This window comes from Alosa alosa, chromosome 9, assembly GCF_017589495.1.
Source record: "Alosa alosa isolate M-15738 ecotype Scorff River chromosome 9, AALO_Geno_1.1, whole genome shotgun sequence".
Taxonomy (NCBI): domain Eukaryota; kingdom Metazoa; phylum Chordata; class Actinopteri; order Clupeiformes; family Clupeidae; genus Alosa; species Alosa alosa.
In genome coordinates this window covers 8,486,845-8,623,329 of record NC_063197.1, presented here as the reverse complement: position 1 = coordinate 8,623,329, position 136,485 = coordinate 8,486,845, and the positions used below count along the sequence as shown (strand labels likewise).

General features: G+C 43.1%; 8 protein-coding genes and 2 long non-coding RNA genes across 18 annotated transcripts; 6 read left to right on the top strand and 4 right to left on the bottom strand.

The window, feature by feature from the left end:
* The first annotated feature begins 17,148 nt into the window (after nt 1-17,148).
* Nucleotides 17,149-30,470, top strand: aqp4 (aquaporin 4). Of its 2 annotated transcripts, XM_048253607.1 has the most exons (6): nt 17,149-17,206; nt 17,507-17,582; nt 20,021-20,471; nt 20,719-20,883; nt 26,403-26,483; nt 27,458-30,470. In XM_048253607.1, exons 2-6 carry the CDS (start codon nt 17,530-17,532, stop codon nt 27,722-27,724), a joined length of 1,017 nt encoding a protein of 338 aa, XP_048109564.1. In that variant the 5' UTR covers nt 17,149-17,206; nt 17,507-17,529; the 3' UTR covers nt 27,725-30,470. The 2 variants fall into 2 exon arrangements, with proteins under 2 accessions (XP_048109564.1, XP_048109563.1); XM_048253606.1 differs by lacking the exon at nt 17,149-17,206 and having other exon boundaries at nt 17,418-17,582.
* Nucleotides 30,471-31,153: 683 nt separating this feature from the next.
* LOC125300622 (BTB/POZ domain-containing protein KCTD1-like) lies at nt 31,154-48,913 on the top strand. 2 transcript variants are annotated; one of them, XM_048252675.1, is made up of 5 exons: nt 31,154-31,428; nt 42,505-42,689; nt 44,237-44,381; nt 45,487-45,792; nt 47,714-48,913. In XM_048252675.1, exons 2-5 carry the CDS (start codon nt 42,523-42,525, stop codon nt 47,873-47,875), a joined length of 780 nt encoding a protein of 259 aa, XP_048108632.1. In that variant the 5' UTR covers nt 31,154-31,428; nt 42,505-42,522; the 3' UTR covers nt 47,876-48,913. The 2 variants fall into 2 exon arrangements, with proteins under 2 accessions (XP_048108632.1, XP_048108631.1); XM_048252674.1 differs by lacking the exon at nt 31,154-31,428 and adding an exon at nt 40,243-41,869.
* A 98-nt stretch (nt 48,914-49,011) lies between these two features.
* On the top strand, nt 49,012-60,405 carry taf4b (TAF4B RNA polymerase II, TATA box binding protein (TBP)-associated factor). 3 transcript variants are annotated; one of them, XM_048253141.1, is made up of 15 exons: nt 49,012-49,757; nt 49,897-49,997; nt 50,173-50,544; nt 51,086-51,217; nt 52,069-52,191; nt 52,934-53,023; nt 53,138-53,263; nt 54,538-54,655; nt 54,859-54,958; nt 55,066-55,235; nt 56,991-57,121; nt 57,438-57,563; nt 57,897-57,953; nt 58,607-58,699; nt 60,060-60,405. In XM_048253141.1, the coding sequence occupies exons 1-15, from the start codon at nt 49,238-49,240 to the stop codon at nt 60,192-60,194; spliced, it is 2,394 nt and encodes a 797-aa protein (XP_048109098.1). In that variant the 5' UTR covers nt 49,012-49,237; the 3' UTR covers nt 60,195-60,405. The 3 variants fall into 3 exon arrangements, with proteins under 3 accessions (XP_048109098.1, XP_048109097.1, XP_048109099.1); XM_048253140.1 differs by having other exon boundaries at nt 55,066-55,256; XM_048253142.1 differs by lacking the exon at nt 52,934-53,023 and having other exon boundaries at nt 55,066-55,256.
* A 1,331-nt stretch (nt 60,406-61,736) lies between these two features.
* Nucleotides 61,737-64,992, bottom strand: LOC125300460 (proteasome subunit alpha type-7). Its single transcript, XM_048252421.1, has 7 exons — nt 64,799-64,992; nt 63,866-63,992; nt 63,604-63,728; nt 63,181-63,303; nt 62,908-63,027; nt 62,052-62,114; nt 61,737-61,972 (listed from the first exon to the last, which is right to left on the bottom strand). Exons 1-7 carry the CDS (start codon nt 64,898-64,900, stop codon nt 61,874-61,876), a joined length of 759 nt encoding a protein of 252 aa, XP_048108378.1. The 5' UTR covers nt 64,901-64,992; the 3' UTR covers nt 61,737-61,873.
* Nucleotides 64,993-72,729: 7,737 nt separating this feature from the next.
* LOC125300626 (basic immunoglobulin-like variable motif-containing protein) lies at nt 72,730-78,759 on the top strand. Its single transcript, XM_048252678.1, has 10 exons — nt 72,730-72,848; nt 73,626-74,192; nt 74,926-75,055; nt 75,143-75,238; nt 75,490-75,594; nt 75,689-75,783; nt 76,150-76,282; nt 76,394-76,477; nt 76,655-76,751; nt 77,130-78,759. The coding sequence occupies exons 2-10, from the start codon at nt 73,697-73,699 to the stop codon at nt 77,424-77,426; spliced, it is 1,533 nt and encodes a 510-aa protein (XP_048108635.1). The 5' UTR covers nt 72,730-72,848; nt 73,626-73,696; the 3' UTR covers nt 77,427-78,759.
* Nucleotides 78,758-81,488, bottom strand: zgc:172121 (uncharacterized protein LOC337599 homolog). The gene is made up of 8 exons (XM_048252683.1): nt 80,975-81,488; nt 80,825-80,892; nt 80,526-80,698; nt 80,125-80,228; nt 79,866-80,027; nt 79,509-79,714; nt 79,080-79,156; nt 78,758-78,989 (listed from the first exon to the last, which is right to left on the bottom strand). Exons 1-8 carry the CDS (start codon nt 81,056-81,058, stop codon nt 78,919-78,921), a joined length of 945 nt encoding a protein of 314 aa, XP_048108640.1. The 5' UTR covers nt 81,059-81,488; the 3' UTR covers nt 78,758-78,918.
* A 42-nt stretch (nt 81,489-81,530) lies between these two features.
* On the top strand, nt 81,531-116,152 carry nme7 (NME/NM23 family member 7). Of its 4 annotated transcripts, none has more exons than XM_048252681.1 (13): nt 81,531-81,670; nt 82,726-82,731; nt 87,079-87,180; nt 87,594-87,760; nt 89,141-89,251; nt 91,339-91,389; nt 91,991-92,198; nt 92,415-92,520; nt 97,332-97,396; nt 98,328-98,396; nt 100,937-101,038; nt 115,206-115,313; nt 116,064-116,152. In XM_048252681.1, exons 1-13 carry the CDS (start codon nt 81,668-81,670, stop codon nt 116,094-116,096), a joined length of 1,131 nt encoding a protein of 376 aa, XP_048108638.1. In that variant the 5' UTR covers nt 81,531-81,667; the 3' UTR covers nt 116,097-116,152. The 4 variants fall into 4 exon arrangements, with proteins under 4 accessions (XP_048108638.1, XP_048108637.1, XP_048108639.1 ...); XM_048252682.1 differs by lacking the exon at nt 81,531-81,670 and adding an exon at nt 81,758-82,266; XM_048252680.1 differs by lacking the exon at nt 81,531-81,670 and having other exon boundaries at nt 81,752-82,731.
* LOC125300632 lies at nt 82,738-86,520 on the top strand. The gene is made up of 2 exons (XR_007194594.1): nt 82,738-84,611; nt 86,179-86,520. It is a non-coding gene; the product is annotated as an uncharacterized LOC125300632 (long non-coding RNA).
* LOC125300631 lies at nt 100,988-102,648 on the bottom strand. Its single transcript, XR_007194593.1, has 3 exons — nt 101,677-102,648; nt 101,523-101,583; nt 100,988-101,082 (listed from the first exon to the last, which is right to left on the bottom strand). It is a non-coding gene; the product is annotated as an uncharacterized LOC125300631 (long non-coding RNA).
* Nucleotides 116,153-116,154: 2 nt separating the features above from the next.
* atp1b1a (ATPase Na+/K+ transporting subunit beta 1a) lies at nt 116,155-126,350 on the bottom strand. 2 transcript variants are annotated; one of them, XM_048252684.1, is made up of 6 exons: nt 125,930-126,350; nt 122,435-122,563; nt 120,197-120,352; nt 118,437-118,618; nt 118,053-118,136; nt 116,155-117,718 (listed from the first exon to the last, which is right to left on the bottom strand). In XM_048252684.1, exons 1-6 carry the CDS (start codon nt 126,024-126,026, stop codon nt 117,458-117,460), a joined length of 909 nt encoding a protein of 302 aa, XP_048108641.1. In that variant the 5' UTR covers nt 126,027-126,350; the 3' UTR covers nt 116,155-117,457. The 2 variants fall into 2 exon arrangements, with proteins under 2 accessions (XP_048108641.1, XP_048108643.1); XM_048252686.1 differs by lacking the exon at nt 125,930-126,350 and adding an exon at nt 124,598-125,022.
* Between the last annotated feature and the right edge of the window lie 10,135 nt (nt 126,351-136,485).

The following is a 136,485-nucleotide window of genomic DNA, read 5'->3' as shown; positions in this document are numbered from 1 at the left end:
TGGTCAACTAGCTGTTTATGTAGACATACCACCACCCCATACATAGATCTGTAAACATATGTAATGTAAATTATCTAGCATGGCAAACAAACATTGTGACATGGACCAAGCCTCTGTTAGAATGTTCTACAGGAGCATGGAATGATGGAAGGATGTCGTGTCATCTGATTGGCTCCTGAACTCAAATATAACAATATCTCTCCAGAGGCACTGACTCCGCTTTCGCAGTAATTTGGTGCCTCCTGCAGAAATGGACCTCAGAAGCCGTGACAGTGGCCAGTGAGTCAGACTGATCTCAGAGCAGCTGAGATATCATCAAAATGTCCCCACTGAGGGACGCCTGGAACTAAGTAGCCTCCCAAAGTTCATCGCCATGGCTACAGGGCATAGGTTCACGATTTAGAGGTGGGGAGTTATCAGCTTTTAGTTTTCTTCTTCTTGTCCTGTTGTGCTTTGACATTCTGAGAATTTCCCCACAGTGTGGGAGTGCAGGTTTGTCATTTGGATTCCTGGTAATGGGGGAGGGAATTGTGAGGGATTGCAATGACTGTGTGTGTGTGTGTGTGTGTGGTTGTGTGTGTGTGAGAGAGAGAGAGAGAAAAAAGCGAGTGAGAAAAAGGCGAAGGAGGGAGAGTGTGAACGAAAGAGGGCTTAACTGAGAGAAAGAAAAATGAGATTGAACTGTGCAATAAAAATGTCATTGGAACATAATTGGACTGTTAGCTTGTTAGTGTTCCAACTTTAATCTTATTTCCTTGGCCCTTTTCTTTAGTAGGGAGAGCACACCTACACTACTGCAACACACACATACACATAGATATATGAACAGACCGGTGCACACGCACACACACACACACAAACCCTCTCTCTCCCTCACACACACACACACACATATACACTGTCTAATCCACTATGATTCTGAAAGGCCACAGTGACCAGCTTTATCCATCCAGATTGTATCTTTCTCTCTTTCTCTCCTCCCCCCGTCCTCCTCTCTCTCTCACACACTTTTTCTCTCCGTCTTTCTCTCTCAGACACATTGCGCTCTGCACACTACCCCTTCCTCCTTCCTTTGTCTCTTGTGTGTTACCTCTTCTGTAGTTTTACTTTATCATTTCTAACTGAATCCTGGTCTGTGTGCGTCGTATGTGTGTGTGTGTGTGTGTGTGTGTGTGTGTGTGTGTGTGTGTGTGTGTGTGTGCGTGTGTGTGTGTGTGTGTGTGTCTGCTTGTGTGTGTGCGTGTGTGTGTGTGTGTGTGTCTTTGTGTGTGTGTGTAAGTGTTTGAGTGTACATCCAACAATGTACCTGGTGTCTTAATTAAAAAGCCTTGTACCCAACCTGGCTAATTCAATTCTGTATTAAAATAATGAAAACAGAATTACATAGTCATTTGATGAGTTATGCTTTATAAAAATAAACACGACATCTGAGGGTGTAAAGCATTTGATCAGTCTAGCTACACTGTGTGTGTGTTCCGTTCGCGACACGTAAAAAACATTTTTAAAAAGACTGCTCTATTTCTTCGGAACTTACGCACCACTATCACGTCTGGTGTAGCTACTTCCATTGATTATAGTGGAAGCTAATTGTTGCAGGAGACGCAACATGAATGGAACACTTCAGTTACACACCTGGTGTAGCTTCCCTGTAACACATATAAACAGGAACACAGGAGAGTAGAGACTGGATTGGTGGACCACCCATCTGGACACAAACCCACAGTAATTGAGTAATTGACGTGCAATCGTGAAATATGGAGTTCTTGCTATTGGTCAAAACACAAAGACCTACAACAAAGATCCTTGATTACTAGCATGCGCCTCTCGCTCCGCTTTAACCCTCTCTGCCTACAACTATAGACCCTTTCAATTTGTTCCTACAGGGTTTCCAGCTGAAACATTCACAACCAACACAGATACTTTGAAATGAAAATGAATCAGACTTTAGCGTAATGCTCTACAAAATGTCAACTTTATAACTTGTTTTTTTTTGTATTAATATTATTTTTGCTTGTCCCCTACCATTAGCTCAATGTTGATTCCTGTGCCACCAGAAATGGCATATGAACACACTTTTTGAAGAATTTAGCTCATTATGTCAAAACTCCACACTCAAGCAAATAAGACGTAGCACTTGGAGAAAAACAACTCACATCTATGCCAAAATGTAACACTTCAATCAAAACTTAACAATATTTTCTAAAAATGTAATTCTGATCCCAAAGCTACAGTTTGGTTTGGTCTAGAGGGTCACAATGTGTACTATTTTGTACTGCAATAAACCACCACGGAAATCAGGTTGTATGTGCATGAGAGTGTGTGTGTTGTTTGCACTTTACATAACGCATGAGCCAATCCGTTGACATATAATGCCAGGAGACGTGTGTGGGTGTGTGTGTGTGTATGTATGTATGTGTATGTGTATGTGTATGTGTGTATGTGCGTGTGCGTGTGCGTGTGTGTGTGTGTGTGTGTGTGTGTGTGTATGTGTATGTGCCTGTGTGTGTGTGTGTGTGTGTGCCTTTTCTATGGTGAAAAAGGATATGAGCTCACCCTGTGCATGAAGGGTATTTATTTACATGCAAAAATAGTAACCTAACATTTGATGTTGCTGGCGCATGTGTATGTCTCTCTCTCTCTCTCTTTGTGTGTGTGTGTTCGTGTGTGTTTCAGTGCATTGTCACATAGTTTGTAACTTTGACAATTGGGAATGTGAAAGAGACACTGAAGGTTATAGAAAATGAGACATTGTTAACATAGGGCGTAGTGGTTCAGTGCCTTGTCATGTTGCGGTCAAAGCAGGCTACACATGTCAATGTCCCCCCCTTTCTCTCTGTGTGTGTGTGTGTGTGCATACAGTATATATATATAAAAATTTAAACTCTACAATTATTTTGTAGATTTTAAAGATCACACACACACACACTGATCTTTAAAATCTACTAAATAATTGTAGAGTTTTCCTCTTCTCTGCTAACTAACTAGCACCCTTTCCCCGTCTTCCTACCTCATTTAGCATGCCCTTACATCTCACCTCCTTTATTTCTCTCTCATCCCTCTCTCCATCCTTCCTCAACATCCCCTCCCTTCTTTTTCCCTTCCATGTCTGTTCTTCTTTCCTGTGTGCTTCTCTCCTTCTCTCTCCTCATTTCTGTCCTTTTCTTCTCATCTGCCCTCTCGTTCCTTCTGCCCTTCATGTCTTATTTTCCATTATTCCATGACCTTTTATGTGAAAAAGAAATGCCCAATTTCCAATGTCCATTGGTGTGGGGCTACTTCTCCTAGTAGAAATGCAACCAACCATATTCCCAGTATTGGCACAGTGCGAGCTTTGTAAGAAAATGTCAAAAAAGAAAAACGTGAATAAGAAATAAAAAAAACAAACAGGTTTTTATAGCAACACTGGACAACCAATGTCAATTCCAGTGAATGCTAGTGTGAGTAAGTGCTCTGCAAAGTAATATCCATGGCCAGAGAATAGGGAAACACTCCAAAAGTTTTATCAGCTACAGGAGCTATCTAGTAAAAGCATTAAGAGATTGATCGCAAAAGGACAGATTCAAAAGACATTGGGCAGATACAGGGAGCAGCCCAGGCTCCCCCCCAGTACTGATGCCTATATGCTACCGGAATGACAAGAAATTAGAACACACACACACACACACACACACACACACACACACACACACACACACACAAAGATGCCCTAAAATATACATGTTCTATTATTCATTTTGACATTTTTGTATAATTCAGAGCCAAGTCTAAGGTCAGGCAAAACAGAAGGCTCTTAACTATATTTTGTTTGGTGTGTGTATACATGTGTGTTTGTTATTTGAGTGTGTGTGTGTGTGTGTGTGTCGCGCGCGTGCATGCGTGCATGCTTGCATATGTATGTATGTGTGTGTGTGTTCATCTTGAAGAACACTGCTGCCCCCTACAGTTTCTGGTGAATATGAATAACTGGGTGGAGTGTTCCCTCCCCTTCTGAGCTCATAGAAATCAGATTGAGCTGTGTTGTGCAGTTACATTCATTAGATCAAATAGGGCATGTTGCGCTTGGAGATAAGAGTTTAGCTCATACATGTTTACACAGTAATTATCTTCCTCTTTGAGGCTATGAAGGTAACTGTATATACATGTGAGAGAGAGAGAGAGAGAGAGAGAGAGAGAGAGAGAGAGAGAGATCCTTGGCAAAACACTGCACCAGATGTAGTACATGCACATCTATATATACTTGACTGTATTACAGATCACACACTCACATGATCTCACATACAGTTCACATTGCATAATTTCCCACCTATCCACCAGGTGTAGTACATGCACATCTAATGCTTTAGCAATCATACTGTATATACATGTGTGTGAGAGAGAGAGAGAGAGAGAGAGAAAGAGAGAGAGAGAGAAAGAGAGAGAGAGAGATCCTTGGCAAAACACTGCACCAGATGTAGTACATGCACATCTATATATACTTGACTGTATCACAGATCACACACTCACATGATCTCACATACAGTTCACATTGCATAATTTCCCACCTATCCACCAGGTGCACATCTAATGCTTTAGCAATCATACTGTATATACATGTGTGTGTGTGAGAGAGAGAGAGAGAGAGAGAGAGAGAGAGAGAGATCCTTGGCAAAACACTGCACCAGATGTAGTACATGCACATCTATATATACTTGACTGTATCACAGATCACACACTCACATGATCTCACATACAGTTCACATTGCATAATTTCCCACCTATCCACCAGGTGCACATCTAATGCTGTAGCAATCATACTGTATATACATGTGTGTGTGTGTGTGTGTGAGTGTGTGTGTGTGTGGTCTGTTATTTGCTCCTTCACATTCTTGTCTTCTCTTTTACCCTGGACTCCTGCAGGGTGCCACTCACTCGTCGCCACATTGGCATGTCTGTCTGTCTGTCTCTGTGTGTGTCTGTGTGTGTGTGTGTTTGCAGTCGTGTTTGTTTACTGTGTATCTGTTCATTATTATATGTGCCCCCTACACCACTTGTTTACTTGAATGTTATGTTTGTCTAACCCTTGAATATGTCTTGTGTGTGTGTGTGTGTGTGTGTGTATGTCTGGAACATGTGAAGAAATTGACAATAAAGCTGTAAATCTGTATGTGATATCTCCCTACACCACTGTACTCTCTAACCCTGAATATTCCTGTGTGTGTGTGTGTGTGAGAGAGTGTAGTCTCTAACCCTGCATTTTCCTTGTTTCTTCCATCATACATTGTTTCACACACAACAAGATACTTTCTATTTGAAACCATATTTGGACAAAATGTTCTGGCTGACCAAAAACTCGTCATTTTATCAAGTATAATTTGTGTCTAAAAGTGTTAATGAAAGGCTTTAATCATAAAGTGCATTTTAGAGTCAAGATGAAACCCATTCTTTACCACTTCACACCTCTCACACACTCTCATATGCTGTCAATCATGAGTTGGCTATCTTTTGTTGAGTTGGCTATCTTTTGTTATGTGGTCATACATTTTGATGATGTGTGCTGTCAGTTCAAATTTGAGCTTCCCATTACACTGGGTAAATGTTTGTTTTGACAGAGGCAAACTGTAGCTGCTCCAATGTACATCATCCTGATATAGTATCTTTTCTCTGACTATCTATCTATCTATCTATCTATCTATCTATCACAAGAATTATGCAATATTGTGTGGTGTCCTCTCTCTCCATCTGTGTGTGTGTGTGTGTGTGTGTGTGTGTGTGTGTGTGTGTATTTCAGTTTCATTCATCATAATATGACTATTGGGGGATTGCATTGGCCAGTTTTGATTATATCCCCCTTATTACACGGCTCTTTACAATGCGAGTAGAACGCTTCATTGACTTGAATGGGATTTCCCAAAGTTCTAGCGGTCATTATTTTCGAGGAAAGGACCTCTGAAAAAAATAATGACCGTTGTCAATGGCAACTTCATTCAAAAGTGAAAGCAGATGGTTGATCAGCTGTGTTCTAAAAATGTTTGATTCAAGTTCAGCGTGTGTTGTTGCGAACTACAGTATTTGTTTCTCAGCAAATGCCATGATGAACGGTAACAAATAGGCTAGGCTATGTAGGCTAAAGACATACCGTGGGGAGTTTATTATTTCGTTTTGGGAAGTAGCCGTGTAATAAGCTGGTTAATGTATAGAACGCCGGTCATTATTGGGAAAATAAGTCCCTTCAGGCCGGTTCACCCTGTCGGGACTTATTTTCCCAATAATGACCGGCGTTCTATACATTATCCCTTACATACTATATGCCTGTGTGTGTGTGTGTGTGTGTGTGTGTGTGTGTGTGTGTGTGTGTGTGTGTGTGTGTGTTATGTATTTGTGTGTGTGTGTGTGTGTGTGTGTGTGTGTGTGTGTGTGTGTGTAAAATGGTTGATTACCTCAACACTGTGTGCTTTGTTCTATCAATGCTGTAAATGGAGCCCAAATGGGCCACTTGGTAAGAGACACAGCCCCACACACACACACACACATGAACACACACAAAGACAGACTTGTTTGTAGCCCTGTTCATCTGCTAATGAGCACATGGGAAATATGACACTGTGACCATGTAGGGACAGAGATGTCGATTAGGTGAGATATTTTCCTCTCTTAGAAACAAACACATGAAAAAAACATATTGATTGTTACACTGAGATATTACAGTTTTTCTCAGTCGCATTGGTCCATTTCTCGAATCATAATTAACATTTGCACAACATTTGCTCAAAATGCTTTGCTTATGTCTCAAAAGCAAATATTTAATACCAATAAAACTGTCAGTGCAATCAAAGTAACAAGTCCTGACGCCATTGTTTATGTCAATATAGTGAAACTGTTTCATCTTGTTGTCAATATGACAGTACAGTAAACAGTGACAGTATTTTCTAATGAACAATGCACAAGGCAGCACTATTTTCTATTTTAAAACTAAAAAGTTAAACATTATTGTGTGTAAAGGGGGTTGATTGTATATAGTATATATAAGTATATATACTCTTTTGATCCCCTGAGGGAAATTTGGTCTCTGCATTTATCCCAATCTGTGAATTAGTGAAACACACTCAGTACACAGTGAACACACAGTGAGGTGAAGCACACACTAATCCCGGTGCAGTGAGCTGCCTGCAACAACAGCGGCACTCGGGGAGCAGTGAGGGGTTAGGTGCCTTGCTCAAGGGCACTTCAGCCATGCCTACTGGTCGGGGTTTGAGCCGGCAACCCTCCAGTTACAAGTCCGAATTGCTAACCAGTAGGCCACGGCTGCCCCTGTAAGACAGTGGATTTGTTTCAAAGTTGTTACTGTTGACCGTATAAAGAAAACAAAGGCTTTTACAGCATTGTGCAAATGAAAATGACCAATATACTTAAGCAATAAGCTCTAAGAGGACGGTAGGTTACACTGAATTTAGAACAGCTAGAAGGGCATTATTTGGCACAACGCGTTAGGAACTCCTTTGCACAATTCTTGCAATCATTCATTATCATAAGAGATGCCATGTCTGTTCTGTGTTGCTATTTGCAAGTAAGGCACATTTAGAGAAAGTACTTTACTGTACTGTATTGTACAAAAGTCCATGTGTTTACTGTAGGTCTATTTCAATTACATAGCAAAAATGAAGGCTGAAACTCCTCATTTTGAGAATTATGTTTTGCATTTTGTTGTCCAGTGTGTATTGACTGAAATCACACAGTAGGCTAATTTGACTACAAATGTGTTGTTTAGAGGAAACATTTGCTTTTGCTGCATGTTAAACGTTTTGAGAGAGTAAGAGCCTTTTGCAGGCAAAATGTGTCATTTTGACCAGACTGCTTTTGTTTAGACCTGCTTGTTAATTGTTTTGAAAACGTGATGTCAGAGTTGACACAAGCATTAAAGCGATCTAGAAAAACTATAATGAGATCTAGGTTAGAAAAGATTGCATGATAATTGCATGCGCGTGTGCGTGTAATGGAGAGAATGAGAGAGACTATATTTTGTCAACGAGAGAAAAAATAGCATGGCGTGTCAACGCTACTCACCTGTATTTGTATTGCCAGAGGTTTTTTTCAGACTCTTGATGTTCAGAGAAGATATGATTATGTCACCGGGTGGCCGCCCGCATCAGCTGCTGCTGGCCAGTTAGCTCGGACCAGGCCAAGATTTTTACTTTAGGAGAGGATTTTTAAGAGCCATTACCATCTCGGCGTTTGACGGATATGATGCCAGGGCGCTTGAAGTTAGATCAGTTGAGGTAAGATTTGCTTTGATAATGTGTGTGCAGTGGTGTACACGGTATTCATACTATTTTGCCAGCTCCATTCAAAAAGCCAGGCTAGTCCACAAACTCTAACATTGTTTGTGCCACATTTATAGCACAATATAACACTTATAAGCATATTATTAAGTTGACATAAACAACCTTCATTCCTTTGGAAATAGAAGCATGTAATGATATGATTCTAGCTAGATATTTTTTGTTTGCCAATTAGGGGTTTGCACGTTCTGGGGGTCGTTTCTAGAAAGCATCGTTTGCTAACTTGCGTCGCAACCTTGGTAGTTCGCTCCATCGTTCTTGGATTTGGTGTTTCTAGAAAGGGTAGTTCGAACTCTCAATCGCAAACAAGAACGCAAAGTTTGGTCGTTTGAACTACTGCCCCTAGGCAGTCGCACTTGTGTCATTCCTTGGTAGTTCCTGTTGGTGTCCAGAGCACCTAACCAAAAATCACAACCGCCTAACCAAAAATTGCGAAGTGGATGTTTATCTCGTGACTCAATGATTGATCTATCCTGTAGCTTAATTTTGATTAAGACACTGACTCCCCTACTTGGCTCATTCTTGCTATTTATGTTAATTCAAGTATTGCCTTGCTTTTAGTATTATAATCTTCCCAGACCCTTACAACAGTAGTGATAAATGGTGTAGTGGCTAAAGCAGATGACTTATTATCCCAACGTTGTAGGTTTGATTTTCTTATGATGTGATTGTCCTCTTGCTTCTCGTTACCTGCAGGTGAACTAGTGTGACACGTACATTAAATTGTTTTTGACTGATGTCTTGTACCTATGGTCTCTCGATGTAGAGTAACTATATACATAAATATGTATGGTCAAAACCTACTGTTGTGTATCATAGGCCTACTCTTACTCAGAGATGAAAAGAAGAGACAGGATGCGAACTCCGGCCGAGCGCTCGTAGTGCACTGACGCACTGCCGTTAAGCCACGAGACAATTGATAACATTTGCAATACCCAGACATTCGCTATATATTTTTTCCAACATAGATATTTAACACAAATAATGGCACATATTGGTCGGCTTCAGTAAAATGTTTAATATACTTGCAATTAATAGGTTTAGGTTTTTGCAGATGATAATGACAATGCCAGCATAATCACTCGGTTTAAATGAGAAAAATGTCAACATAGGCTGTGGCAGAGAATTTCTAGGGGGTGGGGTATTACACGTTGCCACTGTTTCCACCAATGATATGTATCGCTGCATCATCAACAACGTTGTTGGAACTACAGTGTTCGAATCAGATTCCAAAAATAATTCAGTGGAAATGCATGGATTCCAGTTTCTTCCAGTAGCAGCAACTGGAATCCATGTATTTCCACGGAATTATTTTTGGAATCTGATCCCTTATCATACCTGTTCATTCTTACTCGTCGCTCGACTTATCGTGACTAAATTCAAGATGGCTGCAAACGCTAAACTTGGTGAAGATACTGTCTGTATAAATCGTCTTGTAAGTAAACTTCCAGTGCTTTTTAAAGTTCTCAATGTCTCGTTTTAAATGTCAGGGCCCTCGGAAGTCTACCAGTGAAGTGTGGAGATACATTGATATACATACCTCCTGCTAAATGTCAGCAAGACCAAGGAGATTGTTGTCAACTTTCAGAGAGGCCACAAACAACTGCCACCACTGTCCATCGACGGAGATGCTGTGGAGAGAGTGAGCAGCACAAAATTTCTGGGGGTACACATCAGCGACCTCTCTCCTGGACCACCAACACAGCATCACTGGCGAAGAAAGCCCAGCAGCGCCTCTACTTCTTAGCAAATTGAAGAAGGCAAGTGCCACACCTCCTGTCATGACTACATTCTACAGAGGGACCATTGAGAGCATCGTCTCCAGCAGCATCACAGTGTAGGCGGGAAGCTGCACAGATCAGAACAGGAAGACCCTCCAGCACTGTTAACACAGCTAAGAGGATCATTGGAGCACCACTCTCCCTGCAGGACATTTACACCACCCGCCTCACCCGCAAAAGCACTAATGATTGTCAAGGATACAACCCACCCTGCACACAAACTGTTCAGCCTCCTGCCCTCTGGAAAGCGGGTACAGGAGCCTCCGCTCCCGCACCACCAGACTGGCAAGTAGCTTCATCCACCAAGCAATCAGGATGCTGAACACTCTACCCACTCTCCATCACTGACAGCCCCCACCAGCCTGCCAGGAACCTGGGAACTAGGATCCTGTCTACCCTAACCCCTCCCCCAACACCGCCTGTGGAACTGCACTGTGACTGGGCGCAGCCTAACGTGTTGCTGCTTCACATCAAGCCTGATATACTTGAAATTACTGCATACTGCATATCAATGTAAATATACAGGTCACACAAGCCACAAGTTTAAACTTCATGTAACTGTTAAGACTATATAAATATACAACACAACTACCTCTATTTTTTTTTATATATGTCCTATATTTCTATTTTGATACATACATGTTCTATATTTCAGTCTTGCACTTTAATTTAATGTTTATTGTCTATGGCTATGTCTATAGTATGTCTATGTCTGTATTTAAAGCATGTCTATGTCTGCATGGGAAAGTAAGAAACGAAATTTCAATTCTTTGTATGACCAGTGCATGTAAAGAAATTGACAATAAAAGCCGACTTGACTTGACTTGACTTGAGCCTCGTAAATGGTGTAAAACAGTGATTTATTTGCATGGCTAGCCCGATGCCGAAGCACCACCATTGAAAAAGCTGTTGGTAGCATCGGCTAACTAGCGCCAGATTTTGGAGTGCAGGGGACAAGCCGAGATGGGCTATGAGACATACGTTCACACTCGGTATCACATTTCAACACACTTTAGGTCAATATCACACCGGAATTCTCCTTTAAGAAGAGTTTGTGTAATCTTAAAAGACAAAGATTTTAACTCCGGAGCCTTGCGACAGAATAGAGGAAGATAAATCAGTAACAGGACTTACCTTCACGAACGTGAACATCATTCAGGCTGGCATGTTCATACATGTAACTAGCCAAACCAAGGCTGGCTAGCATCCTGTGAACATCGGTTAGGAAGGAGAAAGATTGGACTCATTTCTCGAAGCTGCGCGGAGCGTGAGTAGAGGAGAGAGGTCAAATAATCCATCAGAGGGAGCAACAGTAAAAGGAATGGACATTCCATAAACAGTAGTAGTAGTAGGCATCTAGTAGTAGCGATCTAGCTCCAGTCCAGGGCATGCTAAATAGACGTGAAAGAGACACGGAAAGTGAACGTTTATCGGAGGATTCGCTCACGCTAGAGGATAACCAGCAAGAGGAAAGTGTAAGCTTACCAGAACAAGTAGAAACACACACAATGGCCACCACAGCAGTACAAATATCTCCACCAGACAGTTTTGATTTATCAAACTCAGCTAACTGGCCTAAATGGATAAGGAGATTTGAACGCTTTCGTATGGCATCAGGCCTCATTCATAAACCTGAGGAGTACCAAGTGAACTCTCTGCTGTATACTTTAGGAGATACAGCTGATGATATTTTGAGCGTTTTGCCATTGTCAGAAGAAGACAAAAAGATATATGACAAGGTGAAGAAGGCCTTCGAAGCCCATTGTGTAGGAAAACATAATGTAATTTATGAAAGAGCAAAATTTAACATGAGGCACCAGGAGCAGGGAGAAAGTGTTGAATCCTTTATAACATCAGTACACACTCTGGCTGAGTGTGGCAACTGCCAGTTTGGCGCACTCCGAGAAGAACTAATAAGAGACAGGATAGTTGTAGGGATTCTAGACAGAAAGCTATCTGAACGCTTGCAGCTAGATCCAAATTTAGATCTGGCCAAAGCAATCGCATGCGCATGTCAAAATGAGACTGTGAAGAAACAGCAGTCAGTGCTGCATGGCGAAAACACAGAACACAATGTGGACAGTATTAGGTACAAAGGAAAGGGGCCGAGACCTCAAGGAGGCAAGGGAAAATCTTCCAAAGGAGAGAAGCCACCTCAGTACAAGTGGGACAGCCCCTGTGAGAGAGAGTGCAAGTGGTGTGGTGGAACACAGCACCACCAATGGAAGGACTGTCCAGCAAAGGACGCAAGCTGCAGGAAATGTGAAAAAAAAGGGCCACTACGCTGCGGTTTGCCGGTCCGTGAGAGCAGTCCACACCGTCACACAGCAGAGATGGCAGGAAGAAAATGAGGAGGAGTATGAGTTCCTCGGGTCAGTGACAGTCAGAGACAGACAGAGTGGACAGAAACACTGGCCTTTAACGGAGAACCTGTCACATTCAAACTGGACACTGGCGTGGCAGTGACCGCCATTCCAACAGAGGTGTTCAAGGTGGAGCGTGATGGACCTCTCACAAAACCCAGCAAAGTCCTATATGGTCCGGGAAACAACATTCTGGAGGTCAAAGGCTGCTTTAAGAGCAAGCTGTCAGCAAAAGATCACAGTGCAACACAGGAGGTGTTTGTGATGACAGGACTTTCAAAACCTTTACTTGGCTTACCTGCTATCGAAGCCCTGCACCTGATACAAAGAATCGAGGAAGTGAGAGATGCCCAAGAGGACTTTAAGGCTGCATACCCAACAGTGTTCAGCGGATTGGGACGTCTCAAGGAGAACTACACAATCAAGTTGGAGAGGAACGCCACTCCATATGCCCTCTCTACGCCTTGACGAGTTCCAATCCCTCTACGAGGTGAGGTCTGCGACGAGCTTGACCGCATGGAAGCGATGGGAGTCATCTCAAAAGTCACACAGCCTACAGACTGGTGTGCGGGAATGGTTGTCGTTCCGAAAGCAAACGGGAAAATACGGATCTGTGTTGATCTCACCCACCTCAACAAATGGTGAAACGAGAGCGACACATTCTACCGTCCGTCGATCTGACTCTGGCACAATTGTCTGGAGCAAAGGTCTTTTCAAAGCTTGACGCACGATCCGGGTTCTGGCAGATACCTCTGGCCAGGGAGTCAGCGCTCTACGGTACTGTTTTAACAGGCTCCCTTTCGGAATTTCGTCGGCTCCTGAGCATTTCCAGCGCCGGATGTCTCAGATGTTGGAGTCACAGGACGGCGTGCTCTGCCATGCTGACGACATCCTGGTTTTTGGAAGAACACAACACACGCTTACATCAGATATATAGTACCACTGATTACTTATTGACATTAACCATTTTGGTTTTCAGTAATACTAACCCACTCTACATCTCTCTTTCACTTGTGAGGTATATCATCACCAGTCATCAACCATCCATGTGTTGGCCCTCCTCTCACCCATCTCAAGTCCCATCCTCGACTGCCCTATTACTGTCCCCCTATCTGGATTCCTGGCCCGTACAGCCTAGCGACCCATCACCTGCCTATGACAATTCTGCCCGGATTCCTGGCCCGTCTGCCGACCCACCACATGCCCCTTGACAACTCCCTTCCCCTGGACAAATCCAATGCTGGACTATTTGAACTTTCTGTCACTAAATCAGGATTAATGAATTATCAAACCGGATACGTAATCACCCCACCTCTTGTAACTTTCAGCTCAAGTGCTTTTAACACCATGTCTTATTCTCAACACCTGACTATCATATGCATTTGTCATGTATACAGACCTTATTGTCCTGTATTGACCCTAGGCAGATGGGTCAGGCCCTTGAGTCGTGGATCTGCTCGAGGTTTCTTCCTATATGTATCTCCAATTCTAGGGAGTTTTTCCTCGCCCCTGTTACCCATGGGCCTCTCTCTTTCTTTTCTTTTCTTCCTTTCTTTCCTTTTTCTCTGATTGCCTACATTCTGTAAAGTAGTAGTGTAGAGTTTGGCCGGGACAGCATGATCTTCATCGGCCACACAGTCACATCTACAGGGATCGAGCCGGACCCTGGAAAAGTAAAAGCCATTGTGGAAATGCCCGAGCCCCAGAACGTAGCCGATGTGCGCAGGCTGCTTGGGATGGCTAACTACTTGACGAAATTCATTCCCCAACTCGCAACAATCACCACACCACTAAAAGAACTTCTCAGCGACAGGAACGAGTGGCATTGGGGAACAAGTCAAGTTGAGGCATTCAAAAATTTGAAGCTGGCTTTGAGCTCTACACAAGTCTTGGCACAGTACTCGCCAACAGCAGAGACGAGAGTTGCAGCCGATGCATCTGCTCACGGCATCGGAGCCGTTCTCACACAGAAACAAGCAGACGGGAAATGGAGACCCATAACATACATCTCCAGGAGCTTAACCTGAAACCGAAAAACGTTATGCTCAAATAGAAAAGGAGGCCTTAGCCGCCACATGGGCTTGTGAGCGCCTCTACTCTTACCTCCTTGGGTTACGGTTCACACTCATAACTGACCACAAACCCTTACTACCGCTGCTTGGTTCCAGAGGCCTTGATGACCTTCCACCGTGGATACTACGGTTCCGCCTGAGGCTGCTAAGATTCACCTACGAGATCCTGCACGTCCCTGGGAAGTCTCTTATTACGGCCGACACACTTTCACGAGCACCCATCAACGACACGCCTACAGCCACAGAACGTCAGCTTGAGAAGGATGTTCAGGTCTTTGTGGACACCATGCGCGCTGCGCTGCCGGCTTCAGAGCCACGCCTACAGCAGATCAGCGAAGCCCAGCGTGCAGACAAAGCTTGTAGACGCGTGGCCCGGTACTGTCTTCAGGGCTGGCCAGAGAAAAGTGAGCTGGATCCGGAGGCTAAACCCTTCTGGTAAGAGAGAGGACACCTTCACCTGGTCGGCAACCTGCTGCTGAAAGACCACAGGTTAGTGATACCTCCAGCCCTTCAGCAAGAAACCCTGCAGCAGCTCCACCAAGGTCACCAGGGCATCACTAAATGCCGCGCACGCACCCAGCAGCCAGTGTGGTGGCCAGGACTGTCAAGCTAAATCAAACACCTGATAATGAACTGTAAGTCTTGCCAAATCCACCAGGCCCCCCACAGTGAGCCTATGCGGTCTACCCCCACTCCAGATCGTCCATGGCAGAGAGTGGGAACAGATCTGTTCACCTGGAAAGGTCACACCTACCTGTTAATTGTGGACTACTTTTCTCGATACATCAAGGTAGCCCGTCTCACAGTCACATCCTCAGCTGCTGTCATAGCTGGACTGAAAGACGTCTTCTCTAGGCATGGCATCCCCGACATGGTGGTATCCGACAATGGGCTCTAATACTCTTCAGTGGCCTTCAAAGAGTTTACCACCGCCTACCAGTCCCAGCACGTTACCAGCAGTCCCCGCTATCCTCAAGCTAATGGGGAAGCTGAACACGCAGTAGGCACAGTGAAAAGCCTCTGGAAGAAAGGGTCTGATCGAACCGAAGCACTTCTTGCTTACCGAGCAACACCCTTGTAACATGGGTACTCTCCAGCCCAGCTGTTGATGGGGAGGCACCTCCGAACAACTGTTCCACAACCAGAGACATCACTCACCCCACAATGGCCTAACCTTGAAGAGTTTAAGAAGGCAGACAGGCAAGGACGTCTTAAGCAGGAGACACGTTTCAACCGCCGTCACCTGGCACGCCCGCTGCCAGAGCTGGCACAAGGACAGAAAGTCTGGATCACAACGGAACAGATTCCTGGTGCTGTTGTCAGGCAAGCTGAGACTCCTAGATTGTTCCTTGTTCAGACGGACCGGGGTTTTTTCAGGCAAAACCGCATTCACCTGCGTGCAGTGGGGCATCCCCCAGAGGCACCTGTGCCATGCCCGTGCCCACAGCAGACAGACACCCAACATGTCACTGCCACCCGCTCAGGGAGAGTGTCAAGACCACCAGATAGACTGGACATATAGAAGAGGGGTGGATAGGTTTTGAAGGACTGTAGAATGTTCATCTACACTGCTGCATTAGACTAGAGCAGCTCATGTTCTGAAAGGAAAGTATGTTGTTGACAAGATGTTTATTCCAGTAACGTGGCAAGATTATTTCAGTTTATTAATTTAGTTGTTAATGACTTTCAGTAAGTCTCAGCAAAAGAATTGATTTACTTTTATTTTGGATGTACTTGCTTTCTAAAAGGAAGAGGTGTACTGGGGACATGTTTATGTGTAACATGGGGAGTGCTTTATAAAACGAGACACACACTGGACATGCTGGTCTCCGCCTGAGTTCCTTCATAGTAATAACACACTATCTGAGTGGCATGTGTTCAATTGGCATATCACGTGCTTCATGTAAATGCTTAGTTTAAGGGAAACGAATGAAGACTTCAAGACTCACCAATTCCATTACACAAAGGCAAAGACCACTCTTCATATTATATCACAGTCCAAATCACAGTGCGTGCAGCCTATATCAAAGTGCCTTCTCACATTTTATAAATGGTCAGTATCGTTTGTGTTGTGCCTGAACAAGTATCATCCTTATGTAAGATGCTGTTGGTGCATGTTGACATTGTAAACGTTCTCTAAGAAGAGTGAAAGGCAGTTTGCAGTAAAGCTACTCTAGCTAAATTATGGTGCCCCCTCTGTCCCTTGGTGCCCTACGCACAGTGCGTGATGCGCATGGTGGTTGCGCCGGGACTGCAATTGACCACGATCTTGCTAGGTTTTCATGGAATCAACTGACAATTATAGCCTATCTACAAAATGTAAAAGAATATGTGTATGCCATGACAGGTGTTTAAAGGCAAAAGACGAAAGAAAACACTTGTGTCGAAATATAGGCTACTTTGTTTGTGTTGTGCCTGTCAAGCACCAGGGAAAGTAACAGTAGCAGTGATAAGCAAATGCAACAAGATCACCCGTGGTCATCAAATAACTTAGTGTCCTTCTATTTGGGCATGAGAGGTGCTCACTTGAAATAATGTGATCTTTTGACCCAGAGAGTCTATTTTCATGTGGCCTGTGCTCTGGAAGTGCTGCTGTGTCTACGTGTTTGGTGGCGGAGTTGAGATGTATTGACCCTGGATGACCCGACAACCCATAGAAGAAAGTTATTGGAGAGGTCTGGTGCGCGGCAGAAGCGCTCATTATAGTATGGTATACTGTATAGGCTAAATGCGAGAGGGCAACGAAATCCGCCTCTTCCACCCTCTAGCCCTGTGTGTGTGTGTGTGTGAGAGAGAGAGAGAGAGAGAGAGATAGGGGGGCGGCGGATGCAAGAGGTCGTGGTATGCGATTCCTGAGCAACACAACTTTTGCGTTCAACTACTCATGCAGTTCTAAAAAGTTTGTTCTGACGTTTTTGAAAGATCGCGACTGTTGTGGTGCACGTTTTGACATTTGTTTTGGCCTGCTCCTGTAGCCAACTGAGATGCAGTAAAAGATATGGTAGGTGATATACCTGAAATTGGGAGGAAGACAAGTTGCAATTGTTATAGGTAAGTATCGCTTTCTTCATCCCTATTCGAGGCATTTTATTCACACAAACTTACATTTTAGTAGCCATACTTGCGCGCATAGTAATTATATCCAGTGACCTAAATGCATGGTAATCAGTCAACCGTAAAGTCTTGGCGTCATATTCTATTCACTAATGTCCATAATAAACAAAGGGTGAGTTATTTGAATGCTCTGTGCTCTTTCCGAAAATGCTGGCATGTCAGGTTAGGGTAATGTGCAGAAGTGACATATTCGGTCGCATTATCTGAATTTATGAGAAAAATAGGCAATAATTTTGAACAAGTGCTATGCTTGCTTGTGCTACTTTGTTTAAACATCTGCCATCGTTTTCAAAGACCTTTGATCTCCTAAAAATATGTCATTACCTTTAATACGTTTCCGGTTAGGAACTGTTCGCTATTTATTTAAGGGGCTACCGGAGGAGTTTTGGGAGCGTTAGTCAAAAAAGGCGTGACCCTCCCTCGCCAGCAAGATTTTTTTCTATGACACCACAAAGTGATTGAGAAAAAACGCATGACCCTCCCCAACAATTTATTGATGCCTTCTAAAGACCTACTGGGTCAGTTTGGGAGCTTGCATGCTACCACTCTTTCCTTGAAATGCCTTGAAAGGCTGTCGTTTGCAAAATTTCACAAATAATCACCGGGACCAAAACATACCTGTCAACTTTTTCCAGGTTTATCACGTACTATTTTAACTTTTTCTCCCGCTGTCTTCTCCTGCTGTCAAGGGGGTGCGAGGCCCTGTGCGAACTTGACAGGTGCAAGGCACTTTTCACTTACGTGCATGAAATCATGAGATAGCCTACGTAGCCTACTGTCGGTGCATTTTAATAGTAGGCTAATAGGCTACACCAGCTTGTCTTTAAGAGGGGAAAATTGTAGTCTATAGCCTATAACTTTAGCTGAGTCACATATTTGGACATAAGCCGCTTAGCTACATCACGAAACCAAACTAGTGTAACAAAGGCGAACACTTTAACAGGGGTAATTAATTAGGCGTGAATCATTGTGCTGAACGTTATTTGGCCATGTTCAGAAACACACGACATTCAAACTATTGAAAAGATGTGCACTATGGAACTGGTAGGCTAACATTGGACAATTAAATGACATTGACTCGCCATATCCTGACTCAGAAAAAAAAACATTTTCTTGCTTACTTTGCCGCAAACTCATCAATGAAATTATAGGCCAGCGAATAGCGTCTTTTTCCATTCATAGAAGGGCAAGCCCAATAGTCTCTCCTGTGACGATACGCAAATAGTTTTTAATAGCCTATTCAACTTCGAAAAGCTTCGTTCACCCGATGCCAGTCACTGACCGCAATTTCGGGAAGGGTTGTTCAATCTCTTTAAGTTGTGTAGTAGCCTACTGTCCCCTTTAGAATATCGAGCCTATTGGTCCAGTGCGTTAGGCTATGTCCTGGGATTCGGCGCTGCTCAAAAAGAAAAAAAAACTTCAGGCTAGACTTTTATGGATGGTTATGAGGAGCAATATGAGAGAAATTTGATGATCATTGATCCTTGTTTTGGGACGTTAAGCCTTTTCCATAGGCGTCAGTGAAGGAGATTGAAGAAATATGCTGTCACGTCACCTAAAGTTCATAGGCCTAATATGACTTCATGCTAAATTTTTTGAAGGTTCTTAGTGATTATTAGGAACAATATGAGAGAAATGTGGTGATCGCTGATCGTTGTTTTAGGACATTAGGCCACGTTAAGCATTTGCTTAGGCTAATAGGCGTTTATGAAGAATAAACGCTTAATGTCATCATTGGCCAGGTGCGAGGCCAATCAGACGCGAGGCCCTGGGTGACGGCCCAAATTTAGCTGTGTTCATGAATACAAAAGTTGGGTGACCCTCCCTCCTAGACTAAAAAAAGTTGGGTGACCCTCCCCTCAACAAAGAACAAAAAGACATGACCCTCCCCTATTTTCCTCCGGTGGTCCATTCCATAAATACCGAACGGTCCCTTAGTCTTACCTTACCACGGAGGTCTTTGGGTCAGATTGCTTTATGACTCAAGATCAACACCATTTACGCAGCGGCGCAGTAGGCTAATGTTCTCTCGGTTTAGTGCAGCAACAGATTGGAGTAGCTCTGAGAAGCGAGAGTGGTGCACGGGGGCTAAGATGCATTGCATTTACCCTAAGGAGTTAGATCATTATGACAGCAGTAACCAAATGATGTGTTTGGTTTAGGTGCAATCCAGAGCACTCTTACCCTGAACAGTTATCAGTAGTTGGCCACTGAATGCTAGGCTAATGGGTTGCCAGATCATTCTACCTTTGAGTTTTTGTTGCTTCTTTGGTACATCCACTTCATGTTGGACAAATGTCACACCACTCTCTGTGATTGTCCATCTCTTCATTTTTCCTGACCCTTTCTTTCCTCTTCTTCTCTTCTCTTCACAGGAGGTGCATCCCCTGTTGTGTGTGCTCTTGTGGGTCTGTGATGGCAGCGTTCCGCGGCGTGTGGACACAAGACTTCTGGCGTGCCGTCTTCGGCGAGCTTCTGGCCATGACCCTGTTTGTCTTGCTGAGTCTGGGCTCCACCATAGCCTGGGGTTCCCCAACGAACGCCACCGCCCCAGCCAGCAGCACCTCACCCACTCACCCTCCTGACCTGGTGCTAATCTCCCTCTGCTTTGGCCTGGCTATAGCCACGCTTGTCCAGTGCTTTGGCCACATCAGTGGTGCCCACATCAACCCGGCCGTCACCGTGGCAATGGTTGCCACGCGGAAACTGAGTCTGGCCAAAGGGGTGTTCTATGTGGGGGCGCAGTGCGTGGGGGCGATGATTGGGGCAGGGATGCTGTACGCCATCACTCCAGAGGCTGTCAGGGGTGGCCTAGGAGTCACTAAGGTGAGGGATTTACAAGACCTTTAAAAATATACCAGTGAGCTTCACTAGTACAACCAAAGAAAGACTACAATTATAAAGATGTTTCATCAACTATAAGTAAAGCTTTAAATAATTTCTTTTTTTATGTGTGTGTGTTTGGCAGGGGTGAGGGGGTCCATGTTGTGCATAGCTGTGAGTGTGACATGCATTGTGTTTGAAGCCCTGCTACTTTCTCTGCGCTTACACTACTCTCTGCTGCCCTCTGCAGGTGAACCCTGGCATGTCGGTTGGCGCTGGTCTTTTAGTAGAGCTCCTCATCACGTTCCAGCTGCTCTTTACCATCTGTGCCACCTGCGACCCAAAGCGGACTGACCTGAAGGGGTCGGCAGCCCTGGCCATCGGCCTGTCTGTGTGCACTGGACATCTGTTTGCTGTAAGTATTCCATCAGATGATCAGCTGATCTCGCAGCACATAGATGGATAAAACTACTTTCTTTTGAGAGGGGGATGTCACTCAGACTGGTCAGTCTAATGGCGCTTTCCAAGCACCTTTGATCTTGACCAGAAGGACATACTCAAGAGACTGCTGGTCAGTGAACAGCAAGGTTTGAACTGATTACACGGACCATAATGGCAAAAATCACAATTACAATATGTATCTCGGTGTTGAAGTCATGGTTCGGTTAATTTTTGATTTCCTGATTTCCGCACACAAAAAAGCCTACTGTTGATTACTGTTCAACCCTGCATTTGGTACACAGCTGTATCGAACCTAACGTTCTGTACCTAAATGGTTCGGTACGAATATGTTTACCTTTACAACCCCTAGTGAACAGTAAGTGTAAATTACCATTGGTTCCTTCAAGGTGATGTCTTGACTATCTTGAAAGAAACACTGGTCATCACCAATTAGTAGGGGGGCCTATGTGTCTAATTTGGGGGCTTGTGGAATTCGCATGTTAATTTTTGGAGAGTATAATATCTTTGTTCTAGGGGTTCTTAAGAGTAAAAAAAAACATGTCTCCATTTTTTTGAAGGTTTTGAAGGACCTAAATCAAAGGTCAAATTCAGAAAAGGTCAAATTTGGTGTTTTGTCCATAAACCTCACATTGTCCAAAAGTGGACCACATAAACAATACAACATTATAAAACATTTTTAGGCTGATGATTGATCTCTTTAACAAGAAATTGTGCCTACAATTCTCAAAATTGTCCACTTTATACAAAATTATACTTCAATATCAATACTATCAATTCATGCCTATTAGTGTGCTTGAGTGTAGGCCTAGCCTGTTCTGCCAGTTCTTTTCTACACCCATTCAGAGCACAAAGTGCAGAGATCTCTGTTAAATCAAATTTAATAGACTTTTACATAGCTAGTATCATCTGAAGTCTGTAAGGCCTTCCATAGCCTATGTAAGTGTGAAGAAAAGAAAGGGTAAAAGGATCAGATAGACAAACAGATAGTGTGTGTGTATGTCTGTAAGAGAGAGAAAGAGAAAGAGAGACACTAGCAGTGACAGTTGGCTGTTCAGCTGGCAGTTATAGAATTTAGAATATCGAATAACCTGAAGCACATAGTGCTCTGTTCTTCATGGTTGGAGATATTAGTGACCTTCTAGCCTTCTACATTTGAACAAGCACATTTTCATAGCTCATGGTGGCACAGTCTACTGTAGTTAGGTTATATTCTTTGGTGTGTCTTTCTGTTAGTCAGGTGATGGCACACATATTTTAAAAGAAAAGATTTTGGGCTATGTATCCAGTGGCAGATATGTGTGGACAGGTGAATGACCCATCACTAGAGACATATGCCAAATTTCTTGTTTTTGTCCATGAGAGAGTATGGAGATGGTGATCACAGATCAGCCAATGATTACAATGTTACAGTGCAGTTATTTTACAACAGAACAAAGCAGTTTGGCACAGGAACTGCTACAAATCCACCTGTAACAGTGAGGAGCATGCTAAGATTCACTACTAGAAATCATGTGAAGCAGGCAGGACTCAGTGTCTTCAGAAAAGACGTGGTAGACCATCTTCTGAACCTGCAGCAACACCTGCAACTGCATCAAGTCCATCTAGAGGCACTTTGTACACTTGTTCAGCAGCAGCTGCTGCCAGCATAGATAAGTGCTTCTTCTGTCAGAAGCAGACAAAAGAGCGTCTTCAAGAGGTGTCCTCTTTTAATGCAGGATGGGGGAAATATGTTCATAATTTTTTTTGTGTTTTTATGTGTGTTTTTTTGTGTGTAAGCTTTTTAGACAGGTATTATTACACCCAGCGTAATAGCATTGCAATAGTCTATCCTTGAGGTGACAAAAGCATGGATTAATTTCTCGGCATCTGGTAAGGATAAGGACTTCCTTATCTTTGAAATGTTCCTTAAATGGTAAAATGAAGTTTTGGTGATCTGTTTTATGTGATTATTTAGTGCTAGGTCCTGGTCAATTATAACTCCTAGGTTTTTAACACTTGTGGATGAGGTCAGTGGAAGATCACTATACAGTATGTAGTCTGTGATGTGGATAGGATATCCCTCATCTTTTTAGAACCTAAAACCATGACTTCTGTTTTATCTGAGTTTAAAAGCAGGAAATTATTTGTCATCCATGTCTTTATATCTCTTATACATGTGTTAAGTTTGGCTAATGGGGTTAATTCATCAGGCTTTATGGAGATAGTATAGTTGTGTATTATCTGCTAAACAACAGGGGCCCCAGTACTGAGCCTTGAGGCACTCCATATTTAACATAATCTGGGTAGATGGTTTATTATGGACCTGTACAAATTGTTGACGGTTAGGAAGGTATGATCTAAACCAAGCGAGTGCTGAGTCTTTGATGCCTATCAAATTTCCAAGCCTAGGTAGTATGTAGTAGTATGTCATGGTCTATAGTGTCAAAGGCAGCGCTGAGGTCCAGGAGGACCAGTATTGATACAAGGCTAGGTTTTTTGAGGGAGGGTTTAATAACAGATGTCTTAAACGACTGCGGTACATGCCCTGATAGCATTGAATTATTTATAATCTAGAGCAAAACATTATCCAGGAAGGGGAGAGCAGTCTTAAGAAGGTGAGTAGGAATAGGGTCTAGTAGACTAGTTGTAGATTTTGATGAGGAAATTGTGGAGGTGAGGTCTAATATGTTGTGTATATGTAAATGAATTAAATGTTGTTCAAGGTCTCATCTGTCATTCTGTTATGTTTTTGCTATCTTTCAGCAATGGAGTATGTGTATATGGTGAAACTGATTGGTTATTGATCTTATCTCTAATAGTTTTACTCTAATTGTTTGACATACAATCATAATACTGACATACAATCATTCTGTTGAAAATAACTGTTTATTCAACTTTATTCAACATAGCCAGTGATTTAGGCGAGATTTCTGGTGTTAATTACAGTGATATATACAATTAAAAAAATAGGGTTGAAACAGGTAAAAAAAATGGAGACATAATTTTTCTCCATGTTCAATGACCTCTAAAGACAATCCAACCACTCTCCAAAAATTAACATTTCAAACCCACAGAAACCACATAGGCTCTATGACTACAGTGACTACAATGTAGGAAGTTCAAGAGGCATGTCAATGGAAAGTCTTGGAGAAAGTCCAGCGTATACTGTAAATGCTATCTTTCTGATAGGTTTGTTCTGTTACTGAGGTGTATTTTTAAAAACTGTATTCAACTAATGCTAATACAGGGGACACTGTTCAATCTGTCCTAGTGCAGAAAATATGCAGTAAACAAGACAAACTCCTCTATAATAGCAATCTAGGCGGATGTATTGGAGTTACAATTATACAAGTAATGGAAAATCCATGTAGCTTATCATGAATATAAAGTGATTCATTTTGAGTAATGACAAGATGAGCAAACACGCTTTTAAAATATATACAGGTGCTGGTCATATAATTAGAATATCATCAAAAAGTTGATTTATGTCAGTAATTCCATTCAAAAAGTGAAACTATTATATTCATTCATTACACACAGACTGATATATTTCAAATGTTTATTTCTTTAAATTTTGATGATTATAATAACTGACAAGTAATGAAAACAATATATGAAACTTGGATAATATATACATTCATTCCACACAGACTGATATATTTCAAGTGTTTATTTCTTTTCATTTTGATGATTATAACTGACAACTAATATATACAGTATATACATTGAGTCATCGGAGCCAATGTACATATTTTAATCAAGAATACAAATTAAGCTAATAGTGTATTGCAGCACAAGGCCATCCAATTAATTATATTCATGTATTTATTTGGAGAACGTAATAAATGAACGCAGATGTTTCATTATAAAGCAGACGATGCCTGTTATTTTACATGCATAATTACATTTATTTTTAGAGCATTCGCAATCATACAGCAAATTATCATTCTTACTGAAAGAAGAACATGCTAGAAGCTAGTGTTCAAGTGGTTTCTTTATTTTAAGTAGACAGTAGGCCTATCTAGGAATAGGTATGTAAGTCAGGTAAGCTTAGAAATTTGTTATTGAAATGTGACTATGAGTGACAGCACCAGATTTAGACAGCACAATTTAATCATATAACTGCAAAGAATATGGAGCCATGCAAATTTCAGTGTGCAATTCCCCTCACAAAGTTCAGGTAAATGTTGATGTGATGTTGATGTGAAGGACAATTGCACTGATTTAAATACTTGTGTGATATGATGCAAATTGAGAATGGACTCGTTTGGCACACACAGACAAGATGAGAAATGCTATTGCAGTGTAAAGTGGTTCACGTGCAACACATCAGTGTAACATGCATTTATTGGATCATGTAAATACTTCAACACATCCAATTCTATTTTTTCTAAATGTCAGCAGTACAGCCTCTTGAGTTCCCCCTGTTGGTAGTGGTAATGGCCAGTTGTCACTGTAAGGTAGCCCACCACATAGACACAGAGACAGACACCTGTCTGATTTCCAATCAGACACACCTTTTTCTCCATTGGCCTCCAGTTATTGTAGCCCCCACCAAGATGGCAGCGCTATTAACATACATTCTGGAGCCCAATGCAGTATCTAGCTTTCTAATATCTATGGCCTACCAGAGGACACAACTGACCACTTTTAGGGACACCGGCAGTCTGTAGAGGGCTGCTATCTCTTTGTGATTAGCAGGAATCATACACTTTACTACTTGTGTTGAATTGTCAATGGTGTTTTAGGCACCAAAACACCAAATACACACATTTTTGTACAAGGGACATTAGTATGAAATACCCCAGTACTTCTAGTACTACTGTTTTTCCTTATGGGTACACTCAGTACTGAAGAAACAGAATCGGCTTGGATCTTGTTTTGGTTTCTCACATATTTAAGATATCCCAGTTTGATTCAGTCCTTGGCGAAGCTTGTCATTTGAATGGCAGCCACATGGGTACGGCATGAAGGACTTTTTTTTTTCCGTCACACACCCGGTTGCCAAGGACACTGCTGAGGAAGTGAGTGTCCTCGTGGCGTGGCCCCCATGCTGGGCTTGGCTGCAGCTCTCAACCTACAAACGCTGCACTGCACTCCACTCCCAGCGACTTTCATTAAAGGGGCTTTCATTTTGTGACTCTCCCACCTCTGTGTCACACACACACATACACACACACACACACACACTCTCACATGCACACACGTACACACACACACACACACTCACGTACACACACACACACAGGTATAATAGGATTTCAGAGGGAGAGATCTGCCCGCTGTTATTGAAACATATTAGGAAGTGGGCCTGTGGTGAAACTGTGGTTTTGTAATGAGATGGAAGGTGCAACGCAAACAAGCACTCTTAAGTGAACACCCCACTCAGTAGTGAGGACTGATAAGAATATGATACAGCTACAACTGAACACAGAAACTCCTGCAAAACCTATATGTGTTTTTTGAGTTAATTTATGTGTGTGTGCATTTCAGATTCCATACACCGGAGCTAGCATGAATCCAGCTCGATCATTTGGACCAGCGGTGGTCACCGCCAGCTGGGAAAACCACTGGGTGTGTTGAGTGTGCTGGGGTGTCCTGTCTGTTTAATTAATGTGAATGATTAATGTATATGTTTGTATGTGTAAGCAGTATTTCTGCTGTCAGTGGGGATACTAACAGGGCCGGTAACTCTAGAAGGTCACGAATGAGACATCCGTCTGGTGCACTGTGTCTATGTCTGAGTGTGTGTGTGTGCGCCTGTATGTGTCTTTGTGTGTGTCTATGTGGGGGGTGAGTGTGTGTGCATGTGTGTGTGTGTGTGTGTGTGTGAGGCTGTGGGTGTGTGCGGGTGTGTGTGTTTGTGTTCTTGTGTGCATGTGTGTGTTGCACTCCTTCTGAGGTCAGGTTCGGCCTCTCTGACTGACAGGGGGGCAGAAGGCCAGATGTCTATTTTAGCAGCGGCTGGAATGTGTTATAGAGGAGAGGAGGGTGTGGGTGGGCGCGTGTGTGTGTGTCTGTGTTGGGGGTTGGGGAGGGTGTGTGTTTCTGTGTCGGGGGTTGGGGAGGGTGTGTGTGTGTGTGTGTGTGTCAGGGGTCGGGGAGGGTGTGTGTGTGTGTCAGGGGTCGGGGAGGGTGTGTGTGTGTGTGTGTCGTGGGTCAGTGAGGGTGTGGGTGGGTGAGTGTGTGTGTGTGATGGGGAGGGTTAGGTGTGATGCTAGATGGTGACAAGCAAGAGCGATGGTGGAGACAGCTGCTTAGTGTCGCAGTGGGCTGGGAAGGAGAAGAGGAGGCTAGAGACATGACCTGAGAGACACAAAGACCAAAATATGAAGAGACGGACCAAAAAAATACTGAAATGTCACTGGCTTAGTCTGTCTTTTCATTTTCCTGACCCCCTGCTTTCCCATGTTTCATCTTTCTCTCTCTCTTTCTCTCAATTCAGTTCAGTTCAATTCAACGTTGCTTTATTAGCATGACTGTGTAGGTACAGTGTTGCCAAAGCACAAAAGAAAACAGCATAACTCTCTCTTCCCCCCATCTCTCAGGTATATTGGGTCGGCCCCGTAATCGGGGGACTCCTTGCAGCGGCCATGTACGAGTACCTGCTGTGTCCGGACTCCAAAATGAAGCAGCGCTACTCACAAGTGTTCTCGCGAGGACGCTTCCCCTCCGAGCCGCTGGTGGTAGCTGACCCGGACCTCGGAGACTTTGCAGAGAAGCAGCCGGCCTTCACAGTGCTGGACGTGGAGCGCGCCGAGAGGCTGGAGCAGCGAGAGCGCGCGCCCACAGGCGAGGTGCTATCTTCAGTATGACTAGTGAGGGTCAGGGAGGGGGAGGACAAGAGCACCGGAGCAGATGCTGCTAATCCTAATGTGAATGCTAAAGCTAACGCTAAGCTGCGCTACTCAACTATAGCACGGCTTCAAGAGACTGACCTGCTGTAAGAGACGGACCACAACACAGGGTGTGTGTGTGTGTGTGTGTTTGAGTGTGTGTGTGTGTGTGTGTGTATGTGTGTGTGTGTGTGTGTATGACTACTTGCAGTGGTGTACATCTGCTTGCCTCATTGCTACTCTGTCCTCAGACTCTGTATCAAGCCCTCTGCAATCAATCAAAGTGATTGAAAGCAATGCTTTACGGACCGACAGACTGTCAAAGACACATAAAGAAACACACACACAGGAAAACACACTTATAAACAACAGATATTTTAAACACAAACACACACACACACACACACATATACACACACACACACAAACACACACACACACACACTTCTGAATATACTGACTGCATACAGTACTGGCACTGTCAGGCAAGTCACATACAGACATGGGTGCTGTCCCCCAAATGTAAGTAGGCACACATCCCTCAGAACACATCCCTCAGAACACACCCTCAGAACACATCCCTCAGAACACACCCTCATCCATCAGAACACCCTCAGAATCCTAAGAAATCACAAGCTGAGATTTTAGTGTCCTCTTAGTGTCCTCTTCAGTGTGTCATGTGATTTTAGTGTCTCATCCTCTCCAACTCCTCATGTCCATTTTTCCATACAATGACCTTTAAACCCTACCCAACTCCTCCTCAGGGCACATTGAATGAGAGTCTCTATGCTATGTAATTTTGATTTGCATTGTATTGTTGTTGTTCAGTTTTGTAGACTCTATTTCTCTGACATATCTCACATCATAGTGCCTTAGCCTCAGATTTAAAGACATCATGTCACGGTCACTGCAGGGCAGGGTAGCCTTTAGGAAAGGCTCTGCCTCCAATCTGACTAGACGACAGATGGCATTTGTGCCTTATAGACCAGCATGCATGACTGCCATACTTTATAAAACATAAATCAGAGGGCTGCTTTATATTTTAGACCACTGACTTTAGATTAATTTACTGTATTTATTATTTTGTATTGTAGACCACGGGTATAATAGCTTTACTGAACAATGGACCTGATTTTATTTAGATTATAGAGACTTTGGACATACCATATGGAATAAATAGGCCTGCATGTGGTGTGAGAAAATAATATGTGATTAAATACTATGAATTACTAGATTAGAAATAAGAATACTAGATTATTAGTGGATTGTGGTGGACTAATTTCTAGGAGTGATTTGTATTTATTTTAACTTTTGACCACTTCTTAAATGTGAAACTGTTATTACGTACTTGATTAGCACTGTTTCTGGATAAGTAGCTAGTGATTGATTGTTCAACATTCTATTGTTCTATTGAAAATTGATTGACTTTAACAAACCCTTTCCATCTACAGACACATGGACACACATACACACTTACACGCACGTACACAAACACACACACACACACACAAACACACACAATATCCATGTAATTGTATTTTTTCATGTTAGTTGAATTCTTTCCAGCATGTTTTTTATGTCCATATTTTGTTTCTTGGTGTTTTATGCCCCCGACGTTGTCTTCAAGGCAGCGCTGTCGGGAAGGCACTATGGTTAGCCATGGGTTAGGGTTAGGGTTAGGTTTAGGACAAGATGCCTTTAGGTCGACGGTGGCCGCGCTGCCTGGAAGACAACGTTGGGGGCATAAAACACCATCGAGCCCATATTTTACAGGGAAGGAGTATACTTTAGTAGTAATTTGTGCACTGAATTCATGAATGGCTTTGTGTACTGAATTATATCTTAAATTATGTATCTTAAATACATTGTCTCTGTATTTGCTGGTGTTTTTATGGTTGTAAAAACCCCTGGGGTTTCCTCACAAATTCTTGCATTTTCTCAAGGTTGCCAGTAGAGGGGAGCAGAGGAACACCTTAGTTACCTCCTTTGAAGAATTTGTGGTTTCAGTACCCACTTTTCGAACCGACAGGACTTTGTTTTACCACCACCACCCCTTCACACACACACACACACACACACACACACACACACACACACACACACAGACACGCACACCATACACACACACACACACACACACACACACACACACACACACACACACGTTTATCTCTCACTCTAGAGATGAAAGGATGCAGACGGGGAGGGACTCCTGGCGTTAGCTTTGCTGGCTCCCTGTCTTCACTTCCTTTTCCCCTCAGCTATTTATTAAAATTTAAACCCTAATCACTCCATTTAATGAATGTTAATTAAAAAAAAAGAAACATTTCCAGATAGCCTTTTTAAATATTTAAAGTCCCTTTCCTTGGAGGGACTTACTGTATTACAGTCCAACATTCCTTATATTAGCATAGAGAGATCATAGTGTGCTATCAGGGCCGATTGTAATGGTCCAGATGACCTGAGCTACACTTTTTCCAGGCTACTGCTGCAGACAAGTGGAGTTTGAGAAGGGTGTGGTGACTTACTGGCATCCTGAATCGTGGCCTAGAGCAAGCTCCTGCTAACAATGGGCAATTAAATATGGAAATATTCATCAAAGCATCTGTGTGTGTGTGTGTGTGTGTGTGAGTATGTTTGGTGTGTGTGTTTAGGGTGTGTTTGCATTGGGGTCATAAATATTAATTATATTATCGTGAAATATTAAATAACTTGATGTTGAGAATTCGGAGTGTGTGTGTGTTTTGTATGTGATCCTTTCATTGTCGTGAAAAGTTATATATTGCATTTAGCAATTTACTAATAAACACATTTGAATATTGTTTATTACAGCATTATTCTTAATATCACTTTGCGACACTATAGAGAGATGCTGAAAAGGAACTTATTATGAACGTCTTTGTAAATGTTTTAGCAGGAAATGAGAACTGAAAAAACTAAAAACCTTAGTTTGTGAGTAGGTAGGTAATTTATTTAAACGTGATGTAAAAGGTGATGCTGCGCCTGTTTTTTTTTTTTTTTTTTTATCGCATTCAACAGTATGGCCACAGTGCATAAACACAAGCATAAACCGAGTGGTCAGTGAGCCCTGTCCAAGGTCCTGAACGAATTGGTTTATGACAGTCGAAAAAAATGTTGGCGAAATTCATATTCAGCTCTTTTAATATGTGCTGCTGCTTAACACAATTAACCCTCTTCTAACGTTACAGCGAAAAGCAATGCTCACGATTGCCGTCATATGTTATCACTGATCTATAAAGAACACTTTTTGTTCTTTATAGATCAGTGGTTGTTATGCTTCCGCACAAGCGCTACAGCCTGCCGCGCGGAGTAGCCTACCCACTGGGCGCGTGCCATCAAAACTAATCACACCGATTAGCATCAGTTTGCACCCGCAGCAGGACTAGACTGAGGAGTGAGAAGCAACGCGGGGGGAGAATAAAACCCTTCAACGCTTCGCTGTCGCTTGTCGTTGTCAGGAGATGCAAAAAACAGTAGGCATCTGCTCGCTTCTTTGAAATTGTTTAACCACGCCACTGAACGATGAGGTCCACAGCGGTCCTAATGCTGCCCTGAGGCGGATTCGTAACCCTATAGTAAAGTGTGACTAATCTGGCCCGAGTCAGAGGCATTTCTACGGGGACAGAAGAGAGCACAAGCCACCTCGTAGTCCTACTTTTCAGGTAGGTTACAGTTGCAGTATGGTGTTTAGGGAACGTCAGCAGAGACGTTTTCCACGCATAGCACGCTGCATACGCTTCTATTTGTCTTGTTGCGCGCGATTACAAGCATGAGATCATTTGTTTTCAGTCAGTTAGATTTTCAGAAACGCGGCAGAGAAAAGAACCTGGCAGTCGTTCACTGTGTCGGTGTGTGCTAGTAAACTACAGTGTGAGCCTACATGTTTAAATGGCAACTGAGCGAATTAACCTGTAGCTAATTGAAATATGTATTAAAGCTTATTTGAAAGTATGAAGCAATAGTGTCCAGGCCTATAAGAATGAGCTGCTGACTTAAACCAGTAGAGAGTTGACCAGTTGACCCCAAAAGGCTCGTTTGCCTGCTTTAACAAATGTTCCATTGCTTAATCTCAGGATTGCAAGCAATTTCATTCAGCAAGTTCAGAGCTTAAGCTCTCCTAGTAACTCCTCTCGAAAACATTTCTCATTCAAACTGATAGATGTGGTATTGTAGACTGACATACTGTAGTCCTATGGCTACTTCCCTGCGTAATGTTAATTGATTATGAGTAAGTACTGTACAGTAGTGCTCCCTACAAGCTGATTGGAAGGTCCTGGCGGGTCCATATGCCGCGGTCAGAGTTGAATTAAGTGCTTACATTATTCAAAGCACTGGGCATTGAAATGTGATACTGAGGCCTTGCTTGTATTTTACTGCCTTAGCTCAGATATGGTGAGAAGCAATCTGGGACACCTGCAAGAAGAGCCAAAAAGTCTCCTTGCACTACTTGGCGTGTGTGTGAGTGTGTGTGCGTGTGTGTGTGTTGTTGTAATATTTTTGTTTGCCTTAGAGCATACCCGTCAACATTTATCTTTCCAAAAACGGGAGATTTTTTTTTTCGGGGGTCAGTGTTTATACCGGATCTGTGTTTGCATATTTAATACGTGTCATACACGTGTTTCAACACTGCATTTCGGTCGTTGCTTTTACCTTACCATTACCTTACGCATGACAGTTATGTATCCACCAGCTGTCTGCCTGCAGCCTACTTCCAAAACTCCAAAGCTGCTTGCTGTCAGATTTGGTTCCGAGGGCACAAGTTCAGTGTATCAACAACACTCAATAACAGTTTATGTGATATGTTAATCAATTAAATTCCCAACAATTTCACAACAGCTAGTTCTGGAGTAGGCCATAGCCCGCTTGCTTACGACGAGACTCAGGCTGCGCATTCGGCACCCGCTTCCTTATTTGGGTTTTGGGTTGCCAGGTTTTAGCCTAGACATAACGGTTGAAATTGAAACTAAGTGATCGTGTATGTATAGGGGGCATTTCATACACACTATGGCAACCTGAATGGATCAATGATTTTAAAATGAAGTTTGATGGCGTTTTGATGCGAGTTTTCCGGGAGAAATAACCAAACGGGAGGGTGCTGGGAGATGATCTTGAAATACGGGAGAAACCCGGGAAAAACGGGAGTGTTGACAGGTATGCCTTAGAGATGAGTGTCATGTATGTGTGTGCTATAATCATCCATTTACTCTTTAGGTGTTGTTTGTGAAACATGTTGCCTCTGTCAGTGAGACATATTTTGATCTGTTGCCCTGCCTTTAGAACCAAAATACAACAATTTTATCATCAAAATTCTATAGCTGATGTTTTTAGTAAGGTCCCACCTTTGAAGGTTTTAGAATATCTTATTAGCATAGATTTAAAAAAATATATTTAAGTTTCTGTAACACACAGTGCTCTGGCCATTAAATAGCCTTAGTTGCGGAAATGGCCTTAAATTAAACAAACAAACAAACAAACAATTGTGAAACATGTTAAAGATGGAAATGCATCAGTAGGCAGAAACAGAGAGAAAATAACTCCAGCATCTGTGGAATGTCATGTTCAAGGTGTTTGTGGAATCATGCTGCTTGTGTTGTGCCTTGGAGAAGGTTTGCCAGGCCTACACTCAGGCGGACTGGCGCCCTAGGCCTTATTTACTGTCTTGGGGTCAGTACTTGACTGGATTCCACAGATGTCGGTCGTTACAACCTAATGGATATGATCCAAACACCAAAGGAGTAAACATTTCTTACTACATTGTGTGTGTGTGTGTGTGTGTGTGTGTGTGTGTAAGAGAGAGAGAGAGAGAAAGAGAGATAGAGAGACTATTCAGTGATTTTCTGGTCTGGTTTGGCCTTGTGTGAAAACACAAATACACATGCACACATATGTATGTGCACACATACACACTTACTGTGCCATTTTGCCACTGGCGACAGGGTTTGTTTTTTTCATTAATAATGCATATTGGTGCGTTCATTAAGAGAGAAATGACAGCTTGCTTTTCTCTTCACTTCAGGAATGTGCTTATACATGCACTTTCAAGAGCTCTCTGTGTGTGTGTGTGTGTGTGTGTGTGTGTGTGTGTGTGTGTGTGTGTGTGTGTGTGTGTGAGAGAGAGAGAGAGAGAGAGAGAGAGAGAGAGAGATTTTGTTTACGCATGTGTATAGGAATGCTCAATATGCAGTGTGTTTTAAATCAAACATGAAGAATATGCAGTATGTAAATTGAAAGCCCTCAAACCCATGTTAGTAATCTGTACACACACACACATGTCCACGTGCTATGTTGTTCATATTATGCACACACATAGACAGAAGATTAACAGGAACGTGCAAACACCTTCTTTGCTTTCCCTCTCATCATGGCATTGTCTTTCCCAGGGATTAGATGAGAGTGTGTATCTTCACATCAGTCAGGATTCAAAGAGACAGTGCGTAATCAGCGTTTAGGTGAGAAGAGGGAGATAGGGCAGGATTCATAAATTACCACCCAAAACAATGATGGATCACACACACACACACACACACACACAGAGAGAGAGAGAGAGAGAGAGAGAGAGAGAGACCAGTAGTACACACTATTGATTTTAATTGAGGGTAGAAGAGGCCTGGATCCCTGTCTGTGGTGCTGAAACCCTTTCAGTAAGTACCATGGACAATGGGGCCATCCATAAAAATATTCTTGTTTGCAGTAACAGCCAAAAAAATAAAAAAATGGGTCGGTAGGTAGGTCAATATTTTTTTTTTTCAAGATTCAAAGTAAAAAAAAAGTACAATTTTGGTCATGGTGATTACGTAGGTATGAATTTAAACAATTGTGCATATTGTGATGTAACTGACTGGGTCCTCAACCCGTGCCTTCAGGCGCATCACTGCAAACCTCAATCTGATGCAGGCTATGTAGACCAGCCTTTCTCAAACTTCTTTTGACCTGAGGCCCAGTCATGGCAGACTTTGGGGCCATAAGGCTCATCTACACGTACCCAACCCCACTCCCTCCAAATCAAATTGTCATTATCATTATCACAATCATTATTATGCCTAGATTGTTATACATGCACTTTCACTTAAATATTTTGTGACATGCACATCAGAGGACTGCTTTAGTAATGTAAGATATAATTAGTTTCATTACTTTTTAGATGGTTGCATGATGCTTGCATAAGAAAAGAAATACTTCTCAAAACAGCAACAATTATATGGGCTATTGTTTTGGGATGTTTCCCTCGTGCAAGCATCATACATTGGTATGGAGAAAAAAAAAAACATGTTTTTTAATGAAGTTTAATTTGAATGCCTGAATGTAAGGATTCAGGAAACACAATACCAGCTTTTTTGGCGAGCAGATAGGCGTAAATCACTGATTTGTTGATCTTTAACAGATAGAAAGAAGGCTACAATAGCGTTTGGCCACGTTATATTCAAATTTGACTATACAATACTCAGTGCTATATAGTGTATTATACAGTCTCTGCTCTGTTTCTATGGAAGTTCCAAAAATCAACGTCGTTTTATCAAGTGTCGTTAAACACTTAAATAGCATTCAACAGGTTGAAGCGAAGCTTTGATACCAACGTTATTGATTATTTTCAGTTTCTCTCGTGCAGACGCCTGCATTGAATGAACGCTCATACCACCACTTTATTGTATGGCTCCATGTTTAATGACATCGATAGCAGAAACGTTTGTTTTCTTTTTTTTGTCGGCCCGCGGTATCTTTATCAACTTCGCAGCAAATTATCAGACGAAGAACCGGGCCTAATTTCACTCCACGACTCCGCGGACCATCAGTCTTGCGGACTCATATTTTGAGAAATACTGAATAGACCACAACCAATTTCAATTCTTCAACACGGTCACCGTTAGACTAGAGGTGAGAAGGAATGGGAAAAGATCTGGGCACAGTTCTTCCAGAACTTCGTGCCAAGTAATGAGCGTTGTCGAGATGTTTGTGTGAATGAAACGAAGCGTATAGGCCATAGTGTGACATGCGTAAACCAATGGTGTACAGATGACGCCACAGGGTTTTATTTAAGAGAGCCTACGTTTGTATGTAGGCAATTTATATTCACAATACTTAGGCCTACTAAAATTTTTATTTTATTTGTATTGGTTGTTTAGAGTAAAAAAAAATCGGTCGGTCTTAACGCAAGTTTACAACCGGCAAGTCGGTCGGACTAAAAGGGGAAAAAATAAATATGTGGGTCGGTTCTAAATTGACAGGGTCGGTCGGGTTACGGCAAACGAAAATATTTTTAAGGATGGCCTGACAATGGTCTAGTGAGAAATGAAGGGTGCAAAACAACAATTTGGCAACGGCAGTCAATTGTCTCTGTCTGGTAGACTGAAGTAAATGTGTCAGATGCAGAAATTATTTTGTGGAAGCACTATGTGTGTGTGTGTGTGTGTGTGTGTGTGTGTGTGTGTGTGTGTGTGTATAAGGCCATTCACTTCATGGACAATTGTGGAGCGAGATGTGATGGAGTAAAACCATCAGTGGTGATTCAAACAAAGATATAATTTGTTTATTGTTATGTCATGTCGTGTACCAACCCCCAGGAAGCTTGAAACATACATTGAAAGAAACATACATTATTTATCCCTCTTTCTCTCTCTCTGTCTCTTTGTAATGTGTGTGTGAGAGAAAGGTATCTCCTATACTGTCAGGGCATGGCCCTATCCCTTCCCATTTGAACTCTTGTCTCTTCTTTTCTTTTCTCCCAGTCCTCTCAGGCCCACCCCCTCTGGTTCTTTTTGCAGTGGGTTGTGGCAGTAATCACTCTGTGTTGTTAATGTGCCCCCCCCCACACACACACACACACACCCCTGCACAGCACAAGAGCCCCGAAGCGAAAGAGCCCATTCTCAACGCTGCACTTTCTCGCCTTTTTCAAAGAGAAGTCTTTCTCTCAACTCCACTCCTCTATCTCGCCAGATTAGTCACGTCACCTGCCTGTTCTCCTCTCGTTTTCTCTCTCTCTTCTATCTTTCTCTCTCTCTTTTCTTGTCTATTCCCACTCTCTGTCATACACACACTCTTGCACAAACACACTCTCTCACACACACACACACACACACACACACACACAGACACACACCAGGCAGCACATGCAGCGAGGCTCACATCTCCTTTTGAAGAGCGACTGTGTTATTTGGCAAGTCGCCTTAGGGCACACTGGCATGCAGATGATGGCTGAATGAAATGGAGCTCTGACACTTATCTCCATCATACACACACATACACACACACGTGCGTGCGCACGCACACACACACACTCACACACACACACATGCATACACACACCTCAGAGAGAGCAGACCCATCATCCCACATCACAGGCCCAGCTTTTTGCCCCTGCCTAACGAGCCTTAATTGCTAATTGGGTGTCTAGGTGTGAAATGAGAATTCCAAACATGGAACAGGGCCGATTTTTCAAATCATTCTTTTTTTTCTCCACAGTTTCCTCATTTTTCTTCCATTTTAAAAGTGTCAAAGCCTCTCCTGTGACTTGCCCTTGAGCGAGGAGGAGAAGAAAAGGGGAACAACGGAGGGAGGTGAGCAGAGTGAAAAGGGGGATGCAGTCTGTTACACATTGTATTTGCTTTGGAAAAGGCGAGTATTTTGGTCCAACATATCACAGATTTGTGGTCGGTGGCCCTATACTGTCAGGGCGTGGCGCTGAAGCTCAAAAGCAAGCAGTGGCCCATGTATGGGAATAAATTCATCAGTTTCCTTTAGTGTCAGCTTGTGTGGTTGTGCGTGTTTGCGTATTGAGTGGTGCTTTCATTGTTTGCAAAGCCCAGAAAAGAAATCCCCACATACAGAAAGATTGAGAAAGATAGTTACAGACACTCCTTTGTGATTTCTCCATAGTTGTAAACAAAGAAGCCCACCATTAACACCCAAATCTTTTTTATTTTCCTAAGCGTCTCTACAGTGACCACCACAAGCACACTGTTTACACAGGTCAATCATCAGGTGCAGCCATGCCTGAAGCCAGTCTGAAGTATTATTGACGGTATAGCCCTTAGTTATAGTTTCTATTAACTGGTCTCTTGTCATTGGATGGAAAGGTGAAAATAAAAAATAAATAAATAAATAAATAAATAAAAAAAAAAAACAAATATATATATATATATATATATACACACACACACTCTCTCTCTCTGTAATGCAGATGTCAGCTAGTCCAAACCATCTAGTCATACTGCAATAAAATGCTGTCCATTCTAGATGAGTGAACCTGATGTCAAATATCAGATGTTTTGTGCAGATGTTAAGGCAGGGTCTTAGCTACAGAATGCCTGTGTTCGTCTCTCAAGACAATGCTGGAGCATTTCATTATTTTTGAAACTTTAAAAGTTGGACTTTTATTGTTTTTTGAACGTGGTTTATATACTTTGCAGTTATTTACACTTGTCAGAATTGTTGATCTGTTTAATCAAGCCCATAGAAAAGAAAAATGGACCTGTTCAGGCTAACTGTAGCACTGATATTTTAGTAGAGCCTATTGAAATAAGTGGCCTAGAAGATGGAGATGAGATGAGGTAAACCCCATGATTTGAGCTAAAGATTTTGTATAGTGGACACAGAAGATTTTAACCTCCATTGTCCCCTTTTAGTTAAACACAAATATTAAACAAGAGGACACCTGATCTACAGTTGGCAGGGGCAGAGTGGGAGACTTGTGAGCCCCTCCCAACAGGGGTGGAGGTGTTGATGAGAGAGCGACCCAACTTGACCTGATTCTTTTCAGTGGGGAAATCCAGTGCTACTTAAAACATGCCACAGCCACTCATCTGCAATTGTCAGTAGTCTGTAGCCATCTCATACCTCTATGTCAGGTCATCAGGTCTGTAGCCATCTCATATACGCATCTCATACCTGCATGTCAGTCATCTGTAGCCATCTCATACGCATCTCATACCTGCATGTCAGTAGTCTGTAGCCATCTCATACGCATCTCATACCTGCATGTCAGTAGTCTGTAGCCATCTCATACGCATCTCATAACTGCATGTCAGTCATCTGTAGCCATCTCATACGCATCTCATACCTGCATGTCAGGTCATCAAAGGTGTTGTTACCACATTATTACCAGGGCTGTGGGGAGAGGCCACAGGGACAGAGAGTGAGGAGCTATGGTCGTAATAGTCCAGGCTATTTGAGGGCACAGCAAAGAACTGTGCAGGGATATCATGCTCTTTTGAAGATCACAGATATCCGCCGACGGGGAATTCTCTGGATTCCCCCGATTACCACTCTGCTAATGACAGTTGGGGTAGGTCAAGGTCATGGAGAGAAACCTCCTCCTTCCTGATAGGATGTGGTTTAGCTGTAGTAATCACTGGCATGGTGTTAAAACATACAAAAACATAACCTACCATGGCTGTATTTTATGCGCGTATATCTGTGTGTGTGTGTGTGTGTGTGTGTGTGTGTGTGTGTGTGTGTGTGTGTGTGTGTGTGTGTGTGTGTGTGTGTGTGAGAGAGAGAGAGAATCTGTGTGTGTGTGGTAAGAAAGGCAAGTGTGAATGGCGCTCAAGAACAAAAGTGAGAAACTGAGCCTTTTAAAGCTGTCCCTTAGGCTATAGTATATTTGTGTGTGTGTGTGTGTGTGTGTGTGTGTGTGTGTGTGTGTGTGTGTGTGTGTGTGTGTGTGTGTGTGCTCGCGCTCGTGTGCAGTCTGTTAATATTACAGTGCCACAGAGGAGTGGATCTCTATCAAGGTCAGCTATCACCCATAGGGACACGTGTGTGCATGTGTGCAGTTTAGAAAGAGACAATTGTGGGTATGTCTGTGTATGTGGAAACGTGTCAAAAAGAAAATGCGTTATTGTGTTATATATTTGTGTGTGTGTGTGAGAGAGAAAGAGAGAGAGAGAATAGAAGACTGAAAGGTTGCAAGAGAATATCTTATGTGACAAATGTAATGGAACATTTATCTGAAGACATTAATATCTCGCTAGTCTCTGTCATCAGAGACATCTCTTGCATTCCCGTTATGTACCCAATCAGCTGTTGTTGCTTTCATATCACAAAGCCTGTGAGTCTGCAAGTTGTTATTGAAGTTTTATTTACCTTTTACCTTTACCTTTTCTTACTATCTATATCGTGTGTGTATGTGTGTGTGTGTGTGTGTGTGTGTGTGTGTGTGTGTGTGTGTGTGTGTGTGTATGGATTTGCAGTATTTGTGTGTACCGGTGTCTGCAGTGTATTGCAGGGGTTCTCTGTGAGAAATGTATTTGTCATCAAAGACTTACTCTTTCAGCCAATCATGTTTGCTGGGCCAATACAACACATAACAGACTGCTCTCTCCCTCTATCCCTCTGTCTTTCTGTGTGTGTGTGTGTGTGTGTGTGTGTGTGTGTTTGTGCAGTGTGTGTGTGTGTGTGTGTGTGTGAGTGTTTAATTTGGGAATGCCCCCCTTCTCCCTGCACCTTTAAGAGCGCGTGTCTGTGCTAGTGGCTGAAGGTCACTAAAACACCGAACACTCTCGGCTCCGCTGCGGTCCAATATAGCGCATGCGCACTGCCTCGGGACTGGGACACACAGACCGCAATATGGCGAGAATGCCTGGAAGCCGTGAGCGCAGTTACAGCGACGAGCGGGAAGAGGGGATGGGGGACCATGAGAGGAAAGAAGAGGAGGAAGAAGCGGGAGAAGGAGAAGAGGAAGAAGAAGAAGAAGAGGATGGAGAGATCCAGGAGATACAGATCACTGGAGATGAGGAAGGAGAGTTTGAGGAGGAGTGGGAGCACGAGGAGGAAAGAGGGGTGCCTGACAGTTGCGCATCAGACCAGACCGAGGAAGACTCGGTCGTTATGCGCAATACGGACCGGCACGGCGGGGGCGAACTGGAGGAAGAGGAGGACGTCACAGCCGCGGGGATGGACTCCGACCGCTCTCGTCTGAGTGAAAACACACGCCTGGCCACCCGGTACGCGGTCCGAATATTCCGCGAGTACCTGAGCGAGAAATCGCAGAGTCCGGACTTTGAGAGCATGGACAAGGAGTCTCTGTGTCGCGTGCTGCGCTCCTTCTACGCAGAGGCGCGCTCCAAGAGCGGGCAGCTCTACAGCAAGTCCTCGCTCATCAGCATTCGTAGTTCTCTCAACCGGTACCTGAATGAACCACCTTATTGTCGCGCACTGGACCTCACCAAGGACCCCGAGTTACGGGGTGCGAACCTGACGCTTGCCGCTGTCATCAGGAAACTCGAGGAACAGGGTGCCGGTCCGGTGGTGCAGAAACAGGCGATAACGCGCGCTGACCTGAGGAAACTCTATACCTCTCCCGTGTTCTGCGCCAGCTCACCCTTTGGGCTGCTCAATAAAGTGTGGTTCGAAACCTGCATGTACTTCTGCACGCGCGGACGTGAGAATCAGCGCGAATTGGAAGAGGACTCCTTCGGGCTCGCGATGGATGAAGATGGGCGAAAGTTTGTGTACTTCAAAGCGCTCGGTCCTTACCATAAATCGCGCTCTGCGTCTTGGACTAAAAAAAGATCTGATTCGGACGAGGACAATCTCCCCCGTATGTACGAAACTGGAACAGAGTTTTGCCCGTATGCCAGTTTTGTTAAATACCTCGCTAAACGGAACCCGCTGTGCAAGGCATTTTTCCAGCGTCCGCGGGATCACTGTGGGGAGAGAGACGCGACCTGGTACGAGAACAAAGCGATTGGCAAGAATCTGCTTGGCACCAGGATGCAGATGCTGTCGCGTGCGGCCAAACTGTCCAAGACCTACACTAACCACTGCATCGGCGCCGTCTCCATAGCAACGCTGAATAGCATCGCCGGCATTGGGTCAAAGTTAGCTCCCTCGCTGCGCATCCCACCGGAAACGGTCCAGCTACTGCTGCCGTATGTGCAGCACGTGGAGGAGGAGGATGCAATTGCACTCAAACCGCAGAGAGCGAACAAACGCCCGAGGACTCTAGTCTATCCGATAAATGCGGCAGAAACAGAGGCTTCGCCACCGAAACAGCGGCACGAGGACACTCCGGCCATAAAAACTGCGGCGGACTCCGCTCCGCAGCTGGCTGCACACGATCAGAACAGTCAGGCAGCCTCCCCTGCTGTAGCGCCTCCAGCGCAGGTAGGCAGACGAAGACGCTTGCTTTGGCTCACAGAAGAAAATGCCTTCTGTTTGAGTGTGTTTTGGGGTATATTTCGTTTTCCAGAGGTAACGCCACATTCTGTCAAATACATGAAAAGATCATTTTGGTCAACATAATGCACGGTTTGCTTTTTGAGGAATTTCTCATTTGACCTATCGAAAGCTGAAGTGCCTCTGGCTGCCTGCAATACTTTACTGCTAAGAAAACAGTAGCCGATTAAATTGAACCGTTTATGTCTAGGAAGGGTCTATATGTGCGCTTGTTTCTGTTCAAGCTGAAAGCTGAGGTTTTCCATTATTCACCCCAAAAGATAACAATGTTTGAGCTTGACCCAGTCTCTGTCTTGCTGTTAGGTTATCTTTTGCATTTGTTGACAATCAAACATATGAGAATTTGGACATATTTATTCAAATACTTATTTAGAAACATTTTTTTTTTCAATGGTGATCAAGTTGAATTACATTGCAGGCTTCAATGCAATTCATGTTGTAAGCATAACAATACATTTAATGCATACACAAACTCAAATACATTACTCTGCTTTAAGACCACTCCAATTCCTGTATGTTGTGTGTAATGGAGAATGTTTTGCCAAACTGTTGTGTGTATGCAGGACACTCACCACAGCAGCATGTCAGGTCGCCCCCTGCTTGTACAGTCACCTGCCTCCCCTATCGGTTGCCATGGGATACCCACGCCAGCTCAGCTCAGCAAAACCAATGCACCGGTCCATATCGATGTGGGAGGCCATATGTACACCAGCAGTCTCGCCACACTGACCAAGTACCCAGAGTCAAGGTACAGACACATGCGCGTGTGCACACACACACACACACACACACAGAAAGTAAAGACACAGTATACCTTGGTAACAGTTAATGAAACGCCAGAAGCATCTATAGAGATCAGCCACCTCATGAGAATATCTTTGCCACTAACATACAGGGCCTGCTTGGATGTAAGCTTGTTGCAGTGTTGCATGCACTGATTTATGCAACAACTATTTATGCAATCGAAAGTGAAGCAGCTAAGCTGAAGGCAGAACTGAACTGCCTACGGTTACAGTGGTCTCTGTTCTCTCCGGCAGCAGTGTGTTTTCACAGCTCTGTTGCTGTTCAGGAGAACAAGTGAGGAAGTAAAGAATAAAGGACTACTGAAGAGATTTATTAATGAGCTAATCTGGTGAAGTGACTACTGAAGAGATTCATTAATGAGCTAATCTGGTGAAGTAAAGAATAAAGGACTACTGAAGAGATTCATAAATGAGCTAATCTGGTGAAGAGATTCATAAATGAGCTAATCTGGTGAAGTGACTACTGAAGAGATTCATTAATGAGCTAATCTGGTGAAGTAAAGAATAAAGGACTACTGAAGAGATTCATAAATGAGCTAATCTGGTGAAGAGATTCATAAATGAGCTAATCTGGTGAAGTGACTACTGAAGAGATTCATTAATGAGCTAACATGGTGAAGTAAAGAATAAAGGACTACTGAAGAGATTCATTAATGAGCTAATCTGGTGAAGAGATTCATAAATGAGCTAATCTGGTGAAGTGACTACTGAAGAGATTAATTAATGAGCTAATCTGGTGAAGTAAAGAATAAAGGACTACTGAAGAGATTCATTAATGAGCTAATCTGGTGAAGAGATTCATAAATGAGCTAATCTGGTGAAGTGACTACTGAAGAGATTCATTAATGAGCTAATCTGGTGAAGTAAAGAATAAAGGACTACTGAAGAGATTCATAAATGAGCTAATCTGGCAAAGAGATTCATAAATGAGCTAATCTGGTGAAGTGACTACTGAAGAGATTCATTAATGAGCTAACCTGGTGAAGTAAAGAATAAAGGACTACTGAAGAGATTCATTAATGAGCTAATCTGGTGAAGTGACTACTGAAGAGATTCATAAATGAGCTAATCTGGTGAAGAGATTCATAAATTAGCTAATCTGGTGAAGTGACTACTGAAGAGATTCATAAATGAGCTAATCTGGTGAAGTGACTACTGAAGAGATTCATTAATGAGCTAATCTAGTGAAGAGATTCATAAATGAACTAATCTGGTGAAGTGACTACTGAAGAGATTCATTAATGAGCTAATCTGGTGAAGTGTGCCGTGTGTCACCAGTGGACATTCCATCGTTTGCTATCTGAAACACTCCAGGTTTCCTGCCACACCTCCTGGTCATTTTGCAAACTTTGGTGTTTAATACTTATTAAATACTTACTATAACTATTTCCTGCACAAGCAAATCAACCACCAAACTGTGTGTGTGTGTGTGTGTGTTGTATTACAAAAGTATTTTTTTTGCATGTGTTGTTACGACCCTTCCTCTGTCCAGGATTGGTCGTTTGTTTGACGGTTCCGAGCCCATTGTGTTGGACAGTCTGAAGCAACACTACTTCATTGACCGCGACGGCCTCATGTTCCGCTACATCCTCAACTTCCTGCGTACCTCTAAACTCCTCCTCCCAGATGATTTTAAGGTGCGGCTCCCCGACTCTGTCTTTCTTTCACAGTGGTGTTGTGTGAGTGTGTGTGTCCATGTGGAGACCTCTCAAGATGTCGTGCAGTTTAAACATGTTTGTTTATGCAGTGATTAGGCAAGGCAAGTTTTTACATTTCATACAGAGGCAATTCAATATGATTTACATAAACAGAAGAAAATAAGAGTAAATTATATTACTTAAACAAATAAAAAGTCTGTAAAAGTAAAAAACATAAAATCACATGCATGCACAGCTCTAAAATCTAGTAGTTGGCTGCGTTGGCTATGGACTTGATAAAGCACAGTGGACCAAAACCAGCAGACAACATGGCATTGCAAATGATCTTTGTCCTACCACACTTTGTCCTTCCAGCCAACTTTCCATGGATAGGCCTCCACACAGCAATCTGCAAACAGCCAGCTCTTTCATGACCTTCTGTGGCTTTCCCTTCTTGTGTGGGGTGTCAATGATCATCTTTTGGACAACTGTTAAGTCAGCTCATGATTAAGGCATCTTCATGATTAGAGCTGTGTTTACTGAACAAGACAAGAGAGATACACTGTATGTATACTGTACGAATAGCAATTGACTCAAATGGAAACTTCACACTGGATTTCAATTCACTTTCCGAATGAAATGCAAAATATACTTTCTTAATTAAAAATAAAATAATACTTGGACCACTGAGCAACTTTCTAGTACATTTTCTCCTTAGCCCAGGTAAGGCATTTCTCTGGTCTCTGGTTCAGAAGTGGTTTGCTACTAGTAGGAATGTGACAGTTGTGGCCCATTTCCTGAAGACTTCTGTGTGGTGGCTCTTGATGCTCTGACTCCAGCCCCAGTCCACACTTGTGAAGCTCTCTTAAGTTCTTCAATCCCAGTTTTATTGGCCATAATTAGTGAATTTATATTAACAAAAAAAAATCTTTATGAAAAACATTGAACTTTTCCACTTTTAACTGTATCTTTCTCCCTTACTCTTTCTGTCATTCATTTCTAAAGTGTGTCCTAACCGTCGTCCATTTCTTCACCCCTGTGTGCCTTTCCCCCCCTCTGTCCCTCTCCTTGAGCGTCTGTTTCTCCCTCCGTCCCCTCTGTGCAGGACTTAGCGCTGCTCTACGAGGAGGTGAAGTACTTCCAGCTGGACCCCATGCAGACGGAGCTGGATCGCTGGCGTGGGGAGCGCGAGGCCGGCCGGGCGTCCCGGGCCTGCGAGTGCGTGGCGGTGCGCGTGACGCCCGAGCTGGGCGAGCGCATTGCGCTGAGCGGCGAGCGGAGCCTGGTGGAGGACGTCTTCCCCGAGGTGGGCGACGTCATGTGCGAGGCGCTGAGCGCGGGCTGGAACCAGGACCACACCCACGTCATCCGCTTCCCCCTCAACGGCTACTGCCAGCTCAACTCAGTACAAGTAGGAGACTTTTAGGAGATGGGGGTATGTGTTTGTGTATGTTCGCTCACACACATACACAAACACATACACACACACACACACACACACACACACACACACAGACAGAGACTCTAGAGTTCTCACTCTAGAACTCACATACTAGAAGCTGCAGCTGCAGGCAATACAGGTTATTGTGAAGATGCCATATTTGACATTTTGACATACTTTCTGGCCCTGCAATTAATTGGCATCTGTAAGTTGCTTTGGATAAAAGCATCTGCCGAATAAATCAAGATAAAGATCTCACAGGGAGGCGACACTGCAATCAATGGAACTGGCTAAATTAGACCTGTTTTCTAAAACTATTTTTACGCTATATGAACGGAGCGCTTCAGTTGCAGACCGAGTAGCCCCCCTGTAAGTCTTACCCACACACACACTGATACTTTCCAGTGATTGGGCCATGTTGAGTGGCTCTTCTAACTGTTCTCTGGTCAGTGTGCCCTCTCTAGTAAAAGCTCACTTTGGTTCATTTAATAACATGGCCCTGCTCCTGACTTGGTTTTGTCCCAATGCAGTTGATATTAGGCAGTTGCTGGAAGCTGAATCTCCTGTTTATGTTAAGGTTTGTTGGGGGGGGTAAGGGGGATGTGCAACTGGTTACCATATTAGGATTCACGTGCCCACAGGGACCCGGTTCGAGTTTGGCCTGGGTCATTTCCTGGTCCCACCCCATCTTTCTCTCACTTCTCCACTGTCCTGTCAGATTAAAGGCATACCCCCACCCCCCACCCCCGCACCCCCCAAAAAGGTTTGTGTGTAAATGATTCTGTGTGCTCTTCTGAGCCTATCGTATTTATTGTGCGTAAAATGACCTCTGTATGACCACACTGCTGAATGTCTTGCCGTGTTTAGATGACACCTTCACTTCATTTTGAATAGACGCACTAAACCTACAGTAGACCTTAGGAGTGTTTTTACAGAATTCTGTTGTGTAGACAGAGTAGCTAAAGACTGACATATGCATTGAGATTTTAAGTGCTATTAACCGTTGTTTTGCTGTGGGCATGATCAAATTGGGAGTTGTTGGTTTGCGAAGTGTGGAGGAAAAACTGTTTGAACATTGCCACACACATACGCATGCAGTCAGGCTTTCCTGCTTACATATATACACATTCCCACATATATTATTCAGTGAATCCTGAATTGATTTTGTATGTTTTGTATGTTTGCTTGTTGGCGAGTGTATCCGTGAATGTCTGTGTGAATGCGCATCTGTGCATGATGTCTGTATGTCTTCAGGCACTAGGAATTCAGTTGGGTTATTAACGGCTCTTCCCTGTGGCGTCTGCAGAATATACTAATGGAGGAGAGACACGGAGGGGGAGTGAGGACAGCATGAGTGAGAGAGGTCAAATCATAATGCACGACGGAGAGAGAGAGAGAGAGAGAGAGAGAGAGATAGAGAGAAAGAGGGGGAAGAGTGAGAGAGAGAGAGGCAGGAGGGGGAGATTTGAGGGAAAGAATAAGGGGATTTGGGTTGAAGGGGGCACACCTCCTTAGGGCACACTAATGGAATGTAATCTCACTGCTCTCTGGAGAGCATCTCTGCTCTGGAAAACTATCAGCCTGTTTACATGGGTCTCAGGGAAACAGAAACACAGCACAGTTTTTAAAAATGCTCTCTCATTCTGTTTCTGTGTGTGTGTGTGTGTGTGTCTGTGTGTGTGCTTCTCTGTGAGTTTGCACATGTATGAATGTGTCTTTGTGTGTTTGTGTGCGTGTGTGTGCTTCTGTGTGTGCTTCTGTGTGTGTCTGTTTATGTATGCTTTTGTGTGTGTATGTGTGTGTGTGTGTGTGTGTATGCTTCTCTGTGTGACTCTTTATGTATGCTCTTGTGTCTGTGTGTGTGTGTGTGTGTGTGTGTGTGTGTGTGTAGGTGCTGGAGCGACTCCAGCAGAGAGGCTTTGAGATCGTGGGCTCGTGTGGCGGGGGCGTGGACTCATCCCAGTTCAGCGAATACGTCCTGAGGCGTGAGGTCGGGCGAAGCCCTCGCGGGGTCACCTCCGTCATCTGCATCAAGCAGGAGCCCCTCAACTAGAACCAGGGGTCACTGGATGTGACCTACCATCTAAACATGGATGCTCTGTTTGGAGGACCACATAATCGACTCACTGAATAACTGCACCACTGCAGACTGAAACTGTGTCAGAGAGCTCTTTTGAGGGCAAACGCCTCCAGCCAATTTTTAAAAAACGAAAGTTTGTTTTAAAACTTCACAGAGACTTTGATCCTCATGAAAGTGATTGTCTTCTCGGGTAGAAGAAAGAATGGTAGAAACTAATATGAGCATCTATTATGAAGAAGCAATGAATCAGTGACAACTCACATGTTTATATAGGATATCATGTCAAAATGACTTCAAGTAGCGTATGAACCACATTCTTGAAATGTTTGAATGAATTACATAATCTGTGTCATCTTTTCATTGGCAGCTACTTCATCTCTACTACTACTACCACTACTACTACAACAACACACACACACACACAATAAGGAGATACTTCAGGTCAGTTGTGTTTTATCTGGTGCCACTCAGAAAGATAAAAAACATGTGACGTTTGCAATAATGCAGAGTTCACAACACGATTGTCTTTGCCATGTTTGTTTCTGCCAGTGTCAGTGGTCATATCCAAGAAGAGAAAGAGAGTTCTACAACCTAACTTCCCACACACACACAGCCATGTACAACAAGTGTCTGTGAAATGACAGCTGGCAGGACAGAAACAACCACCACTGAATGGAAGTTTCTGCATATTTTCCCCAACAGGTCTATAGGCCTATTTGTTTGTTCATAGTGGACAAAGACCTTTATTCTGGCTCACCTGTAATTGTGATCTGATTTCTGGAGAAGAGTCAATGCAGGGTTCATAGATGTTTATGAAATTCTGGCAAGTATAATGTAAGGCAATGCAAACTCAAAAAAGTACAGTCTTTGGCACTTAACTCATGGCTCATTCTATGGACTTTTCATAAACGGCACATTATTTGAATCAAACCGTTCCTGCAAGACCATACTTACAAGACAAAATAAGAGTTAAAATCTACCAGACCTTAATCATGACGAATGTAATTTGATTCTGACAATAAAAGTTTCTTAAGAAAAACGAATTTTGTGTCGTTATTTCTCAATAAAAAATTAACACAAAGACATACCAAGGCAACAATTGGGCAGGTTTATCTTTTAATAGAATAATGTGTTAAGATTAAACTAATTGTGTAAATTGAACACGCGGTGAGCTGTGATAAGGGGCGTACACGAAGTGTGATCTCCCTCTCAATTCAAGCGTTAATCTAACGCTGTACAAACGTTTACGAGAGACTGAAGCTGATGGGGAATAGGATTTACATCACCAAAGCAGAACGCATCACTGATTCCAGGCAACTCCCATGGTAGCTCTTCATGTCTGCAAACAGCAGTTCAGAGTGCAGCCAAACACAACAGACATCTGAGAACGCGTGCCAAACTTCAGCAGATGCAGGCGCTGGGGAAACTTCTACGATTGAGGGAAGCGATGTAGCGCAACTAGCAAGTACAGACAGGCAGGCTTCGCCCCACAACGCCGCAGATGACGCCAGGCTCGGTAGCCATGACCCCAAGCCAAGCATTATCAGTAATGACAAAGCGGTGTCCAACTCGCCGGCCTCGCACAGGCCATCGCCGCCAAGTACTGCGACTGGTGGTGGCGGTGGTACGGTGGTTCAGACAAACGTGTCACCCATCCAGGTTTGTCCGACTAGTAGTGTGGCGTCTCCTCGTATCTCAGTGCCAAAGGCCCAGACTACTCCCACTCAACCAACAATGGTGAAGACTGTCGCCCCTACTCCTCCAAGGACACCTGCACTAAAAACCAGTGTGGCCATGGTAAGGCCACCACAAACCGCTTCAGTCCAGCTTCCTGCAACATTCCAGATCCCGCCGGGTAGGTCTACGCTTGCGCTGTCTCCTGCTTTACAATTACCTTACCACTGACATTATTGCCCGTGTCACGTTTCTGCAGTGCTGTCACCATGTTGTCAATATAAAATGTATTTGCCTTACGTCCTCTCTCTCTGTCGCAGGTATGGTGCTGGTGCGTAGCGACAGCGGGCAGCTAATGCTCGTATCCCAGCAGGCTTTAGCGCAGGCTCAGAGAGTCGTCAATAACCCAGGCCTGGTCCAGGTATGCGTTTATGTGTGTTCACACAGGTCGCATATTGGTGTGCCGTATGCACTTTTCATAACATTTTATAGAAGGTATTTAAGTAAAGTAAGTATGTCTAAGTAAATGGATTATCAATGTATTGGCTGTACATTGGACTTATTGGATTTAATCGGCCTGGGGGTCTGTTTTTCAGCCATCTGCGGCCACTGTCATCAGGAAGCCAGGATCTGCCCCGATCATCAGAGTCTGCCCTCCTGTCAGCACTCCCAGGGCCACCTACACCATGGGGACCATTCCACCAAGGCCTAGCTCCACCACAGGGCCCACCTTACAGAGGCCCAATGCTGTGGGAAGGGTTGCCTACAGGCCCACCACAGCTGTGGGGACCATCACTCAGAGGCCCAGCTCCACCATGGGGACCAATACGCAGAGGCCCTGCTCTGCCGTGGGGACCATTCCCCAGAGAGCCAGCTCTGCCGTAGGACCTGTCCCCCAGAGACTCAGCTCAGTTGTAGGAGCAACTCGTCAACACATCACTTCCACGACAGGAGCCACCATCATTAAGGTAGAGTGGGCGCTGTTATCCACTATCATTAAAGTAGACCACGGCGCACACTGTGATCAACCGTCTCAGAAAGCAGGGGTGTTGTGTTGCCAGACTGGTGGGTTAGAAAGTGGGCGTGTGTGATGAAGACATTCACAGGTAGCTAGGTAACCGCCTGAAAAGTCCCCCCAGAGACCGTAACCCTTCAGATTCTCTTCTCATGCATGTTACATCTTCTTTACATAATGCACATTTAAAGTAGAACAGCCAGGTGTGGGTGGTTAGGGGGGGTCATACACAGAACCTTGTGCATCTTTAATTTGAGCTGGGTAGATATTGTGGCTTGTGATGGCAATTACAGCTTACTTAGGTTGCATACATATATATGAAATTTAGTTGTGTTGATTTGTTGACAGCCACTAGTAGTACCTTGAAGAGCGAAGTAGACTATTAGACTACTCTTTTCTGAAAGAGCCTTTTTTGTATTTTACCGCTATTCACTGATATCCTGAAGATAATTATATCCCTTTTCCTTTCGTTTTTTTAACGAATATGACATCAGGCTTCTGTAGCTGGACTCTCCACCACTCCAGCTGTGGGTCAGTCAAACCACCCAGGAGGCCTTGCCCCCCGAATTCTTTCAACAAATGTCCCCACCAAACCCAAGACTGCTCCCTCCAATGCCGTTTCCTCGGTGAGCCCTTCAATCACTCTTTTAGGAGATGATTGTATTATACTCTCAGACTCCGTGGGCGTGCCTTTAGAATCACATTATTTGTTAAATTGTATTGATCCATCAGGTGTTATGATTGTCTCATTGTCTTACTGAAATTTTAACCGTGCAGATCCATGACACTGTGAAAGCAAAGACTGAATACATTTTGATGTGCTGATACAATACAAAACAAAATCATGGAGAAAAAATATGAGACTGAATTAGGGTGTGATGGTCAGGGCGGTCCAAGCCCCCACTCAGGGCCGGATAAAACTGGTTTGACCTCCTGGCTAGAGTGAGATAAGACTAATGCAGAAGGAGTTTTCTATAAAGTTTTAATAAACTGCTCATTTAAATGGGCTTTTATTAAGCCCCAGATAGAGCTCATTATTTAAGGTTATGGCTGCTGTCATGGATGAGGTATATTTTTCTCTTAACTTACTGTAGAGTATGTGAGTGTGTGAAGTCTGGTGGTATACTATAGAGTATGTGAGTGTGTGAAGTCTGTACATTCTGTAGTGTGTTTACCTATCAGTTAATTCCCACAGTGCTGTCTTCACCAAACTCCTGTCAGGAGCCTGATGGTCCTGGCTTTCCTCTCCTCTTTCCTTCTCTTGTCTGAAATTGTGTGTTTAAACAGCACTATTTATGATTTACTTTCTGTTGTTTACAGGTCCGAAGAAAAGCACAAATATCACTGCTTTGAAAGGGAGCTACTGCAGTGTGGACTGGCATATATGTTTTTCATGTTGTTCTACTGCCGTGGGTCCAGCACCTGCACGTTCTTGTGATGTGCACATCGTTTTGAGAATCCTTTGTGTTTTAAGCAGCAGACAATTGAGAATGTGAAGAAGTGCAAGAACTTCCTGGTGACATTGATGAAGCTGGCCTCCAGTGGCGGTCACTCCTCAGACATGGGTATGAACGTCCGCAACCTGGTCAAAAGCCTGCTGGTACGTGGCCCCATGTTTCTACTTCCTGTCACGGCACCTGTGCTTCCTGTGTTCAGGCAAATAGGCTGGTTTGTATCTTAATGCTATGGAGAGGTTGGCTGTTTTGAAGGAAACCAGCTAGAGAAATACAACTGCTCCACTTCAGCCAGGGGCTTCTGACTCCCCTCCCCTCCCCTCATTTGTCAGTAGCCTTCTGTTGGGCATTTGTTTTATTTGTTGACACATAGCTTTGTCTACATCTAGCCTATAGGATGTTGGTACTATTACAGCTTTACCCTTAAGTCTTGCCATTAATTCAGTTTTCCCAAATATGCACACACATTTATTTTGTGCAAAGCCAGTATTGTGGACCACACCTACTTGTCTATATGACAAAACGGATGTATTTTAGCCCTTAGCAATGCTGGTGTTAGCAGGCAGCTTAGTCCACTTAATGACTTCAATCTCTCAGCTCTGATGCTGGCATAGACATTGCTGTGCTCGTCACTTTTGTGAGGAGCTGAGGCAAATAGCGTCAAATTTTTTTTGCAGTAATATTTTTTTTAGATGTTTGTATTTTCTGTCTACTTCATTGTTCAAACTGACAGCAAGACTGGTGGACATAATGCAGTCAACAAATGTAGAAACGTGTCACAAAATTGATGGAGCATAATGCAGTGCTTTTGAGCCTTACAAAGCCATAGTGTAAACACCTGTGTGAGACACTAAATGGGTTTAGCCTTAGAAGTGTGTGTGTGTGTAGGATGGGAAGCTTGAAGCAGAGGAGTTCACAGAGAAACTTTACGCTGAGCTGAAATCATCTCCTCAGCCATACTTGGTGACATTCCTGAAGGTGAGAGGCAGAATTACATTCCTGCCTTCCTCATACCTTATACTGTACCTCAGATGTACATCTTTCTTTCTCTCTCTCTCTCTCTCTCCCCTTCCCCCTCCTCCTCCGCTCCAGAGGAGTCTCCCTGCTGTGCGGCAGCTCACCCCAAACTCCCAGCTCTTCATCCAGCAGTGTGAACAGCCCAGTGCCCCTCCTGCCCAGCCCTCCACCTCCGGTCAGCCAGTGAGGTCAACTCAGCTGGTAGCTACTCTGCCCTACTCTGCACCCTACACACACACACACACACACACACACACACTCACTGACTGCATGGGCGTCTGTGGATATGCTTGGTGTTTTATGTATGCAGTCCTGTGTCTCTCTCTCTCTCTTTTTTTTTTTTTTTGTCCCACATGTACACACACAGACATACACAAACACTCTCTGCCGGTCACACAGTCTCTCCATCACTCAAGTCTTTCCCAGGAGTTAAACTAGTGAAAGACGCTAAACAGAGTCTCTCTCTTTCTCTCTCTCTCTCGCTCTTGTGCTCTCTCTCTCTCTCTCTCTTTCTTTTTATATCTTGTGCTCTCTCTCTCCCTCCCTCTTTCTGTCTGTGTTGTAGTGGAGTGTTCTGTGCCTAGTGGAGTTCATAATGTGTCATTTTCTTTCCACTTTGTCTTAATTACCCCTGTAACACTCTGTGGCTTGAGGGTAGGGCTAATTCACTTACAAACCGACACTCCTCTATTTCCTCAAAGTACACATACTCATTCAGTCACTCACACTCTCTCTCTCTCTCACACACACACACACACACTCACACTCATCACATCACATAAACAAAATGTTACCTAGTGTTTCCTAATGCAATACCATAAATTGCATTACCCTGTTCTATTTGAGAGTTTTGTGGAATTTCGCAGACATCCCAAAGCTCATTTGAGCAAGTGAAATTAGATTTCATAGCGAGTTTGCTTTCTAACACTGAGACAGAGAGGTTCAGAAGGTTCAGTGCTTTGCATTGTGGGAAGTAGGAGGATGCTCAGGGCTGACTCTTCCATCTGTCACCTACTTGTCACAGTTGTCTCCTCTTATCTCTGAGATGTTTTGCTACGAGTGCTGGAGCCTGTCCTCCTGCTGACATCCCTGTGTGGTTCCCTCGCTCTCATAATGTGACACTACAAGTAGTTTGGATTTCCCTTTGCAGCTCCTATGTGTCTGGCTCTGAACGTCTTCCCTTGTTCACGCTGTGATTAATTCCACTGTCTCTAAGATGTTTTACATTGGCATTTACATTGCAATTATTCATTTAGCTGATGCTTGTAAGAAATGTACAATTTAGGACTAACATTCACGCTACCTCGCACAAATAAATAAAAAAATACATTTATTTATTTAAATAAATAGTACAAATACATAGTACCTTGCCAGCACCACAAGAGGACGTGAGTGTAGAAGTTTAATAGCAGGAGGAGGAGGTTGTGTATGGGGATGAAGACGTTTTCCCTGAGAGCCGTTCTACACTTTTGCAGCTGATTCAGCCCCAGCAAACTGTAGTCATCAAGAAGCCTGTGACCTCACAACCTGCTGCCCAGGGAGGGGGTGTGGCCAAACACTTTTTGCTCCAGACCAACAGAACACCCACCACAGGTAGGACTTGCGTGTCCAGTGGGGAACAGGTATTGGTGTCTGTTTGAACACTGTGACTGTGTTTTGGCCAAAACTGCCACTGTCTGAAATGGCCCTCTCTCTCCCTCTCTTTCTCTCAGAATAGTTTTACTGGTACTGGGTATAGCAGTATTTAATAGAAGTTCTCTCTTTCTCTCTCCCTCTCTCCCTGTCCCTCTCTACAGGTGTGATAGTGGGGCCCTCAGCACAGATCTCAAAGTCGCACCCCGCATCCTCACTGCCCACTCTCAATCTCAGCTTTAAGGAGAGCACCGGCACCTTCCGGTAGTGACCACATGTGTGAGCTCACCACTCACTTCAGGTTGATGCTTTTAAATGTCTGTCAGTGTCTGCTTACAATAAACAGGCCACCTCTTTGTGTGTGTGTTTAGGGATGAGGATGACATCAATGATGTGGCATCCATGGCTGGCGTGAGCATTAGTGAGGAGAGAGCCCGTATCCTGGCAACCGGCGCAGAGTCGGTTGGACTGGTCGTTAGGTCTTGCCGAGACCAGCCATTTCTCTGTCCCACTGCCCTACGCACACGCATTACTCATACAGGTAGTGTGTGTGTGTGTGAAAGTGAGTATGTAATGAGTGTGGAATAGGGAGAGCTGGGATCAAGTTGTGCCTTCAAACCTCAACTAACAGAAAAAACTTCCACAACATACTCTCACGTCTGCCTTTCTTATTTCAGCTGAGAAGTGGGGAAAAAATCAAGATGGATGACATTGAAAGCTTTGATCAGCAAGTTTTTTTTTCTCTTAGAGAGAGAGAGGGGGAGAGAGACGCAGGATGGCAGTGATGCAGTATGCAAATGAACTCTGAGTCAAAATAGAGAAGTAAGGAACAAAAGGAGAGAGGGGGTGGGGGCGTTGGGATGGGGTGAGGAGCGTGTGCCTTGAGGGAACGGGAGAGAGATATACTCCAGAGCGGAGGAGAGGAAATGAGAGCAGAAGACATGCCCTCATCAGCAGAATGCAGGAAGAGGGAGAGACTGCTCCAGTCAGTTTTATCATCTAGTTTCAATTGACATTTGGTGTGTGTGTGTGTGTGTGTGTGTGTGGCCTGTAGAAAGGGAATAGCTGTACTGAAGATCACTAATGTTTTCTTTGTGAGGGTGAATGTTCTGTACTGTGAGGCCAAACAATAAGGGGGTGAGTGAGGACAACAGCTCCATACATGGATGAATTGATTTGTGTGTTTATCTCTCCCTCCCTCTCAAATTTAAATACAAAAAATACTTCACAAATGAGACATTCATATTGCCAAAGCAGTCATATAAAGTATTAGGGATATTGGGAATAAGAAATCCAAGTTTCTATATCACATACCATACATACAGCATATATCACAATAGAACGTACCATACATACAGCATGTATCACAACAGAACGATGAAACGGAACATAAGGAATATAATAGCATTATTATATACAACTCTATTTTTAGTGTACTTGGTCAAGATTTGCCTCTACTTCTGCCTCTACTTCTATCTCTGGCAGAGAGGAAATACTGTCAATTTATACTCTCAATTTAGGGTCGGATAGAAATTCATTCTGCTTTTACTGGCAGTTTGGTGTCTCATGGACACCATCTGAGTTCAGTACCTGGGTGTTTAGTGCCTCAAAATGAAGTGTATTTTTGGGACTAGACTTTAGATGCATCCAGAATGTTAGTGCTCTTTTTTGGATAGGTATAGCCAATGGGTAAATGCTTAATTCTGCATTGTTGGGTGTTTTTGTTTGGGCTTTCAGTATAGGTTTCTGTTGGATGCTTGTCTTATGCAGTGTACTGAGTAGACTACAGACCACGATTCCATATAACACTGTAGGCTGTGTAATGCTGTTGAATCATTTGCACCACATTGAGATTGGTATATTTTTATATTGTACAATTTAGATGTTATAGCATAGAGGGCTCTCCAGGCTTTTTTTATTGAGTGCATTCACTGCCAAGCTGACACTTTCTGATGCAGTAATGGCCAGACCGAGGTAAGTATACTGCATTGCGTGCTCAAAGACAGTGCTACAGAGAATGCTGCTGTGTTCCTGGCATCTAGGTTCTTTTGGAAAATCATGATTTTTGTTTTGGTAGGATTTGCTGCCAGGGCCGTACTTTGCCAGCAGGTCCAGGTGCTGCTTTAGGCCCTATTCAGAGGCACCAGGCCATCTGCAAAGGCCAGGAATTTGACTCTCTCCCTCTCTCTCTCTCTTTCTCTTTCTCTTTCTCTCTCTCTCTGTCTCTCTCTTTCTCTTTCTCTCTCTCTCTCTCTCTCTCTCTTGTCTGTCTCTCTTTCTTTCTCTTTCTCTCTAGCCATGTCTGTAGGTGTGTGTGGTTTGGAAGGAGATGTTGTGGGTCTGGTGTCCCATGCCACTGAGGAGCGGCTCCGAGACCTGCTGGGAAAACTCTCAGTCACTGCACAACACCGCCACCTGCAGTTGAAGGTAATCACTAGCCACACAGGCTCACTCGCTCGCTCAGTCACTCACTCTCGCACTCACACACGCACATATATACACAATCACACATACACACTCGCATATATACACACTCACACACATACACACACATACACACACTCACATATATACACAATCACACATACACACACTTACACACACACACATAGACCCTGTGTCCTCCCTCTTTATCTGTCTTTTATTTCATGTATACTTTGAAGGCAATAATACATAACCCCCCACTGTATATCACTCGACACACACACACACACACACACACACATATACATACACACTGCAGGACTGCTGGCAGTACCAGCAGGTGACCGATGTTCGGAGTCAGCTGCGCTTCCTGGAGCAGGTGGAGCGACTGCAGCAACAGCGCAGGGATGAGGAGGAGAGGGAGATGCTGCTCCGCATCGCCAAGGTAACCCTGCCTCCGAGGCACTCTGGGTACCGCACTCTATAGGAGCAAGGTACCCACTCACCTTAAACTATTGGGGTTCTGACCCCTCTTCACAATGGAAACTCGACCAGTTCAAATGTTGAATCTAGCACGTGGTTTCCCTACTGAATTCCAGACAGGGAAGGGAGATGATTTGTATGACATAGTTCATGGTAAATAATAATGATCCTTTCATGATCATAATGAATTAGTTTATGGTATATAATAATGATCCTGTCATGATCATAATGAATTAGTTTATGGTAGATAATAATGATCCTGTCATGATCATAATGAATGCCCTTCCTGCTCCAGAGTCGGTCCAGCAGGGAAGACCCTGAACAGCAGTGTCTCAAGCAGAAGGCAAAAGAGGTAAGGATAACTCTCTCCACCCATCCCCTCTTTCTCTCTCTCTCTCTCTCTCTCTCTCTCTCTCTCTCTCTCTCTTCTCTCTCTCTCTCTCTCTGTGTATTACTTTCTCTCACTCTCTCACATAGAGTAGCTCTGGATTGAGCTCTAGTTATCTGGTCCCTTCCTCACACAGAATTCTCAAGCAGGTGTAAAAGCCTGAAGCATCACAAGGGACAAGCAAGTCTGTGAACTTGCAGTGTGTACTGTGTTTGTAATTTGAATAGGCTCAGCCTGGATCATGCCTCATGCTCTTTATTTAACTTTAGTGTTTTAATATACAGCAAGGGTATTTGACTATTTAAGGCACATGCAGTTTTATGTTTGTGTTTAACATATATGTGACCTGATGGACTGGCTGCAAATGTCCTATACATGCAAATGTCATCTAGCGCTCCCAGCAACAATCAAGAAGAATGAAGAATACCCGGTCACCACATCTGCCGGTCACAGTCTCTCCGTCACTCAAGTCTTTCCCAGGAGTTAAACTAGTGAAAGATGCTAAGCAGAGTCTCTCTCTCTCTCTCTCTCTCTCTCTCTCTCTCTCTCTCTCTCTCTCTCTCTCTCTCTCTCTCTCTCTCTCTCTCCTCTATCTCCCTCCCTCTCCCTCTCCTCAGATGCAGCAGCTGGAGTTGGCTCAGGCCCAGCACAGACAGGCTAACCTGGCAGCTCTCGCTGCCATTGGTCCCCGCAGGAAGCGCCCCCTGGAGGTGACTTTGTGTATGTGTGTGTGTGGTTGTGTGTGAGACTGATGTAGCCAATTCAAGTCAGTTCTGTCTAATCAGAGGTGGGAATTTCACTGCAGCAGCTCATTTTTCCCTTTTTTTTTTTTTTTTTCCCCCTTTTCATCTTTATGGTTTTCGTCCCCAGGCTGCTTGGCTCTGTGAGGCATTAATGCTGGTTGCTAAAATGTGTGGGTGGGTAATTGTATGTGTGTGTGTGTGTGTGTGTGTGTGTTTTTTAATTTGTTTGTAATTCTCCATTTATTTGATTCTACTCGCCCCAGGCTGCTATGCTAATGATGTTGGGGTTTTGCCTGCGTGCGAGGAGGCTCGGTGGATGAAGGAAGGAGAGGAGGGTGAGAGAGGGAGAGGAGGAGGAGGGGGAGAGAGAGAGAGGGGAGAAGGAGCAGGAGACGAGGAATGAGCACATATGCCAACAAATGGGGAGTCGCCGGGGCCTAATGGAGAACACTTTGGCTTCTTGTGTAAATTACAAATATCACTCAAAGGCTCAAAACAAGACAACTGTAAAGGCCGTACACAGCAGCTCAGCCAGAAGAAAATGTGCTTTATTTTATTGCCAATTGGTGATCACGTGTCCATGGACCAACAAGGAATTAAAATGTGTAGACAGCCTCTCACCTGAGAACATGGGACCAGTCGTAATAGTGTGCATTTGAGTATTGTGCTGTTTGGAGTATTGTGCTGTTGCTCTGATTTACTGTACTGTGTTGCATTGTGAAAAGTAGGTTTTATTCTGAGATTGCTGCTGCTTTATTCTTGTTTTTTAAAAAGAAAAACATTCCCCTGTTGCTACTAATCTTCTCAAGTTTCCTCCTGTAGAGTAGAATAATGAGAGATTTACTTCCAGGAGAAATAAAGAAAGGGATTCTTGGATACCATAAGACAGTCCATGCCTGAGAAATCTTAACACACTCACAGTGGCATTGCCATTGGTCTCCTTTAAGTCACAGAGTGGTTGATTTGTATAGTTCATATAGTCTATGTTGCTCTGAGACTAACCGCATAAGGCCCTTACTTCTCTCTTGCTAGCCAATTGAAATCAAGGAAGGAGCGGGACCTACACTGTCAACAATGTTGGTAGTGAGTGACCAAAAAGACGTGCTGGCAGACGGTTTTGGTAACATAGCAACAATAAACACTTGACCGAAGCGCTCTGAAAATGAGGTTGAGGGCGCTGTCACTGCAAAAAACGCGATTGGTGGACATAGGCCCTAATGCTCAAATTGCAACATCACAACATGAAACCTCAACAAGTGGTAGATAAGAGTGGCCCTGTCTGTGTGAATCACTGTGTGTGTGTGTGTGTTTCTCCCCCCTCTCCCAGGTTAGCAGTGCTGTGGGTCAGAGGAGCACGTCTAGGCCTGTGTTGCGGGTCACGCTCAGGGATCTCATCTTCTGTATGGAGCAGGACTCCCATCTGTCCCATTCCCTTCTGCTCTACAGTGCCATGCTGAAGTAATCTCTGGACACGGACAACTGTTCCAATGGAGTCAGACAGCCTGTGGAGCACTGCCATTGGACAGCACTTTCTATTTGTGTTTCATGAGGAAGAGATGTGCATTGCACAACATATGCTATAATTTCAAGTTATTTATGTATATTATGTAAACATTTCAATGTTGTGTTCCATATGAAATGTGTAATCTGTTTATTTTTGACACTGAACATGATTATTGCAGCTACTTTCAAGGTCTGGTGCTTTTTTTCCCCCCTCTTATTTTGTCGCAAGAAAACATTTCTTCTTGTTGCCTTTAATATGTATGTGTGTAGGGGCTTTTCAATGTGGACTGTTCCCTCTCTGCCTGTAATGGCCATAGAAAGGAAATGGCCACTGCTCTTATTTATTATGCTCCCTGCCCTATTAACATTGCAGACTACCTATAGCAATCTTAATAAGATGGAGCCATAGCAGTTGGCATTCAGCAATCTAGACCTGGAGGATGTATATATAGATAAATAAAACCTTAGACTTTAATGTTATAAAATCAATAATTGAAAAGAGTATGGCATGGCCCATTTAATAAACTGCCAGTAGCACACATCTTTCTCCAGAAACGGTACACAGAGTCCCAGATATATAAATAGTCTGCACTTCTCAGCTTGCTGAATACAGCTGAAGTGATTGGAGATATCAATGGAATATAATGAGTGGCTAGAAGCACATTGTCAGGAGGAGTACTAAATAGATTCTAAAGTTTAGGGATAGGTGGTGTCAGTCCATTTCAAAATCAATATACCAATTTGGACTTTGCTAGTACTGGTGAGATTTAAACAAAGTAAAACCTAGCTTGAGTTGCTGCAGCCAACAGCTAGAGCAGCCATACCCCCAAAGTATAGCACTGTAGCCGTCACTCATTTTGGTCTCTGCACCCGATGCTGACCCGACACCTTGCTTCAATTTTAGACCAAAGCGTCTAGACTGTGTTCCAATTTGCATACTTCTGTACTTACAATACCTAGTATGAGTGCGTATTAGGTATTGTAAGTACAGATCTGAGTGCGTATTAGGTATTGTAAGTACAGAAGTATGCAAATTGGAACACAGCCCTAGTGTTTCTTGTGTCCTCACCAATTTATTTCCCCCCTTTCCTTATACCTACTCTACCCCTTGATCTTATGTCAACTAAAAATACCCCATGGAATATACTCAGAGATAAACAATTCTTAGTGAACTCAATTTCTTGTGAACTGAACATTCATTGAATTTAATTCATTATTGATCATCCGTCTGTTCAAAACACTTCACTGCCTCTGAGCTGCAGATCAAAGATAGAATGTTCCGGCACGTTGACAGCGCGTCTGATGTCAGGCGAAGACCGGGGGGATTTTTCACAGTATGCCTCTCCGTAAAAAGTGCTGAACCACAAGTGAACTCCCTGAACATGCGCTCACACTTGGTCTTGTTTGTGTATAGACATGCAGCTTTCACCCTATGTATCCACAGCCCCAGTGTTCAGGTGTGTCCCTCCTGGTGGTATGCATTCAAAGAATACAACACAGATTTACAAACTAGAAAAGAAATGTTTATTGAGCAGCTTCCATGTTCCAACAGCTCACTCTAAACACACAACAAACAGACCCACCGGCCAACCAGGACAAAGACCGGGCAGATAAGACGGCCAAGCAGACGGTCCAGATCTATGTTGCAGGCTTTTTCTGCTTCTTCTTCTCCGCCTCCTCCTCTTTCTCTTTCTCAATCTCAGCCACCAGCGTCTCAATCTCTTTGGATTCCAGAAGCTGTGTAAGAAGACACGTAATTAACACGTACGTACACACATACACAAGTTGCATCAGTGAGGATATGGGGATAGCTTGCCTTTAGTGGTTGGTTTCTCCTGATAATTGCCAGCTCAATGTTCTTGCCTCCTGACTGAACAACCTGTGGGGAAGGCATAGAGATCAGAGGCATATCATTTCAAATCTCTCGTGCTGTGTTCCAGTTCGCATAATTCTGTACCTACAATACCAAATATGCATGCACAAGTGTTTTAACAGCGTTTTAAAAACACCAGTAATGTTATGTTTAAATGTTATCGTCATTTCTGTTAAGTGCACAAAGTTGGTGTTTGATTTGAGACGACCCTACCCTGTTGAAATTACACAGTTGAAACCCCAACAGCCACTTCCTAAGGCTATTTTACAAGCACAAAGACCTGCTCAGAGTGCGAGGGTCTTTAAAATAGAAATCCGGCAATTTTTCACATAGATCTCCGTTTCTCGAGATCACCAAGTCCTGTCGGTACGAAAAGAAAAAGCTGTGCCTACTGGTCAGGGTTTGAACAGGCAACCCTCCGGTTACAAGTCTGAAGCGCTAACCAGTAGTTTCATGTACGTGCCCAACATTCAGGTCCTTCTCTGAACCGCTGACCATTACAACAATGGGCTCATTTATATGACATGCAGCAGACAATGTGCCATGTCCTGTACCTACGAACTACAGCTCATTTCAATACTATTTCAATTTCTATTACAAGAAAATTGCAAATTACGCCTGCTTTTCCTTGCTTGCACCCTGCACTGTCAATTAATCAGCCTTATCTCGCTGTGTGGATGCCACAACATCTAAGATGGTTTGTATTGAGCACAAATTAGTGCTCAGTGTCTCGTATATGAGAAATTCCTGAATATTATTAACACATGACACTTTCAATGAGGTAGTATGTTCATCTGACCTCCAGCAGTGCTTTGATGGCCAGCTTGATGGCATCGTTGTCAGTGGAAATGGCCTCCTCTGTGTAGTTTTTCTCCAGGAATTCTCTCACGGTCTTTGCACTGCGCCCAATGGCATTTGCCTGAGTGGAGACATCACACGCACCTAGGTTAGCATCGATTTGTGCATGTGGGGAGGGAGAGGCAGAGTGCATCGGCATATGCCGCCCAACACTTCTCCTCAGTCCATATTTCATGTATGAAGAATCATAAGAGGAGAATATGCCGTTTCTCACCTTCCAAGCATGGTAGGTTCCAGAAGGATCAGTCTGGTAGAGCCGAGGAGTCCCATCGTAGTCAAAACCGACAATTAGGGCAGATATCCCGAATGGTCTCCTGCCATTACTCTGGGTGTAGCGCTGGAAGTACACAAGGGAAAGAATAACAAGTTACTAGAACGATCCACAGTGAGACTGCAAAAGACACAGTGGAGAATGTAAATGGGAGGGCAAATGATGACAAGGGGAACTACAGCTACAGCAGTGGATGAAATGGTCATAAATTTGAATGAACTTTAGGTTTTTTTATTTTTAGGTTTTTGCTTTTTTGGGGGTTTATTTTCGCTTTTGTTACCATTTACTCACACCAAGCCATCAACTGCACTTGTCAGTTGTGGTGGGGAGGGTGATAGGATTTTGTTTCTGAATCCTGTAGTTTACCTGTTTGAGTGTTGCAATGTAACGTGTGATGTACTCCACAGTAACAGGGTCCTCCACTGTTAGCCTATGGCTCTGGCATTCCACCCTGGCTCTGTTGATAACGATACGGGCATCTGCTGTCAGGCCTGCAAGCACAGAAAGAGACAACAACTTAACTGCATCTGCGATTAATGAAAACTGAGAATTTTAAGGTTGGGAGAAATCAGTTCCTAGATAAACAATACAAGACGGACAGTTTCACTCAAATGTTATGATGCAGTACCTGCAAAGGCCATACAGACATGCTCATCCAGCGCACAGATCTTGCGGACCGTCCTCTCCTCCTGCAGCTTGGCCACGGATTTCTTTTCAACACCCAGGACAACAATGTCCTTCCCACGAATACCCACCTAGGAACAAAGGAGAACATTAGGTTATCTCTCTTAGACATGACGCAGGTTCAGTGAGGTTGGTGTTTAAATGTCCAACTGAAGATGAGATAATAACTAAAAGCTAAAACTTCTTGCAAGTTAGCCTGGATGTGGACAGTGGTCCCATCACCTGGGTACATTGTTTTGACAATAATATATATGTTTCCATGCTGACATTAGAAGAAACAATACCACTCAAAACTCAGTGGTACTTGCCGCTTTGACTTTAATAAACATTAGGCTAAATATTAGTTTCAAGTCGAAGAGTAACAATGATATCTCATAATGCCATCAACTCCTTCAACTGCGGCATGTTAGCATCATAAACAGGGACAACTAACCAACTATCTCAGTCCATTAAACTAAACCAAACCATTGATTCTATGGCTGCACAATATTGTGTATGTGTCTGTTATTAAAACAAAACACATAGTTAAGTGTATTATTGTCAATAAGTGTAGATGGCTAACTGTTAGCTAACGTTAGCGTCTGGCTGCCCCAGCTAACGTTACAACATGCAAGTCATGATCAGCTAGCACGTTAGCTACCTTGTATAAGTTGGCTATTCATTCAATGGTGCAGAAGTGTGACAAAATTGACAGAACTGCTTTACCAAGCACACATCGGCAGAAAGTTCAAACTCGACGAAAGGGTATATAACTAAGGTTAATGTTACCCTGCAATCACTTCAGTCATTAGACAGCTAATTTAGAGCTTGTCTAGCTTGCTAAAGTAGGTAACGTTATCCGCAATCAGTTGCAACGAAGTTCACTAGCCACTCTTACCGCAGTTGACCCTTTTTTCACGGCTTCCTGTGCATATTCCACTTGAAAAAGATGCCCATCAGGAGAGAAAACCGTTATAGCTCTGTCATATCGCGCAGCCATTGCGCTACAATAGTGTCAGCGAGTTAACTTCAGACAAAAAAAACCTATGTATTATCGTGCCTGTTTCCAGGCTGTTAAAATGAAACGGATGCGCAGGCGTGAACTTCTTCTTGAGTATTGACTTCACAGACTTCAGTGTAGGCCTACTGCTGCCCTCTGCCGGAGACCGAAAGCGGTGGCGGAGGACCACACATGAAGAAGACAAAATTTGACGACGAGATTAAACTGAGATTTCGAGAATAAAATTGAAATATCATGTCGACTAATGGAGTAATGGAGATTTGTGCATTTGCTAAAAGCAGGCATATCATGAGCAGGGGTAGACATTACAGTTTTTTTTTACAACTATTTACGCACATTTTCTAAACTCTGTGTCTATTTTTCAAAACCCTACACACAAAACCCTCAATTGCCCACACAAAATGCCTCACAATTTCCAGCAAAATGTCATAAACACATCTCTAAAGCAAACATTCGCCTCACATTATAAACACTTTTGTCATAATATGACATTTGGAATAGGCTACATTGACATGTTGCTCAAAACCTAAAGCTCTTCTGCCTTTCATAGGCTTTATGTATTTCCATTGAAGAGTGAAAGTTATAGTATCTACAAATAGAAGTTGAAATAGTAAAAAATGCAAGCAATATTGAAACCAAAAATAACGATTTTTCCCAAATAATTTGCTGTTGCGAATACAGCATTTTACTAGCCTAGAAATCTAGACGCACCCTAGCGGCAGCAAATTACATTTGCTTCCAGGGCTAGCATTTTAGCCTGCTAACCTGGCTCTCGCCAGATGAATTTCGTTCCGCTTAGCTCCGCCTAGCTTCACTCACATCCACCTGGGACCTCTTCCATTGAGAGTGATTTCTGCAACCGATTTTATGGTACAGCCAATCAGGAGGCAGGGCGGGAGTTTCATAGATGTGACATAGCGTAGAAGCGACTGTGAGACTGTTATCAGCGTCACGGGTTGGCTTCGATGTGAGTGGTTGAAGTAGCACGTCAATAGATGACGGACAAGTGGCTTATTCAATCATATGCAAGCATTTTTTGATTAGGCCCAGCCTTCTGAAGCAACACTTTAATGGATCGGTTCCAGATGGATGAGTGGAGCTAGGCGGAACGAAATTCATCTGGCGGGAGTCAGGTTAGCATTTTACAGCCAGCAAGAAAAAAACAAAGCAAAATACAGTGATCACTGAACATGGAGTTTTGAAAAAGCTGAAGGAAATGACTGACTATCTCTAATTACTTTGCTTTTTCCAAAGAAAAGTGTGTGTGCTACAAGATTTTACAGCCAACAAGAAAAAAGAAACCACAAGGCAAAACTCAATACCACAAGATGCACATGGGTTTCTAAGAAGCTGATTTTGCCAAAGACAGAAATGACTGTATTTCCAAAGAAAGAAAATAACTGACTATGAAATTACTTTGCTTTTTCCATATTCATAGGCCTATACTAAAGCAATGATTGGATGGCGTTCAGTAAACTAATGAGTGTTTGTACATTTAGGACTGAGAGTCAAAAAGTGGCGAATAAGTGTGGCATTTTGATAGGCTGTGTTTGAAAGACGAAATCAAGTTACTTCTTGTTAGATATCTGTATGTTAGGTAGAGAATTGTGGGTGATGTTTTGCAATATGTGTGTTAGGAAATTGAAAACTGATTCTGGCACTGAGAATAGTTTATAGTTTCGCAGATTTGGTGTGGGGTTATGGTGTTTGAAAGACATGTTTAGAGAATTGTGTGACAAGCAAAACTTTAGTGTGTAAGCAGTTGAAAAAACTGTAAATACTTGCCTCCCATAGCCTACACTGATTTGGTTATAGAACTGTTCAGTTCAACTGACTCATGGAGTCAGTTATCAAGAAAACAACTGTCGTGTTACAGTCCTTCATGGGAGAACATAGCCAACTACTCACAATTTGGAAATGACTCATCACACTATATGCATACATTTCCCAAAAAATGCCCTGCTCCTAACTCCTCTTGACAAACATTCCAGTCTTAAATGACCACAGAACACGTGTTGCAGACACATGAAGCAGGCTGCCTGACAGTCATAGACTTGAGATGATTGTTGAGATGACAGTAAAACAGCATTTATGCAAATGGATGTGGTATAAGAACACACCCGATTCAAACTAATTAACTTGCTTGCCTCTGTTAATCTTAGAGGAAGTATTGTGTACATTTCACAGCAGGTTTTGCCATCACCGCTTCATAATAAAGGTTGAATAGAGATTAAAAAGTCAAAACATAACCAACTTCAGATTCTTTTATTTTATTTTATAAGAGCAAACGTGAAAACAGTTCTGACAGTTAACTAAGTATTCTTGAGTTTCTCTAATTCTGTATTTACCGGTATTTCCAAAAACAGTAAACAGGCGGCAAAATAACTAAGACTACCTATTTGGAGTAGAACTAGTTACCTGAAAACAAAAACCTAAAATTAAAAACAGAAATTAACCTCACTCCCTAACAAACCAAAACAGGAGAAAACAATACATGTAAAACAAAACAACTCCCAACTAAGCCTAAACTAAATGTATAAGGCTATTCACAAAAACAGAAAAGAAAATAGAAATGTTATTAGTAAGCTTATGTAACGCACTATAAGACTATAAGAGTAAGCTTACAGCACATCAACAGGGAGTACTTCTCTTGCTATGTAAGTGAGTGTGCGTGTTTATTTGATTGTATGTGTGCTTCTCTCTCTCTGTGTGTGTGTGTGTGTTCGCTCATGTGTGTGTGTGTGCGTATGTGTGTGACAGAGGCTTTTTATCTCGGCTGAAAGTACATTTCAACATGAACATCTGAATTTCTCTACATCCCCTACCCGCAACCCTTCACTAAACACCACCATCTATACACACACATAACATTTAGTGCAGTTCAGAACATCACAGCCGAAGATAGTGGTGCTTAAAGTGAAATGTTTTTTCATCATGGTGTGGTCATCTTGGGTGCAGTGGTTATTTATTCAGTGAAAACTGCATTTGCCCGGCTTTCATGGGCTCATCAAGGGGGGGGGGCCCCTGGGGACCAAACGCAATATGCCCACCAAGTTTTATGTTTCCCGGGAATCGTTAACCAAACATTCTGGGGGAAAAAAGTTTTGACTACTCCTAACTCTACCACTAGCAGCAGTCATAAATATGGACGTTACAGTTGAACTAAACAAGTGGGTTGTAAATATTCACAAAGGATCCTATGTGAACTCCAAAGCCTATATAGAGAGGCTCAGTGAATGTGGTCTTAACTCTGTGGATAAGAATCATGGGCTCTGAGACTTGGTAGAAAGACAGAGTTCCTGCTGTGTGATCTACATAAACACCTATTCTAGAGGAACTGGGGATCGGAGGAAACTGAATCTCCTTGTTGTTGTGCTTAAAAGAACAAATTAATGGAGTGCACCGCAGTCTCCAGGACTGCTCATTATATCCAAATAGGCTCACATAACCACTGCCTTTCCTATTGATACCTTTATAAGAGACTGCCACAATGGCACCATTTCGGCCACTCCACTGTACCTCCCAGTAACACTGGCCTGAAATAGCCTCCTTACACAGCACCTGATAGACATAATCAAATCTGTCGGGGTGGTCAGGATATGGCAGGGTCAAGCTGGTGTGTTCCACTTCTGAGTTTTCTTTGGATAGCAACAGTGAGCAGTGTACTGTGTTGGGATCCAATGTGAGATGACAAAAGTCTGATGGTGAAAAAAAAAACACACTTTCTTAATGACCGATGACCAGTGAAGTACTGACTGTCAAGAAGACAGCTGTGAATCTGATCCATAATGTATTGTGGGTGCTAAGCATGACATGCAGGACTTACATTTCAGAAACTCCTTTCTGGTTCTAGGCTCCAAGGTGATGATCGGAGTGTCTGTAACTGTTGGAATAAACCACGTATAATAATGGATGTTGTGGCAGTGCAAATACAGTATAGCATACGTCCTGCATAGGTATATGAGGTATATCACTAAACATCCCTAATGCTTACTTTTTGCTGCAATCTTCTCCACTTCTGCGTTGCAAAGGTCCAGTATTTTCTGTTTCATCTCGGAGACCATATTCAACACATCTCCAAAGGAAATGTTTGGTTTGTATGTGGACGACTGGCTATTTTTAGATCCTGAAAGCGTTACCTAATGGAGAAAAAAAAACATGACAGACAGATCAGTTTGGAATCTGAAATATATTCTAGAACATATTCACCTTGTTTTTTTAATTGATCACTGAACGTAATGTGTGTAACCTGGGAGGCATAAACATCATCGCCTGTCTCTGAGGGTTGTTCCAGCTCAGCTGCTCGCCTTCTTAGATCCGCAATCTCCTCCGCCAGTTGCTTAACGAGTCCCTCTGCCTGGTCCAGCTCAGTCCTCTCCTTGTCCATGATCTGCTGGGTGAGCTTTGATGGTATCTTCTCAATGGAACGGATGAGCTCAGTGAAGATCCTCTTATTATATTCTATCATTGCATGTGCAGAGCCCTAGAAGACAGACACAGACAGACAAGGGGTTTCCCATTGAAGCATATACTTGTAAGGCATGTGGGGTGGCATATACTAAGTGAGGAGTCTCATAAGGGAAAAATACTTGGTAACTCTCAGAAACAGCAGAATCCCTTAGATATTGTTGTACATCTACTAACCTTCATGTATTTGACAGCCTTCCCCAGTGTCTGTAGATCTTTCTCTTTCTCTGTGATTCTGTTGGAAATGTATGTGTGAAGTTGTCTCTGTTGATGAAATAACAATATTGAATGGCTTATGATTCATAGGTTCAAAAACATGTTTATCAACATAACAGCATAGCAAGGATGGGCTTTATTCTGTTATTCCTTATGGTAGCTTATACCCAAAAGTGCCTTACAACAATAATAACAATAGCATAGATAACTTTGGAATAACAAAATATCAATTTATACAACCACTACCACTAGCCTACTACTACTACTACTACTACTACTACTAATAATAATAATAATAATAATAATAATAATAAATAATGTTTAGAAAGTATGATTAAATTAAATGTCTAATTATTTATCCCACATAATTATTTATCCCACATATGACTTTTAGACCTTACCTGTTGTTCACCGTGATGTCCTGAATGCTGTATTTCATGAACAGCATAGTGGCTCTCACAGAAAGATATCCGACACAAAAGACAGCTCACAAAGGCATTTCTCTTTCTTCCAGTGCACTCAAAACATGTTGTGTTTCCCAGTTCAGTAGAAGGATGAGGAGTTTCCTGAATTCCAGAGTGATTTAGCTTCTCAAGCACCTCAGCTAACATAACATTTCTGGAAAGAATTGGTCTTGATGTAAAGGTTTGCCTGCATTCAGGGCAGCTGTAAATGGCCTTCTGATCCTCCTCATCCCATGCTTGATTGATGCAGCCCATGCAGTAACTGTGTCCACAAACAATAGTCACTGGACATTTCAGAAAATTCCGACAGATTGGACAACTGAACATGCATGAAGAAATAGCCTCTGCCATTATCAGCACAGATCAGAGGTTGAGGTGAAAAAAGCTTACAGAATTGGTCAGAGGTATAGCTATGTCTAGAGTTCTTATTCACAAATGCAGACCAATCACAATGATGCAGACCATGACAGGAACAGGATGGCTTCACCACATTTTTTTGTTACCTGAGATGCATGATCTCGTTGGTGTTTACAAAGAATTCTCTCTGTGGTTGTGTGGTTATTTCTGGGTAGATCCACTGAGGCTCGAGGCCTGTGTGGAGGCATTGCTTATCTGTGTCAAGCCCTCACTGAGTGAATAGTGAAAATTAATAAGCACATTTCTGTTAAGAAAAGACAAAATTGAAAATAGCACATTTGTCCATTCATTAAATACTTATCATGTAGGTTAGTTTACTTGTAAAAAATCTCCAGTGGCCTCTTCTAGAGGCATCTAGAAGAGATAAAAATGTGCTACTTTAATAGCCTATTTCACTGGCTTCCTGATAATAACCAGTCCATGCATGCATCCTATTTTGACCATGAGATGAGGCTAATGGGAACTGTTTCAACCACATCCTCACTTTGGGCAAAATGTTTTAGAGGTTTTGTAGAGGTGGCAGGAAGCAGAGTGGGTTTCGTGCCTACTGGAATAGAATACCAGTGTTGTGCTCACGCACATCAAAATGAAGTAGCCTAGATCACAGTGGAAACTTTTACAAATGTCTTCATGCAAGGGCCACACTTCATTTCATGGTCTCCAATTTCAAGTGCTTCAAGTAGTATTGTAGAATTTGGGTCCGGTCTTGGTTTCGAGACCACATCTTCACTTATGCTGCCTCGTTTTGGAATTGAAAGTGATGTCTCAGACTAGACCCAACTAGAGCAGATTCATATTTTCGGAGGGAGACCATTTTTTTTATTTTACCATTGATATCTACCAGTAAGTTCGGAATGGCACATATTATTTACAGATCATAGAGGAGCCTGTCCACCATCATGGTACAGATTTTATGTTTGTATATTAAGGTGATGAAATTAAATATATTTTCTCATTGCTGCTTAACTCTTCTAAGGGAGGTTTAGGAGAAAAGGGTGAGATCACATTTCCTTAGATGGTTGATCGGTGGTATTTTTAACTTAAGCCATCAAATTCCAAAAGTCTCTGCTAATCTCCTGAGAGGTGACCTTGGAGCTTCTAGACATAATGTCCAAACTTCTCTATATGTAGTTTAACAGTGTCCATATGATTTAATGTAGGCCTTATTTGTGTTCTCCACTGATTTTACACAAATATATGCACACCCACAGTTGAGTACAGGTATACCAGAATGGAAGTTTCAATACACTGCTTAGTGCCAATGAACCAGCAATGAACTATTGTACATGAGAGTCTATACAGAATGTAGGGCTGTTCAGCAAGTTGATACGCGCTCTGTAGGCCGTAGTAGGCCTAAAAGTTAGCCAAACTGTCAAAATGTAAGTCCCACAAAACATCAGGTTGCAGGAATAAAATGAGAATAATTAGGCCTACCACTAATTAGGGATTCGGCTCACAAATAAAACACATTGCGACATGAAATCGGTAAACTTGAGATGGACCTGATGAAGTTTTTTGAAATAAACAAATTAGGGAAATAACAAATTACAAAGGCAAAGAAACATTATTATAACCACTATTATCATTGTAATTTGGGGGGAAATATCATGGTTGATAACATAGGCCTAATGTTTAAATGATGATTCTAAGCAGATAGCCTACTTTTGTCCAAAGCGATTTAGGCCTACAATGACATTGACAAACATTAGATTATCTTTACAATTAAATAGGCCTAATTAAAAAATAATATGAATAGACTGGATAGAATTAACAGAATAATAACAATACCATAATAGGCCTATATGCTACGAATGACGACTGTAAAGAAAATAATTCGTTAGAAACAAGGTGGTGGTCGCCAGCTATTAGGCCATATTGTAAAGACGATATAAAATTTCCTCTACTGAATATGCATTGCCTTTTTTATGATATGTAACAGTGTCAATATATACCGCCCGTCCCCGTCCCTGTCCCTTGAACGAACAGATTGGCTGACCTCAGAACAGTAGCAGCCCGTCTAAACCAAGAGGTCCCATCTAGAGGGTGGAGATTTCTCGAAGCCATAAATAAATTCCTATTGCTCGAAAATTGATCATTACAAGATCCTATAGGATGTAATTAGATAGTATATAGATTAATGGCATAACATTTTTGTTAATTATCCGCAATGACGTGGATGCAACATTAAACTAAATAGCCTACATTTGATCATTCTAGTAGATCACCCCCTGTTGGCCTCAATGAACGGTACAGTCTGATGAGGAATCGTAGCGGAAGATGGGATGTGGGTTGTGATGGTGATGCTAAGCTCATTTTGAATGCAGTTTGGTATTTGATCATCCTCTGCATGATATTTAAGGAAGGTATGTAGCCTACTCCTTATTATATTAAGTTCACGTGCGATATGATGCAGTAGGCATATGCCTCTGATGTAAGTGAGAAAGTATATCTCCTTGTGATCTCATAACAACAGTCAAAGATGGCAACAGTTAAAGTGGCAACAGCCTTTTATTAACATTAACGTTAACCTATACGTTATTCCTCGAGTTAATGTCGCAATTTGAGAGATATTAACATTTACTGTAGCCTACAATGTAGACGATAATAATAGGTATGGTTTTGCCGATAAATTCAGCGTCCTAGATTAACTCACTGGGTGCAGTGAACAGCCTTAGGTAGCACTATGTAGCCTACCTACATACCTGTAGTTGGGATGACACAGATTTTAATTTCAATAGAGTTAAGAGAATGTTTTTGTGTTCGTCTATTATTTGCTTTTACAATTTTATGCTGCATGGTCAGGATCATTATATTGCATGATGACTGTGGGAATAATGCAACTAACTGAGTAATAGTTGACCCAACTGAGGAGTAGTCTGATGCTTAAAAGGACACCTGTCAGGTATTCACTTATTCGTTTGTTTTTAAATGTAAACATAATTCTGGCTGGAAAGACACTGCAATAATAGAGGGACATTATTTTGATCCATTATACTTCTCCTAACCATAAGTAGGCTAGGCTTGCCATGCACAATATCAAGTGTTCCTTGAGTGGACAGTTACCCGAATCAACTAATAGTAGAAAACCCATGTGCATTTTCATCAGTGTTTGTCTTTGGTGTGTTTTGTCCTCCTCATAGCAATTCCATGATCTGCCAGGCAACCTGACCCTAGCACAATTCTCTCCACAACCTCCCAAGTTCTCCACTCAATGCCTAACACTGCAGATAGCAAAGGGGAAAACATATCAAGCACGAGTGACCAGGCCAACCCCGCTGCCCGAGGCCCCAGCCGGGACGATGAGCGCAGCTTCCTGAGTTCCTTCACGCGGGAGGCGCTGCAGGCGCGCCGGGCGTCCAGCGCCGAGCTGCAGCTGCCCTGGACCTGCCCCGTCACGCACTCCAGAGAGAAGTTCTACACGGTCTGCTCCGACTACGCGCTGCTTAACCAGGCCACCGCCATCTACCGACCCCCCGACAGCACCCCCAGGGATGGGCCCATCAACAAGCAGGATGGGGAGACAACCTTCTTGAAGTCCAACACTGTAAACCTGTCGCAGGGCCAGGTGGGAGGCACCAGCAGCAGTTCTCCCATAGACGGGGACTATGACATGGAAGTGGTGTCGCCTGGCAACACAAAACCTGTCCTTGCCTGGGAGATTGACACCACTGACTTTGATGCTGTTTTGACGCGAAAATCAAGGACAAGTAAGAGGCATCAATTATTAAACAACTCCGTCTAAGGTCTGGCACATTGTCACCCCGGGCTCATCTTGCCCTTGCTCTGATCATAGCCTTCCTTCACAGCATCTCTCCTTACTGAACACTCTGCCTTCCAGGGCGCAGACCAGGGGTTTATGCACTGTTAATAATGTAGTGGTGCTTATTGTTATTTTGCAACAGAGCCTGGATTGTTTGATGGCGTGTGAGGAGTGCCAGGAAAAGAGAGAGCTGTCCCAGGTGCCATCTGGTGCTGCTTGCATAACACACTCTATGACATCAGTGACATAAGACTTCTCTGATGGTCCTCTCTGATATTTAATGCAAAATTGAACGGAAACAGTGAATTGCGTCATTCATTGCATCACCACCATAGTGTAGTGGACATTGCGGTCCATTTGCCTGCCCTGAATTCAGCTGAATTTACTCATAGGACTTATTTCAGTGACCATATGTTGGCGACATGAAATGGTGCTACTTTTAGCATCATGTTTCTCGTAACTTTTTTGTGCAACTTTATGGTTAATACTAACCACTACCTTTAGGATCAGTCTACAGTTCTGTCTTTATATATTTTTCATTATTTAAATTATTTCCTAGATGCTGCTGGGAAGAAATAACAAAACTGTGTAATGTGTGTTAAGAATGGAGACTGTGGAATTAAATAATTCTATTTTGACTTGTGTGCTATAATTGACTTTAAGATACTTCTGATTTCCAGGCAATACAAAGAAATTCAGCAGTAAAAAGATGAAGTCTGCTGACAGACCAAGCAAGAATCTGCCAGACATCCCAGCTCAGGCTTCTGTGGAGGAGATCAAACAGAGAAAAGTCATGGACCTCAGGAGATGGTAGGAGCCCGTTACAGAAACGGTGGTTATAAATAGCTCTGCCGCATCATTAGTTCCTTCATGATATTCCTCTGCGATGTGTTTCAGGTACTGCATAAGCCGACCACAGTACAAGACATCATGTGGGATCTCCTCATTAGTTTCCTGCTGGAACTTTTTGTACAGCACTCTGGGAGCAGGAAGGTATGTGTTAAGCTATACTAGGCCTTGTAGGCTTGTACTTACAGTGAAGCAAGGGGTGTAATATAGTTAGCTGTAGGAGTGTTGCCTACATATTAGAGTGGACCAGATGTCTCTACGCAGATTGTCACAAAGTGACGCTTAATGAAACCTTTCTCCTGTCAAAGGGTCATTCACAAAGATGACAGGAATAACTTTTGAGTTAGTATGTGTGTGTGTAACCCTAAATATGACTATGTCCTCTCTGTTTTCAGCCTTCCTCCTATTTCCCAGGAAGAGGCTCTGCATATTCTGGGGTTCCAGCCACCCTTTGAAGAGATCAAGTTCGGCCCTTTCACAGGCAATGCCACTCTCATGCGGTACGTAGGTCACGATGTCCTCCTCTCCTCAGCTGGATTTCTCTAGCTGTACTACCTGACGTTTTCTTCACAATGGATGTCTTTTGTCAAGCAGATGGTTCAGACAAATCAACGACAATTTCCGCGTTCGAGGATGCTCTTACATCCTATACAAGCCTCATGGAAAACACAAAACTGCTGGAGAGACAGGTGAGAGAGAGATACTTTACTTACTTTACTTTGTTTTGTTTGTTTGTATTGTATTTGTATCTCTATTATTATAGCATTCTATGAAAGATGCTATACAAATAAAGCTTATACTAATATTATTATTATTACTCCTGTCAAATGCCCCCCTCTCTAAAGAGCTTCATGAGAATAGTTAGAAACAGTATGTCAATGCTTCATGCCAACATTCACCAAAATGACAATATACAGAGCTATCCATCATGAGTACTTAAGTACTGAGTAAATGGTATAGTAGAGCTTATCGAAGGTGCCTGCACGCCATGGTAGGATGATTTGGTAGAGCAGGCGTATTGTGTGCTCATGCTGCATTTGTCTTCCCCCTAACAGCTGAGGGAGCGTTACTGAAGCTGACCACGGGACTGAAGGACGAGTCCATGGCCTACATTTATCACTGTCAGAACCATTACTTTTGCCCTGTGGGCTTCGAAGCTACACCGCTAAAAGCAGCCAAGGCCTACAGGTATAATGGACGCTAATTGGCTCAATCAATCTCTTTGACACCGCATAGATATTTTTAGTAATAAGTGCATTTATACTTTGAAGAGGCTACAAGGTTTCTTGTTGATTGTAGAGGCCCTCTTCCTCAAAATGATATGGAATACTGGATTCTCATTGGGGAACCGAGCAGGAAGCATCCTGCCATCCATTGCAAAAAGTAAGAAATATCCCTTTTTTCTGTCATTGAAATGTTCTTTCTTTTCCATGAAAAATAACTGTATCCGTAGCCATCCCTTTTCCTTTTTAAGCATCTAAAGCAAGATATGAAGCACTGATTATAGAAATGCAAATAGCATTGAGGATGGGTGCTGTGTTGGAATCTCTTGTTTTTTAGGTGGACAGATATTGTGACAGACCTGAACACACAGAATCCAGAATATCTTGATATTCGCCACACAGAGAGAGGCATCCAGTATAGGAAAACCAAAAAGGTCAGCTTTTTTCCTAATACATTTTGCATTTAAGTTTTGCACTCAAAAGTACAAATATATCCACAGTCAGTGAATCTGAAAACTGGCTTTCTTTTCTCCTGCTATATATGTGTGTGCACACAATCAGGGCTACTTTCAAAAATCTTTAAAGTGCTGCTGTTCACTGGGTGTCTGATAAAGAATCACCGTTTTACAGAATCTTGAATCTGTCTGTTTTTTATTATTATTCTATTTTATGTACTTACCATTTTAAGATATTTTTAACTATTGCCCTTCTATGCTTTTATTTACTATTATTCTTTGTTTATGTAGAGCACATTGAATTACCTGTGTATGAAATGTGTATATATATAAAAACTTGCCTTGCCTTGCTTTCAGGTGGGTGGGAACCTGCACTGCATCATGGCATTCCAGCGGGTGAATTGGCAGAAACTGGGCCCCTGGGCTCTGAACTTGGAGAACCTGCGCTATGACATCCACCACCAGGGGGCAGAGCAGAGAGGGCAGGGTGGCGCAGGGGAAGGATCTGAGGAGAAGGGCGCAGCCAGGCGCCTGGGTCGCTCCAACAGCACGGGAACCCAGAAGTCCGACGCCGCCTGGAAACGGCTGTCCAACACAGCTGAGTACAGGCAAAAGAGCTCGCCCGACAGTGACCTAGAGGAGGACATCGACTGACTGCTTACTGGAGAATTGTGCCGAGTCATTGTACATTTGATGTTGAAGTACAGTGCAGTATTTGGGCAAATTCATCTCCAAAACCCCCCAAAAAGCAGGTCAAGCATTTTATTTGTTCAACGCAATAGCTTCAGTCAGCTTTCAAGACCATGTCTTACGTGTAGTGTGGATCATAAAAATGTTTTACTTGCACACAACACAGAGCATACAAATTAATAGTTTCCTAAAAGTGTACACTTTGTGGCTAGCAATGTGTAGAGCACCGCTAACATCCAAGGCAACATCCTATCGTTGTATGCTTTTGCTTCCATCAGCTGACCTGAATAGAAAGAAGTTAGTGTAGAATGAAGAGGGCAGACCTCAACCAATTGTGCAATATGCTGACCGAAGCATGAGTGTGATGAGTCCTGCAGTTGTGCAGGTTTGTACAAAGTGTAATGGTTGTCATTTAAATGGTTATTAAGCCAGAGAAGACATGTCCTGTGAAGTGTACAGCATGAACAGTGACATGCTACAGTTGTAGTTGTGTGCAAGAAACGGTTTTCATTCAAACCACATTCCTATGTCAGAAGTCTGTGTCAGAAGACAATACTACCAATGCCTACTCCCGAGCATCTTAAAGCTGTGTATATTTATTGAACCCACCAAGTGGATGAATCCTATATTGGGAAGATCAGGAGATCAAAAAATAAATAGTTATACTATTACTAAGCGCTATACTATCAATAGCTGTTTACTATTTATAAGTAATTTAACTGCACTTTTTATGTAATAAAATCTGTGAAGATTTATTTTGTGAACATGACTTTTTTTTCATAGTGAGAAACTCTGAGAAAATATGTCATGGGAGAAGTGTCCATATTAGGGTTTTTCTGCAACTTGAGTCCTGTCCCTGCTGCTGTCAAACACTACATATTTGGACTTGACAAGGCAGATGCACTTACCGGTAGGTAGATGCAGGGCCTAAAGGCTGCCTCTAAAATGCAATAAAATGCTATAGTTTAGGAGTAAAATGATATTATTCCTGTCAACCCTGTAACTTAATGGTATTCAGAGTGGGTTGTAAGACAGATAAAGTAGTGCCGATTAGGCTTATCACTGTACAGGGGGATATTTTGAGCTTCTGTGTAGTTAGGAATGAATATAGTATGAAAGCCACGAGGAAGTCTGCATGATTGCTTACCTGTGCTGTACGCTCAGAGCTCTGCCTGTCCTGCCTTTGCTATGGGAACATCGTATTAAGTGTCTAGTCACTAAGACGGTTGTACATGCAAAGAACTGTGCTACCTTGCTGTAGTTCTCCCTTATAAATAAACATTTCTACAACTTCGTATACATCAGTGGTGAGTTTTATTACAAATGGCAAAGATTCCCTGATTGGGCACACACAATTCTATTTTCTTATTTATTTTTTTTAAATCTCTGATAGCAGCAGCCATGCTATTGTATCGCCAAGCGATGCAGTGTGCCGAGGAGTTGTCCTCTCAGCTTGTTATTGCAGTGTACCGAGGAGTTGTCCTCTCAGCTTTGTAATATCAGCAGGGCGAACACCACAGCATCCTCCTGCCAAACAGAGCTTCCAGTCACTGAAAATGTAAAGGATCAGGCCACATCACATGATGTTTATGACACGATTATAATATCTGCACCTACCTATCCAATAAGCACCCAGGGCTGCCCACTCCTGTGCCTGCCAAACGAAGGGTTGTGTCTCCTCTGATCTTATCCACCTTTTCATACAATACATAACAGATTAAACGAGCACTATAACAGCATTCTATTAAATGCTTTAAGTTAGATTTAATAATTGTAAATGCTTTAGGTTATTTTAATGCAATGTCTTAGTTGTGAAAAGACATTTTATTTAGCTCTGAGGTTTTAAAATGCACAGTTCTGTCTGTGGTCCTCATGACACCTCATTCAGTGACCAAGCTGTAAAACAGTATGGTCAAAAGCAGCATGACATTTCAAACTTGAACCCACTTGGTCAAATCATCCATTTTTCTAAATGTAATCTTGTCTGTGAAAGCACTGTAGTAAATTAAGACTCAAGAGTCTTTTCATGGTCTTAAATGGCCTCACCCCGTATCAAGATCCCAGCCGTCTCCACTGTTGGGATACACAATCCAGCTCACGTCAGGACTCTTGGGCAACCTGATGGACTCTAGAAGAGGTTTGACCAGTGCAGGAGGACAGCAGTTCAGTCCGACAGCAACCAGCTGCTTTGATCGACAGGCCATTTCCACAGCTTCACTGAATTTCTTCCCATTTGAAATAGTTTGCGTATCCTGAAAAAATAATTTTGTTAGTCTCGGTTTGATTCACATATGACAACTGTTAATATCACTAAATATTTGGCCTAAAGGTTCCCACTCAGAAGTTAGGGTCGAGAACCCCTGTAGTAGAGTAGCATTAGCAGCATGGCTGCTGTCATGTTACCTTACAAGAGAAGGACAGCCAGGCTTTTGTATCTGGAAACTCTCTCAGCAATTCCACCAAAGCCTCTGCCTCTTTAAAACTTGGTATAGTTTCCATGGCAATAAGATCCGCACCAGCAGCAACCAAGGCACGGACTTGAGGTCGATGCCAGGCTTTTAGCTCCTGAGAGCAGAGGGCAGATGCTTCAGTCACTACGTGGCAGGTGTCAGATGGCAGATGCATTAAATGCAGTACTGTTACGTGTCAATCATAGCCTCACCTCAACACTCATTCCAGCTTCATATGATCCACTGTACTCAGACCCATCATGAAGAAATGCTCCATAGGGACCCACAGAGCCTGCCACTAAAGGCTGCTTACGGTCTTCAGGAGACGTGTACGTAAATAAACATTAGATGGGGTATGCTGTGCAAACACTGCTAAATAATTCAGCAGTAAAGACATAGCATCAAACAGGCTTAGATGTCAAAACGTTCCACATGGGTGTCTGGTGAATGACTTGTCTGTCATGGATAGCCTGGAGCATTCTGTGACTTTATACATTAGGAGACAACCAGTCGATCAGGACCAAATGGATTACATCATAGCGGCATTACCACCTTGAACATTCAATAAATTCTAATTCTCACAATATTTGATTTCTCAGATTGTGGGCCCTACCTGATGGAAAGTTATCAGATATGAAGTTATTGACTGCTTCTTTGGCCAGCTGAACCCCTGATCTCAGCAGTATTTCAGCCTGGTCAGGTGTCTGGTGCAGATGTTGCACAAATCCCTCTATACTGGCTTGGTATGTAACTGTTGTGATGACATCGGAGCCACTGCTGAGAAATCTGTAAAAGGACAAATTACTGAATGACCCAGGTTGACAACTCACAACGAGCTTGTGTACATAGTCATAATACAATTATCTAAATCAAATTATTATCACATAGGCTATGCCTTTCAAAAGGGTTTACCTGTGATGTGCATCCTTGACAGCCTTGGGGTTTGTGTGCAAGAGTCTAGCACTCCACAGCGGATCGCCCTGCAAGGGTGTGGACTGTGAAAACATGCATTTCCACAAAACAATTTGCAATTTGGTGGTACTGTATTCTAATGTAGGCTACCTGTATTTTAAACCCAGCTGCCTCCAATTCTGTCGATAGACCTCCGTCCAAAATGAAGAACTTTGCTGCAGCTTTTTCAGTCATTTCTTCTTGCCTCGATATTACAGAGTTGACATCTGGGGCCACTTATTGTCGAATGGCAACTGGCAAAAGTATAATGTCTCTGCTAATAAGTAACTGTTACAAGTTAACTAATGTGTCTACGCAGCTGTACTTTGCTCTTATGTAGCCTCCTTGTTCACTTGCTGATCAAGGATCCGTTCTCAAAATCACAGTTGACATGGCTTTTCGTTTAAATGAACTAAAACTTATCTGGGACAGTGAATTTGAGAATAAACAGATACTAAAACCCAAACAAAACATTTGTTGGATATGTCTTGTGTCTGTCCAGAGAATGTCTGGTGACTGGTCTGTCTTGTGCAGATTTCTAGTTGCAAATTGCAAGAGGTCATAGTACTACTTCCGGTTTGAATTACATAGTTTACTAAATCATTTATTTGATCGTTTAAAAAAATATTCAAATAATGTATTAATTCATTGTTTTGCGTATGTATACGAAACCATACGGGCACATGGCTTTAAAATACTTTATTAATGCATGTGTTGCTATGGTTACGAGGCTCCAAGCTCCAGTCTGTTGAAGATAGCTTCTAGCTAAGAGCTATCAAACCTTATCAGAGGACTCCGACAACAATGGTAAAGTTACATGAATATTTGTCTCTGTATTATGTTTGCATGTTATTTCCTTTCAACGCAATCAACATTTTTAATATAATTCGGGTTTACTGAATGGTGCTATTTTGTAGGACGCACCGCTATCGCTATCGCTACCCAAACCAATGTAACGTTAGTTAACGTTAGCTCTAGCTAACGTGTAACATTAACTGTCAATGTTGGTTGTTGCTGCTTGCTGGCTGGTTGTTTCAGGCAATGTTATGGATTGATATTTAGCGATAGATGGCTCATTTAAGCAGTGTTAGTCGAGCAATTCGAGTTAATCCAGGTTTCTTAAAATGTTACTGTATCAGTTTCAAATAATTTGCTTTGGAACCGATTTAACTAGCTAAGACATTAACTTACTATCATATGATAGCTTGGCTTGGATAGCCAGCTAGCTAACTACTAACGTCAGTCATATTTTAAATAATTTTGCAACCTTAGTATGCTCGCTAACTAGCCTAACCCTAATTCTGGTCATGGAAACCGGTAGCAGGGATATTTTTATGACAGACGTGGCATAATTTACTAGCCAGTATGAAAGTTAGCGTTAGCAGCTACAAGCAACAATATGGGTAACGTTATCTTATCTACATATTCGTAAATGTTTCGTAGCTCAAAGTTATCATTACATTGGGGCCTAGGAACTAGATTAACTGTTGTTGAGCTGAGAAATTCAATTCTGGATTATTTGATATATGTGTACAGTAACTAGGCTACTACAATGAGTCATATTACACACGGTGACTATGATTCTGTTTAAATCCATATCACCACTAGATGTCAGGCTTAGCCTAGTCATTATAGCTTCTACCCGTATCTCTATGGCACTGACTCATTTGGCCCTAAGCCTGAGGATTCCCCTTTGTTAAGAGGGTCATTGTTGGAATCTACCCTTTCATAAGGAATATCAGTTATTGTTTTTTTTTTTCACGAACATCACTTACTCTTGTAATGTTTTGTTTTTCATGTTATGATATCACTGGTGGGCATGGCGGGTCTAATGCACTGATCCACCAATGCATTTCTCAAAGGATTCTGTAAGTATTACACAGAATGACAAACGTTATACCAATCAATCCTTTAAAAAAAATATAAGACACCTAACTGATATTTAGAAATGACATCCTAATTGATGCAAAAGGTAGGCCTAGGTTACTGTTGGCATGATATGTTTGTAATTTTATGGAGGTATGTGTGTCAGAGTCTTAGACACAGTGCATCACATTTCTTCCTTTCTGTCCTTTCAGTGCAGCTTTTCAGTTTTTTTTTTTTAATAGGGAAACCTCATCAACAAGCACATATTTGGTTGTTCACCTTTACTTGTAGTTGGGTGCAGTGAGTGGAATAGCGGAACTACGCCTACATGTTAGCTGAACAGTTATTTCAGAGATTGTATGTGGCCTCACCTCGGTTCCCAGATTGATTGAGCTGCTGTCTGTGCAACAAGTATGACTCATCATTTAACCACTACCATAACATTTTTCTTTTTGATGCTACAACAAGTACATACAGGAAGACTAACTTAACTCACGAAACCAGTTTTGTTCCTTAGACCACAGGACATTTCGCAATAGTCTTGCTAAACTCGATGCACGTGGTGGAAGCTTGCATGTCATGTCCTTTAAGTTTAGACAGACCTGGTCATGAAATATGGTCTAACTGCAGCCTTTGATATGGCATCCAAGCCTGTTGCTGCACTTGACAGTGAGGGGACAGTGCATTGACATTAGGTGTCTTTTGTTAGTTTTGGATTTTGCATGGCTTGTCGACATGGACTGACTCAAACATTTCTACACAATTATCAGCTAGCTAGCCAGCTGAAAAATAAGCCAAACTAAGCAGGAGTAGGGATGGTTCTTCATGACCTGAGTGAAGTTTTTCCAAGTTAAATGTTAATGTGGGTGGTAGTAAATAGGCACAATGTAATAGTTTTATGGGTGAAAATGGGCGTCATCTGTAGATACACATTTTTAAAATGATAAACCTCAAAATGATAATTTAAAGCAAATTATTTTGCCAACCCTTTGGCTATGGGGAGCCTTGGTGTTGGGTCCCCGGACCCCACTAGCCAAACAAGAATAGTGGACTGAGCCCTAAACAACTCCAGCTAATCAACACATGGCTTTGTGAGCATGCAAGGGATAGGTGGAGTTTGGTCCGCAGAATTGGGCTGTTTAAACACTGCCCACACTTAAACACTGTCATATTATGTGGAGGTAGGCTACATTATGGCCATGGTTTGTTGTGGTCTGCATTTTACCCAATTATTGTTTGTGTTGTACTGAAAAACAAACTTTTTTATGTTTGTCTCAAACTTGGTTCCACTTATCTGTCAGCTGTGTGCAAGTCGGCAGTGTGAAATGTTTCCAATCATAGTGCTAGGAGGACTAGGAGACGGTAGGTGTCTGAGAAAATATTTATGTTGTTGGGATTCCAAGAAGTGGTCTGTAATACAAGCTCTCTGTTAGATATCACAGCTCTGAAGCTGATTAGCGTTGTTTTGAGTTTCCATTGTGGATTGTCACAGGCTTTATTATTTTCTTCTCAGAGTTGTAGTTGAAAGTTGGAAAGTGTAAACATGAGTATACTGTTGTTGAAATGAAAGAAAACATATTGGCCCTTCCTTCTGCAGTTGAACTGCTCTAAATAGTGCAAAAGAGTCAATGAAGAGGTGGTCTCTTTGGCAGTGCCGTATGTGTCCTGGGTTTAGTAGATAGACTTCAGAGAGCTGCAGACTGGGAAACAGATGCTACAGCTAGAGCTACACTGGATCAGTACCTGGTCCAGTCCAGTGTTTTATTCTCGGTGGTCCCTAAGCCGGTGATCCTCAGCTGTCCTTGGCTACACTCTGACCTTCTGTCCTGACATCAGATCTCTCACGTCTGTAAAGCTGCTCACCACCTCCAGCATGACAAGCGTGAGTAATCTGGGGATCCCAGCGAGTCGTTTCACAGTTGTGGCAGAAAGCCATGGCACGTTTCGCACGAGACTTCACTCATGTGTCAGAAAGATAAACACCTCAGGGCCTGAACGAATCCTGCTCACAATAAGCTTGGGTTCAATTCCCATGGCATGTACACTTCAATAATTGACGATCACATTACATTTATTTAGTAGACTAGTAGGCCTATGGCATAGCATTTACTGATACAGTTACAGCTAGTCATGTGGTGGAGGTTTTCATCCAAAGTCATCCAAATGGATCCAAAGATATGCAGGCAAGCTAATAAGTGTTCAAGGGGAAAATATGGAAGCTTTGCAAAACCATAAAACTATGCCTCATTTAGACTTAATTGACATATATTAGTATGGGAGTAGGGGGGGAGAGGGAAGTGTAGCCTAGCTTTTGATTAATGTGACATTTCATTGACCACACAGGGTCTGAAAAACCCAACCCAGCAATCATAAGTATCAGATGTATGTTCTTTTTCTGTGTGAAACGCAGACTAAATCAGCTCTGGGCCTGACTGGCGGCCATGTTGGCTGCGCTGGTGAGAGTTGATGAAATCAATAGTTCCCTATTTGGGTTGGACAGTGGGGGGATGACTGTAGGACATTGGTATGGAGTAATTTGATGGCGTGAGTGTCTCTGCTCACAGGAAACAGGGTTTCCTAGCAGAAGTAGCTCTACTAATATAGCCAGTGAGCCACTGCTCATTTGCCTAGAGATGCCTGTGCTTGTCAATACTATCAGCAGCACAGCTGCCTGTGCAGTAAAAATAGTTTGTGTAGCTGGGGGCTGGGCCCCATCAGACAGATAAACTGCTCAATTATGTGAGCGAGGGTCTCATATCTAGCACACGCACGCACGCACGCACGCACACACACACACGCACACACACACACACACACACACACACACACACACACACACACACACACACACACACACACGCACACACGCACACGCACACACACACACACACACACTCTTTGGAGGGATGGAATGAAATAGAAGTGTTTAAGTACATTTATTCTAGTTGATTGAAATAATGTGCTTGATGAGATTATATTATTATATATATATTAGAGGTCATATCTTGTCTAGGCTAGGCTAGGCTATATCCTTTGAATATAATCTCACTTAAAGCAGCTCCGTGACTCTTTTGTCATATACAGGGAAGCTTTCATAATTTCATAATCATTAATGGTTGTATATACAGCCATCAAAGGGTTACTATGTATAGTCTTTATTTCTACTAGGAGGTGAATGATTGATTAGATAAGTAAATGGAAGTGTGCAAATGTACCTATATGACTGGTCAATGGTACTGTTTTGATTAGGCTTGTAACTTTGCTGTAAACTATGGGAAGGTGTTAATAAAGCTTTTTTTTTTTTTTTTTTTAAAGATACTCAGTTGTGTTAAAATGTATTAAGTCAGGTTATTTGTTTTGACACTATGGTATGCCATGGTACTTCATGTAGCCTATGCCAAGTGGCATTAATCAAGTGAATTTTGTTTGTCCTTGTGTGCCATTTGCAGCAGCAAATGCTCGATCCATACCAGGAATATTCATGATGAAAGTGAATTCACCGTTCTGGGGCACGTGTGTGTTGCACGTAGGTGTCATGTTTGGGCTCCGGTTAGAGAAAAGCTGCAGGCATTGGAGCTATGTGTCCCTCCACCCACAGGGTGGTGGTATGGCGTATCAGAGACACCTCCATGTTTCATTTCAAGGGCATTGCTGATGGGAGATGAAGGTGAAAGCTTGAAATGTGAGGCACAGCAAGTATTTCTCAAAGGAGAGAAGAGAAGAGAAGAGAAGACACACACACACACACACACACACACACACACACACACACACACACACACACACACACACACACACACACATTCTGAGAAATACCACTTGAGTAGTATCCCTCTTCTTGGGATTCCCTGTTTCAGATACAGGCACACACACATTCACTCACTCACACACAACTGTTCAAATACATAATACTTGGGGTGGAGGGGGAGAAAAAAGATCAAAAAACAAAACAAAAACATGTTGACCTTTTGGCAGTCTCACAGCAGGAGTCTCTAGCCTCCGAGCTCTTCACAGCCAGGGATGTGCTCCCCAAGCTTTGGAGCTTTGGAGTCGGCTGTCAGTCCCTAGGGGGAGTTGGGAGGAAAGCGCGGTGTGGGGTGGGGTGGGGGGGGGGGGGATTCATGCCGCTGCTGGTTCACAAGCTGCAGCAGGGTCACACTGACATGGCAGGCTGCCTGGACTGTCACCTCCAAGCCGGGGTCAGCCAAGAAGCTGTGTCCGCCTGTCTGCAGGAGCTGGAGGTCAGATCTGTGAACTCCAACACACACACACAAACACACACATACTCCTGCACCTCCTCTCCTCTCCACTCCGTTCTTCTCACTCCGTTCCCTCCCTTGTCTCCCTAGGAGGAGCGCTTTGCCTTCCTGGCCGAATGGTACGACCCCAGCGCGGCGCTCCTGCGGCGCTACCAGCTGCTGTTTTACCCCAGAGACGACTCTGTGGAGATGGTGAGTGCAGAGGGCTTCTGGGTAAGGGGGAACTGAGTGAGCTCACATGCTTGCAAGAATTTATGACTACATGGGAAGCTAATGTCTTGACTCTGTAATAAAAATGAATGTATACAATAATGTATTGAATGTTCAATAATGTACTCCTGTGTTTGTAAAGATGGAACATTTCTATTTTATCCTGTTGAATTGTGTGCAGAAGCTGCTTATCATTCTATAACATATTACTTTATATGTAGTCTTACTAGGCCTGTCAACATGTCCTTGGTCTGGCTTGACTGTGGCCCTGATGAGTCTGAGTCTGAGCTGCAGTGTGTTGTTTTGAAAATGTAAATCTCTGAGATGAAGGGTGATGGAGTGTGATGGAGATATGAATTGCAGCGAGAGTGACATGTCTTCCCTTGTTTTACCAGTTTGACATGAAGAACCAGCGCACCTTTCTGCGGAGGACGAAATACGACGAGCTTCACCTAGAAGACCTTTTTGTGGGCAACCGCATTAATGTGTTTTCCCGTCAGCTTAATCTGATTGGCTACGGGGACCAGTACACAGCCAACAAACTGGGAAGCAAAAAAGAAAGGTGTCAATATTGTCTTTTGAATGCTATGCATGAAGCATGAAATTGAGTATTGTATTATGATGGAGTCTATTTGCCACTACACAGCCATTCAACTAGCAAGAAAAAAAGAAAGGTAGTCCAAGTGTTTCTTAGATATCATGCATGAGGCCGGAAATTGGAATTGTAGCATGGAATTGTGCGCTATACTGTGATGCAGCCTTCAAGCCAGACAGTGACGTCACATTGTGTTAATACACAGTCCATTCAAAATACAAAGTATTTATATTTCTCAATTAAATAACTGCAGAAAAAATGTAGCTTTACATGACGTGATGTCAGGGCTTCAATTAATCTTGCCTCAATGCACTTCCAGAGGAGTTCTCATCGGCTCTGTGCTGGGCTAAACAGTATCCTGAGCACCTGACTGGCTGCTCTAGAGATCTCCTCGTGAAGCAGTGAAGAGCGGCGCACAGACCTGCTCAGTGCCGCTCAATCAGTCCACTGATTACTGAGTAATGCCTCTCAGAACGAATGAGCCAACCAGCACTTTCAAAGGTCCACTTGCCCAATCAGCCATGCTGTACAGGGTAATTTCTCCTGATCATCTGTTATGTAGTTGGCATTAAAGTATGGTTAGGGATCTGGCTTTGACATGGCCCTTATATGGCCCTGATCTGGCATGGGTTTGGCCCAGATCTGGCATGGATTTGGTCCTAATCCGGCCCAGATCTGTTTCCAGTCTGAGCTGCAGCGTGGGGTGTTGAAAATGTAAATGTGTGATTCGGAGGGTGGTGGAGGGAGTCTGGTGATATGAGAACAGCAGGGAGAGAGTGACGTGTTTACAGTCCAGTGTTGCCTGGCAGGAAAGTGAGAGCGTCCAGTCTCATTCTTACGCTAGTCTATCACCCCTGGACCAGACGCAGTCTAGCCAAAACCAAGCCTCTCTGGTTGGAGTATTTAGCCCTTGCTTTCACTCTCCAAGGCTTTCAGCCTGGCTAGTTCTGGTTCAGTAGGTTTCCTGAATTGCCTTCATGCCTCATCCAAGAATATATCAAGCAGAGAAATATGAAACTCAACATCAATTATGCAGGCCATGCCACAATAATTTGTGGCATGATCTGCATAATTGATGTTGATTTTCATATTTCTCTGGTTTAATGGCATTCATAGAACAGTTTGTATCTTTTTTGTTGTTGCTGACAGATTAATTGCTCGGGATTATTGAGCATGAACACATTGTCACTGTGTGCCAGTGCATCTGATCTATAGTTTTGCTTCTGCTCATTGAGCAGTGATTAATGACAAATCCTTCCCCTCCTGTTTTTTCCCTCTATCTCAATGCTGTCCACAATAATGTCTACCAATGCTAATGTCTGTTTGCCTTTTTCTCCCTCCATTTAGGACATTGGCCATGATCAAGCCAGATGCAGTCACCAAAGTGGGAGATATAATACAGTTGATTTATGAAGCCAACCTTATCATCACAAAAGCCAAGATGACAAAGTTGACTTGGTAAGCTCAGGCTGAGGCCTGTTTCTATGCATTTTATCAAACAGGTTTTCCAAGGGAAGTCCCAACTGTAAAATGTGAATTCAAAACCCCAGGCCTTGCTGCCATCCTCTTGTAGTGTGTGGGCGTGTTTGTCTGTCTGCTTGTGTGGTCGACTGATTTATGAATAGGAAGAGGAACCTGTTCAATGAAGACAGTGAATCTGCCTCTGGTAACTCCTCCACTACAAAGCCATTTATTTTCACAGAACCTCTGAATGGGAGAGGATATGTAGCAGGAATGGAAAGCCCCAACCACTTCTGAAGTGTCACAATGATACAATCACTGTCTCTTCATCAGTCTTTTCATAGAGGGAAAAGATGTGGTTGATATATTTTCGTTACATAAACGTTAGCGCCTGAATTTTTTTTTTTCACCTGACACTGCACTGGGAGGATGGGCTCAGTGCTTGGTGGCATTTGCATGAGATATTCCAATCAGTCCAGAGAGGCGGGCTGACGTGCGTTCACGTGGGATCTCTGCAAACCACATTCAAAGTGCAGGTCGTGGTCTTTGGGATTGTCAGTCAGCTGGGCCAATATGTGTATGTCACTGAATGTTTTTGGGCATGATGGCTGGAAGTGACATGAATTTGGTCCCCAATCATTATGTTGTAATGAATTTAGGGAAAGATGTGTTCTCTCCCACATTTTGCACTCGTGTGAAGCCAGACTGCCGTGGTTAGAGCCACCGGCTCCGGTAGACAGTTGCGCTGGCTGTGGATTATCTCATGAAGCTTAATGATATTTGTTCACTGAGCCTTGTCATCCCATTAACGCAAACCCGGCTTAAGGGTAAACATTACTCTCCGATACGCAAGCCTCCACCCTGCAGATTAAGCTCGTACAGTAGCTCTGTCTAATTAGGCTGAAGTGATTCCGGAGCCTCACAACAACAGCGCACAGTGCAGTGGTGGCAGCGTACAGGAGAAATGCTGCATGTGCAGCACGGAGGCAAAAGTCCCGTTGCGTGGGGAAGCGTCTTGGAGACTGGCCCCTGGTGAGCGCGGGTGAGGTAGGAGGGCCAGGAGAGGGAGGGATGGAGGGAGGGAGAGGCTGTCCCGTCTGCAGGCTGCTGTGCAAGCAAGCAGATGGTGGCAGCACCGATCCTGACTATGCAGAACGAATGAGCGCTCGCGCAGCAACACTGCTTAGTGTCTCGATGAATGTGCAGAATTATGCTCCTGTGCCAAAGGCCCCAAAGCATAAGCCGTCTGAAAGCGAGCTATTTCAGCATCCCTCACGTGCTGTCTGAGAAATATTGCTAAATATTGCTACGCTGAAAACAAACAAGGCATTAAGTGGAGGCTTCTGTGCTAGTTGTGTGTGCTTTTGATGAGGACAGAGAGAAAAAGCCCATGTGGAAATGCACTCAGGGAAATGCAGTTTGGATACACTTTGCCATGAGTTCTAACCTTGATGTATTGAAAATAAACACACAAACACTCGGCAACTATTTGGAGATGGGGGAAGGCTAATCTCCTTCTTTCACCTTTAAAAGATTGTCCTCCAGATATTTTGAGGTCCCCCTTGTTAAAACTGATTAATATGTAATCTCTCCTCGAACTCATAAAGATAAAGCTGGGTAAAAAGTGAGAGCTAGGCTATTTGTTTGTCAGGAAACCGTGGGCTAGTTCAGGTTATTCTAAAATGCCTCATGACTATTTCCTTGGAACCTGCCTTGTTTTTAACACACAGACTGAGCTTCATCTTACCCATGTAAAAATCACTCATCATATTACCCATGTAAAAATCACCCTTCTGTCTTTTTGAAACATCTAATAGCGAGGGTAAATTACACTTATTATTTATTTTTCTGTGTTAAATGTAGTAGCAGTGCTGATGACCTTTATAAGTTTGAAGGAAGACATTTTATTGGTACCGTTTGTAGAAAATCTCAGTTATAGCACTACACTTCTTCCCCTGTCCTACTTTAATATCGATGTCTAAGAGACAGAGTGCAGTTTGTCTTGATATAGGATTGAGTAGAGATTTTCTGGGTTTGCCAGATCATTCATTAACCGTGTGCACCTTTTATGGGTTTCTTTGCAGGAAGCAGGCGGCAGACTTTTACACGGAACATCAGTCAAAGTCTTTTTTCAAGTGAGTCCTGTTGGGGTGAATGATTGACTTGTGTGTGATGAAGCCGCTGGAAAGCCTTCCTCAAGGAGACTACTGGTCAAACTACTAATTGCAGCATTCCTCTGACATTGCAATGACATTGCTATGTGTGTCTTTGAATGTCTTTCAGCATTTCAGCATTTTTTCAGCAAATTTGTTACTTTGAATGATGGTCCACTTAAGTTTAGGTCCACTGGTTTAATTGAAGAGTGAAGTGATTTTGTGAGTCATCACTTAATTTGGAAATTGCAAATACAAACCAATAAACAAAACCTGCACCTATGCTAATCATTGCATCTATGCTGGACATCGCAAATATTCACAGATGAATTGAGTGACTGTATTGACTACTGAAAATAATAGTTTTTCCTTGCCATCCTTACCTACATGTTTGCTTTGGGCGTCTCAACCACCTTGAGGCAATGCCATTTGTTAATGGCATTCTAAAAAAGAATAAGGATCATAATTGATAGATAGATAGATGGATAGATAGATAGATACTTTATTGATCCCCAAGGGGAAATTCAAGATTGATTCAAGATTTAATTGATTGTCATGGCTAAGTGTTTCCCCTCTTCTGTAGTAACCTGCTGCAGTTTGTGACCTCTGGTCCGGTCATCGCCATGGAGCTGATGGGCGACGAAGCTGTGTCTGTCTGGCGGAAGCTTCTAGGCCCGACAGACTCCTCTGTGGCACGGAAAGAGGTGGTGTCCAGCCTGCGTGCTCAGTTTGGCACAGATGGCACCAGAAACGCCGCACACGGTTCTGACTCGCTGGCATCTGCTGCGAGGGTAAAGCTCTGTCCTTATCTAGACACCCTGGCTATAAGTGGTGTGCACTCTTGCTGGAGTTTGAGCAGTCGACTTTCATTCTGAGAGCAATGCTGTTCTCTGAAGACCCAGTAATCTTGTACATTAGTCAGCTCATGTGTGCATGATTATTGAACACAGATATGGCCCTCGGTCTTAATTGTGTTTTAAAAATTCTCTTTTTTGCTCCTTTTGCAGGAACTGGAATTTTTCTTCCCATCCACAGCTGGCCACGGACCCCCTAACACAGCCAAATACACAGACAGCACATGCTGTGTCATCAAGCCACACGCCATCTCCGAGAGTAAGTATCGGCCCGACACCACACTCTCAGCCCAACCCACTGACCCCAGCCCACCCTGACAGGACCCCACTGACCCTGACCATACTCCCTCCACAAGCCCCCACCCCTAATCAACACCCCCACCCCACCCCTCCCACCCTGTAGGTTGGGGTTTTAAACTCTGCTCCTCCAGATCAGGCAGGATTGCTACAGCTGCCCCGCCGCTCACCTCACGCATCAGGCATACCAGTAGCCACCGCGCTCTGCAGGCTCTCACGTTGTGCAATCCCACAGTCCCACACTAGCATGGTTGACACACACCAAATGTGACCGCGACCACAACAGCAACACTCCCCTCATGTTCCTCTCTATTCTGCTCATGTTCTTTCTCATATTCCTCTTTGTGAAACTTGTAGGGAGTAGTCGAATTGATGGTCTTAACCCTTAAAGGAGTACCATCACACTGGTGTGACGGGAATGTTGAGAAATGAACGTTCTAAAGAATATCTGGGTTCATTGAATTCAACATAGAATTTTAGAACCTTCAATTGTTGCGGAACTTAGAACGTTCAAAAACCTACACCTTTAAGGGTTAAGGTCAGTTTGTAGGACTGATTCCATGTTTTCACTGCATATGGAAATGCTTTAGCAAGTCTACCCCCTTCTTTTAGGGATTTTAAGGGCCTTTACGTTAGTGCCTACTTTAGTAAGACACTTTAATGCCTTTGCTGTGTGTGTGTGTATGTGTATGTGTGTGTGCCTTGTGTTTTGAGGACAGATTGGGCCTTAAATTATAGCTGTAATTAGTCAGAACGAGGTGTTCTGGTAGACTATTTTGTAAGTCTTAAGGCCATTTTGCGTCACGATGTGGACTAGTCATTACTCCCACATCTGAAAGAAAGTGATGAGTCATTATGGCTTCTCTCATGTGCTTACAAGTGGTCTTACTCCCATGGCTTGTTCTCATCATCATTTTTCTGTGCGTGTGTTTGGTGCAGTGAGTAGTTAATGTCTCAACGCACCTGGCTGAAGAAACTGACACCCATTTCAGAGGTGATTTCCTGCTGCTTTCCTTTCAGCTCAATCTTATGTAAGGGATAATGTATGGAACACCGCCGTTTCATCGTGGCTTTTGCTGAGAAACAAATAGTTCGCAACACACGCAGAACTTGAATCAAACATTCTTTATTACACAGCTGATCAACCGTCTGCTTTAACTTTTGAATGAAGCTCCATTGCAAGAAGTGACCGGACTACTTGCGGAGTGATATGAAAGACTTAAATCAGAAGCACAAAACCCGTTGCCATTGACAGCGGTAATTATATGTTTGCAGAGGTAATTACATGAAGTTTACCGTAGAATGTTGGGAAATCCCATTCAAGTCAATGGAGCGTTGTACTAGCATTGTGAAGAGCCGTATAATAACTCTTTATATAAGTGCCTTTTCCCCTTCAGCCCTGGACTGTTGTTGTGCTCATTATATGTTGAGGACTGCGTCACTCCCCCCCGCCAAAGCCAGTGCATATTCTTAACCAACCTTCCCTCCGTATTTTTTCCAAATCCCCTCTCTGATCCCTGTTCGTGGAGCATGCCACCGGAGCGCTGACCTGTGAAATCTCAAATCCTCTGGCCCAAGCAGTGGTAGATATTTCGCATCGCCCTGCTCTGACTGGACCACCAGTTGACATTTCACACAAGCTCTTGTCTCTCCGAGGGGGGTTTCTGTCTAAACCCGTGGACCTGGGAGTCGATTTTTCACTGTGTTGCCATATTGCTGCGTGCTCATAGATACATTTATTTTCACTCCTTTTCGTCTCTTTGTCTCAGACAGACTTAGCAGATCCATGGCAGATATTTTGGCTAAGCCCGGGATTAGCAGATACTTTTCTTTCACTGCCAACTAGGTAGTGGGTGGAGCTCTCATTTTTTGAAAGTACACACTTCACTTCTCTGTGTGGGCAGTGCACTTTCACAATAGTTATACTACTTTTACTATGCCCTGAAGGCATAGAGGTGTTAAGGTAGATTACCTCTCTGCCTACTAGTGGAAAAGCAAACGCCTGTGGAGTTTGTCTGGTCGTCTGTAGGAATGTATGTATGCTGTGCATGTTGGGAGAGAGAGAGAGCGGAGATGGCAGGGACATGCTGCAGTGTTGGTCGGTTTTCACCAAGGAGCTTTTCACTCCCAGCAGCCCAACGGCAGCTTGTGTTGTGTTTTGTTGTGTGTGACTCACTCGCCACCCTTGCAGGACCGACCAGAGACCCTGCTGACTGTGCAAAGGAACACACACAGACACATAAAAAACACACATACACACTCACAGATACACATGATGCTCACATAAGCATACACACACACACACACACACACACACACACACACACACACACACACACACACACACAGATAGAGAGAACACACTCATATTTTCACTCACATACATGCACACAACACATACAAACACAGCATCCACATTCACACATAGCCAGCCACCTGCAGTGCTCATATCTGTAGCCTCCACACCCAGGTAATTCAAAGAGGATTTGGGGCAAGATCACAATTTGATTTGGAGATCTGGAGCCCACGCTTCATCAGTGTGCCAACTTTTAGTTTGGTCCCATTCAATGTTCCAATATGTTGTGACTCACGTACTGATTCAGTCAGTGACAGGAAGTCCTCTCGGATAGAAATGGTGCATGTGTATTTGTGCAGAGCGCAGCACAAATGTTCTTGGATCCATGAGTGTGGGTTTGGCCTGTGTTAGCCTCGTACAGGCTGATCATGGAAAAGCTTAATCATTACAGATACATATTTGTGGCTTGCAGGGCAAGGCAGCGCCGTGATGTTCGCAGTTCTCCGCTGCCTTAAACTGGCTTGGCCCGAAAGCAGCGAGCAGCAGGATCCTTTAAAACCTGGCTAATCATTTGCTCACGCTCACGGTCAAGGAGCTAATACTGGGAAAAATGGTTTGCACACATGCTCCACTACATTACGCTGACGGACTTTTAATAGTGGTGTGATTGGTACGCCCCAGTTTTGCTCCCGTCATTTTCTTCTCCTTCTCCATGTTCCCTTGTAGCCAATTGGGTTGCGTCAGTGTGCAAAGAGTGACTTAGAAGAGTGTCCCTGGAATGGGTAATTAGGGGCACAGTTAACGATGTCGCTTTGAGCAGTATAGATTAAACAGGAGGGCATTACATTGTATTCATTAACCCTTAGAGTGCCCACATCACCCCTTGCCAAAGTCCATCATAATAAAAGTTAGTTGTGACTTTTTGAGGCTGAGCTGGCACAGAGGGCTTTGTGTCCTCGTCCAATGAGACGTATTGGAGGTCAGTGCTCCATTTCATATTCTCTGCCAATGGCAGCTCCCGGCTGGTCTTTTTTCTGTCCCCAGGGTCTAGCCGGTTGACACCTAGTCACACCTTCCTCTGTCTGAGAGTGTCGGCCAATGAGGCGAGCCTGCTGTTGCCTCGCTCATGACTGGAATAGGGAAACGTGTTGCTAGGCACCCGGAGATCCATCTCCTAGCAACAGAGTTGGTGCGTTGGGGAGATGCTGTGACGGAACGGCGGGCCAGGCGGCGTGACTTGCGAAGAACACAGAGCACACATGTGCACACACACATATAATCCACTCATCAGCTGAGCCTGCCAACACAGTCTGAGCCTCATCATCTGGATGACCGTGTCTGTATCCTGAGTTGCCAAACTGTATATTCTGTCGATTTCTGTGGACCGACATGGAAGCAAAATAATGGTTGAATAATTCTGTTCATTACTGTTCTAGCTTTTGTCCAATAATCTGTTTGCAGTCTGTTTATAGAAATCATCATCATCATCATCATATATTTCCATCCCACATTTGGCCTCATTTGCTGAGTCTGTTGCTCATTTGCTGGCTGCTGTTGCTCTGGTGACAGGGAGCTGATAGTGAAATATATTACCCCTAATATCTTTGGCTTCTCAGGAGGCATGAATCATCAGGAGGAAGAGACACAGAAGGCAGTGAGCCCACTGGAAGCATTATTACATTTCAAAATAGTTTTCAAAATAGTTTGCAATACGTCACCTCTCACTTCCTCCTAATTTCTCTCCCATTCTCATTTCCAATTCCATATGTCATCACATCACATCATGTTTTCACACTCAGAATACAGCAATCTGTACGATGTAGTAAATATCTCTCTTAAGGGTCTTCATGTCTATCTCTCTGTCTGGCTGTATATCTATTTGTCTGCCTGTCTGTCAGTCCATCCGTCCATCCAATCTAATCAAATCTGTCTATTTATATATCCATCAATTGATTAATTGATTAGATTGGGTTCTGCTAATGAAAGTTGTGCCCGATCAGGGCTGTCTCCATTCCAGACTCTCTTACTATCTGAGAGCCTTCAGGACTTCAACACCATTTAGCCCTGCTGTCTCTCTAGGACCTATAGAGGTCATATTGATTCCATATCATTCTATACCAACCGTGGACACTGGGGGTTTCTGCCCAGTGCATTCTGTTGAGAATCTGAGCCAAAGTCTTATGTAATGTTTAATCAAGACTGGCCCTGTGACAGCATTAATGATAAGCTATGTGAAGACATAGGTACTGTCTGTATGTTTCTGAAAACAATAAACCCAGAGTAATATATCAAGTGCTTTTCATTTTGGTTGTGCTGTATGAGTTATGAGCTGTATGAGTAGTGCATGTGAAATGAAGATAGAAATCAGGGCAGTGGAAGTGAGAGCACTATCTCACTAGAGCATGTCGGAATAGGATTTATTCAGCCTTTTTCTTTGTTTCTAACATTTCCCCTGTCCTGGCTCTATCTTGTAACAGTCTTGACCGGAAAAATCCTGGGATCCATCATAGATGCAGGTTTTGAAATCACAGCGTTGCAGATGGTAAGATGGTACATGAAATGTTATTTCTTATTTAAAAAAAAAAGCAAAAAACAAAGTTTCCCTCAAGTACGCCTCTCTTTGCCTTTCTATGATCTTACGTCCCATTTATTTTAGCTCTAAAAGTTTGAGGCATGAAATCATCACCTCACAAAATGCACCTAACTCTTTAACACAGCCTTGTGGTCCAAAGCAAATCTGTTTTGGATTATCAATTTTGCTGGATGTAAATCAGGACCCCTCCCCCCAGTGTACCACAAATCGTCATGTGACCTGGGGCTTTTCTTCCTGTATCTGGACCAAACTGACCCTGGCATTGATCAGGCAATCAGTCCTTGAATCAGTGACCTTCCTCAGTTCCCCACTGCCTCCCTCCAATCAGAGCACAAAAATTTGATGATGGGGAACTGTTAAAGAGCTTTCATTAGTACAGGGCTGGCTGAATGTAAGATGCTGCTTGTCAGGCTGATGAGCTTTTCCGGTTTACTTCACAGTGGCTGCATGTAGCACAAAGTCATGTTGTGAATTGCCAGTGAATTTTAACTGGGTGGAGAGTTTGTATATCCTCTGTTTTCCTGGACTTAGATTCATTCATTCAGTTGTCACCAGTGTTGGCTTTGTGGCCTTAAAATTACCGCTACTGACTTATAAACTTTCATCTGATTGCCTGTAGAAGTTAAGACTTTCAGAATGTGTGTAAAATAAAATTCCATTAAGTTAAATGAGATAATTATCCCATTTCAAGCCGCCATTTTTTCGTTTATGTTCACACCGCACCATTTTCAGTCACTTAATTGGTAACTGTTTCTCGACTGTCATGGGAGTAGCAGTGTGTCACTTTCCACTTGGATGACCTTGGATAGTTTTGTGTGACCTTTTGCCTAATGTATGAGATGGTTATTGATTATACTGGTTTGACCATTTTTCCCTGCAGATCAACATGGACCGTGCCAACGCTGAAGAATTCTTTGAAGTTTATAAAGGGGTTGTGACGGAGTACACGGTAAATATAGAATCTGACGGGCACACGGAAAGGATGTGCGGCCTTTGGTGTTTTGTTGTTTTTTGCAATATTGCAAATACCATCCACATATGTTAGCTGGTAGTAAAGGCATGCATCATAAAGGTCAGAAGCCAGAAGCTTCCCCCTGGAGCATGTGTTTCCAGTTAAACACGGACTTATCATCATCTTACAGACATACAGGGAGACACAGAGGGGAACCGAGAGGAGTAGCTGCCCATTCTCATACTAACAAGCAGTTCACTTGTCGAAGAAGACACTCAAATAGGGGAGGAATGTATCTGGCAACGTGTTGAACTAGAAACCTTGCGGCGTTTTGTTATTGTGAGCCCTGTGTAGTGTTCACCCCCTCAGCTGGGGATGTTACTGGGTTTCTGTGCGTCCGCGCCCAGACATACGTGTACAGACATACATCTGTGAAGACGTCTGTGAAGGTTCCCTCACACGTGGCTCCTACAGTCTCCTCTACACTCTGCCAAAACAGACCGTGCAGACGGGCACATCTTATCTGTGGCTCTATATTCGGCTCTGTTGCCATGGTTCCCCCGACTGCTCCATACCCCCTAACTCTCTCATTTCATGGTGAGGTACCATGTCGCATCACCAATTTGCCCCATATCTTCGATACTCGTTCCGATATATGCTTTGGCTGCTTGTTTGTGTGACTTCATAATTGACCTTGAAGTAAACAGCAGCTGGTGAGGTACCATGCCACGTCACCATTTAGCCCCTACTTCCTTGATCCCTGCTTGTCTAAGTTTAACTTTAAGTGGAAAGCACTTTTCCGATTTCTGTTACAGTTGCTTGTTTGTTTGACCCAATAATTCCATTTTACTGTGTGGTAAACAACGGCTTCACCTATTTAGGCCCAATCTCCAAACCTTATTTCATCCACTTAATATACCCTTCTACTGACATTGAGCCCATTATACAATTTTAGAGTGAGAAAGACAAAGGTAACCTACTAATCCCATCCCTAATTCACAGGACCCATAGTCCACCTCACCCTTACTTTTTTTCACTTAAATAAATATGGGAACAAAGACTGACCCAACACCAGCCACCAGTCCAGCTCCTAGTACTAAATACTGAAATAAGTGTACTTCTGTCCAGGCTTTTATTTAAGATAAGATAAGATAAGATAATACTGTAATGTCCTTTTACTGGGAAGTTAGTTACTTGGAAGCATTTCAGCTCTGCAATCTGCATAGAAAGACTACATAGAAAAAACAATAACATTTAAGATCATAAAATCATTCACGCCACATGTAACAGGTGTAGCCTACACACAGATAATATCCGTTAGACTAGGAGTATTTTGACGCAAAATAATGCCAAGACTCCATATGCATGCATCCCTGAAGGACAAAAGGACAGGAAATGGATTATATTGGACACGGCCATTCCCCTTCCTGTTAACCATTAGTGTGCATCTCCCAGCTCAGATAGCGGGAGTATTGGCCAAGCTGAATGGAACTGCTGGCCTTGAGCTGCCTCCTTTATCTTGACTGTGTCTTTACTCAGAGTAATTAATCATGCTTATTAGGTTTTTAGTAGATCCCAATCAGCGCTCCTTTGTGCCTCAAAGGAAACGGCTTTCTAATTATTTATTTATTTATTTATTTATTTATTTATTTTCATTTTAGGTAGATATTTTTCCTGTTTTGGAAAAATGAGATTCTGGGTGGAAGAGGTTGTCACGTTTTGCATTAAGTCTCCCATGTGATATTGATCTCAGTAAAAGCCAGCTCCTGGATTGCATAGAAAAAAACAACAGCAGCAGAGGGTATGGTTTCAGACCGGAGGGGTATACTATGAAGCAAGGTTACTGGCTTACCCAGGTAAGCTATCTGTCTAAAAACAATAGCTGTTCAGTGCAGTGTTTTTTTAGAGATCAGTAGTTACTCCCAAAGTTCCCTGGCTTAGCCAGTTACCTTGCTTTGTAGTACCGCCCTCAGAGATTGGAGACTAAATGTGCAATGAAAGTAGTACAAGCAAACAAAATCAAACAAGCTCTTAGTTCAAATGTTCTGCGTTTGTGTACTCTGGGCAATCTCTGATCTAATGGGTTGTGTATGGGCAGTTTGAGTGTGAACGCCCAGCTAAAATTAGACTTCCCCCTTTCTCTCCCTCTGCCCTCTGTCATCTCGCAGCTTCTTAACATAGACCCTGCCATTCCTCCTCATCCTCGACCAGTTTTCTCTTTCAACGACAATGTTACAGAAAATATCTCATAAAACCAAGATTAGCATGGTATGAAAATGAACCCTGCTGGAAACGACCAAGCCTTGCACAATGAAAATGTTTGTTCACGTTTATTTACCTTTTTATTTATATATTTATTCTTTGGGTAGTCCTGAAACCCGAACCCACTCAGTCCACAGCTACGGTCCCGCAGCTGCTCCAATGTCTTTCCAAGGTCTGCTCGCGCATAATAGCCCCTTTCATTGCCATAGGGCTTAGCTTAGAGGTGGACGCTATGAGTCGGCGCTTTTAACTCTGGCCTGTGTCGTGTTGTGTAGGGGATGGTGGTGGAGCTCTGCTCCGGACCGTGCATGGCTCTGGAGATTCACGCCTCAGATGCAGCCAGAGCCTTCCGACAGTTCTGTGGACCAGCCGACCCGGTAAGTCCTGACTGTAAGCTAAAGTTCAGTGTAACGATTAGGCTCTGAAAAAAAAAAAAAAAAAAAAACACACAGGCTTCACACAACAGCCCCATTCACCAGTACTTTTCCATACATGTCAGTGGAAAACATAAAGGCAAAGTTTAAGGGAAAAGTTCAGGTGTCAACAGTTGTAATAAAGCCTCACTTGGCTCAGTTTCATCTGGTCTTTCATGTTTGGTTCTAACTTCTTCTATTTCCATTAAGTTAGCTCCCAATTCAAAGCATTTATTGTCTGTGTGGGGCAGATGAAATGTATACTGTATTAGGCCAGGAGCTGATGCACTGAAGTATGCACACAGGGTTGCCATGGCTACATACTGAACACAAATGTCCATATCTCCCATAATCCTCTGAGGGGCAGAAGGGAGGGAGGGAGGGAGGGGGAAGAGAAGAGAGAGGACCAAACAGCCCCTCTGGCTCCTTTTCCTCCGAGCCTACTTACAGTGCCGATGCCAGCAGAACACACAAGGTGCGGGCTGTCCACAACTGTCAGGTTGCCAGCTCTGTGAGATAACAATTGAAGTCAGTCCATGGGGTAAGGGTTCGTTGGCCTTGTAAACTATACAAAAGGGCCCTGATAATAGCGTGGACTTTACCTATAATCAATGGCCCCACTGCGCCCTCGTCACTCCATCGCGTGCATGCTGGCGCTCCTTCAAAGCGGGCGCACTGTTGAAAGTGTAAACGCCTGGCAGAGCAGAGCTCAGTTGTAATGTTTCTGTTTGTGCCAGAGTCCCTACACAAGGACTCCTGCATCCGAGCTTTGCTCTGGTCTCTCACAACTGTTTGTCACTGAGCCTAAGACAATGTTGTTACCGTGGTAGAGAGCACTACAGTCACTAAAACAGCCAGAGAGCACTTTGGCCGACCCATAACCGGAAGGTCAAAAGGTCAGAACAATAGCAAGGAACTGAGATGGAGAAAGAGAGGGTGTGGCATAAACTAAACTGAACTGGTCTGAAGGCACTGTTGCATAAAAGCCATAAAACAGAAATGTTCTCAGTTAAAGACCTTGGTCAGTGGATTTCCGCTGACTGTTATCAGTTGCAAACACTGTCCCTTTTTTTTCTATGGAAATCAAAGTCGTGCTACATCCAAGGAGAGAGCCATGCTCTTGCTGTTTTTCATAATCACATTTCCTTTGTGGGGTTTCTTTTTTTTTTTTTTTTTCTTTTCTTTCTTTGAAGGGCGAATGAGTTTCCTGAATTAGAAAAGGCTGTTCTCCAAACTAGTTCTGCTCCAAGAGAGAGAAAACAAATTTAATGGGCTACTAAGTGGACTTTGTCGCCGGTGTCCATCCAGCCCCGGCTATATCCGTCGGAGGCATACTTGTGGCTACATTGTGGCCGCTTGAAATGCAGACTGAATATGCCTCCCTGTGTCTGACCTCTCCCCAAGGTCAGAGCAGATTGCTCAATCATGGCTCCGGAACAGAGCTCCTGAGTATGCCCCGCCCTCTGCCCTCCCCCTTTCCCAGCAGCCTCCACTGGGGAGAGGAGGGCTCTGCATATGCTCCATCACTAGCAGATCAGCTTGGCTCCTTCACTCTCTGTCTCTCTCTATCCCTCTCTCTCTCTCTCTCTCTCTCTCTCTCTCTCTCTCTCTCTCTCTCTCTCTCTCTCTCTCTCTCTCTCTCTCTCTCTCTCTCTCTCCTCCCTACTTTTCCCTCTATCTTATTCAGACTCCCTCCCTTTCTCTTTCTCTCTATCTCCCCTGCTCTCTCTTGCTGGCTCTCCCTTTCTCTCCTTTTCTCTCCCTGACTCTCTCCCTCTCCTTCCCACCCTCATTCTATCTGTCTATACATTCCTCTCTTTCTCTCTACAGTGTCACTCCCTCCGTCCCTCCTGCTGTGCTCCTGTCCCTCTCCTCCGATGCTCGCCTGCTTCAGCACGGCTCGTCTGTCTTCTCTGTCTGTCACCCACGCTCACTGTGTGTGTGGAGCTGCGTGAGCGCCTTTTAATGAACACAGACGGCCTGATTATGACACTTGCCACAGAGGTGTCGAGAGACTGAAAGGAAAGGTTCTGCAGGGTATGTGTGTGTAGAGGTGTCGAGAGACTGGAGGGAAAGGTTCTGCAGTGTGTGTGTGGACAGGTTGAACTCTTAACACTCTGCCTGTCTGCTTGCCTGCCTGCCTGGCTCCCAGCCCAGCCATATTCCCTCTCTTTCCCAGGAGAAAGCACTGCACGTCTCTTAAACACTGCATGTATGCACACACCTTAGTGTTTGTGTGTCTGCTGCTAGTCCCAGACGAGACAGCCATTCAAATCACCATGGCTCAGGTGCAATAAATATTACAAATGGAGGGTCCTGTTTGTGCTCTTGCATAGATGATGTAATGATGATTATGGTGTGTGTGTGTGTGTGTGTGTGTGCGTGTGAGTGGGAGAATTGAAAAATGAAGTGTGTGTGTGTGTGTGTGAAAGCCATGGGTAAATGTTTGTTCAGTCACAAAACACGATGCCTCTCACTGTTCAGCTGTTGGCCCCTGGAGTTCTGAAGCATGACCTCTTGCTCAACTCGATCACCTGATCAGTGGGCAACCCTGGGTGTGGTCGACACCTCTTTCAACATTTCATTCTAGTAAAGAAACCATCATGACTCCTGTGTAAAATTGAACTCCACTATATTATTGACACAGAGATATTCACACACATTATTGACACAGAGAGCTATTATTTGCTCAGCAACAACTGTAAACCTGAAACAGTAGTGTACTGTATACCGTAATCTTGTTATTGCATAGGCTCTATTGTATTTCTTGTACAGATTGCTTAAACTGTCTGAAAAGTAGAAAACTGTCAATTATTGCATGTGGAAGACCTCAGTCAATTTAAAAAAAAAAAAAAAAATAGAGGCTAAAACCCCACACAAATTCACATACTTGTGGGCAGTGGTCATTATTAAACAGTCCTTTCTTAGTTTTCCCCACTCTATGGCTGTGGAGGTTCCATCATGGCGGTGTCCAGTGGGGAAAGCTTAGGGCTGAGTTGAAGCCCATTCTGATGAGATTTCGCTCCGCTCTTGCTGCCTAATTGTGTCCACCTGCAGGTGTGTTTACCTTTCATTTCAGCTGCAGGCTCCAAAATCCCATTGCCGCTTGTGCACGTACTTAGCGTAAGTTGTAGTGGCCTTACAACATTGTGTGTTCCTCGTCAACACACGATTCAGTAAAGTCCTGAGTTCACCAAAGAAAACCTGTTGGTCTTAAGAGCTTGGGAAGTAATTGTTGCAATATGCAAAACAATACTGATGCCAAAAGAGGTATTATCCTGTTTAGGGCAGATATCAATATGGGGCTTGGCCTTTAATATACTGGACCCTATTTCTCATGGGTGTATAAAGGATCTACTGTATTATATACAAAATAAAGTTGGGATCTGCCTTCAAGTACAAGAAAGATGTTTACTAAACAGGCACATAAAAATATTCTGCAGCCAGATCTCGAGCATGCAAACCTCTTGTTAAAGTGGTATTTGATACAAACAAATGCTATGTGATGGCTTATATTACTTGTTAAATTAATAGAGTGGTGTAAGTCACCCAAGTATTTAAATCTACTTGCAAAATGCAAATATAATTCACAATTATGAAATGCATTGGCAGTTCCAACATGATTTACATTTTCAGCTCAAAAGCAATAGCAGTGGCAGAGTAGGGTCTTCTCACCTGTTGGTGTCTCATTGGCAGCCCAAATTGAAGGCCTTACCCTGTTAAACCCGTGGAGAGAGAAGAGTAATGGGAGGGGATTGTGTGGCTAGTTTGTTCACTGGCATGGCGCCAAGCTTTGTGTACTCCCCTTGACAACTGCTGAGTATTTGGACGAGAGCCACAGCCTGGCGGGCCTCTCTGGTGCTTGGCCTGCGAGACGGTTGGGTGTATGACAGAAGGCGTCCACCTAACTGAGCAGAGCAGAGTTACTGGTGTCAGAATGACCACTGTTCCTTTGAAAGAATCAGAGGGACATGTTCCGGAACTCACTGTTAGTCTTCAGAAACAGCCCATGGGGAGAAGTGGAGGAAGTTCACATCGTGTTCCTCTGAGCTCGAGGTGAAAGTGTGGTGTGTGATAAGCAAGCGAATGATATGAAGCATTTGAAGTTACAAGATTGCCATAGCAGACATTGCATCCAGAAGACACATCTGACCTACTTCTCATATACTGCTGACATTGTGATGAGGTTATTCAATGACAGATATCTGACTAATTGGTCTTACAGTTACACACATACTATGTTGTTAATGGTGGTAAAAGCACTCTCCCAAACACATGTTCTTGTTCTTGATGTAATTGTGGTTATTGCCTACAGGTATGACTACTTGACACTTGCTTCAAGAAGGCCTGTGTGCAGTTAAGTCACTGGTGTTATCAGAGAGCCCCTCAGAGTCTCATAATAACCCATAGCTCCATAGCTGATTAGAACCCTTTGTTTTGCGCGCACACACACACACACACACACACACACACACACACAGACACACACACACACGCTCACAATTCACCCTGCTTTGCGTGTCAAATACTCTTAAATCTGCTCAACCAAGTGGTTAGATCCTATTGGGTACAATTGCTTCAACATGCTGTGCAAGCTTAAACCACATTTTGAGGTTTTAGTTTTTTATATTCAGAGATCATTCAGCTTTGTGTTTCTATTGCCAGTGTGTGTGTGTGTGTGTGTGTGTGTGCTTTTCCCATGACTTCCTGACCAAAGGAGTTTGAGAATAAACAATGTCTCCTAGAAGTCTCATCTGATGCATAGCCTGCTCTTAACGTGACCTGAGTAAGCGTTGTTTCTTCATCAGTCATTTTCCTTTGGAGTGACTCACAACATATTGTCTCCTTTTTCCAGTTAGTTGGCCGTGTGAGGTCATCCAAGAAAGGACAGTCTTAACACTGCTGTCATTATGTTCTCAGGAAACAAATGACTTTATGGTTTATCCCTTTTTCTTAAGGCCACCTCCCAGCTAATAGATAATATGAGTGCGTGGATCTTATGGGAAATAAGCAATTACGCCTTCTCAAATCTTTGATTGATCAGGCTATAGCCTGAAAAAAAAGTTCAACTTTATGGAGGCAAGACATCCTCATTGTGTTTACATTCTCTTGCTGTTTTAACACGTCAGATGTGACCAGTTTGTTTGTGTTAACCATATCAAGAACACTCTGTGCCCCTCACAACATGCTATTGAAATTCATTCCCTCTTCAAAGTCTTTATCAGAATAATATGAATTGCCAGATCAGTCTTAAAGTGGGTCTACTGGCGCTGGTGTAGAAGTTCTGTTTTGATATGTAATCTTTTAAGGCACAGCACACCAAAAAAGAGACAGTTTGTTTGATTTATCTTATTGTGTTTTCCTCAACTGCTTGTGTGTGTACATCCTACTGTTATTTCAAAGGTTGCTTTCATGAAAAGCTTGCCCTAGTAATTACCCTAGCTTGTCCTAGCTATTAACCTTCCTGAAGCAAATTTTAGGCCAAAAATTATTTGTGATGTTAGTTAGTTAGTTAGTTAGTTAGTTAGTTAGTTAGATCCACAGTATTTGTGCTGTTGGTGCCACAACTGTCTGCATCTGATTGCTCTATGCTTTTTCACTGTCCTATACTGCTCTCCTGTTTCTATATCTAGGACAGTATTTATCTGAATGACGTAGAACTCAATAGTAAAAAAAAACAAAAAACAAGACAAACGTTTTTGTGTGGTTTCTGCAGTAGCAGTTTAATTACGTTTGAGTTGGTGTGAGAACACTCGACAGTGGGTTGAGCCGTAGTTTAACTTTCACTGGCATTGTGTTCTAATGAATAATGGATAGTACAGATCCTATCAGCTGACAAAGTTCAACTGGCCGCTTGTCAATGACTGACTGATCTCTCTGCTCCAACAGCTAAATCCAACACCTCAAGAGTCTCATATAGGCACTTGCCACAGGGGTGGCCCCTCCACTTAATGTGTCTTAATTTAATGTAAGCCGTGATTCTACTCAACAGCTTTCGACTGCAGTACTCTTGTCTGTGTAAAGTGTCATGTGTCCATGTCCATATATGTACTCTTACTTGAAATGGCTATGCTAAATGTCCCTTGGGTTTGGAAACATTCGTAGATACATATTAAAATGTGATTGGCAGGTAGCCTGGATAACCTAGCCACCTCCCCCCCACACACCCCTCATGTGAGTCGAGAGGACGCGGGAGACAAGAGTGTCGCAGCGCTTTTGACCTCCACCTCCTGCAATGGGCTCAGCACGGCTCTAGCAGTCATGAGACAAGCCTCTGTCTTGTGATGCGACCTTATGTGAGTGCTGAAACAAAGCATCTCTGTCTCTGGCGCTACAGAGTCACAACTGGAGCCTCGGTGCCCACGCCAGCGGTCACTTTCAGGGATGGTGGCCCTGGCCGTCACTCTGACACCTACCTGAATGATGCACTTGTTTGGCTGAGTCACATGTGCATTTGAATTCATTCTTTTGAAAAACCCTTCTATCCAGAGCAACTTGAGTTCGCCAACATATTCAAATGGTATTTGCGTCTTTGCAACCGTACATTCTAAATAGATACGGGCAGTTTTGTACACATTGTAAGCATAGACAAGGTTAGTGTGAATAAGACCTGTACCAGATCAGCCAAAGGAATATTATAGTCAGGAGTCATGAAGTCGCAGTTATCGAGTCTCAGCATTGCCTACTTGTTAACAGTACCAACAGGGCATGTCCTAAACGGACAGCTTAAAAGTGAGTATTTGTGCCAAACTGGCCTCTCTAAGCGAGCCAACTTGAGTAAATGAGTATGAATATGTATCAGATGGGTGTCAGAGGAAGGACTGTACTGTTATTTACACAGCTACAGTATATTGAATAGTTGATACAACTGTAAAAACACTGACCTAGTTAGCTAGTTAATGGGGCCATGATGCTGTCTCCCACTCACATGTGCATGGCCCTAGGAAAATCTCCTTTTCCATCTGCATCGAATCATTCCTGGGTAACTTTCGAGTTATTTAAAACATTCCAGGTTTAGGCCTGAATGTCATTTGCCTTTGTATGCCCTGAACATCTCCAAGGTTGTGACATGTGGAGATGTGGCTGTTTGTTTGGACTAGTTCAGTGTGGTGTTGGTCACTGTAAATCAGATCTCCTCTGACATGAGCCAGCACCAGAATAGACGAATGGTCTTTTTATTGCCAGTGTGAAACATGCCACTTGCATGCCAGTTCTTTAGCATCTTAATCTGAAAACACCCATAAAGCATTTTGGGGGAAAACTCCTAGTCGTATTCAGACTCCGCTCTCGTATGATCTGTTCAATCAGACATCCATTTATATTCCTGTTTGGTGACTGATGCTCGGTATGCTGGATTGTCTCGGCTGCTGTGTGGGAATTCAACCTGCTAATTTAGCCTGCTCTGTGTCGACACAACACAGATTAAAACTACTTTGCTGGACACACCAGCCCTGCGCGAAGCCTGAGCTACAGTAGCAAGAGCATCGGCCACAGCAGAGCAGCCGTGTGAGCAAGCAGTCGCTTAGTTTGAGCAAGCAGTTGCGCAGTGTCTGGCCCTCTTATTTCTTCCTTTCATCTTCATTTATCCCTCTCCAAAAATAATCTGTAATCACATTCAGTGAAATTTGATCCTCAATGTTCCATATGCTAATAGAAGTAATTGCCACCTTATCAGGAGATGCACTACTGAAGTAATATGAGAGGAACGCATAATGGCTAACAGCATGTAAACCAGGTTCTGTTTATTGCTTATTCAATAAGAGACCGAATGACAAATCTTATTTCATTTTAATGGCACTCTTCTCTGTGTGCCGCCCCTACTGTCGTTGTTGTCATCGTGTGTCTCCAATGGGAGTGAGCAGCAGCAGCCCTCTCTCCCTCCCTCTCTCTCTCTCTCTCTCTCTGGCCCTCCCTCTCTGGGATTCAGTTCTGCCCCAGGGCATTGATCGGTGCTTAATTAAAGCACTCTTACATCAGCCTGTCAATGGGAGCAGGGGCTGTGCCATGTGACATCGGCTGAACTTTAGCAAGACCTCCTCACTTTTTCCTGCTGTCTCTTTTTTTCCCAGAGCCCCAGTGCACTGGGTGGCTGCTGTGCTGTGCTGCGTTGTGCTGGGTAGTGGAAGAGCAAAAACAGAAGGCCATTTTGAGCGTCATGCGAAATGTCAGGCCGCTCTCCTCGTACGCAGCCTTCAGTCGTGATAAACAAAGTGGAGCCCCTCCCTCCTACTTTTTCTTTTGCCCTGAGAGAAACACACAAAGCGTCTTGATTAGGACACATTAAAGCAAACAAATAAGTCAAAGCTCTCCAGTTTTCTCCACGGACATATTTAAAAGCGAATAGCCAATGCCTTATCTCTAGTCACGCTGCACTGCACCCATTAGCTGGGGAACTGATGCCTCCCTCCAACCCCACTACTGAGGATGGGTCTCCTTATTCTGGTCCTGTTATATTTTATTCTGCGGGTGTAGAATAAAATAGAATAGTCTATAAAAGAGAATAGTCTTTGGCACTGTGCTCTCTCTGGGGGCTTTGCTGCCCCACCCAGTCACACACCTTTGTGTTACTGTCATCAGAGTACTGTTTGTGAGCAAACCGATCTGTTCATGAACAAATACATAACCCCTCTATCTCTCTCTCTCACACACACACACACACACACACACACACACAGTCAAAAGTTTGGACACAAAATTGAGTATTTATGTCCAAACTGGAAGTGTACACATACATGAGCTACTCAGTGCAGATGCGTTGCTGCAGTCAGACAGACCCACTCCCAGATGTTTATTTGGCAGTGTCACAGAAATGGAACTGGCACACATAGGCTCCATTTTGTCAACAAGCAGGGAGTGAGCAAGGACGAGGAGGTGCAGCCGGCTTATTTGTCTCTGGCTCAGTCAGACAGTGTGTGACGTTAGTTTGTCATCTGTATTGACCTTCCCTGTGTGTGTGTGTGTGTGTGTGTGTGTGTGTGCGCGTGCATAATGTGTGTGTGGGTGTGTTTAGTGTGGGGGATGGTGGGTCCATGGAAGCGGGGTTTTTTATGAAAGAACACACAGATGCACACACACAGACACACACACACACACGACAGACAGAGCTCACATGGACACTGAAGCACAGCCCTATGTGGCACGTCTCTGTGAGATTAGGTCCATTTCACCAAGCAGGCCCTCTGTTCAGCAGCAGCACTGTCTGTCATTGCTTCAGCCTGCAAAAGGGACAGGGAAATGAGAGGTTGTATACATCCAACCCAGGTTTGTGCTGGACAAACATTATAAAGGAACAAAAAGGAATGTGTGCTCCCCTAAAGAACTTTATTAATGCAGTTTAAGTTGACATTTCGGGGATGCATGTTCCTTGTTTGATTATCAAAACATGCCTCAGCAAATGTCTATGCTGTGTCTATGGCGGGCAGTACCAGTATCAGAGTGGCCCATTCCTCCGCAGCTGTCTGGACCAGTCCCACCCTGTGTGAGCATGCTCCTGTCCAGTCCCTGAGGGCTCATCAAGGGGAAATTAAAGTTGCTGGCTGCAGGTCACTTGTGGGAAACTATTGCAATCACAGAGAGACGACTTTTGGCTGGGAAATGTTTCTGTGAGCCCAAAAATCCCTTCTCCCGCAGTCCTCCAAGCACAACATGTATGCCATGAGATAAGCTTCAAATATCACTCCGACTCAGCTGGGCCACTGTTATACTTTGCAAAGTACAGATACCTAAAAAAGAACTCATTTGGAGAGAAAGAAATGACTGGTTTGATTATAGAGACTGAGCACATGGTTTCTGGTTGTGTGGGAAGTGGACGAGGACCTTTTGTCTTGTTGGCACTGAAACAGAACTTGTTGTCAAGTTTATTTATATAGTGCATTTCATACACAGAGGTCATTCAATGTGCGTTACATAAACAAAAGCAAACAGTAATAACAAACTAGAGAATGTAATTCCAGGGAATTACGAGTGCATGAAAATGACGCTAGGACAGACATGGTGGTTGCACAGCTGAATAAAAGTTGATAGTTTAAAAGTAGACAGTTTAAAAGTTGAATATAGATTGGGAGTTGATCACACTAGTTGACTGAAAAGCCCAGGCTGCCAAACAGTTGTGGGCAGAGGGACACAATTGGCGGAGTCATAGCTGATGACAACTGACAGTTGGATTGGTTCAAATATTTCATAGGGAATTATTGTAGTGAGGACTTTTATTTTGAAACAGCTTTGGGCAGAGGAAACAGTTGATGGGAGTCATAGTTGATGACAACTGACAGTTGGAATAGTTGAACAGTTAAAACGTTGGATAGTTTAAATGGTTAAATAATTTAATAGGGGATTATAGCAGTGAAGACTTTTATTTTGAAACAGTTGTGGGGAGAGGAAACAGTTGGCGGAGTCAAAGTTGATGACAACTGACTGTTGCTAGAGTAGTTATGGTGGTTGCTATGCTGGTTGCTAGGTTTTAACTGTGAATGTGGTTGCTAGGCTGTTGCTAGGGTACTTGAAGTCATTGCTAGGTTGTTGCTAGGGTGTCCATGGTGGCTACTATCAGAAATAAAAGAGTTACTACAGTGGTTTGCTAGTAAAATCATCTTGGTTGCTATGGAAACGGACATAGATGCTTAATTTCAATGGTTGCTAGGTAGGTGGTGGTTTAATATAGTAGGCTAGAGGCATAGTTAATGTTAACTGACAGTTGGAATAGTTGAACAGTTAAATAGTTGGATAGTTTAAATGGTTAAATTATTTAATAGGGAATTATTGTAGTGGAGACTTTGAAACAGTTGTGGGCAGAGGAAACAGTTGAACAGGATCTGTAGTCTTAAGAGAGCCAGATTGTATACAAATAGCCTGAGACAGACAGTTGCTGGAGGTGGCCGGAACCATATGGCTCTGGCCGGAACAGGGCACCGGATTCTAAGTGCTCTATTGTGATGCCATAATCGCCAATGTTAAGTCTATGGGGACATTTTTAATAGTTTTTAATTAATAGTTCAAAAAGTATAAAAGTTACAAATTTGAAAAATACATTCCACACCTGTCCTAAGTAAGACCTACGTAACGCAGTTTGAATGAAGTTTCTACATTAAACGGTTGAAGCCGCATTAAACACAGAAAAAGCGTTAGAAGAAGAAGAATAAGAAGAAGAAATCGGATAACAGTAGATTGCATTTTCATGCACTCTAATAAAAGCATAGAAGGGCAATATAGTCAAAGAATAGTTCAAAAGGTAAAGATCATAATAAAAAGAAAACATAAAACGCACAAGGTAAAATCATTTAAAGATAAAGAATAATGAATAAGCAAAAAAAAAAAAAAACAAAGGCAAAAGTAGTAAAAAGGTAATAAAAGACAAGGTAGAATAATTTTCAAGGCAGATTCAGAATTTGTAACTCAGGGCAGTTAGCAGAAAGCATCTGAGAACAGTTTGGTCTTGAGTCTAGATTTAAAACTGGCTACAGTTGGGGCCTTTTTGATGTCATTCGAAAGTTGGTTCCAGAGCTGAGCCGCATAGCAGCACCATGTTTAGTTCTAACAGTAGGTTTTACTAACAGGTTTTTCACTTGGGACCTGAGAAGACGAGAAGGTGTATACTGCTGAAGCATGTCTGATAGGTATTTAGGTCATACCTGTCAACACACTCCCGTTTTTCCCGGGTTTCTCCCGTATTTCAAGGTCATCTCCCAGCACCCTCCCGTTTTGTTATTTCTCCCGGAAAACTCCCGTGTGTTGTTGTGTTGTGTTGTTGATACACTGAACCAAATCTGACAGCAAGCAGTTTTGGAAGTAGGTTGACAGGTATGATTTAGGTCCTGCTCATTTTCTTCTCATAGTTCATTGACAAACTCTTATCTTTAGATATTAGTGCTTTACTCCTGCATATATTATGGCTTGATTTTTGTTTCCATTACCGGTACTAATGTAAATGACTAGGCATCATACTGTGCAAAGGTCATAAGCTAAATATAAAAGCACCACCCGTATGATAAATGCTCTGGTCTATCCAGCATATTTCAGCTAATTTCTCAAAGCCTGCTCTTAAGCTAGATCCCAAAACTTGTGAATGACTTTTGAGGAACTCTACAGCCATACATAATCGTATATGATCCAGTCAGTTAAGGTTTACGCGAAACATTTACTTATACTCATAGTGATCACAATGAACAAAGAAAAAATGAATCGCCTATACATTCTAGTGATTGCAATGAACAAAGGTTAATTTGGGGGGGTGGTAGCGTTGTGGTTAAGGACTAGCATGAATTACCATGTAGCATTCAGTAGCCTGAAAAGTTGTGGGTTCAGTTTCCGGCCTCCACCGTTGTGTGCCCTTGAGCAAGCAAGGCACTCAACCCCAAGTTGCTCCGGAGACAGTGGTCCTTGTTATATAACTGACATGTGTAAGTCGCTTTGGACAGCAGTGTCTGCTAAATTAATAAATGTAAATGTAATTCAAAGGATAATTCCAGTCAGTCTATCCCAGCCTCTGAAATCATTGTGTTGTGAAAATGATGAAGTGGTTCTAAATCCTGTAGATTGAGTAAAAGAGCGAGTCTTCTTCTCTCAGATGGCATAAACCCTGTTTCCCCCTGCCAGTTACCCCAAACTATAATCACCAAGATGAGTATTTCCCATGGAAGTGTGTGGGCTCCATCTTATTCCTCTAAAGAGCATCTTCGAAGGTAATTGGTATTGTGGTTGTGTGTGGTCCTCAGGTAGGCTCAGTGAGTATGTGTGTATGTGTGTGTGTTGTGTTGTGTGTTTTGTAAATGCCTCTTGAGCCGTTAAGAGTGTGTCTCCTCAGAGTGGCTCTGTCTTCTCTAGAGAGCCAGAGGGAAGAGGGGTTGAGTCGTCCGAGCCGGATGCCTGTCACTCTTTCCATTCTCTCCCTGCCCAGCGTATTTACGTTACGGCGGACGCCTCTCCTGCTGGAGCTGCTCAGGGGGACGGGGGGTGGGGAGGATTGGGGAGGATCATGTTTCCTCATGGCAGAGATTAGCAGAGGACAGTAGAGCCCGTCCGTGTCCTTGAGGACATCTCGTCACCATCCATTTTGGTGCGGGGCCTGTTATCTGTAGCTGTGGCTGGTGCTGTGGCCGGCTCAATTGAATCCCTTATACCGTAGATTCCCGACTCTAACCCGACTCTTTCAAAACATAAAATAAAATGGACTTCTCAGCTCTCGGTCCCAGTCTTGGTTCCATGACTCCACGGGATCATGGCCAAGCCCTACTCATGCAAGCCAACGAGCGAGGGACCAAAGGAGGCTGTGGCTGAGTGTGACCAGTGTGCAGCGCTCAGAGCAGGGTGCAGGGCAGGGGAGTGTTGTCTTAAGACACAAACGGAGGATGTGGAGTCGACCTCCGAAAGAACAGCAGGGCTGATGCCGACTCATCTGTCGCATATGGACTTGCTAGAGTAAACATCGGTCGTGTGTCCTACATGCAAGCTCCTTGCTTGCAACTCTCCCCACACTTTTTTCCTGTTCTCAATCTCAGCAGGCTGTTAAAGGCGTAATCTGATTTTTTTTTGTCCTTTGGTTTTCTGTCACTCTCTGTGTACACACTCAAACAAAACTCCAGTGTTTGTACAAGTGCTGGCTTTTGAGCTAACATATCAACCAGAATAAATAAAATATCATCAGAATCACGGACTGTACTATAATAGTATAGTAACTATCCTATACTATAGATGACTTTGATCGTTTGGTTTTTTCAAGGTTTGTTTTTTTAGTTGGACAGTCAGCTGTCCGTTGCTAGCCCATCCCCACAGCCATGTTTTTGTGTGCTGCTTCAGGACCACATGCTCAGAATGTTGAATGGGGGTCCTCTGCCAGTTTGCTCTGGTTCGCTGGGTGTGTTTGGCTCCCTTTTTACTGAATGAGAGACAAGAATCTTTCCTTTTCCTTTCCTTTCCATTTGTTAAAGCAAAAGAAGAAGCAGCAGTTTGCTCGAAACGACACACACATAAAGTATTAACAGCTGTTGATGTGCAAGGTTTAATTTGTCTGCACCCAACAAGTAATGTTTGAGGATGTGTGTGTCCTCCCTCCAGTCATTTGTTAAAGTTGTCACACCCACACTTCTGACATCCCAACCTTTGACATGGCGGGCCTGGTCTTGCTTTGCTTTCACAGGAGATCGCTCGACACCTCCGACCCAGTACTTTAAGAGCGTTGTACGGCAAGAACAAAGTTCAGAACGCTGTCCACTGCACAGACTTGCCTGAGGACAGTGTCTTGGAGGTAAGAACATGTCCCAATTCACACCCATGCTTCATTCATTAAACTAGAGAAAGCAACGCACACATACACATACACACACACACACTCATGCACACACATATAGGCAAACACCATACTATATAGCCTTTCAATGGAGTCAGTTCAAGGAGTCACTTTGGAGGCATTCAGAGTTCGCCTTCACAAATGACTGGCTTCTCTTGTGAGTCCAGGCAGAAAAGGCCAGCTGAAAGCAGAGCTGCAGCTCCATCGGCTTCCTGGGTCTCATGACCCGGCCTAGTAGGTGGAGGCTGGTCCACATCGCCCAGCTTCAGGGGGAGGGCAGTGAACAGTGGACAGCAAGGTTGCTTTAGACAGAGCGAGAGAGAGAGGGAAACATTGTTTCGACCCATTGGACGTCATTGTTTCAAGCTCCTGATCTGTTGAGCAGCCGACAAACGGCTCCTTGTTAATCATTTGCCAAGTGACCGGCTGAGCTGCCACATTCCAAGGACCGCAGCCTCAGTGGACACACACACACACACACACACACTCAGTGTCATACTCACAAATACACATGTGATTTGTCATTGTGACAGTTGGCAGGCCTGATTGTTCACACAGTTCATGAAAATAACAAAACAGATGGAATATTTATGGTAAATTATGGGTACGTGTTTATTTGAACATCACAATGGTCTAAATGTCCATCTTTAGAAAATGTTTCAGATTTTGAACTGAGAGTCTAACAATAGTTTCTCTTGTGTTCTACAGGTACAATATTTCTTCAAGATTTTAGATGGATGATTGTTTGTTTGTTTGTTTGTAAAAGCTATGTAAATAAAAACAAAAATTGAGTCTGACAAAGTATTGTCCATTTATTTGTTTAGGTCTTTCTCAGATTAAATAAAATGCCAAGAGTAGTTGGACTCTCGACAGATGTTCTGATGTTCAACATTGACTTCACTTCAAACACCGACAAAACATCCTATTACAAGGGGGTACTGCATCGCGTCTGATGAATTTTTTTATGTTTGACCACTGACTTTGGTATTTGGATTCATACATTACACTTTTTTCCTGCAGAAAAAAATTGTACAACTGCATAAATATAAAACTCTTCCACCATGAAAATGGCTAAAACATTCATTAGAAAGTTACACCACATTGTGATGTCTCCAGCAACAAAAAAAAAAAGTTTTTGAAAGCTCTGAGTTGCCACTGTTGCCGCTAAGGTGACAAACATTCAGGCTAAACACACACTAACTTACACTCTAAAGTTAAAGGAAGTAAAAGAATTCAACAGAAATGTAATCAACACATAACCCATTGCAAGATGATCAAAAGAAAAAGAAAGGAGAAAAAATGTGACATAAAAATAAAAATTTCCCAAAAATCAACTGAAAAAGACAGAGAGACTGAAGGATTCCACCGAGCGCAGCCCTTCACACACCCACACACTCTGAAGAGACTAGGGTGTACAATGCCAGTATTTTCAGTTAGTAAAGTACACACACTTTCTCTTTATCTCAGTCTTTCACACACACACACACACACACACACTCACTCTCCTCCCTTCTCTCTATCTCTGTCACACTCACACACACACAAACACACAGACACACATACAATGACTTCTGAACTCACATAAAAACACACGGACTAACATACAGAGTAACGCGCACACATAGACGCACACACACCTTGGACCACTAAAGCTTACTCACATAAGACGACAGAAAATTACAACATGGCTTGGAAAGGACCACTGTATGCGATTACTGCACAGCACACTCCAAAATATATAGAAACCACACTAGGCAGAAATACTTATGAGACAGAAACACTGCTCGCTACGTCAGTAGTGGAATCATAATTTACAGTAATAAATGAAGATGTCCCATGGCTCAAGGAATATTTCATTTACAGTAGAATAAATAAGTTGCTATTGCTACCTGCTATCGCTTCCTGTAATTTACATTCTAACCCTAGACATATGCAGAAAAGCTAGTGTAAAGCATACAGATTAAGTGTAGGTCCCATAGGTTATGAGAGTTTGTTCAAGACTAGTCGTGTTTTTTTTTTTTATTCAGTTTTTATTTTCATTTTTTTTCTAATTCAGTATGTGTTGAAATGGGCAGATAATAGCGCTATTTTCATAGCTGAGGTCATGATGATTTGACATTGAATTTGAATTCAAAGCGTCCCTGATAGCGGTCTTTCTCACTGTAGTCAATGTTGTCTCCAAATACTTTGCACTCAACGCGCAGGTCTTCGTCAAAGGTGAGGTTGTTGAACTTGACGGCCACCAGTGGCTGAAGGTACTGGGGGTGCAGCAGCTTGCCATAGTAAGGGTAGTACTGCAGGGGGAAGCCTCCCTTGAAGCCAAAGTACTCAATCCCTGAGATCTTGTTCTTGTCCTCCTCTCTCTGTTGGAAGAACACAGGGTTGTTAACAACCAGATTCTAAAATTGTGTGATGATCTAATTCTGATTCTATTTCTATGAGGACAACTTCTTCAATAAAGCAGTTGCAGTTGATGCCAAAGTTGTAAAAAAATAAAAAAATGTTAATGTTGTTACGTTGCTGTTAATTAAAAAGCCTACTAAGGGAAACAAATACAGAAAGTGGGCCAGGCATGTCTTTACATCTGGCACCACTGTTAATTCATTTTAAAAAACACCATATGTTATTGCTTACTCTGTAGAATATACTTAATATACAGTGTTGCCAGTGATCCGGCATGCCTTCTGATGGTGTTACCTTGTTGGTGCAGTACATGGGCAGCACAAAACTCTGGAAGTTGGCCTGAGCTTCTAATGGTAGGGTCGTATTGGTCTTTGGTGGCTGAAAGAAAACATTTCGGTCAGTCTTCACACAGCTAGTTCTTTATCACATACAAACTTAAAGGTTCAGTCAGCTGTGATTCTGATGCAACGCTGTTGCTTTTTCAGTTCATGAGCTGTTTATGGTTTGCACCTGATCCACTGTGTTCATTTCCCATTTACAAAGCCAGGACCATAATATTATGCGAACAGCCATCACAATGAACAGAAGGCTGAGCAGTCTGTCTGTCTGGATTAGAATCGCACCCTGTGGCTTTAAAGACCTGACATGAGAATGACATGAGGATGCCCGTTTGCTCACCTTGGGTCTGAAGTTGACGATGCGGTTGAGCTTGACGATGATGCAGGGCTTGCCCTCCTTGAAGCCATAATGGCCATCGGCTCCTGAACAGCTGCCTAGCCAATCTCTTTGGTAGCGGCAAGCTTTCCTGAGTCCTCCCTCTCCGTCCAGCTCTCCGCGGTTCCTATAATCCGCTGGATCAGCTAGAGACAACAGGAGATTGTCCATCAGTGAGGTTGGATCACAATATGCTCACTTGTAACTGGCATAAGTGTATGGTTGAAACAAAGACAGAAAGAAAGAAGCAAGCCAGTTTCTGAAGTAAAGCAGTAGAGTCTCTCTATTCTACACCTTAATATAGATTATTTCAGCTTACAAATATAACCGAGTCAACTGAGTCACATTCAACTGGCTGCTAAAACACCATATAGTTTGGACACATCTCTACAAATGATTCCACTGTAACCCTGCACTATAGCTGACAATGGAATGGATGCCATAACTGTGCAAGCTACACACCAGTATTAGGCCTACGCCTTCATCATATGGCTATGATGCCCAGGAATCCAAACAGCAACAAGAGTAGTGCTGACACCTACAGAATAGATAATGTTGCCTTTCAATAAAACTTTGGTTGTTTTCCACAACAGATGTAAAGGGAGTCGTTTTAGAATGCCCCAAATGTTTGTGTTTCCACATCAGGGCCTCTTTGGAGGAGAAATAAGTAGGCCTAGCTACTCCAGGGCAGGCTCTTTTCTGGGGCCCTAAAACTGCTTGGTTAGACTTGCAGTGAGGACTGACGCTCAATGATTAAACATAACAGCAGTACAAGTCAACAAGAGCCATGAAAAAAACACTGAGGTTACATACATTTTCACCTGGCTATGCAGTGAATACAGAAACAAGAAACAATAGCCTACATAGCTAGCTTGTTGAGGTAACTGTCATACAAACAAAACAGCTGAAATATAGACCTTAATTAATATTCAGTAGTGCTCTTATATCAAGTAATTACAACTGCCAAGAAGCCATTTAACAAGTGTGCTAGCAACTATATATCCAAAGTCTACTGTTAACTATAACTATTTAACTCTATCAAGAAATGCTTTAATGACCTAATGTTGGTGCTGCATTAGTTGGTCATACTTGGCGTGAATTGGCGTCACAATTAGCAAGCAAAATGATTAGTCTACACATAAGCCTAGTGATTCCTGCAATACAGTGGCAAAGCAACCAGCAAAAATGGCAAAGCAGCAGCCAAAAGGGCCCAGCAGTGGGCTGTCGCTGTATATTTCATACCACTTGTCCTATGAGTTTCTGTAGTGGGAATGTGCCTTTTGTGCCTTTTCCAATAGCTTTATCTTACCGTAAGCATGTTGTTACTAAGTAAGTTGTCTGTTTACTGCTGAATTAGTTAGCTTATACAGACTTTAATTGAACCCCTGTTGCATAGTTTTAGTTGTAACTCTGCTTACTCCTCTTCATAAGACTGAGAGGAGAACACTTTCAACACTGGACATTTAATTGGCTTTGACATAGACTTTAATTGAAAACAAAAATAAAGAGAAAAGGGGAAGGTAGGGGAAAGAATTAAAAGAAAGAAAAACAAATGAATGAATGACAGACAATGAAATACTCAGTAAACAGATTGCACATTATTCGCATAAGTGACACACACATGAAACTGCCAGAAGATGTAGGGGAAAGTATATCTTTATATCTTATAGAGTTTGCAGCAATGTATGTAAGTGAAATTTGTGCAGTAGTAGTACTTTACTTACTGCCACAGTCCTCATATTTCACCATGTCCTCCTGGGCGTCAGCATTGTATTTTTTCAGCAGCTCATCCATTGCAGTGACAATTTTTTCGTACGACTTTGGGTCATTCATGGAGAAGAAGATTTCTCCTTTGACAGAACGTGGGGTGTGTGACAACCCTAAAAACATACCAAAGAGCTTAATGTTAAAGTCTGACAAAACAAGAGTCCTTGCACTGGGAGACACTGCAAATCATTATCAGGGTCATGCTGAGTGAGCTTCAACATTGTGAAGCCAAGAAGAGAGTTGCTGTTTTGCTCCTCTCTACTTTGCTACATAGCCAGTTAGAGGGATTTAGGTCTTAGGTATTTCAAACTCGGTGATAACATTACACACACCTGTTTAACTGTTTATACCACGAAACACATGACTCATAACCTGAGTAAAATGGACCCAAGTCAGTAACTCATATAAACTCTCTCCGTAGCTCCATAGAGTGTCTCGGTACATGGCCACTTTACACAAGACAAAAACGAGCCTGTGCTCTCTGTAAACATTATTATGCACAATGAATGAAGTGTTAGCAACAAGTCTGTCCGTAGTTATGTACTCTCTCCATCTCTATCTCTGTCTTTCTCAAACACACAAACACACACACACACACACAAGGCTCAGATGAGCCTTGTGCTCTAAGCTTGGCAGTAATTTTCCACATAAGTCCCACACGAGGCCAGAGCTAGGCGTGGCATTGCCAGAGTGAGAAGAGGAGCTTGAGTGGGAGGAACCCTGTATTGTTTTCAAAAGGCGCCCTTTCTTTCTCTCTCTCGCTCCCTCTCTCTTTTTCTCCTCTCTCACAGCCGCTTTCCTCCACTACACACTCCTTGCGCATGTGCAGAGTTTAATAGCAAGGCGTCCTAAAAAACGAGCACTGTGGGGTTTTTTTACGGCAGACGCTTATTTTGTCCTAAAAATGTGGCAGGAAACACAGGAGGATCTGTACCACCCCGGTGCTGTTAGTAGGTGAAAGACCAGCGCTGGCTTTGGCTCTCCTACTTTCAGACAGAGCTTGTAAAAGTCTCTGAGCCAGTCCAACCTCCCCTGTTCTCCCTCCAACTGCCCCCACCCCCACCCCTCTACACCTTCACCAACTCCGGCTCACGTGCTGCTCTCTCACAATGGAAACTTTTGGCCCTTAAAAGAGAAGGCGGGGCTTGAGTGCAGTGAGCGTGTCGTCCACCTCCTTCCTTTATCAATGCCGCCAATGGAGGCCCTAGACCGCTCTTTTAGCTTGTGTCACTTCCTCACCCTTGCCCCTGGCCTGTTCAAACTGCCTCTCAAAGAAGAAATGGCCACTCATGGCTTGCCACTCGCCCCCTGGCAAGAAGAACCGGTGGCTTTGGTCTCAGCCAGCTCTTCAGAAATACGGCTAAGTATAACGGCAAAGCAGCTGTGTGCACTGTACAAACATTCATTGGCACACTCTGAGGAGGAGGGCTGAGCCTTGACACGGATGCCAGGCAACAGAGACCAAACTTCCTCAGAGCACGAAGCTCAAGCACGCAAAGCACAAGAGCCAAACTACACAGCCATACTGTTTCTCAGTGTATGTTGTTTGAGGCCAAAAGGTGTACACTTTTTTTCCTAGTTCAGATTTGAAGCAGTCCATCTCATGTTTTACAATTGTGGGCTCAGTTTGACTGTTTTGTGTTAGCTCCTGTAACAGTTCAACAGCATTATAATGATAATTACTGAAAACATCACCTCCCTCCCCCAGGGGAGAAGCAGCGTGGGTAAAGGAACAATGAAGGACAAAATGGCTGAATCTGAGAGAGGTCATACAGACCTTCAGACACATAAGAGAGAGCTGTCTCGATCTGTATGACATGACAAACTCAGCAAAGGCAACTCTTTCCTCAAACCTCAATCATAAAACCAGTCATAATTCACAATTCAAGTATGTTTTTTTTCTTTTCACTAATGATTAATATCATTACAGAGGTCACATGTCAGAGGTCAAAGATGGTCAAAACAAATGTCAAAATGTGCCCAAACATTATTCATACATTTAGTTTATATAGGCTAATTGCTTCAGGTATTAAGTAACAGGAGTAGCTTGACATATTGTATTCCAATATGCTAATACCCCCAGCTTAGCATAACAAAAACAAACCTCAAACACCTGTCAATATCATAATGGCCTTGGCATTTAAGTAGATATGGCATATGGGTAGAAAAGAACACAGCTAAAGGCATGCACTCACCTGGGGGTGCGACTCTGTCCTGGTACGTGGGCTTGTAGTCACTAAGGGTGAGCAACATGGCCTGAATAGTGCCGATGAAGATTCCAGCCAAGCATCCATAGAACACCACATAGAAGATAAAAATTTTAACTATAAAAGGAAGAAAGTAAAATTAGTAAAAATAGGCAGTGGCGTTAAAGACAAAACTTGCACAAGAATGAGATTGAGAAAGATTCATTGAATATGATCTCATAAATTTTAAGGAATGTGGTCTCATAAGCTGTAAAAACAAGCTTTAACTTGGTTGGAATATGGCAGATAGCATCTCACTATGAATGAATTGGACACAGCTCCACACTAAATCCATTCTTGAACAATCTTATATCTGAGATGTAATTCCAAGGGAGGACACTCAATTTTCACTTTTATCTGAGCAGAGATAACACAAGGTTGTCTCAACCATTAAACAACTGTTGGGAATACAATCTTATATATACTAGCTCGTATAGTTATTACATTAACTCACAAACACTGTCAAGCCATCAAGTCATGTTTTCTAAGGACTTCTTGAAAGTTACTGTTAGGTTAACTTGGATTCATTTGCAGGTGTATTGCTAATAGACTCTTGACTCCCAAAATGGCGGCGTTAATATCTCTATTCTGGTTGTTATGGGAACAATAAGGAATAGGGACGTAGGCCAGAATCCTCAATATAGGCCTATATATAATATATTCCATTATTAATTATGTGGGTGTATTCACATACTAGGCCTATTTGTTTACACTGGACTTATAGGTTTCTTTATCAACATCAAAAAGTTTTCACTGTTTTCAAACATATGAAGATATGTAGTAACCTTCTAATACATTGTCATTAGTGTAGACTAACTAAGTCTGATTGTATTCTGATTTAAATCTACACATGAGGCAAAACAACATATCTTGTTTAATCTGTCACTCTTTCCTTTCAGTTAGTCAGACGAACATACGATTGTTTCACCACAAAAACCACTAAGTCTCGAAAGACTAACCTGGCTTAACTTCTTCATAGTCATCTTCAACAGATTCAACAGGACAATTAACAGGCGTGAATAAAAACACAACGTTTTTTGTAGGTCAATAGATTCCAGTCAGCAACTCGGTCCCCACTCTGCCTTTTCTTGGAGGGTTTCTCAGACAGACTACATCCAGCCACCCCATCCCCCTTTCTCACATAGACAAGCTAACTGGTACAACTAGTAATTCAGATCTTTGGGGAGCTTGCACAACACTGTCCAAAATGTTGGCAATTACATAGGCTACAGTGGCCTTCAAATCTCCAGGAAACACATTTTACCCCTCATTGTTAGAATACACAATGGATTAACATGCCAATGCAGACTGGACATTAAGAGGATGAAATAGCCTACTTATCTCCAGGTAAACAGTAATGAAAAGTCTTCTTGGTAGTCACGACTACAATCTACAAAATACACTCACAAAATCATATACAAACACTGAACATTACATCCAGGCTTCTTGATGATCAGCTCACAAACTAAAACAAACTACAGAAGGCAAATAGACACTACATAATCTGTCTGAGGCATAAACTACCAAGCGTCAGCTCCAGTAGGCCTACTGACACCAACAATTAAAAAAAAAAGAGCGAAAAATCCCAGCGTTGCTATTGGCTAATCAAACGCGCTGGCTAGATGCTTCTTGGTGCCTTTCACTTCCCTTTCATGCATGGTACAGACCCTCCCCCATTGTATAATGCCAGCGACTACAGCTTTTCTCTCAACTCGACTGACACTGAAACTCAAACTTGTAGTAAATGGCAGCATGTTTTAACATAGCCTTCAACATTGAATGGCGGGTGAAGTTAAGAAGTATCCTACTGTTTACTCCGAGTCTATTAACGACAACGTAGCCTACAGAGGACATAAAGTGCAAACACATCTGTATGATTCCAACAACGCTCGTAAATGTCTGATCGAGTTGCGTAGCCTAGTGAAAGTTGCAATTCATCGCATGACGGAAACAATTACTAATTCGCTAACTAGCCTACTCTGTTACAGTGTAACAACTACCAGGAACATGGAGTATAGGTTTTGTCCAACTTTCGCTATTCACGAAAACAGACAAAAGTTGTTCTCCGACATAAAATTCACCATCTAAGATCATACACACTATTAGACCTACCTATCTTTTTTCCCCTTCCGCGGTAGGCTATAACACATGACATTCCTCATGTCACCGATTTAATATCAAAGCTGTGTGGGGGAAAATAAACGGCTATGCCAGCCCCGGGTGTTCACGTCGCCTTGGAGACACAGGGGCTTTTCCAGGACAATAAGATGCAGATAATGACGTAAATGTAAGAATATATTGTCGGGAAGTTGAGTGAAAAACTTTGTGGATAAGTAGCTAGGCCTAGGCCTTGACGACAAAGCACGTGAGTAACTACAGCATAGTCTTCGGGTCATCTGAGTCCGATTTGCCCTCACTTGTAAGATAAAAACGCACGGTGAAAACTGATAAAGTGTCACAAGGCCTCAGTCCTTGCAAATGCAAAATGCCGGCAAACGTAAGGGAAGCCTAACTGCCATGGAAAGAGAAATATTGCGGCGGCACATGGAAACAGGAAGGTGATTCACTGTATGTTCTTAATCTATGGCCATTATCGACTACATTACCAGTAGGCTACAGCTTCACATCAAATATATATATATATATATCCAAATGAAAATAGCCTATTAGAAATAAAATAATCTCCTCATGTACCCCACTAATTCGTAGGCCTATGATAAAAACATAGAGAAGACGCTGTAGGCTAATAACATTGTGGTGCTTTAGACATGAGCCTTCGTAATGTCTTGTTTTAGAGAACACGGCAAAGAAATGGCTAGAGTGATGTCTTAATCTTACAATGAGTAGCGTGTAAAATGAATAATGTATGTAAAATAAAAGACTAGTTAGCCTATTTGGCGGCGTGGTTAGTGGTAACGTTAATACAATTTCCTGTTGCCTACAGTCATAGAATCCCAATTACGTCCTTCAAAATGACCTCTTTCTCAAAGGACACCCATCAAAGCTTGCTTTTTGATGCCGACCTGTGCGTGAATAGTGTACGACTATCATTTCCCCAATCTAACCTTCTCTTAATTCAAACATAAATACTTAATTTGAACGTCTATAGACATACCAATTAGGCTACATTTGTCTACTTGTTGACTGGGCTTAGTTGTCATCCAACAAGTGAGCGCACAGGAAAGGGGATGTACATGTTAGATCATCGATAAAATGCTTTTGTCAGATTTGTCGACAAAATGCCTTTCTAAGGATTTGTATCAAGAAAACGAAGTCAAGACCAAACGTGTATGATCAAACAGGTGCTGCTATTTTCTCGAAGTCAGGAAATGGTGTGCGTAATGCATGGTCTCTGTGCAGCCGGCGCTGCGTAAGGGCTACTCACTCAACCACGTTGACACGACTTTACAAAATATATCCAGAAATTGAAAAAAGTGTGCTTACACCAACTGCTTCCTGTACGTCCCAAAAATTCCTTCTTTTCAGAATTCCAGACAAAGCTCCTCCATCCACCTTCAGTATCTTTGTTGGCCGCCGGCATATTGGATTTGTTTCTTTTTAAAACTTCCCTTTTAAGCGATTGTTGATTTTTTGTTGGGTGACTTGATGTACAGGGTTGACACTGAAGTCCTCAAAAATTTCCTGAAAGGACAGAGTCGTACCCGGTGCGTCCTGTTGTATCCACCCAATATATCCCATTCGGTGGCCGACTCCGCCTGCAAACTCGTTTTAATAAGTTACCTACAAAGAGGGAGGGCCAAGCTTGACAAATCACCAGCAGACATGCGTTTGCGTAATACAATCGTATGAAGGATTCTAGGCGTCACAGTCTACCGCATGGTGAGGGCTCACATCACTTTTAACATTCTGTCTGATTTTAACCTGTTGAGGAGTGAATTATTTAAGACAATGCCGTTCCCCAGAGAGTGAATTATTTTCCTGGCTCCTTCTAGAATTCTACGCGAACATTCTATAGTTCCAGTGTTCTTAAAATTGTTTCATGGCCGAAAAGTCCCTGAGGGTAATTGTTGCGTTGTTATGTTATAGAACCTTTTTCGAAAACGTTCTAATCACATATTTGTGATCGTACTCCCAGGGGCCCATCTGCATCTAAGTATAAGTATAAGTATACTCTTTTGATCCCTTGAGGGAAATTTGGTCTCTGCATTTATCCCAATCCGTGAATTAGTGAAACACACTCGGCACACAGTGAGGTGAAGCACACACCAATCCCGGCGCAGTGAGCTGCCTGCAACAACAGCGGCGCTCGGGGAGCAGTGAGGGGTTAGGTGCCTTAGCTCAGGGGTTCCCAAACTTTTCCACGACAAGGCCCCCCAAATACCACTAGGTTCTGGCCAAGGACCCCCTTGATGTTTTATTAATTAAACCCATCGACAATACTACGGCAAATGTAAAAATACATTAAGCTAATCCTAATAATTATTTTAGCCACAACCACATCGCGATGGAGCATACAGTGTGTAAAAATGTTATTTGGGCCTTTCTGCTATATGAGAGCCATCACTCTACTATTATTCCCAGTCATTATCATGGGACATTTGTTTAGATGTGCGTCACATTATTATAATGGCATTGTATAACAACCCTCATAGTATATTTTAAATGTTTCAAATGTATTTGTTTCTTGCTTTTATTTCGCCCCCCCTGGCGGTCCCAGCCGCCACTTTGAAAACCACTGCCTCAAAGCCACTTCAGCCGCTTTCTACTGGTCGGGGTTCGAACCGGCAACCCTCCGGTCACAAGTCCGAAGCGCTAACCAGTAGGCCACGGCTGCCCCATGAAGTAGATGTCACATATTTGCTCCTCAACAGGTTAATGTCATTCAAATAATTCGCCCCCCATAGCAATCATTAAGATTCTAATTGTTTCGTCACAATACTAGGCTATGGCATGGTAAACAGTACACATTGACGTATAGACCCTTTCAACAATAAAAACAAAAACAATGCTATTTGGTTCCCAATCTACTTCCTCTGCATTAAGATAACATATGGAATGTTAAAACGGAAGCCTTGTGGGGCCAACTATGATGCTGATAATGGAACTCTCTTGAAAGGGTCTATATTTAGGATTTTGTTTTAGGCTTCTTCATAAACAAATATCAACCACAACGTTTCTCCATGTAAATCTCGATCATGATGGCTCTTACTAATCTCTCAACCTGTAAGATACCGTGTTTTTATTTGGACCAGACTCATGTAAGATCCAAACAGACGAAACAGATGGCGCTGTCATGTAAAAATATTTGTTCATTAAAATTGCTTTCTTTCAGTCATTTTGAAACACGACTGTGACTTTCCCTGGCTCTTAGATTACTAGTGATACTGCAAACATTAAAAAATGAAATACATTATTGCAGATTTGCAGGTCATTCCAATGGTAGCAAATGTACTATTCAGTGATAGTGGCATTGTCTGCAAGACACTTCAATGACTGAGTGCCTTTTCAAGGTCATTTGTGGGTGGAGCTGTTTCCACCTGTACAGCACACACTCACTCACCTGCAGAATTGCCGAGGGGCACACAGAAAAACAACTCAACGCACTCAACAGGACATCAATTCAGGTTTCTTGGTGTTTTAAGCCCCCAACTTTGAGTTCAAGGCAGCGCTGCCTGGAAGGCGCTAGGGTTAGGCATGGGTTAGGGTTAGTATTAGGTGCCTTTAAGTCAACGGTGGCAGTGCTGCCTGGAAGACGATGTTGGGGGCTTAAAACACCATCAAGCCCAATTCAGTCATTACCCATGTATTTGAAGAGCACGCATTAAGGTCATAGTGACATTAATGCAGAACCAGAGGTGTATGTCAGTTAACGAAAACTCACAGGATTTGCTAAATAAAATGGCATGGGTCTTCAACATTGCTAAGATGACTTGATTTTTTTTTTCTTATAAGACATTTCTCTGCCATGTTTGCAGTAGCACTGATGTGAGAAATCCTTTTCTGCCAGGCCATGGCAGTTTGTGAATGTGTGTGTGTGTGTTTTTGAGTTTGTGGAAGTCTTGTTCTCACTTAACTCATTCACTTGACTGTCGCTAGTGTAAGGTGGCTACCTCAGATTCCACCTTCCTGGGTTGGTTTTCCGCCAAGCTGTAGTGGTGTCCATGTGTGTGCGTCATACCATGCTGCACATGCTTGCATCAGCATGCCAGTCTGTCTTGCCAAGTCCTCTCCAAACTGTAAAGGCATGTGGTCTTGCAGTGCTGCCGTAGCAAATCATTACTCCCCATACTGCCGCGCATGTGAGAGTGTATGGAAAACTTTGACAGTGAATGCAAAACTGGGTTCATATGGTGGTGTGCTATAGCCTGCAAAGTTATGATAGAAATGAGCTCTTTCCTGTGTGGGATTGACTAAATTAATAATAATAAAAAACTTTCAGGCTCATGTTGTGGGACTTTAAAACGGTTTAAAACCGTTATATATACTATATAAGAGTCACACTAATAACTTATACACCAAATGTTGTTGATTTAAGGATTGGTGCCATTATGATGATGTAATACATATATAATAGACTGTCCGGTGTGTATGTAATATAGATGTTATCAAGACTAGTTATTTCATCAGTTACTCAGGCCACATAATTGCATTAAACCAGACATTATTTACCCAAACCATTCATTAACAAAAAGATATTGTTTATATAATCTGGTAAATTTCTACTGTTTTCTTTTTTTCTTCTTTCTTTTTTGTAGGGATGGTGCCACTTTAAATGTACATGTAAAATCAACTGCACCGTGCAAACAATTGTGTTGAGCATATGTATCCTCGTTTAACACCGCAGAACAAATTTCTCGAGCATTTGCCCCTTCGAAGTTCAGACTGCCTCAGGGATAAAAAGGCCGTCCATAAGGAGACATGGGGCGCTCTGTTTACACAGCTCGAGGGGTTGCCAGGTCCACTGTGAGGTGCAGCATTCCATGATAGGTTGTGGATTGAACCTGGCATGTGTCCAGACTGCCCAGTCCCAGCTCATCGACAATGGCATACCTATGCAGTCGAGCGTAAAGATGACATCTTCTGGACAGGGACCCAGAGACGGCCCCCACACATTCCGTCCAGTCGCCCCTTTACCACCACCCCTGCAGCATGGTGTAAACACAGGCATTGCTTGCTTTTGTTCAAAAACAACTGGCTGCATAGTGAGCAAGGGCAGGGGAATCCGTCTGGACTTCCCAATGGCAAGCTGCTCTTAGGGGAGATGAGGCAGTGGTGGTGGTGCTTACATGCTTCCACACCTGCCAGCGATAGCTAGATTTATCCTCCACCAACGCTGTTCTATTTTGTCATTTCTGTGAAACAACAGCAACTACTTGAGATTCTACTATGAGATTCATAGTTAAGGGTTTAACTTTTAACTTTTTAATGGTGATTTATGTGCAGAGACACAATAGGGGGAAATCGTCCTCTCTCTAGCTGTGTGATGATATATAGCTCACTCTGTAGTCCGCCACCAAAGGATACTGAGTACCGATAAGGCCTGGGCCTCTGTCCCTTCAGTGCGTCTAGACCAGTATCGGTCTCTTAACCTCAGCTGACAGGAGGACATAGAGGGACAGTGGTGTAATTGAACAGTTCAAAGGGTTATCTAGCATTGTGTCCTCAGCCTCAGAGAGAGAGAGCGAGATGAGATTAGATGAGATCACACACTGTGCAGGAACAAACCTGAATGGTTGAGATAGAAAAAGTAAAACGGCAAGGACTGTGTCGTCCCCTTAGTCCCTGTAGATAATTGGCGTCTCACGACTCTAGATCGTATGAGGAGGCACACTGTTTGTTCAGTAGCAGGAAATGGACTCTTTCAGGAAAACATTTCACTGATCTGTGTCTTCTGTATGGACTGGAAACAAGAGTGGCTGTTTTTAGATAGATAGATAGATAGGTAGATACTTTGTCATTGTCATTTATGACATTTAGTGGGTCAGCCGTGGCCTACTGGTTAGCGCTTTGGACTTGTAACCGGAGGGTTGCTGGTTCGAACCCCGACCAGTAGAAAGCAAGGAGCAAGGCACCTAACCCAACACTTGTTGAGCAAGGCACCTAACCCAACACTGCTCCCCGAGCACCGCTGTTGTTGCAGGTAGCTCACTGCGCCGGGATTAGTGTGTGTTTACTGTGTGCTGAGTGTGTTTCACTAATTCACAGATTGGGATAAATGCTAGTATATACTATACTATGCATTTAATACTCAAGAGCTTTAGTGTTTCTTGACCTCTGGACATTTGCTAGTATCTCAGAATGATGTGCTCTCTCGAATAACAGCACTTGTTTTGCAAGAGCCAAACCATGCTGGGAGAGAGAGAGAGAGGAAGAGAGAGAGTGAATGGTCTGCTTACTCCACCTCCATGCTATATTTACTTAGAGCCATCACTCTGGAATGCAGGCTCGCACAAATGATAAAAATCTCAGGACTTTTTTTTTTTTTTTTTTTTTGCGGCCAGCCCGCTGGACATCTCATAGCCCTGATCAAAAGGCCCTCACACCCCTCGCCATGCCGCGGCCCTGCAGCAACCCATCTGGAGGCTCCGCGGCCCACTTCCTGCTCCCCGCCTCTGGTGCCTCCAGAACACAGAAGTGGCCTCTCCTAACACAGGTGGATAAGCAGTGCTACGAAAACACCAAGTAAACTTACCGAAAACAGCAAGTACACTTGCCAGTTGAAGTTGAAGCAGTGTGTGTGTGTGTGTGTGTTTGTGTGTGTATCTGTGCACACTCAAAAATATTTTGGCTCTGTAAACAGAAACCAAAGTGTCTCATTCCGATTCCTACACCATACATGTTGCTTCAGGCAGAAGGAAGGGTGCGCCATTTGGGTGTCATTTGATGGTAGTGGCTGTAGAACTCAAATACTAACAGCCTTTCGCCAGAGAGGCAAATTGTACCTGTCAGTTTCTCAACTGTAAAAAAAGTGGGAGAGGTGTGAGAGCAGACTGCAGTCACGGTTCCTCAGCAATGCAAATTTCTTACAAGCCAAACACAGAGACGTGACTTCTCTTCCCTGGGAAAGCTGCTAAATGAAAATAAATTTGGCCGTACAATGCTCAAGTCTCTTACAACATCAGATCAACTGAGAATTCCCACCGTCGATGTCAACAAAGTTGCTGTGTGTTGAGACAGAGTAGACTTGAATCGTAGCCAATATTAGCAGGCCTTGGCTCTGCACGTTGCTGTTTGCACTAATGTTGGTTAGGGGTCACTTCTACTGGGTTGTTGATATAAAGTGATGAGAGAATTCACAGCTAATAGAATCGCAGAGACCTCCACACCAGGGGAGGGAAAATCATAGCCAGAGAACAATGGATGCTTCAGGTCCGGTTTTTGGAACAGAAAATCTGAAGTGTGACACCTATTACCATCCAATAAAAGGAAAGTTTGAGGCATTCCATTCCAATCTTGTTTAGTAAGTCTGTTTGCTTTTCTTTGAACTGTAGATTAAGAAAGATAAGGCAAAAGTCCCATGGCATAGTGATTGTCTGGATCTTATATTTATGTAAAGACTTCACAAATCCTTATCAGCAATGACCTCTTACATAGGTCAATAATCCACTCTGCTAACACGCAATGCACCCCTTGCTATTCACACAGATAAACAGAAACCCCTTATGAGAGGAGTATTCAAACATTCAATAGACTGTTTGATGCCTTGTACTCTCTCCTAACACAGGTAGATAAGCAGTGCTATGAAAACACCAAGTAAACTTACTGAAAACAACAAGTGTGTGTGTGTGTGTATCTATGTGCACACTCAAAAATACTCTTGTCATTCTCACATCATGAATAATTGTATGTGCAGAGCATTGCGAAATCTCCCTTGGCATATGTACTAGTTCACTGTTTAAGGTTGTAGGTTCTGTTAACATAGTGACACTGGCAACACGATCCTAATATACTCTGGGCATGGTCGTGTTGAGTGAAAGGGGTTGCTCTGTGTGTCATGCTGTTTTTAATTGAGTAGCAGGGTGGCACAGACATGAGTGGCAGCTGGTGTTGGCAGCGGTCATCCTAGCCTAGTGGCGCAGGGAGATGGGCAGTGAATTTAATTTCCCATCCCAAAATGGCTGGTCTGAAAGCAGGGGAGCATAGTGTCAGAGGTGTGTGTGTGTGTGTGTGTGTGTGTGCTGTGCACGCACATGTTTGTAGGAGAGGGTAGATGTCAATTTCCTCTCGGATGTGTCCCTGTTTGACTGAGAACCGTACATCAAATTGCGTCATGTATCATGTTTCATTCAATATTCCCATTTGCATTCTTCAGGTTTCATACAGATGTCATACTGAATTAAAACTGCTATAAGATTCACCCGAGCAAAAGATATGTGAAATATTTGCATCTCTTATGTACAGGTGTCTCTTATTATGCAACATACGTTTCCTGAGCACACATGGTCTCTCTCCCACTGTGAAGACACACATGCAGGTTTTTCGAGAGTTCAGCGGGGTGTTTAGCACACATGGATACGAAGTGGCTAATGTTGTCCATTGGATCGCCCGACCACTGGCCAGATTGGGCTGCCCAGCTGGGAATTTATGCCCATGATTAGGGAGGGGCGGACTGGGAAACTACAGGCAGAGAAGAGCAGAGCTACTAGCTGGATGGTCGGCTGCCTGTCTGCTGAGCCTGAGGCGAGAGAGGGGCGCTAGCTGCCCGGTCCACGCATGAGCAGTGCAGCGCTCCGATCAATAACACACAGCTCTGGCTCCAGTCGACCACAGCATCACGACATACTCCACAGAGAGATGTCTATGTGGCTACAGGCCAGTGTGTCTGCAAACAGGCATCTGAATGTTGAAGGAGCTGAAGTAGAGCGTTACAATCCTACATTTATTCATTTAGCAGATGCTTCACTCAGTTCTGTAACGACTTACAGAAATAAGGAATGGCATTGAAGCTACAGTGCAGAGGACACCTTAGGTGGGAATTAGTACTGCATCAATCATTACTATTGCTAGAGGATGAGAGTGCAGACATTGTAGCTACTAGTCATAGTACAAGAACAAGTAGAAGAAGGAGGTGGGAGAGGAGGGAAGAGAGAGAAGTTCATGGGAAGGGTGTGTTTGTTCTCTCTCTCTCTCTCTCTCTCTCTCTGTTTCTCTCTCTGAACTGTGTGTATGAGTGTGTGTGCGCAAGCTTGTAACGCATGTGTGAATGAGCGGTAGGAAATGAAATTCATGTGAATTTCAATGATTGGTGAACTGTAGGTGGACCAGTGTGGTTTGTTTAAAAGTAGCACCCAGCTCATTCAGCCATGTGTGTGGGGGTGATGCTCACTCGCCAAAGGCTGCTCAGACTGGGGCAGTCACAAGGTCATCAAGATCAATGGAAAAGAACACAACAGACATATGAGTGTGTGTGAGTGTGGTTATGTGTGTGTGCGTATGTGCTATACACAGACAGCGAGCTGATTACTCAATCAGACCATGAAAAGAGACCAAAAACCAGTCAGTCATATGAAAGTAATGGCACTTCAGGGGAAAAAGCTGATTTGGCCTTGTGTATAGCATGTGTGTGTGTGTCTGTGTGTTTTGTAAGGAGCGGGTGACAATTAGTCAGTGTGTTTTACAGGAAACTCATAAAACCACTGTCTTCCCATTTTTTAACACCATACTCGTGTGTGTGTGTGTGTGATTGAAAGATGAAGAGTGAGAGAGAGCATAGGCCTGTGAGTGTAAAATAAAGAAGTTGCGTTGTGTGAATGTGTATATGTACGTTGTATGTGTGTGTGTGTGTGTGTATGCAATCATCATTCCTAATTGTTGAATTATGTAGTCATTAAACAAACACCCTAATGCAGAATCAATGCTGAAATGTTCCCCCCTGTCTGCCAAGATTATTTGGTATTTAGTTGGTATAAAACTCAGACAATTACAAATTATACTTGGTGGTTATTTATCGCCCTCCAGGACAACTTGGGAACTTTGTGAACGAGTTGGACATTCTACTGTCTGCTATTCCAATGGATGCATGCCCATTATTAATCCTTGGCGATTTTAATATTCATTTGGATAACTCATCTTCAATTGACTTCCTGTCCTTACTCTCCTCATTTAATATCACACGTGTCCACAGTACTCCTACTCACAAGGCTGGTAAAGATCTTGATTTAATTCTGGTACGTAACTGTAATACAGACAACGTTTTGGTTAATCCATTACATGTATCGGATCATCACTTTATCAGATTCTCTGTGCGTCTCCTGGATAACCCAGCAGCTCCTCCTCCGATAATTTTGTTCCGGCGTAATCTCAGAAGCCTCTCAAGCGACCATTTTGCAACATTAGTAACATCTGCTTTACCTACTCCTAGCTCATTCTTGGCACTTGAGGTTAATGACGCTACAGAGACTCTCTGCTCTACACTGGCATCTTGTCTGAATGCAGCATGTCCTCTTTCCTCAAGACCTACTGTTTCTAAACCTCGCCATCCATGGCTGACCTGAACAGTATAGTCTCAGTCTAAAGGAACTTAGAGCTGCTGAGAGGAAATGGTGTAAATCCAGAGATGGAAATGATCTTAGTAACTACCAGTCTTTGCTGTCATCCTTTTCATCCACTGTTACACTTGCAAAAAAGGCATTCTATCAAAGCAAGATTGAGAGCGCCACTGACAGTAGAAAACTTTTTTCTACTTTCAAATCTCTTCTCAATCCTCCACCACCACCATCAACTACTTCACTGTCAGCAAATGACTTTGCAACATTTTTCACTGAAAAAGTTGCTAAAATAAGTGCTCAGTTTGATGCTCCTATAAGGAGGGCTTTGCCTTGTGTTAGTATGACCGCATCATTTGACTCTTTCTCTCCTCTTGATGAGGAAGCAGTCTCTCAATTGCTTCAGCGATGTCGTCCAACAACATGCCCATTAGATCCTGTCCCGTCCACTCTTCTACAGTCTATCTCACCTGCTGTTCTACCAGCAGTCACACATGTATTTAATGCTTCACTCAGTTCTGGAATAGTTCCTTATTCTTTTAAACAGGCTAGGGTTACATCTCTGCTAAAGAAAAGTACACTTAATCCAACTGAGGTGAAGAACTACAGACCTGTCTCCCTTCTTCCTTTCTTGTCAAAGGTTTTGGAGAAAGTGGTCTTCAAGCAAGTTTGTGACTTTCTTCATCAGAATAATCTACTAGACCCTATGCAGTCTGGTTTCAAGAGTGGTCATTCTACTGAAACTGCTCTTCTGTCTGTGACTGAAGCATTGAGAGTAGCTAAGTCCTCTGCTCAGTCATCAGTATTAATTCTACTAGATTTATCTGCAGCCTTTGATACTGTTAACCATGACATTCTCCTATCTATACTATCTGAACTGGGAATTTCTGGAAAAGCTCTTGACTGGTTTGAATCTTACCTTAAAGGGCGTTCTTTCAACGTGTCTTGGCAGGGACAGGTATCTAAGTCTCATGACCTCACCACAGGTGTGCCTCAGGGATCAGTATTAGGACCCTTGCTTTTCTCTATTTACACCACTTCCTTAGGTGATACCATTCGCTCCCATGGATTTGACTATCACTGTTATGCAGACGACACTCAACTTTACCTGTCTTTCCCACCTGATGACTCTAGTGTTTCCCACGGTTTCTGCATGCCTTAAGGATATTTCAGCCTGGATGAAAGATCGGCACCTTCAGCTTAATCTCTCAAAAACAGAGTTTTTGGTGTTTCCAGCTAAAACAGCTATTCCCCAACAGATTAACATCCAGCTTGACTCAACTTCACTGACCCCAACTAGAATTGGCACGAAACTTGGGCGTTGTAATTGATGACCGACTTAACTTCTCTGAGCATATAGCTTCTATTGCAAAATCATGTCGGTTTACAGTGTATGCTTTACAACATTAGGAAGATCAGACCTTATCTGACACAAGATTCCACACAACTTCTTGTTCAGACCATGGTCATCTCTAAGCTGGACTATTGTAATTCACTATTAGCTGGCTTACCCGCTTGTGTAACAAGATCATTACAGCTGATTCAAAATGTTGG

Bases quoted from the DNA above. Each gene is read 5' to 3' on its own strand.
- aqp4 (XM_048253607.1), top strand. From the start codon at position 17,530: ATGGTAGGTGATATACCTGAAATTGGGAGGAAGACAAGTTGCAATTGT. The intron at 20,472-20,718 runs GTGAGGGATTTA...TGCCCTCTGCAG, and splicing joins GTGGCCTAGGAGTCACTAAG to GTGAACCCTGGCATGTCGGT. The intron at 20,884-26,402 runs GTAAGTATTCCA...TGTGCATTTCAG, and splicing joins GCACTGGACATCTGTTTGCT to ATTCCATACACCGGAGCTAG.
- LOC125300622 (XM_048252674.1), top strand. From the start codon at position 40,292: ATGCGCACTGCCTCGGGACTGGGACACACAGACCGCAATATGGCGAGA. The intron at 41,870-42,504 runs GTAGGCAGACGA...GTGTGTATGCAG, and splicing joins CTGTAGCGCCTCCAGCGCAG to GACACTCACCACAGCAGCAT. The intron at 42,690-44,236 runs GTACAGACACAT...TCCTCTGTCCAG, and splicing joins ACCAAGTACCCAGAGTCAAG to GATTGGTCGTTTGTTTGACG.
- taf4b (XM_048253140.1), top strand. From the start codon at position 49,238: ATGTCTGCAAACAGCAGTTCAGAGTGCAGCCAAACACAACAGACATCT. The intron at 50,545-51,085 runs GTAGAGTGGGCG...ATATGACATCAG, and splicing joins CAGGAGCCACCATCATTAAG to GCTTCTGTAGCTGGACTCTC. The intron at 57,564-57,896 runs GTAACCCTGCCT...TTCCTGCTCCAG, and splicing joins TGCTGCTCCGCATCGCCAAG to AGTCGGTCCAGCAGGGAAGA.
- LOC125300460 (XM_048252421.1), bottom strand. From the start codon at position 64,900: ATGGCTGCGCGATATGACAGAGCTATAACGGTTTTCTCTCCTGATGGG. The intron at 63,993-64,798 runs GTAAGAGTGGCT...CTTTGTTCCTAG, and splicing joins TGAAAAAAGGGTCAACTGCG to GTGGGTATTCGTGGGAAGGA. The intron at 61,973-62,051 runs GCAAGCTATCCC...CTTCTTACACAG, and splicing joins GGAGAAACCAACCACTAAAG to CTTCTGGAATCCAAAGAGAT.
- LOC125300626 (XM_048252678.1), top strand. From the start codon at position 73,697: ATGCCTAACACTGCAGATAGCAAAGGGGAAAACATATCAAGCACGAGT. The intron at 75,239-75,489 runs GTATGTGTTAAG...CTCTGTTTTCAG, and splicing joins AGCACTCTGGGAGCAGGAAG to CCTTCCTCCTATTTCCCAGG. The intron at 76,478-76,654 runs GTAAGAAATATC...CTTGTTTTTTAG, and splicing joins CCTGCCATCCATTGCAAAAA to GTGGACAGATATTGTGACAG.
- zgc:172121 (XM_048252683.1), bottom strand. From the start codon at position 81,058: ATGACTGAAAAAGCTGCAGCAAAGTTCTTCATTTTGGACGGAGGTCTA. The intron at 80,028-80,124 runs GTGAGGCTATGA...CTCTGCTCTCAG, and splicing joins AAGCTGGAATGAGTGTTGAG to GAGCTAAAAGCCTGGCATCG. The intron at 79,715-79,865 runs GTAACATGACAG...TTATTTTTTCAG, and splicing joins GGCTGTCCTTCTCTTGTAAG to GATACGCAAACTATTTCAAA.
- nme7 (XM_048252679.1), top strand. From the start codon at position 86,851: ATGCCGCTGCTGGTTCACAAGCTGCAGCAGGGTCACACTGACATGGCA. The intron at 87,181-87,593 runs GTGAGTGCAGAG...TTGTTTTACCAG, and splicing joins GAGACGACTCTGTGGAGATG to TTTGACATGAAGAACCAGCG. The intron at 89,252-91,338 runs GTAAGCTCAGGC...GTTTCTTTGCAG, and splicing joins AAGATGACAAAGTTGACTTG to GAAGCAGGCGGCAGACTTTT.
- atp1b1a (XM_048252684.1), bottom strand. From the start codon at position 126,026: ATGCCGGCGGCCAACAAAGATACTGAAGGTGGATGGAGGAGCTTTGTC. The intron at 118,619-120,196 runs GTAAGTAAAGTA...TGTTGTCTCTAG, and splicing joins GAAATATGAGGACTGTGGCA to CTGATCCAGCGGATTATAGG. The intron at 117,719-118,052 runs GTAACACCATCA...TTCTTCCAACAG, and splicing joins CCATGTACTGCACCAACAAG to AGAGAGGAGGACAAGAACAA.